Source organism: Pezoporus occidentalis, unplaced genomic scaffold (assembly GCF_034315485.1).
Source record: "Pezoporus occidentalis ecotype Australia unplaced genomic scaffold, CSIRO_AGI_Poc_V1 ctg298, whole genome shotgun sequence".
Classification (NCBI taxonomy): Eukaryota; Metazoa; Chordata; class Aves; order Psittaciformes; family Psittacidae; genus Pezoporus; species Pezoporus occidentalis.
The window spans coordinates 281,237-418,916 of NW_026914918.1; the positions used below are offsets into that span (position 1 = coordinate 281,237).

Genomic DNA, 137,680 nt, shown 5'->3' on the forward strand with positions numbered 1-137,680 from the left:
AGAGCAGAGGGGAAAAAAGGCTTCTCTCTCAGAGGTAGGGGTAGCTTTCAGACCTCTTGTTCCCTGACTCACCTTGCTGAAAGCATGTCTCAGGGCTCTCTCCTACTAGAGAGATGCTAATCAGAGAAGTGAATTTACCTCTGGTAGTGCTTCAACAGGCAGGTAAAGTGTGAGTAATGTTTCCTCCAGGCCCAGGCTGTGTTCAGCACAGGAGAGTGGGGAGGATAGGAGTTTTAATGGCAAAAAAAAAAATACTTCCCTGCACACATGTCTGCACTCAGGCTCCATCCATTCACTCTTGGGTGTTAACACCAGACTCACACACAGCATTTCTCATGCTGACCCATCTGTCCCACAAGGCAGAGGAGTTAAATGGTGATTCAGCTCAGAGAGCATCAGATCACACAGGAGGTCTGAGGACCCTGTCTGCTGCTCCAGCCAGCTGGATTCAGACTACTTTGGGACAAAAGTGGGGCTTCTGCCTTTGCAAGCGTTACCCACTTAGGAACCCTGGCACAGAGCTACAGAGCATGTGTAGTGAGGAGCCTGGACCAGGCAGAGTCCCTCCAGCAGCCTGGCTTTGCTGTTGCTTGGAGCTGGGGAGAAAAGAGGTAGGACCCCATCACCCTTTCAACACCAGCAGAAGACAAAGGCTGCTGCATGACCTTGAGGACCTGGCACCCAGGGTGTTTGTTGGGGAAGAGAGGATCTGCACTTCCCATGAGAGGGATCCAGGCTGAGCACAGGAGCTGGCAGTGCCTTTGCCATATCTCTGACAACAGGAACAGTTCAGCCCTGGGGCTTAGTAACCGTTACGCAGACAGGGCCCCTGTACAGAACAGAGCACTGGAGTGGTGCTGGGTGAGCTGCGGCTCCCCCGGGCACAGCCCTCTGGAGCTTCTGAAGCATGGTCTTCTCTTGGGCTGCAAGACGAGATGGTGCAGGTCTGGTCTTGGCTGGGCGCTGGCACTGGGAACACAAGGCAGGAGGGTTTGGAGGGGAACACCAGCTGTGTTCCCGCCGGAGCAGGATGGCTGGATGACCCGCAACGTCACAGAGCCCGTAGCGGGGCTGCAGAAGAGGGGAGATGTTGCGAACCCAGCCCAGCTGCCTGGCAGGACCGGCTGCAGCCTTTGCAGGGAAGCAGGCAGTCGGTGCCCGGCACTATCCTCAGCCCTCCGTTTCTCACAACTAACACTGCCACCTCCCGGCTGTGACAAACCCGCTTTGCACAGCGACACCCTCCTGGAGCCCGGCGGGACCCTTCAGCCAGGCCAAGACTCAAAGCATCCCCTTCCCCCGTTTGAAAAGTGAAGAGCTTGTCTAGGTGCTCCCAAACCCAAATGCATCGATTACGTATGTTACACGCCGGCGTCTTTGTGCCCAGAGGCCAAACTGCTTTTATTGGGTTACTGAATGTGCTGGATGGTGCTGCAGCCTCTCTCTCAGGCTGGGTTGCTGTATGTGGGACCTGCAGCAGTCTCTGGAGCAAGAAAGAGAGGATTAAGTACCTTCGTCCTACTGATGTTATCAGGGGCTCAGCACCTCAGTGCCCAGCTGTCTATCCTCTGCCACATTTCAAAGAAGATTTGTCTCCCAGCTCATACAGACCAAGAGCAGTGGGAACAGTCACAGAGGTTGTCCATGTGCTCCCTGTAGCAGAAGGAGGTTCTTCTCTGATGATGTGGACAGCTACAGACAGGCAAGATCTCATTAGCTCTGCTGTGGAGTTGCCAGAGGATTCAAATTGGAAATGAGGACATAATCAGGACATAGGCCCTCAGAGGCAGACAACATGCTGTGGTCCAGTCATGGGGTGGGAGGACTGGAGTTGCACTGGACATCACGGGGACAGGCTGTAGAGAGGTGGAAGCTGATGCATGTAACAAGCTCAAGCAGCCCAGTGCCCAGCAGCTATGCTCTTGAGGGTGGTGGTGGTGGTGGACTGGTGATTCTGAAGAAGAGGAGATTGGTTTGGGGTTGGGGAGAGTGCAGCCTGCTGCTGCCTCCCCCCCAGGTAATCATCACTCCCCCAGGGAAACACCCAGCATCTATCTAGACAAGACTCCTGCAGCTCTGGAGATGACATCTCCACCCAACAGCCCTCTCTTATCCTCCTCCAATCCAATCTGCCTGCAGGTCTTTCCAAGCTGGGGCAAAGCCTCATGTTTTGCCCTCAGCCCCAAATCTGCCTCCCTACCAGTGGCCATTCCCTCACCCTAACTAAATCCTAAACTATCTTAGACTATGAAAGCTTTGCCCCCTTTCTGCTGTCAGAGGCTGTGCTGACAGCAACTTGACTCCTTTACCTAAGAAACCCTCCTTGTGCTGGGCTGTCCAGTGCCTCAGACTCTTCTGCTAGCTGTTCACTCACAGGGCCCTGCCCCTGAACTGCATGATGGTCTCAGGTCCACGGAAAGGCTGTACCATTATCACCTCTGCTCTGTGGTTTAGGACAAGCAAAGAAGGGGCAGAGGCTTTTGGAGTAGATTCCCTGTTTTGCACAGGCAGCCTTGACATTGACAGCCCGTGATCCAGCTAATCCATGTGGTCTAGAAAAAGAGCTGTACTTCAGCCTGACACATTAAGGACAGGTCTCAACCCCTGCCGAAGCACAGATACACTCTGCTACCTTTGGGAAGGGCTGGAGGGTAGAGCAATGACCCTGGGCTGGGCTGTCAGCACCACTTCCCCACAGCTGGCTTCAATCAGTATATTCTGCAGGGTGTTCTCCAGCACCAGCTCCACCAGGCTCCTAAAGGCTGGCTGCCTGGAGGGACAAATGTACAGGCAAAGGATAGCTATCAGAAAGCAGATAAGGCAGGCTGCTTGCTATGACTCCTCCCAGGACACATCTCCCAGCACACATCTCCCAGCACACACTGTTTCCTACACACTGAGGCCAAGGAACCAAAGACTTAAGCAATGGGGTGCTGACCCCCCCTTCCAGAGCTGCCACCAGCTGGTGTCAGGCCCTGACCTCAGACAGAGCTGGGTGACCGTGGTTTTAGTGGTTCCTCTCTCTGAGTTGTGCTGTAGTTAGTATTTGTGCATATGCTTGTGGCCTGTAGCAGTGTGTAGCCACAGCAAATCCAAGGTGATGAAATACTACAGTAAAAGTAAAAGGTTAGGTCAACACACACTGCACTCCAATGTCCAGTACAACCAGGACTGCCTGAAGATAAAGCAGACATCACTCACTAACAGTGTCCTGGCACTGTCCACAGCTTGACCCCAAGAAACAGCAAACCTGCACTCTTCATAAACCACACTTAAGGAGAGGGTGGCTAGGTAAGCTAGTGTCAATTGCCACCCAGGACACACAGAACAACTCAGAAGTGCCACAGAAGGAGAAATGAGTTTCTGGCCAGGCAGAGCGCTGCCATGGCTCTCTTGCCTGTGCAGCTTCCTCACCTGCTTATCATCTCCTTCTGCTCCCTCAACTGCTCATGGTGGGAAATTTCCAACCAATCATTATTGGGAGAGGTTTCCTGCCTCATTTGTTTCCTCTCTTCATCCTTCTCAGGGTAAAGATCTGGTGAAGCAGAGACCCCAGAGGGGACTGTGGAGCACTGTCTCCTGTCCTGGAGTTCTGCTGATTCTGCACACCGAAACTGGGAGAAGTATGGAATGGGCTCATCCAGGGTGCTTCTTACTGCATCATGGAGCTGGGTGCTCTCCAAGAGGCCTCTGGGAGGACAAACATAAAGGATGAGTCCCAGGAAATCAGGTGACAGATGTCAATGTTTACTCTGTCCCTTCTTGCTTTCTGGGCCTGAGAGAGCCATAAAGAAGGCTTGAGATAAGGAAACTTCCTTTCCCTCCCCAGCACTGGTTCTTTACATTTTTGCAGCTGACAGAAAAAATAGGTGAATCTCAATGCAGCCTGTTCCAAGCTCATGGCACCAAAATGCCCTGGTGTCCTGGGCACTGACACCATTCACTAAAGAGAGATGGGCCCAGCGCCTAGCTAGGGAGCAAGATCCTGCCTCTGGCTATCACACCAGGGCTTCTGAGCTCTAGTTCCCAGTGCAGCCTTTTCCAGGCTGCATCTCCCATTCTGGTGCAGCAGGAGTGCACAGATTCCTCTGGGATTAGCAGAGGGCTGGCCATGCTGCACACATTCCCCTCCAAACTGGGTGGGGGTAAAAGGATACACACCTGATGACACCTGCGAGTATGTCAGTCACTATCTGCAACTCCTGTTTCGAAGCAGCAGCCAGGGACAGCCTTTTGGGCTCCGTTTCCATTCTGTTTTTGTCCCTTCTCCCATCCACAAATTTGGTTTCCAAGGGCTGGTCGCTGAAGGGCCTGGGAAAGAAGGAATTATTCTGTCAGTGGCAGAATCAAACTGCCAAAGACCTGCATCCTCCTGTTTGAGCAGCAGCACTGCAGGCAAACAGGGAGCAGTGCAGGAGTGGGAGCTGCTGCATCTGTGAAAGCTGCAGGGACGCTGTCATGAGAGAGGAGCACCAAGCTCTGACAGTATCTTCTTTTTGAGGTAAAGAGACAAAAAAGTCGTGTTAGCTAATGCTGGGGAAAGCAAGGCACCACTTGCTTAATACTGCGGCACTGGAGGGGAACAGAGCAGAGCTCCAAGTTCAGTGCATACCACAGCATGGGCAGCCCTGGCTCAGATGAAGACGCAAATCCAAAAAGCTTACCAGAACAAGAAGTACTTGTGGAGTTCAGAGGTGAATTTGTTGAAGAAGTCCTCAAGAGAGTAGGCAGTGGCTGTCACACCAAGGTGTAAGAGGATGGGCTTGGGAGGCTCTGGTTTGATCCACACCCAGCTGGATTCTTTGTCCAACAGCCGCCTCCTGTCAACGTGTCCAGCTGGCTGATTTGGTGTAGGGTGGTTTTTAATAGGGGGTAATGTCTATTAGAGAGAAAGAAATGGCAGGTAGTGAGCTGCTCCTTTGGCCACAGATGGGCTGGTGTAGGTGGGAGCACAGGCCTGAGTGCTCAGGCCTGGACAGGAGAAAGCATCAGAATGATCTTGGCACTGCAGTTCTCCCATCAGACACAAGTAGCCATGCTGGGAATCAGGTCCACTCTATCCTCCCTGCCTAGCATGCCAGCCCTGAGGGTTAGCAGGACTTCAAGGTCTCCCCAGGGTACTTGGGATTGTTGTATTCCTATCCATCTCTTTTGGAACTCCGGGATGTGCAGAAACGCATGCAAAAATAGTCTCCCAAGCCTTGAAGGGAACCAGGAACTGACTCCTGCTATACCACATGGGCCAGTTTGGGTTCGCATTACCAGCAGTCAGTCTGGGGGAAGTTTCTTAGAGTAGGAGTAGTCCAGAAGCCTGGGCCAGAAGAGCACCACCCAGTTTTGGAGAAGCCCTCACCCATCGCAAAACTTCAGTAACCGTTGGGACATAACTGTCCAGTCTCTGAGAATGAGGCCAGAGGCCTTCACTGCTCCAGACACAGAACAGTCGATTGCAGGCTCCAAATTAACACTGGGAGAAAAACCCTATAGGACTAAACAAAACTGCTTTTACTTTTCCTCAACTATCCTTACATTCATCCCAGTGAATGCCTCAACCTGCATCACTGATTACACGTAACAGCACAGGGCAGACAGTCCAAAGCTAGAGCTGCCCTGAGTTGATATCTTCACACAGTACAGTTGAGGATATGCAGAGGCACTCTGCAGGGTCCCAGGAGCACTGCTACAGCCTTACTATGATGGGAATCCTGAGATAACAAGCTGTGTCTCCTAGCTGAGTCACTCTGCTCAGGCCCAGCCTCACGCAAGCTCCCCTTGACCCTTCCACCTCTTGGGTTAGCTGGTTCTCCACAAGCCCTGTCATTCCCACAGCATGTACTGCAGATGGCTGTACACACAGCGTGGCTCTGCCTTTGGGCTCAGGCAGTTCTGCAGAGCATTTGCTGGGACCTTGTCTCACACCTTGCCACAACTGCTGGAGAAGCTGTCACAGCTGTGCAAACTTCAGGGGCAAATTGAGCTTTACATTTTTCTGAGCACTTAACTTCAGGCAGTCCCAGCTTGCAGTTTCTCCTGAGGCACAGAGTACAGGTCTTTTAGCAGTGTAGTCTGCACCACGTCACACCAAGGTCCTGCCGCTTTCTGTCATGGCACGCATTCCATTGTGGCCACAGCATGAAACCAGCCCAGGTACTGACTGCCCTGTGTGCATCTTTCCTGCTTATTCAAAACCTTTACACCTTTCTCCAGTCATGGGTGTACGTTTGGTTCCAGTTTCACTTCCTGTTCACCTCAGCTGGAAAGTTACTGCCAACATGGCACAGTCAGTCTGCTGCTTTTGGCTTCTCCAAACAATCTGTCTCCCAAAGCCTTGAAGCAACAAATCATGCTGTGCTCTCTGTTCAGGCTCCCATGCTGTGATATCAGCATCTGCCTCTTTTCTATAGCAGTCAGTTTGATCCTACTATGGGTGAGACAGGTCTGACTTACCTTGTATCTCCTCATCACAGCTGAGGATTCAGGAAGAATTTCTGTCTCAGCAGAACCTGATGACCTCTGAAAAGAAAGGGAGATGGCAGGGAGAAGGAAGAGAAATTCTTATAGGAAAGATATGGAGCATAACAAGACTCCAGGATTTTGTTTTACTTTGTCCCAGCTGAGTCAATGACCTCATCCTCCCATTCTTCACTCAGGCCACATTCTTACTGGCAGTTACACATTTCTCTCCAGTGTTTATTCATAGTTAAAAATCCAGTCATCAGCTTCCAGAGCCACTGGCTTTGTTTCCCCTAAGGCTTCTCATGCACTTCAAATTTCAGACAATCATTAGCAATTTCAGAGTTTGTGATTCTTGTCTAAAAAACAGCATCTCCTTTTCTGCTATCTACAGACCCATCTATGGGATCTTGAATAGATCAGAGTCTCATGTCCTCTTATCAACTTGCCTAGATTTTTTTAAAGAACATTTCTTGTTAACATGGGATGCTGTTTCTGAGCTGAACTAAGCTGGTGTAAAGTTCTGGCAGTACTTACCCCTGCAGGTGACTTTTGCTTCCCCAGGTCCTTCTCTGTGATGGTGAATTCCACAGCCTGCCTCGCCTTCTCCTTCTCCCACTCCTGCAGCTCCCTCTTGTACTGAGCCAGGGACTCCTGGATGTATAGCTATGAAGCAAGTTTGGAGTGAGCAGGGCTAGAAAGGAGCTGTAAATAATACGGTCTCTGGCTCAACCCCATGCCTGTCATCAATTTCTCCCTTCCAAGAGATCCCAGGCAGAAGCCCACTCCCTTTCCATGTCTTCCAGTAGCAAAAAGGGAGAGAACCATTATTGTAAGACTGATACAGAGAAGAAACAATCTCTTGCCGAAGAACAAATGTCCAGAGGGACACTACTGCAAGTCTGTGCCCTCACTAATATTACAGAAGCAAGACTTGCTTTTTACAGATACTTAAAGTCTCTGACATCCACTGAAAACCACTTCCATTCAAACTGTGACTGCCTGTAGCTGTGTTCAAGTCACAAAGCCATGTTTCACAATTACACATCATCTAGTGAGCCACACAGACACTTAAACCACCAGAAGAGATGAAGCTCAGTATCTTCAGGAACGAGAAGCACTGGCCAGCCTTATGGAGCAAAGTAGGATTCCTTCAGCTTACTGAATGCTGGGGGCAGCCATTTGGGAACTGTGGTGACATGCCCAGGTGATGGTAATGCACGGGCACCTCCTGGGTCTCACCTCACACACCAGATCTGTGCTGCAGAAGGAAGCAGTCCCTGAAGGTTGCAATGTGATGAAGCAGGGGATGCTTTCTCCAGGCTGCACAACCCCTACTTCTGGAGCAATCTGTAACACCTGGGAAAAAAAACAAACAACAAACCCAAGCCACAGAGGAGCTGTTTCATTGTCCTGGACCCTTCCTATGTGCCTTCACTTTGTAGGAAACACAGGACTGTGGGAATTTTCTCCCTTCCCCTCTCACAGGTGTATGACATGAGTGAGGTACAGCCGATATAGTGCAAGAACAACCACAGACTTTGCTGGTAGATGTGGTCCTGAGGTTCATTATTGCATCCTGTAGTTCCGGGTTCGTGTATCCTCACTGAAGTCTTCAGATTTCCCTCTGAATTCTGTCTTTCCCCCCTGTCCTGACCCTTGCCTTCACTCTTCTCTGCCCTTTCCTTTCAACAGCTAGTACAAAAGCCAGTTCCTTAGGACTGTTTCTGAATGTCCGGTTGAAAATTGAGTTGTAAGGTGCTTTCAGGACACAACAGAGATGGGCAAGAAGGCGGTAGAGGAAAGAGAAGGACTTACCCTCTTGTCTTTGCAGGTGCTTATCTGCCAGGCAAACACAACAGTCTTGCTCTCCGAGATATTGTTGAGAAAGACAAGTCGACTAGCTTTAGCACAGTCTGGGATATTTCCAAAACAAATCCTTCTGTGGGACAAGGTGGCTGCCTGCAGGAAGCAAGGTGAAACAAGGAGAAATAGCAGGAAAGGAAGATGGGATGTGGCCACTGGGGAAGGGCAATCATAGTCACCTTGAAGTTATCCAGCGATTCATGGATGATATTTGCCAGTTATCTTTACCATAACAACTCGAGGGAATGTTACCTTTCTCTCATTTTTGCTCTGGTTACAATGACCCTTTACATCAAGAGGACAGCCTGGTTGCAGTGGGATTGAATGAGTAATGAATAGAACATAACACTGGTGCTGGGGCAGGGACCAGCAGCGCTCAGATTCCCTCTGCAACACCTGCAGTCCAGGCCTTTTCCTACTTCAGTTGGCAAATGCATCAAGTGTGTCCTTGCCCAAATCATCAACTTGAATGTGAGTTTTGGGAAACTGCTCCTTACCACACCTTGCTAATAGTCTGTCCCATTCTCCAGGCAAACTCCAATTAATTACATTGGTCACTGGAGAAGCTAATGACTCTTGGTTACAGACAACAGAGCCTTGTGAAATGACATCTTTGTTGCCAGCCTGAGACAGGTTTTTAATCATCTCTTTGCTATACCCAGGAACGCAGTCGCCCTGCTGGAAGCCAGAGCATATGTAGCTATGGCTGAGCTCCAAGCTAGGCACACTAATGGCAGCAAGGATGAATCCTTTACCTGCCCGGACTACACCTCTGCTGATGCTGTTTAATGCTGATTCATTACACTGTGGGTAATGAATAAATCTGTGAGCGAATTTAACAACTGATTTTCCCAGGCTGGCAGGCCGGCTCAGACCAGGCCAAACAAGCTCCCGCTGAGCCAGTGACAGGTTAAACACGTGCATTCCTCAGGATGTGCCTGAATGAGTGACTATCCTGGAGTCTGCATTCAGGTTATGAATCATCGGAGTTTAGGTGTGAAATGGTAACAGCCAAGCCCTGGTAGGGTATGTCAGGAGCATAATGGTTTTTTTGTGAATGAATTGCCAAAGAAAAAGGTGTTGCAGCTGCCAATGAAAAAGCTAGCTGTGATGGAGGGTAATTTTCAATAGAAAATTCAGAACATGAACAAAGCCTAAAGCCTTTTTTTGTTCTAATGACGGTGGAAGCAGCAAGCTGTAAAGACAGCACCTTTCAGAACAACTGCTTTTTATGAGTTAAGCTCTAGATGACATGCTGGAAGGGAAATATCTTGCTCTATCTCATGGCAAATGAACACTTCTGCAACAAAGACTATTGCTAGATGGGGCCACTTGCATGTTTCAGTCTCTCACATGCATTTCTGGATTGTTCATATTGGCCATATCAGCATGCCTGGACTTACCTGCCCAGGCACAGTTAGCTTGGTAGAACCTGAAAAGACTGAAGGAAGCAAAACTTTACTGGATGAAGCAGTCCCTTCTATGGTGTTTGGATCGTAGCCTTCTCCCTTGAAAGTGATCACAGCTGATTCACCTCCCAGGATGTGGATGGGAACGTCAACCTGCCTTGGACAAGAACAGGGTTTTAAGTCCAGAGTCATATTTGTGAGAGATGTGCAATAAGCTAATATACTTGCTAATGGACTAGTTTAAATACAACATATGAATGGATGAAAAGAAATCCAGTCTTTTGTTCTTTCAGGCTTTGCCCTTCCCTGCTAACTATGAGATGGGAAGAGAGTCCCTCTTGGAGCAAAAGTTGAGTTTTAGATTTATTTATTTTTCCATGCATCCACTGCAGAGTGGGGCAACTAATGGTGATCCAGCTCTGGCCCTGCCTGCCTGCTGCAGCCTGGGACAAAGGTCTTTGGAAACACTGTTTGGAGAGGCCTGCAGCAATGTACTCTGCACTGATAAAAGACACCAACTTCAGTCTCTTTGGTGAAGTTACTGAAGGCCAAGAATGACCCACAGTCTGATCAGATACTGTTGATATCCTCAGTCACGGTTTGATCCTTGAAAAATAGGATGACTTTGATTGTGGAAGAAACCTATTCTTTGGGAAGAAGAAACTTCGGAGATAGAAATCTATCTGCTCAATTTCCTGAACAAACCAGCCACTCACTAGCTTTCAAGACTCTTTGCTTCCTGAATGAATGGAGCTCAATTCAGCTGCAGCATGACATGGACCAGCCATCATTAACAGATCTAAAGAGTTTTAGGCACACGACAAAAGAAATAAATGGTTTCTAGCAATCATGAGGAGGGTCTTACCATGTATGTTCTAGCTTCCAGTGGTGAGAAGATCCACTCAATGTGGCCTGTTATGCCAGGGGGGATTTCACCTCTAGGAGTTAGGCAGACAAACACAGGATGCTGAAAATTCTCCTTCTGGATCTTCATAACCTCGTCCAGCTGAACCTCAAATATCACCGGCACGGAGCCGCCATTGTAGAGTTCATAAATCTAAAGTGAGTGAGAGAGAGCAGAGCTTCTTACATCATGCACAAGTTCAACTAGTTAGCACTTCCTCAGAGGACTCTGATAAGCATTAATAATTAATTAGGCAGCTTGTCTCCTAAGAATGAGGAGACCTCATAGTGTCAAAATTTATCACTGAGGTTCTAATAGGAGACTGTGCTGAGGGTTTATCACCACCCATGTACATTAATAACTACAGTGCCTCTCCTAGTGGTGCCCTGCAAATTCAGTCTAGTAGAAAATGAATACAAATTAGCTAAAGGGATCACTGTAAAGCAGATTACTTGAAATGCAAAACCACTCATATTAAAGTGATCTTAATTCAATTCAGACTTGTTCATTTCTCAAGTAAATTAGGTAGAATAGAATGAAAGCCACCTTTTTGCTGAATAAGTGCTTAAGGAAGTTTAATTCATTTACTAAAAAGCTAATCAGGATTTATTTCCAGAGTGCCTGCCGCAGCTAGACAGGTTTTCACTTGGATCCAGTGCATGCAAGAGAATAAGGGGATGGCCTAACACACCTCATAAGCATTCTGGCTAGAGTTAAAGCCAAATCTTGTCAAACTGGAGATGGTGAAAGGTACTTCCCCTGCTGCATATCCCCGGAGGCATTTCCAGACTCTGCTAGCTCTCCTGTAATGCTTTCCTTTGGAGGCCATTCTGTTTTCTGGGAAATGCCTTGGATACTGCTTATCCTCGGGACACAGTAACACTAGCTCCTTCCCCCCACTTGCTGCTGGGATTGGCCTCAGGATGCTCACCTGTGTGGGGGGGTGGGAGGTCCCAATGGCAATGGGTGTGAAGAGGTGCTTTGAGGATGTAAAATGAATATACTGCTGGCCCTCTTCCACTGTCACACCGCTGAAGTTCAGCTACAGTAGAAACAAACACAGTCACTTTCTTACAGGGGCTTGGTCCCATCATGAACAATTGCACAAGGACTCTGAAGGACTTTGCAAGTTGAGGTCAACAGTTACAGATTTAAGTAGTCCTAAGAAAAAGGCAAGGAGACAGAGAGCCTACTCAATGGTTGGCTCTCCTCTGAAAGGTTTTTACATCTTACTTCAGAGAGAAGGTACTTTTCTCTCAGCTGTCAGGCACTAGCTTCAGTGTTCCTCTGTGCAAGTATATCGTAGAAATTCTCCATGAATGAAAGTGTCTGAACTGTACATAAGACAGTGTGCAGCTGTGACAAATCCTTTGGAAACACAGGATTTTAGGTAAGTAATGGTTTCCTCTTGGAAAGGACCATCTGGATGTCTTCACTCTGGAGGACATCCTACTCCAAGAATATGTCTAACAGTCCAAAAACTGCAAGGAGATCCCAGCTGAATTTTGAACAATCAAGTAATGATCAACAGCAAAGCAGCCACAAGGCACTTCAAGCAAAGCAGAGATTTGCAGAGCTATTTCATGGAAAGGAAGACACACGGTATTCTGCATTTTGAGAAAACTGCAGTCAGCCTGGACATGAGTCATGATGCATGATTTCCTGCAGGATCACCCAAAGCACCCTTGAGCTGTCTGCCTTGAGGTAGAGGCTGCAAAGCAGTCACAGAGCTAGTAAAATCTTTGCATGGGCCAAAGGGAGATAAGTTGCTGCAGTTCGTAATTAGCTCAAGCATGGCTATTTTTCAAGTGCATATGCAGAAGATGGAGAGGATGTTAGCGATGGCAGGTGGATGCCTTGGACAGACCCCTGCAGGAGATATGGTATCAGCTGCTTAAAAAGAGCAGAGAATGCCAGTTCCTCTAAAACAACCCATTCTGTTTTAGCTCCATAAGCAAAGTGAGGAGGGAGAAGGGACTAGAAGTACAATGCTAACAAGGTCTCGCATGGGATCTTCTCAAAGCAGTACATGAGCATTCAGCCTCCTGAGAGCGTCAGCAAGCCAGATGAAGTGCAAACAGGAAGAGGACCAAAGCTGGTGCTTTCAAACTGCAAGGGAAAAAGGGTCAGGAACCTTCCTGAGCTTTAGGAGTAAAATACCCATTTGTATTTGGTCAAAAAAAAACCTACCTTGGATTCCACTAGACCAGAACTACTGAGAAAAAATTGCCACCGATTTTCATAGACACAAGATGCAACATTCAGAGGACTGTCAGTTAAAGGAAGACAAATACAGAAAAGTAAAGACCTGCTGCAATCAGTTCTCCTTCCACAGTGCAGAGATCTTGTCTCACAGCAATGACTTAGAACATGAGAAGGGCAGGGATGTCAGATTCCCCAGAGAGCAGAGCTGCCTGGAGAGCATGTGGCAGAGGTGACAGCATCTCACAAAACCTAATTAGCAGCTCTGAAGTGAAGCACAAACACTTCAAATTTATGGATGCTCTGTGCTTGGGGATTCTCCCTGGGAATCCAAGCTTTCTCTCCAGTGAGTTCTGGGAACCAGCCTACCTCATCCTGCAACACCTGCAGCTGGCTGAGCTTTTCCTACTGAAACTGCTGAGGGCTGCAGATTCTGCCTGGCCAAATGATCCTGGAGCTCTGAGAACAAGGTCACATCTGCACTCTTACAGGCAGGCTATGTCAGTGAGGCAAAGGACAACCTGTGAGAGCACTAGGCAGCAAGAGGCCCTGTTTCCCTACTGTGCAAGGGATTGGGTGACACACAAGTCCCATAGAAGTTTCATCCTGCAGCCGGAAAAAAAATTGCCAATGGGAAATCGGTTTGAATCCTTCAGAGCACCTGTAAATCTAGCTACAACACAGGACTGAAAGCTGGCCACAGAGAGGGAAGTGAGTAATAAAGAGGGAGCTCCTCCTAAAGGTGAAGCAGACAGGTTCTGTTGGTGAAGCAGAGGAGTGGGAGGTCAAAATCTGACCACATGGATAGAACCATAACAGAAGTGAATTTGGACCTCCAAAAAGTGAGGCATTGGCTTGCAGCTGGCTAACATCACTGCTCTGAAGCCAGGCAATTTGGAATTTGACAGAATGACCAAGCAGTACCCAGCCCAATGATCTCTACCTTGCTTATTGGTGTTTTCTCAACTTTCCAAAGCTTAACTTTTGGCTTGATAATAACCAAAATGTCACCCCAAGGTTACCTTCCCTTAAGGTTAGCTTATGTTCTGCACATTTCACCAGATTCCCAGGTGAGGATCTGCTATGCATGAGCTTGCTTAGAGCAGTCTCTGTCATGAGACCTGGCAGCTCTGTGCCTTTCATGCCATGACTGAAAGGACAGAAGGCACACTGTTCAGCCTCCTGAGCTGCCCTCTCTGCAGAGGGAGGAACCTTTTCTACTCACACTTTCTGATATTAGCAGTTAAGTACTGGCACTCAGGGATATTTTATCATCCCCAGGGCCTCCCATGCTTTTTCAGCCCCTTCTGCAGTGACAACATGAGGTAGGGTGGTGGTCTCTAGTAGCCACCAAAGCAACTGGCTATGTGGCAAGAGAGGATGTGTGCCCTACAGGCTTCTGTGTGCTCCAAAGCCTATTCCCTCACTGGCCAGCTGGTGAAATGCCCACAGCCACTCTCAGGATTGTGCCAGGCAGGCAGAGCACAGGGAGCCTGTCCAAGGGCTTTGAGGGAAGGCACAGTTAAGCCACTGTTTGAATAGCTTGGTCAAAGGGTTGGATTTTCAGCTGACAACAGTCCTGAAAGAAAAGAAAAATAGAAGAGATGTGTGAACACTATGTTCTCATAGGAAACTTCAGAGACAGAAAGTGAGGCTCAGCTGGGCATGGGCTATGCTCCACAGAGCACAAGGTGACTTTGACTCTACATGACAGTTTGAGAAAGGGGGAAGAGAGAGAAAAGAGTTACAAGCCTGAGGAAAGGCTCAGGGAAAACACACTACAGATCAGGTGTGGGGTGCTTTAGCAAGCAATGAAGCAAGATGCATGAGTAGGAAGCTCCTCTATCACTGGAAGAAGAAATAAGTGGGTGGACAAAGGCAGCAGGGCTGCAGTGGGAACAACCAACCAGTGATGCAGGGAGTACCTTCTGGGTCTGGGGAAGCAGCTGCCTCCATACCTCAGAGCTGGAGTTGCTTTGCCACCTCATGCTGGCCTGTGTGTGCCCAAATTGCAGCCAGTGCGGGTGTTACTTTTGGAGAAAAGCACATTCCAGGGAGACTGAAGAGTGCAGAGACATGATGAGATGGGGACAGTCAGGAAAGCTGTGTAGGAGTGAAATATGATGGGCTGCAGATCTGAGCTCCATGATCACTGCGTGGAAGAACTCATGGTGACACAAATGAAACCAGGGGAAGCAAGCACAGATATACTCAAGTGTGGAAAGCATGCATGGACTGTAAAACCCAGGAAGGCTGGTTTGGGCTTCAAGATGGCTTGGAAGAGGAAGCAATTCTGTACTAACACCACCAATAAAATACAAAGGTTAACAAACAACTAAACATAATAATAGTAATAACACTAAGAATAACTGCAACAATAATAAACAATAATGATGATAATAACAACAATTATCCTTTTACTGGAAAAAACAGCAGATGCTATATCAAGAGCCGTTTTGCCACTGCACTGGCACATCACACTGTGCTGAAACCATGCGTTTGTCAGGGTGTTGGTTTTATGTCTCTGCTTGTCCCTCTGTTACTGCCTGGCCAGTGCAAATTACAGGGGAAGGCCACAGCCTCCTACATATCATGCAGCTTCTGGGGATTTTAATTCAGCTCCTACCTGCTGCTGTTCTGCAAACAGAAGCAAAAGACACCTGCTATCTTACCAGAATCTCACGGCCATAGGAAACCTTCAGCAGGACAGGGAGGCTATCAATGCCAGTGAAATCATGTCTAACATGAAAGAAGAGACAGAGGAAAACATTAGAAACCAACCTTGTGCCCAGGGTGATAGAATCAGGGTCACACAGTACATTAGAGACAATTCAATTCCCAGCTAAAGAGTCACTGTTGTGTAAGGGCCACTGAGAGAAGGAGGGAACTGCTGTGTTTGGGTGGGAATGAGTGATGCAATGTTGATTTTAGTCATACACCCATTTAGGGACCCAAGTTTCTAATGGCTAATGCCATTTGAAATGCCAGTACTTCACAGATCAGGTCTGTTGTGAAAGGGGAGGTGTCAGCTTTCTTCATACCCTCCACAGGCAGCTCTAGGTCTTGCAGCTCTAGCTGATGACAAAAATATCACTGTATGATCTATGCCACAGGAAGTGCAGCATCTTGTTTGTCTCCTCAACTGTCAGGTCAAGGCAGACCAGGGTCCCCAGCATGTCAGGTTAAACGTCTCTTGCACTGTAGTGTTAAAGGACACTAACAACATCCCCCTGAGGAAGACAAGCTTTGTGTGATCCAGAAACGGGACAAGCTCAGGGAATTTTTACTTGCCCAATCTCTGCTGGGCAAGGGGCATGTGAAGGGAAAGGATCCAGCATGGAAATACAGGGGACTGTGATGGCAGACGCTGTCCTGGCACACAGCATGAGGCACTGAAGTACAGGTAGTTGCCATTACCTGTGTGAGAGCTGGATAGATTCCTCCTGTCCTGGAAGAAGTTTCCCTGACTTTGGGGAAACACTGAAGAGCTGGTTATCCTGAATTCTCATCTCATGCAGCTCACGGGAGCTAAATTCAGCATCCTCTGCCCAGTGCTCCACGTCCAGCTTCTGATCAGAAGGAAACAGAAAGGCCCTAGGGAACCAGTTAGTTGATCAGCAAAAGACAAACAACTTCCCTAGGGCCATAGTCAGCATATTCAAACCAGCCAGGCTCAGCCTAGCTGGTGGACACACACCACATTTTGTCAGGTCTGACCTATAGACCTCTCTGACATTCCTTGTTTGCTTCCCCCCCGCCCATCCAGACCCACCAGCAGATCTCAGTTGCAGCTTCACAACACAAGCTGCAACTAGAAAACCCACCCTCTTAATTTGCAAACGTCTCATAGCCCCTGTGAGCACTTGTATACCCCCTGACAGAAAAGAAGGGGTATACCCCCCTCTGAAAAGAAGGCTGAGCTCCCCAAAGCACTGCTTACCACTCCACAGGCACCACACCCTTGTTCTCCAGCAGGAGCATCACGAGGGTAGGCTCTGAGCCTATTGGAGCAGCCCCAAAGTTGAAATCCAGCAAGAGAGGCGTGTACACTGGAGGGCTCAAGCATGTGCTGGTCACAGGAGAGAAAGAAAAGGTTAAATTGAGACAGGAGGAAGAGTCAGCAGGGCATGACAAGGAAAAGGGTCATTCTATACTGGCTGTCTTCCTTGTAATTCTTATCTGACCTTATTTTCTTGGCCATTCTGGGAGGAAGGAAATGGGGTGTAAGGCAGGGTGTCTCTTTTCAGCTCCCTGGTACATACAACAAAATCACTGACATACTGGAGCTGGTCCACTGGAGAACCACCAAGATGGTTGACGGCTGAAGCACATTACTTACAAGGAGAGGCTGTGTTTGTTCAGCCTTATGAAGCAAGGGCTCACAGACAGCAACTGCACAAGTTGCAACACAAGATATTCCAATCAGATGCTAGGAAAAAAGTTTTTACCATGGAAGTGGTCAAATACCAGAATCGGGTCCCCACTCAAGCTGTGGTTTCTTTGTCCTCGGAGATATCCAGCACTGAACTGGACAAGGCCCTCAACAACCTGATCTAGTTGTTCCTGTTTTGAGCAAGGGGTTAGACCACAGACTTCTAGAGGTCCGTTGCAATTAAATTATTCTTTGTTTCTGTGGCTCCTTTCTAGGGTGGGTAAGCAGAGAAGGAAGTGAATAACTACCTGAAGCAGCTAGGATGGAATAAGAGTGCCACATGGCAGTGAGCTGCAACACAAGCCAATGGCCACAGCATCTCTAGCTGATGCAAGGGACTGATAGATCCTCTGAGCCATTTCCTCATCTTACCTGTGCCTAGTGGGAACTCTGTAGATGAGCTCACTGGGAGTCGGGTCTTGCTTCAAGTACTTATTCAGTATGTCCAAGGAAAAGAGCCTCCAGAGGTGCAACTTGCTGATACCACTGCCACTGCCTGCTGAACAGGCATCTGTGATGCAGAAAGTTGGGTAGACACCTGTTGCTACAATGCAGCAGAGGGGCTGCTGCTCCTCTTCTGTTCTTGTAAGATCTGTAGCTGGGAAGAGAAAGAAATGTCAAAAAGTAGTCATGGACCATTAAGGGACAGCTGCCTGGGATAGCAAAACAGAGAGGCGCTATGCGGACCAAAGAAAGAGCAGGACTTTGGCGGCTTCTGAAAACCTGTAAACCCCTGACTTCCAGTTTTACCTTGACTTCTGCATTTAGAGATCACCAAGACTATGAATGTGATCCTTCTCAACAATGTATTTACACAGGTTAATTATGCACTATGTGAACTCCCCCTTTTTTCATTTAAGCCTACAGCCTAGCCATTTTATGAAGTGCCTTTTGTTTTCAAGCTGAAAATCATAAACATTTGTTTACATCTTGTCTTCTCCATACCATTCAAGTGGTATTGCCATGCTCCACTTTCTAAGCTGGAAACTCCTTGCATAACTAGTGTCTTCTTGTTGCCCACCTCTGAATATTCCTGTTACATACTACACATCGTTACATTCCCTGTTATCCCTCTCCATGCCTTTTCTAGTTAAACTTCCTTCTTTCTCATACAGGGACCAATCCAGATCTGCCAAAAGGACCCCAGCTACATGGGACTGGTTGCATGAAGCTCTCAGAATGTGTTTCAGGACATATTGTAAAAGGCCATGATCACAGAGGAGCAGTGAATCTTGTGACCAGAGCAGAAGGAAACTTGGAGCTCTCCTTGTCTGTGTCTTATGGCTCAATCCTCTCTAATTCCAAAAGGTGCATCTAAAAGGAGATAGCACATAGAATCTGGCTCTGGTGAATTGCTCATCACCAGATTTCTTCAGGCAGAACTCATACACTGGGAACTGTGAAGATCAGCCTGTTACAACCCTGTCTACTTGGTTGGGAGGGAATGATTTTCCCAAAACACCCATCTCTCACCTGTGGGAGTGCAAAGAGCATATTTGATTGACCAGGTGTAATGCAGCCGACGGGCTGGCCTGACTGTTACTTGGACAAAAGCTCTTGACCTTGCAGGGATTGTCCCTCTGGAGTATTCCAGTTCTAGAGCTGTAGGAAAAAAGAGATTGTATGAGCTCTTGGCTCACATGTGTTCAGCACAAAGATCCCTAAGCCTTCCTGCACTTAAGCCACTTCCCTCCCATGCCTAATCAATAGCAACAGTTTCAGATGTTAAAGTTGGGATTCCCAGGCTACAACTGTAGGCAGCTCATTGGGTCTACCTAGCCTGCCTTTGGCCAGCAATAACAGGGAACTTCTGCAGAGGAGGTCCTCTAGAAAGACAGCTAAGGGTTGCATTCCACAGTTTCTCCTGGGAACTCCTTTAACTTTCTTCTCTACTGGAAAAGTACATCTTATTTCAAGGTCCAAGTTGGTCTAACTTCAGTTGTCATGCTCTGAGTTGTGCTTTTGCCAGCAAGACAGAAAAGTCACCTGCAGTAAATCCCTCAGCAAAGGAGCAGACACTTTAAGGTACTTAAAAGAATCAATGCAAGCTAGCCAAACTTCTGAGTTTATGCTAGGTTGATTTTACAGAAGAGAGGGGAAAGCCAAGGCCCCATCCCATGCTAATTCCCTTACAGTACCCAGAGGATCGCTGCGGACCTCCTCGGTGTCAGGAGGCCCAGTGATCAGTTGTTCCACACTGAGGATGTACTTCAGAGAACAGATCCCATCATTTAGCAGTACAATGGTGCAGCTTTGCAGGTCACCAACCAGAACATTTCCAAGGTCCAGGTGCTCCTTTTCTGCCTGGAATACAAACCCGCCATTCAATGGTCACTGAGCATGCAGTTGAGTGTCACCACCACCCATCTCACCACATGCTGATCCTTTGGCACACACAGTGCAGTGCAAAGGGCTGCTTTGTGTAGGATGTGGCATCCCCTGGGAGATGTCAGAAGAGGGCTGCAAGGGCTCAACCCCTCCTCCAAATTCTTTCTCCTACTGTTACTTAGGCTGCTTGCTGAACAGGATGCAGTGTATTCAGGGCTGTAAGTACACTAGCTGGCCAGCTGTATCTGGGACAAGCGCTGAGGTACGTCTGCTGGTCCCTCCATGACTGCATTAAGAGTCTCCCTCTCTTCTGGGCAGTCATCCACTCACATGCAATTTATAATGACTCAGTGTCTCTAAAACATTACCACCTATCTGTCCAATGTGATTGACATGGGGCAATGACATACTAAGTATTATCTTATTTAGCTCTGGTTCCTTAAGAAACTTGCCTGAAAATGAAGATCTGCAGATAATGAGAGGCAAGCCAGGTGGATGTGTGCTGGCTACACCACTTGAACAGTTAGGTCCACTACATGTAAAAATCAGATTGATAGCAGGACAAATGGAGAAGGAGAGCAGACAGAATGAGAGGAGAGAGCTCCAAGTCCAAGGAGCTAAATAGCTTGCTTGATTCAGTCTGGAACAGAGGATTTGAGAGCAATCCAGAGGATTTGTACAGGTCACATTTGAACTGGCAGGACATTTACATCATGCTGTTGCCATTAGGCTGCCAGTTCTGACATCTCCACTGAAAGCAACAGCTGGGAATTTTGCTGTAAATCCTTATTACTTGCCTCCAGTACAGATTGTGCAGAAAGGGGAAGCCCAAAACCCGCATCCTACCCTAGTATTCCTTTACACTACCCAGTGGGTCCCAGTTCCTTACCCTGATGGTGCCCAGTGCCCCCTCTCCAACAATCCGTAAGGCATAACAGACAGTTTCAGGACACATGGGGTCTGTGTTTTTTCTCCTCACAAACACCTTAGCTCGCAGCAGATACTTGATCTCCTTGTCAGGAGTGAAAGTCCATGCCTGAGCCTGAAATCATAAAAGGGAGTAAGAGTGCTCACAGGAGCTCCAGATCAGAGCCAGACTTATACACCACATCAGTTGCATTCAGTGCACAGTCATTTCCTCTATTACAGCCAACCTAGTCCTCCACAGACAATTCTGGAGACACTCTCACTTCAATCCTTCATCATCACTGCCTGTGTCAAAGGTTCATATTGGGAATGCACATTCAAATATCCAAAGCCAGGCTTTGGAGATGTGCTAGTCCTCACTACTCCAAGCAAGCACTCAGGGAATATGGTAGAAGTTTAGAACCTGAATTTACGGATGGGAGAACAGAATTAAAAAAATCAGAAACCCTCTTGTGTTCTCATTTTTCTTCTGTCTATTAGCATCTCCTGGTGCATGACAAAGTCGCTGCTGTGTTAATGCCCAGTCCCCTCAAGTGTATCATTTGTTAACCCTGTTTAAGACCCGTTTTGTTCTGTAGTCAAGGACAGTGTCATCGTGTTTGGGAAAATCCATATCATAGGAACCAGAACAACTGCAGGTACTGGCTAGCAACCCGCACTAAGACAGGTGTTCTCCAACTTTAGCATTAATCACCAAATGATTGGCAGCCCTCATATTTCTGCCCTAAATATTCCATACCTTTATTGTAGAGAACAAAATACTTGGCACAACTTGAACTTACCATGGCTTCATAGGGCTGGAGGATCCCTGCAGTGGGACTGACAGACAGGATCTTGCTGTCAGACTGACGGATCTTCCATGTGAAAACCATGGGTAGCCTTGTACGGTTTTTTATGGTATACATTCGTGTAAAAGAGGTCCCTATATAGACAGGTTTGAAGTATAGATTCCCTTCACCTTCTAAGAGCAAATTAAGGGACTCCCCACAACTCTGGAGAACAATTTCCTGTAGAATTAAGGGGAAAAGTATCACACATTAGCCTCTGGGAACACCTTGCAAAGATGTTGCTCCTTCCAGTAGAGAAGCAAGAACAAAACTGGGTCTGAGGGACGAGGGGAAGGACTTTAGGCTATGCTGTCAAAGAGGGCCTTGAGCACAATGTAGTACATTCTAGGAGATGGAAACCAAGGGAATAAGGGGTACAGGGTGTCTGGCAGCACAAGCACCTTCTATCTGCAGTGTTGACCCTGCCCTAAATTTTAAAGGTATTCTTTCATTCCTATTTCCAAAGGGAAAAATCTAAACTAACCGTTAGGAGATATAACAGGTATCACTGTGAAAAGGGAAGATTACAAGGGAACAAAGCTTTGTTCACTACTCCTTCCCTCTCTGTACCTTGGTGTATCCAGGGTGAGAGTTCAGCTGCAAAGGCAAGATATGCTGCTGTGAAAGTGTGTTAACTGGGTGGGTGGAGAGAAAGAAAATCTGGTGGCCTCCTGGAATGATGTATCCTGAGCAGGGCTTGACCAAAAGAGAGGGACAGGCAGCTTGGTTCACACTGAAGGTTATCAGAGAGGTGCCAGTGTTCAAGAGTAGCATGCTGCAGTAGGTATCTGTGTTAGGAGCCACAGGAGGAAAAGTCTGGTGGAGACAAGAAAGAAGGGTTGTTTGCACTGGGTTTAGAAAACAGCTTAAAGAAAAAGCTTTCACTGTATTGAATTCCAGGTTCCAACAAGCATTATCCTGAGTCTACGGAAAACTTTGTAAGAGCTTCTCTTCAAAGAAAGAAAGGAAATCACCCAAGGGTATGCAAATTATGGTCTTTTCCATTCCCACACTGGCCTTCATCTTTCACAGGCTCATGGGACCAGTGAAGTTACTTTCCATTATGCAGTGCATTCTGTTTATCCCATAAGTGGGATGCTGCATGCATAGTGACCTCCTGGATTAAGAATTCCAGGAGACTGAAACTTGCTCCAGCTCGTGAATACCAGATACAGGCTGCATGTCCTGGACTAGCTGAGGAGATTTTCTAAGAGGTTCTCAAGATCATTTTTACTGCCTAGAGAGACAGATCTTGCTTTACATCATAGGAACAATACTTTCTTGTGCTATAGAAACATCAGGAAGAATCAGGGAGGCTTCCACTCTACTTTGTAACCACTTGTTTTCCCTAAGTGTGGGTTCTGTGTGCTGCCCTCCATATTTACCTATGTGCACGCAGAGTACTTGAGGCTCCTGGGAAGGGATTAAACACCATTGTCAGTGCCTATATCCACTTAAACAGAAAGGAAGGAGATCCCAAGAGCTTTCGTCTCAGAGCTAATGAGCTGCTTAGTGAATCCTGACAAACTGGAGGCTGGGAAGTTAATGCAGGAGAAGGACCATCCTATTTCTGTAATAAAGCAGGAGTCTTCACACCATCAGAAACCACCTAAGCCACATCTAAGGATGGTGCAATGGACACCAAGTGAAGACTTCAGAGGTAAATACTAAGCATCTATACAAAGATCTGAATGTCACTCACACACACCTTGGGGACATCCAGGATGTACTGTGGGATGAAATGCTCCCGTCCTTCTTCAAATGTGTGTGCTCTCAGCTTGACAGTTAGGCACCAGGATGGACAGATGGTGGCGTCTTCCTCAATGCTGTTGTAGTGTCTCAGCACCTGCAGGCATGCAAGGAACAGAACAGAGTGCATGCAGGAAGGCAGTGTGGCAGGGTGCCTTCAAGTGCATTCAACATCACAAGCAGCAGTTCATTTCAATGACATTCTCTGGGGCTGAGGAATTTACATTTTCAGGGAAGAAAGGCTAACCAACGCTGGATGAGGAATATGAGAGCTGCTTTCCCAAAGCAGCTGTATTTTAGACCCAAAAGACCACTGAATGACTTTCAAGCAGAAGGACTCATCCGAGCTACTCTGTAGTACTTGTGTAAAGGTTGCCTTAGGGAAGGGCCTACAGATGCTCCTCTAGTGCAGTTTGAGGTACTTGCAGATGCTAAAGCTAGCACTCAGCAGTGAGTCACTGAAAATAATCAGCTGTCCTTTACCTGAGCCTAAGAAACCCCTGACTCAAAGGTTACTCCCAGATAGCCTTCACACTGGCTTAGAAGGGGAAAAATGCAAGAAGAGTAAACAACAAAGTAGTGAAGATCTCTTTCACCTACCAGGATGTTTCTGGATGCTAAAACTCCTGCAATTGCAACCTGTGTGACATGAATCCCACATCACATGGGAGGAGAGGCTGCAGTCATATACAATGCCTTCAGTGGCTTTACTTGTGGAGGCCAGACACAAAAAACAAGTTACTGCTCATCACTCAGACCACAGCAACCATTTTTGTGGAGGCTTCCATCCATGCTAATAGTGCAGTAATTCACAGTAATTCCTCCTTCAGTGAGGTGTACATTACTTCACGTTCACTGGGAGTAAGAGCAAGTGTACCTGTCTGTGCAGATGAGCTGTGGCTGCTTGCTGATTTCCCTTTGCCAGGACACAGGTGAAGGAGAAATTTTAACTTACCAGTGTATCAAAGCAGTGGCCAAAGGAGTTAGTGAAGATGCTAGTTTGCCAAATTCAAAATAAAAGGTTCCATTTGAATTTTAACTCCCCCAAAAACCTCTAGCCTGCAAACAGTTGCTAGGCACTCTCTGGCAACTGGTCTTAGTAATGCCTACTAACCTTGTAGAAGGCAAAACCTTCCAGCTCCGCTGCATAGAGAGTGTTGAGCTGAGTGGGCTTGAAAATGACACGGAAGGCTGAGGACTTCAAAGGTGGGATGTCGCACATTTCAGGGCTCACTTGGAAGGCACTGCCATGGCTTAGAGTCCAGAAAACAGTGATACTTCCTTTGGTGTGATTGGTCACACAGAGAGGAAGTGGTTTTACCTTGTGAAGCGGCAGGCAGCAACCAAAATCATACTCCCTGGGGCTGACATTAACATGAGGGGGAAACAAGGCCATGTCGCTGGTTTCACCATCGTAGAAATATTCAGTCATAGAGTCAACTTCAAAGTATTCTTTAGGACGCTTGTCCTGAGGGATCTACAGGATGGAAACATCTGAATGTGAACAGGGAAAGTGTGCCTGTGGGAACCACCAGGCACTACAGTCCTGATTACCCTCCCAACAAGAGGGCATGCACTTCAGTAACAGTTCCCAGAACAGGTCAAAGTCTATGCTTCAGGGAGGCTCCTGTTTGCAAACCAGTCCTCAATCTGAAACTACACAAACGAAAAGAAGACTCTGACTGAGGTAAAGCCAGAAAGTGGATTACTGCCTGAGCTTGGTAAAGATAGTGTTGGTATGTGCTGGGAACATTAACTAAAGAAATCATTCTGGCACCCGCACGTCCTTCTAGATCTGTTTGGCCAACACAACAGAAGCCCAACATCTGCAGAGAAAAGCACAGGAGAATCTTAGATTCCAGGGAGAACAGATCATACCTCGGGGAGCAGCATGAGGGCTCCCTTTTCATCCATCTGCAACTTCCCATCCTTCAGCATCGCACTCACAATATCAGGGGGGTAGAAGGTCAGCCCTCTCACCATGTTGGTTCGGTACCAGGAGAGGTGTCTTGCCTGAAGGATGGCTGGCTTAGCCGTGTCTGAATGGCAGGTACCAAAAAAGTCCACATACAAGGGTTCCTGGGAAAACACCAGAAAGAAAAAGAAATAAACAGCCCTTCTGTGATGGCTTTGAAAGTTACACCATTCCGGTATCTCATTTCCCATGCCTGGGAAAAGCTTATCTTATGTGGCCCAAGAACTTTCTTGAAACTGGAGTGAAAGTTAAAGATGCTGAGTGCACAGCTGTACAGCTAAATTTGACTCAGAGACCTAAACAAACAGGAGCCACTGAGGATGCACCTCACTCTACCCATAAGCATTACTAACTGCCTGTCCACATCAGCCCTCTAACTGCTCATAGGAACCTGCACCATGGGGATTCTGCTCAACAAGAGCTTGGGTCCTGCACTTGGGTCACAACAACCCCATGTTGTGGCTTGGGGAAGAATGGCTGGAAAGCTGCCCTGTGGAAAAGGACCTTGGGTGCCGTTCAACAGCCGGCTGAACATGAACCAGCAGTGTGCCGAGGTGTCCACAAAGGCAAATAGCATCCTGGCTTGTTCAGCAGGACTAGAGAAGTGTTCTCCTTCTGTGCTTGACACTGGTGAGGCTGGACCTCAAACACTGTGTTCAGGTTTGGGTCCCTCACTACAAGAAAGACATTGAGGTGCTGGAGTGTGTCCAAAGAAGGGCAACAAAACTGGTGGAGGGTCTAGAAAACAAGTCCTGTGAGGAGCAGCTGAAGTAACTGGGGTTGTTTAGCCTAGAGGAGGTTCAGGGGAGCCCTTATTGCTCTCTACAATTACCTGAAATGAGGTTGTAGTGACATGGAAGTTGATCTCTTCTTCAAAATAAAAAGCCATAGGAAATGAGGCCTCCAGTTGCACCAGGGAGGTTTAGATTGGATATTAGGAAAAATTTGTTCACTGAAAGGGTTGTCAAGCATTGGAACAGGCTGCACAGGGAAGTAGAAGTCACCATGCCTGGAGGAGTTTAAAAGATGTGTAGATGTGGTGCTTAGGGACATGGTTTAGTGATGGACTTGGCAGTGCTAGCTTAATGGTTGGACTTGATCTTAAAGGTTCTTTCCACCTTAAATGATTCTATGATAGGTATCAATGGAAATGCAGTTGGAAGAGATCTCTGGGGGCTGCTGAGAGAGGCAAGCCTCAGTGGGTTATATGGGAAGATCCCTCTGAGCTATCACAGCGATGAAGCCACCCTTTGCCTCTCATACCTGATGGTGGACAAGGCACACCACTCTGCGGTGATAGCTGATGGGGTGAGTGGGTCGAAAGGTCACCTTCAACACTAGTGTTGTTGTGCCCTCCAAGACTCCACAGGGGCGATCCAAGGAGAAGACGCTCCCTGTGACACCAATATCAAATTGGTAATAGGCTGGGACATCTGAGGTGTTGCTGATTTCCAGCATCCGCATCAAACTTTGTCCAAGGTTGATCCAGTCAAAGTCCAACGAATCTTGATGCAGGGACACCGAAGGACCTAGCACAATGATATGCAAGACAGATCTGGAACCTGTCCTAGCTGTTTTATCAACATGTCACAACCCACTGCTGCACTTAACTGATCTTCCCAAACCGGAATCACCTCATCAGCAAACCCACCAGTCCTAATGTCCAGCAAAAGGCAGGACAATCACTTCTAACAGTCTCACATCTGTCTCAAGCAAGTATAAACCCCAAACGGTACACCAGGGACAACCTGGAGCTGAGCAGAAGGTAAGTCTGTGACTGAGGGCTGCAACAGTCCCTAGTCCTTCCTCAAGCACTAGCCCTTCCCCTGCAGTGCTAAGAAGACGACAGGGAGAACAGGGAAGGCTTTCACTCTGGTACCTTTACATGAGCCAGTCACCTTCAGGACAGTCTGCAGGAGGTATCCAGCAGATGTGATAGTGAAATAGTCAGTACTGTGCTCTCCTACTATCTGAGGCTGAAATTGTATGCACAAGACCAGCTTCCCTTTGGCAGGGACAATGCCATGGGACACATCACAAGAGAAAACATGATCTTGAAGCAGAGGATCTTCTGCTCTTTCTATCCTACATGGTGCATCAACCTGCAAGCAGAAAATAAATAGGTTAACAAAGGAGCCAACAAGAGCCAGGATGGCCCTGAATGCAGGATACTAACCAGTGAAGAACTGGGTTTTCAGCAAAGCTGAACACCACCAAGAACACCAAGGTTACCGCAGCACAGCATGGGAGTGCTGTGCAAACCTCTGCCACCCTGTCCTGCTGGAGCACTGGGAGTACTGCTGGCAGCAAGCTCCCACAACGTGCTCACAAGTCAATACAGGAGAATATCCTGGTGATCCCTGGAGTTGGAGTGCCCCTCTTGGTAGGGTGGAGGATGGCTCAAGGTGACTCCAAGGGCCAAAGCAGCTTAAGTGACTGCTGTGAATGGGAGACAGGTAGGTAGACAACAGGTACTTCCACCCACAGTTCCACCTTGTCTGGGGATCCTTTCACAAAAGAAAGGACTGGCACTCTGATACCTTCCTCAAGTCCCTTAGAAAAAAAGGATCCTGGTCTTTTCATGGGGATGTTGACCACCATTGCAGTGTGAACCAGAACAGTACAACAAATGACTAGGTCTTTGCCTCTTCCGAGTTGCAGAGCCTGTGGAGCGCTCAGCACTGCTCAGCATGTTAGCAGTCTCTGAGTACATCTATCTTTTCGTGGGTTGAGCTGGTACAGAGAACAAGGTGCCCAAATACAGCTCACTTGACTTTCAGAGCAGTCCACAATTCACAGGGCTGCAGTCCACTGAGGACAGCAGCAGATCCATCAGCAGCCTGGGACACATACATGCCAATTTAAGACTGCCACAACTGTCACAGGGGACTGATGGGCTTGTCCAGTGTGAGTAGGAGAGCTGCAGGGTGTAAAGGACAACAGTGGCTGCCTGATCTGGACCAAGCACAGTGGGAAGAAGACAGGAACTGTCATACCATGCTGCACATGGATGTACCGTTAGCACTGCAGCTGGAAGGCAAAGTTGAATGGCCTGGTTGGTAGGGGAAGGCTCATCAGCTCTGTTTTACTCACATTCCCATTTGGAACAGCATTAAGGGAGATACTCAAAACCACATATCCCAGGGAAGTGTGCCAGCATGAGAACTTCTCAGAAGTCTCCCACTCGACATACCACAGACATGTTGAAGATTTCTACACACTTCTCCACAGTTGTCCCCACTGGCACTGATCCAAAGCACAGCACATCCTGAAACTTTCCAGGTTGTACACCTTCTTTTTCTTCCCCTACCACATTCACCTGCAGATAGGGGTATTTGGCTGTTAAAGGGAATAATATATTGGGTTAAGAAAGAGAGGTGGAATTTCCATCCCTTGAAATTCAACGCTCAAGTGGAAAAGCCTCTGAACAATACCAGGTAACTCTGAAGTTAGATCCAACTTTGAAGTTGCCCCTGTTTAGAACTAAACAATCTCCCTTCCAGCCTTAACTTACTAAACTCAGTCACATCTTTCATCAGTAGCCATGTAAGACACTTCAGGGAAGGACTTGCTAATCAAACCATTGCTTATTCTAGCTTGAATCCAGAAAGCTTCAGAAGTTTTCCTCCATCTCTCTGTCTAGCAGAGACAGACAAGAGAGACTGAGTGCAAAGACCAGGAATTTCTGGAGGTTTCCGCACTGTGCCAGTGAACTTCTCTCATTTTTGCCCCTCTGTCAACTTAAGCAGGCTCCAGAAATGTTGGTTTGGCCAAAGCACGCCACAGTGCGTATCAGACCCTGTGTCTTTTCAGATCACATTTTCAAATTGGCAAAAGTACATTAGAGAATTTCACAGGGCACTTTCAAACCACAGACTTCATTTGCTCATCAGTAGGCCGAGCCAACTGTGGCACAGTCTCAGAGCACAGCACCTCCATTTATCCCTGTGGAATGCTATTCCATAGTTTGGGATGATACACACTTCTTTGAATGTTAAATGCAATAAGGACTCACACAGGGCTTTTAGCTGGATAGTCCTCTTTCGTTTCTCTTCACTTCCAAACCAGCATGTTGCTGCTACATCATACACTGCAGCCACCTTGGGTTGGAAGACCACTTTGACCATGCACTCAGCACCTGGGTTCAGTATGCTGTAGTCAGGAATCATGTAGAAAGGGCTTGGCGTCTCCCAGTGAAACACAGTGACGAGATCACTAGGAAATGGAGACACATCTTAAGTGGACAAATGTATCTATAGCTGCCTGTGCAATCACACAGAGGATGGACCTTCCCAATAGGTCGTTCAGTTAGGATGTGAAGCAACCACTGTTGAATGGCAGAATCCCCAATGCACCTGGCCAAATATGTGATGATGAGAAGAAATTTGTCTCTAGTTGCTGCAAATGCTCTGTTCACACTTTCACGAATCTTAACTATTATATGTAAGGACTCTATTAATGACCATAAAATTTCTCAGCTTCATCATGTGACAGAAAAAAAAAAAAACAAACACCAAAAAACCCAAAACCAAACCAGCTCCAGAATGAAGTATTTGCTTTTACTTCTACTTAATTGCAAGTGAACATTTGTTCCTCTGTTATATGCCCAGGTGAGAAGAGAGGACCAAGCTGTTTTCTTAATACCTCATTCAGCTCTCAAGAACTCACTTTTCTTGTTTGATTTGTGCAAAGAACATGATACACCACCAGCTTTTCATATTTTATTGATTCCAAGCTGTGTGTTACCATTCATATCCTCCACCACCACCCTGGACCTCTCAAATAGAACAAATGAATTCTCTAAGGGGAGAATGAATCACTTGAAATGGTTTCTGGCTGACACCTTGCCCTGTTGAAGGTACATGTGCCCTCAGTCCTTTCCACCTGCCACTACAGAAGGTGACTTCTTTGGGGAGCACATTTCCCAGCTAGTAAAAGTTATTCTGCTCCTGCTGTAAATGGTTGGAAGTACACCTCCTCCTTGCCTGGGCACTTTTTCACCACACTGCTTTCTACAATACTGCCCGAATGACTGTCCTTCCCTCATTAAAATAAGACAGTCCTTGGTACTTGCAAACATCTTTGCTTCTAAATGATGACTCTAAGTGCCAGAATGCTGCTACTGCTTTGAGAAACTCCATGAACCTAAGAGCAGGCACTGGGAAGACTTCAATTTCTGTATTGCCTGCCTCCAAATTAAAAAGTTCATCTCCAGCACCAGAAACTCCACTGCCATCCCTACAGCATCCCCGTGCTGAGGGAAGATTGGTCAAGTCATAGAAAGATTTAAATATTTCCAGCTGAAGTATTTCCAGCTCATCTCTCCCTGCTCAGCTGGGCAGGCTGCCTTTGACTAAGCAGAAGCCCAGACCTCTGCTTTGAATGTGGGAAGTTAATGGGACAGCATGTTGGTCCCCAATTAGTTCATGTGCATGAAAAGGTTCTCAGCATATGCTGGAAACAGACAAGATGTGAAGTGCCAAGATGTGCCCATGGCGAGATCCAATCTGCACCACCATTTCTGCTGCCTTTTCTGCTATGAGCTCAGAGAAAACAGGTCTGCTGCCTGTCAAGGCAGCCAGCAGATCCAAGAACTGGAAGGAGCTGCATTCATTGGAGAATCCAAGAAGATGGCAAAATATCTGACAAAACAGAAAGGGGCTCTGCCCAGCTACATCTCACTCACCCGATGTTGCGCACAGGGAATGTTATCTCCGTGACATTGTGGACAGCACAGGCAGGCAACTGGACAGCAGCTGGGAAGGACAGACAAGGGTGCGGGAGCGTAGCACGCAGGGTGACAGAGAACTCACCCTCATCCTTCTTAAAGCAGATGTTGTCTTCGTACTCCCTCTGCACAGAAAAGCAAGGGGATACAGCAGTTAGATGGGCTCCATCTTGCAGGTACTACAGCTCCTCCCATGCACACCCATCACCTAGATCTCTGAAAGTGTCAGGGAAAAAAACATCAGCAACAGAGGCACCAGAAGAGGTCCCTGTGCAGGAAGGAGAGCATCTGAAGAGCTGAAAAGAGGCAGGCACTGAGGAAGGTGCTCAGGCATACTCCTCACTCTGTCAGGGAACACACAAACACCCTCAGAATGAGCAGTTGAAGTCCACATTTGTTTCACTTGAATCGTTTTGATGCAGAAAGATTTCTTTCAGTGTTTTCAAAATCTCCATTCAGCTAAACTGAAGCATGCACAATATTTCTTTGAGCTTCACAAACACAGAAATATCATTTTGATTAAGTGCTTTGTCAGCTAGAGACCTAAGCAGATAACACACAGCTTAAAGATGCAGCATTGACAGGACTGTGTACAAATAGCCCCAGGACATCTGCTAACCAGCCGAGATAGAAGGAACTGCAAGATACATGTCTTCCATGCTCCCCAGTTGTTACCTTTTCTGAGTACCAATTATCAGCTAAGAGACCTTGGGCACTCAACACACACAGTCCTTGCTCTCTCTAAGAAAGGGAGCCTCCTGCTCCACTGGTTAATGGATGTAGACGAGCTATTCACTAAAATTGAATGAATACGAGCTATTTCATAAGAGCAACACTGAACAGTTCAGAAAAATCATGATGCTAAAGGAACGGGGTACTGGGAATTTAGCCAGTGATCACACTCCATGCCTAGGACTGAGATTCACATCAAAGACATACAGCTGTGGACAAGAGCCAGAGATCAGCGCTCAGAGCCAAGAGAGACACCAGAAACAAGCTGAAAATCAAGAAAAAATGGATGGGAAAAAGAATCAGGAATCACCGCTGTTAAAAATAAAGCTTAAAGAAACCCACCCCATCCAAAATAAGGGAGGCCCTTCACATATGCCTTATAGAAAATCAGTAGCCCTTCAATGTACAGGCTTTGGGGTCTCCTGTAAGAAAGCAGAGAGTGAGCCCCTCAAACCAAGGTTCTGCACTCAAACCACCCAGCTGAGTTTCCCTGGAATGAAACCAGATGTGGACAGTTCAAGTGCTTTATCTTACTGATTTCATGGCCAGAAGAAGCACTTGAAAATCTGGGAATACTTTTTGTGAGGATCCCTCTCATAGCTAATGGCAAACTCTGCAGAGAAGTCAGGGGTTAAGGTTCTCTGAGGTGCTAACGTGAGGAGAGCAGGAAAACCCCAAGGCCCAGCCTTTCTCTGCTAAAACCTTCCCTAAGGACTCATTCGTTTAAGTGAAAACAAATCAGAAAGGACAAGAGAGGCAGAGACCCACTGCCCCTCTGGAGGCCAGCCTGAGCACTGAGAGCAGTTTTGGTATTGCCACTTTACCTTTTCAATGGGCCGGAAAATGATGGGCAGAGTTAAGGACATACCAGGTCTCAGAATGATCGGCTGTGGAAAAACAGTGAAGAAGAATCTCGTGGAAGGACACCTAAAGATTGAAATCAGAACAAGATATTTTGTCTGAGTGCATAGAGCTGTTGTTAAGTTAAACAGCATAAAAGAGAATGGAAAACATCAAACCCTCCAGACCTCACAATTAGAAGCACTTCACACAGCTGTACCATGGTAGCAAATCAGCAGACACAGGGGCAGAACCCAGGTGTTCTGGAAACCCATTCCCAGCTCCTTGAACAATATTTTACATTCCCAGACCATGCAGCATGAGCAAAACACATTGGGCAGAAACAGTTTCACAGCAGAGAGGGTCACAGGGAGTACTGGAGTGGCTCAACATCCAGTGGATCTCCCTGGAACAATGGTTTTAGGATACACTGGCGACTGGCTGGCATACATCCACAATTAAAATCTCACCAGACTGGAAATGCTCACAGACAGAAGTATCAGCAAAACAGAATTACAAAAAAAAAAAAAAAAAAAAAAAAAAGGATGTTTAATTTAAAATACTTCTGCCAGAAACAAGGGCTGTAATTCCAAAGCTTCTGAATTACCAGGTTTCTCTCATGCTACGTAAGTGTGCATGCGCTGTCTCCAGCTGAATCTGAGAAAAGGTGCTGCTGGGACTGATGCAGCAGGAGGGATGAAGATTCAGTGAGAGCGTGAGGAGAACAAAAGAGAATGAAACTTCCACGCACCTGTAGCTCAGCTTCTGGGTTTTCTCATGAACATTTTTCAAGATCAGGTGTTTGATGGTCTCTTTTCCAAGCTCCCAGCCATGCCACCTGAGTGTTTTGGTCACCTCAATGCCCCAGAATACTCCTTTCTTCTTCTTTGCCTTTCCTGCAGACAGCTTAGGGAGTTGCAACGGGGACATTAGGAGTTTGGTAGGGAGGGGAAATCACTCAAACAGCTGTTTCTCTATGCTAAAGGTTCCCGACTCTAGCAAAGGACTGGAGGAGCCGCCTTGCAGCGAAGGCTGTGTCCGTAGGGGACACCTCCTGGCCACAACGCAAACAACAGCTTCTAAAGGATACCAAGGGCGAGTGAAACAAAGCCTGAAGGGCTTTTTGTTTTTGCCGCCTCCTTGCCCTGCCAGTAAATCACCGCACCGCAGTGACACCTTTGCTTCCCCACTCACCTTCCTGGTGCAACCATAGGACAGCCTCCGAAAAGCGTCAGAGTTTTGGGACTCGCCATGCGCCTGAGCAAGCATCTGAGAAACCAGAGGCAGAAGTCCTCACATGCTGCTCCTGCACCGACAGCCTTTGCTGCACCGCCGGGCCTTCCTGGGGCTCGGGATGGCACACCTCCCTGTAGTGTTCCCAGTACTGTCCCCATACTCCCAGCTGAGCCCAGCCTCACTCACAGCTCAGACCCCTCTGGCAGAGCTCCCTTAGGCTGTTATAGCAGAGCCCTGTGAAGCCCACGATAGACCCACAGAGCCTAGTGGAGCAAAGCCCTCTCTATAGCCTTGCCTGGCCCCCTAAAACTCCAGATCGATGGCTGTGGCACTGCCTGCTCCCTACAGCACGAGCCCGGCTCCCTGGGGCACGACCCACTCCCCTGTAACACTGCCTGGCCCGCGCTGCCGAGCCCGGACCACGGGTCACCGCCAACCCCGGGCCCCCGCCGCCAGCCCAGCTCCCTCAAGCCCTGCCTGGCCCCACCTCGGCTCCGCTGGGGTCCCACCGCCCCAACGAGAGCCCTCCTGGGCCCGGCCGCTCAGCTCCACGGGAAGCCGGCCCGCGTTGCCATGGGGACCAGACGCGGCGGCGTCGTCTCCCGGAGCAACGACGGCGGCCGCCTCGGGTCAATCCCCGGTGAGGGCTGCCCGCGGCGACCACCAGGGGGCAGCAGAGGGACGAGAAGAGCGGGAGAGATGAGGGGGAGATAGGGGTGAGCGGGGCAGATGGAGGGGTGCAGGGGAAGATGGGGGGGCTCAAAGTCAAGTGGAAGGGTGCAAGGAGCAGATAGGGAGGTCTCATGGGTGCATGTGGCAAATGGAGGGATGCAGGGGGGAAATGAGGGGTCTCAAGAGTGCAGGTGAAAAGTTCTCACGAATGTAATGGGGGAGCTGAGGGGTGCAGGGACAGATGAAAAGGGGTGCAGTGGGGATATGAAAGGGAGCAAATAGTGCAGGGGCAGATGGGGACCGGGAGTTGATTGAGGACAGGGAGATGGAGGGGGGCAGGTGGTAGATGGAGGGGTGCAGGAGATGCCGGGGTGGAGGAGAGAGCTCAGGGCTGATAAGGATGGATGCAGGGGAGGGAGATAGCATACAGCTGAGTCAGCAGATGGGGTGCCATGAAGTACGTGGGTGCACAGGATGGGTGGGTGAGGAAGCTGTGGAACTAAGTTTGGGGGCAAGAGAGCATAGGGTGCAGCAGGCTGGAGTGCTGGTGTAAGAGTGGGTTGGCACCTTAACTAGGCCAGGTCACCGTGAGCTCCTTGGAGCATCAGACACAAAAAGTTGTGACCACTGCCACGAGAAGTTGTGAGGCCAAGAAAGGCAAAGGGACACAGGGGGTGAGCCCTGGCTGCACGAGCCCATCCCAGCTATGATTCCCATAAGGTACCACCACCACCATGGGACACTCCTGCATCTTCGCAGTGTCCTGGAAGGCCCTCAAGGAGCAGGAGGACCCCCGTGTCTTTAGTGAGGAGGGCCAGATAGCCCTCCTGTGATGTGCAGGCAGCAGTGGGCAGGATAGCAGGACTGGACATGTCTCACAGCGCAGGGAGGGTGCCAGGGCAGAGGCAAGAAGGAGATGCAGCTTTAATGGCATTTGTCAATGTTCACAATGTGAGTCATCCAGCTCAGCAGCTGTAAATCTGCGCCCCAACTTCTCCAGCATCAAATCGTGTCCTCCGTCCCCCCAGCGCTGGATGAGTGCTTGGCTCCTGCAGAAACAACCTCATAAATAACAGCAACAAAACAAACCCTTCTGCAGCCACAGCAGGCCCGTGTCCACCAGACGTGGGATGAACATCTCCCATCCATCACTTTAATGATTGTACTCTGGAAATTAAACCTGTCATGGCCCATCAAGGTGAACGTTTTAAGCGTGTGACATCCCTTCAGCTCCGCTCCTCCTTCCTGACACTTTTGTTGTTGCTGTTCTTGCTTTCCTTCTCTCCTTTTCCTTTCTGCCCCTGCCACCATTTCCCCCCATCTCACCCCCAACCCAGTGTGTCCAGCTCCAGCCTGTGGTCCTCTCCATGCTCCCCCACTGCTGCAGGGTCAGGCTGTACATCAGTCGAGTAGTAGAGATGTCTTTGGCCCTGAGGCTCCAAAAATCATGGGCTGGCATCTGCCAGCATCTCCATGCCCAGACCTGTGTGCCTGCTGTCGGGGGCACAGCTCCCCTGGAGCAGTAGATCTTTTCTGTCCTGCTGTCCCTGCAAGGGCAATGGTAGGGAATTGGGTACCATCCTTTCCTAGTTCTCTCTCCCATTCTCCTTTCCTGCCCTGTCTCTCCCCTCCTCTACATTTGCTTCTCTCCTGTACCATGTTAGACCAGGCATCACAGGCTCCTGGCACTTGGTCCCTACTCTGGCTCACATCTTCCTCTTTAGAGCAACAGCTGCACCTCCTCAGCACCAGAACGCCCCCACTGGGCATTGCCAGGATCCGGACACCTCCTTTGTGGGCACTCAGGCCCTGCCGTGCACTGGGATGGGTTGCCTGGGGACAGGGGACCCGGGCACCAAGGATTCCACAAACCTAGGGGAAAGCTGCTGAGCTGCCAGCAGCCACTGCGGGTCACTGTTACCCCACACTCCTGTGTGTCCTATCCATCCATCCATCCATCCATCCATCCATCCATCCATCCATCCATCCATCCATCCATCCCTCCCTCCCTCCCCATGCTCTCCCAATATCTACTTCCCCTGTCCATCCCTCTGTCTCAAAAGCATCACATCTGTCCCTCTGTCCAGGACGCTGCTCCACAGCAGTCCCAGCCCCAACCCTGCAAGGTGACAGCCCCACACCAACCCTCACCTGCCCCGTCCATTGCTGACTGGCTGCCAGAGGTGACACGGGGCTCCCCAGGGGCTGCTGCCCTTCAGCAACTCCCACCTCACGGCAGGTTCCGTGGGCAGGCAGCATCCCTGCCACTCTCAGGCAGGGACAGGGAGAAGGTGATGTGTCTCACTGGCAATAAAGCCATTATTGGGGCAGGAGGTGATGGAAGAGATGCTCACTTTCCTCCTCATGCAGACGACATAGGAGATCTGCTAGGAGCCTCTAGCATGCTGAGGACAGGGGCAGCCTGTTTGCTTAGGGGCAGTCAGGACTTAATCCTGGTGCTTCTAGGGAGGTGGCAGGGGGTGTCCATTGTCACCCTGCTATCAGGGGTTGATTTGAGCCCAGTGAGAGCCAGCAGGGTGCCAAGATGATTGTGAAATCAGCCCGTGAAGGGTCTCAGAGAGATTCAGATATCACCAAAGAAAAAGTGGGGCTTACCACAGCAATGAGTGCTCACAAACAGCCTGAGCGCCTCCCTAAACTGAGGAGGGCTCCATCCCCATCTCACTTTGGGGAAATGCCATGCCGCTACAAACAGGCTAAATGCAGCATGGGAAACAGCACTACTGCAGCCAATTAATAACCAGCTCTGCTTTGCAGAGTTGACAGTTTAGGTTTGTCCTACAAGTGCAGACCCCCCCAGGGACACTGGAGATGCAGGAGGAGATGGGGCAGGCTGCCACGCATCCTGGGCATCCTCCTTCCTGGCAAGGGGAAGGGCAGCTGGCACCATGCACGGATGCACTGCTCCAGTCGCTGTCGTATCTGCAGGGAAGGGCAGTGCACAGCTGAAGGAGGGTCCAGGGTCTCTCCCCTCCAGCTGTGTTGTGGGCTGCCAGCTGTGCAAGTCTACTGTCCCCACCCGGTTCCCCAGGGACGATGGCAGGGCACCGCAGCTCAGGAGTAGGGCAGAGCCTCTTGTCCCCTAAGGAAGAGCACAGGCAACTGGATAACAGCTTTATAGGGGAGGGATGTGGGGACTCCCCCAGGTACACACAGAGGAATAATTACGAGTTAAATAGGATCCAAAGACACATAAGTTAAAGGGGGGGCAGGAGCCCTGCAGCCCCCCCTACTCTGCCGAGGCACAGTCTGTGTCTGCCAGCAAAGCGACCCCAGAACCACAGCCCAGCCCCTCTCCCCGGCTGGCTTCATCTGCCTTTCACAACACAGAGCCAATCTTCCTCTTCGTGGCACCCATCTCGTCCTCCTCATCTTCCTCATCCTCCTCATCCCCCGAGCAGGAGGAGTCCGGGCCATAGCTCAGCTGGGCGGCGCTGCGGTGCAGGAAGCCCGGGCCGGGGCTGCACCCCATAAATTCGGTGCTTTCTGTAGCTTGTCCCTGGGGCTCGCCGGACAGCAGCTTCTCGCAGGCTTTGCTGAGCCCTCGTTGCTTCTCAGCTTCCACCTGAGCTCCCTGCTCCTTGGCTTTGCGGCTCCGCTTCCACTTCATGCGGCGGTTCTGGAACCAGATCTTGACCTGCCGAGGGAGAGCCCCGAAGGGAGAGTGTGTCCCTTTGCTCCATCCTGCCCCCACGCACCCCCTCTCTCCTCACCGTCCCTGCATGGAGGCCCTCCCAAAAGCCCCTTTGTTGCGAGTCATCCCGTGGTTCTGCAGGTCTGTGCAAAGAGGCTGAGGTTGTAACGGGGAGAGGAGTCCCTGTGAGGGCTGCTCCCTTCCCCCTGTGTGACTTCTGCAGGATGCCCAAGCACATGAACCAGGGTATGTTAGTTTTAGCCCCACAAAAAGCCACCTCCAACAGTGCGGTGAGGGATGAGAAGGCTTTGAAACCCAAGCTGGAGGTTGTGGGTAAAAAGAGGAGCAGTACTTCTGGGGTGCTCTTCACAAGAGAAGAGCCTGGAGCCCACCAGACAGGTCTCTGTGGGAGACACCCTGGAAGTGGTGCTGATGGGGCAGTGGAATGTGGGGCTGGGGGCAGCCGAGCAAGGGGCATCAGCATTGCCCATGACCTTGACGCTTTGCTCCCTGGCAGCTGGCTGGTGCTACACTCCATCCCCCTGGGAAGAAGGTACCTGTGTCTCGGTGAGCATCAGCGATGTGGCTACCTCAAAGCGCTTGGGTCTGGACAGGTACTTGTTGAGCTTGAACTGGTTCTCCAGCTCCAGGAGCTGCTGGCTGGTGAAAGCTGTGCGGGGCCGACGGCACTTCCCCATCAAGCCAGACTGTGGGGCTGCTGTGGAGCAGATGGAAGGTCAGCGGACAGCAGGGCTGGAGGGACATCCCCTCGGCAAGTAAGCCCGGGATGAGGAGGAAAGCGAGTGTTTCTTCCCTCATCTCCTACCTCAGTAATGGCTTTATTGCCTGACTGATAGAAACCAGCAAGATACCTTATCAGGCCTCGATGTGCAGCTGGGATCAGTCCTGTGACTGGAATTAATCCTCCTTTTTTTATTGCCAGGCGTGCAGGTGGCTGCCCAACTGCCAGGGGCTGCGGGCAGGGCTGCCCGGGAGCACCACTATCTCCCCCGCAGCCCTTGAAGGCAGCGCAGTGCTGAGTCAGGAGGCAGCGGGAACAAAGGGACCTTTGAGAGTCCAGCGCGGGGTGGCTGCCGCACTGTGTTTGATCCCTGCTTATCTCCTCCCGGCTGGCTTTATTGTCCCCCCGGGGTTCAGCTTTTACTGCTTCCCCCAGCACCACAGTGGCAATCATACCCAGAGGTTTGCAGCTGGGAGTAAAGTGCTGGAGCGGTGGAGGGGGGGGGGGGGCACTAGCAGGAAAGGTCCTTGGCACATCCCCACTGTTGTGTCTCAGGGGGAAAGGCAGAGCATCATGGCCCCAGAGATGTCCCCGCTTGGGAAGGGTCACTTCAGCTTGACCACTTTACAGTGCTGGGGCACTATCCACATCATCTCCCTCAGATTCCATCTTTGATCCCAACCTTCCCATCTCCAGAAGTGTCCACAGAACCCTTCACAAACACAGCAGAGACACATGAGGTAGGAATTTATGAAGGGGTCAATAACCAGTCATGATCCGGGTTTGATCCCAAGTACCTGGATGCTGCACAAAACAGGTCAAACAGACAGAGCCCAGGCTGGGCTGACTCTGCAAACTCCTCATGGAATGGACACAACCCTCCTGCACCTGCAGCCCCACGGTGCCAGGAGAGGCAGCCATGGGACCCACCTTGCAGCCACAGGCCAGTTAAACTAGGGACTAAGTAGAGTCATGCTGTGCCAACAGCTCTGACACACACACACACTATTTGGCATACAATGCATATACAAGGCTAACTAGATGATCTTTAGGTCCTTTTCTACTCTAAGATTCCATGAAATGAGAGGCTCAAGATTTTTGGGACAAGTATGAACGTTGGATGAAAGATGGCTCAGCTCTGCAGAGCTCGGCTGCCATCTGGGCTCTGGGTTGCTATGAATGCTCTGTACAAATCCTTGCTGGATACAGGAGACCAAATAGACCTGAAAAGAATCCCTTCAGCTAGGGAAAAGAGGTGACACTGGGGCCAACACCTGTAGGGATGGGGTAGCACATGCTAAAACCTCTTGCAGCTCCTCGGGGTGGGAGGAAGACCAGAGTTGTATCAGAAAGAACCAGAGGGAAAATTCATTTAGTCAGCATTGGTTGGGTCACAACACAAAGCAGCTCTACGTATCTCTTTCTGGGCATGGTGTGTGGAGGATGCTTTGGAGAAAGAGAAGGGAAGAGGGTGTACGCACTTCCCAGCATCCAGTAATCTGAGATTTCTGTGCTTTCTTGAGCTAGAGGCTGTTTTTCTAGGGGTGAAGAAATATATTCCCAGCCTGAATTCCCCACCCCAGTGCAGAAAGTGGAGGGCTCAGCTCCTAAGGCACTGCATCCTGGCTCTGGGAAGCACAGAAATCCTCCAGACCACCCTGAAAGGCTCCTCTGTGCCTCCTTCTGCAAGGTCAGATGTGGCCAGACTGAAAACAGATGTGGGAAGAGTGGAGGACAGAAGTGAGTCTCGATCTCAAATGCAGTGGTCTCTGTCCAGCTTCAGAAGAGGCAGGAAGGCAGCTTGCTTTAACAACACCTCCAAAAGACTCACTCTTGGCTGGTTAAAAGGCTGGGAACTGCTTGGTCTAGCAAGGAAAAGAACAGAAATCTTGCTCAAAAGCCAAATAAATCCAAACAGGATATATCCCAAATGGCTAGCAATGAGGGGACTGACTGCTGGAGCGTGGTCCCTCCAACAGCCCCAGCTTCTCCATCTCAGTGTCTTCAATTGGATTTCAGCTCAGTGGTTTCCATTGTACAGATCCTGACTTCCCTGGACGCCCACCCTGTCTCCTGCCCCTGTGCTGACAAAAACCCCAACTCTCAAACCCTTTGGTGGTGGTGTCGTACAGCTCAAGCCACCACCAGTCCAAAGCTCAGCCTACACAGCCACCAACAAAAGCATGTCAGTGTGGACCTGAACAATCAGAATCTCTGGCCTCAGACCTGCTGTTAGCTTCCCTGAAGGGCCCTGGCTCCTTTGTGTGGAGAGAGTATGAAGAAGGTCTTTAATTTCTCACGAGGGAAGGAGCAAAGGGAGGAGGTGGAGAAAGTGGTGTCTGAGGTACCAAGTAGATTCCAGTTTCCTGTACAAAGAGGAAACTATGCCTTGTGGCTGCTAGTAGCTCCAGCCTGTCCTGCCAGTGTGTTCTGTGGAGTCCTGTACCCTGCTGTCCTGTAGCAGTCTGGTTGGACAGCCTGATAGCAGTATGCACATGGACAGCATCCTCCCAAGAGATGCATTGCAAGCATCCCCCCAGGGATCACCCCTCCCAGTCATTGCCAGCCAAGCTATGCCACCACCATCCCCATCACAACCAGCATCCCATAAAAAGAGTAACTCTTTGGGAATGTTTGCCCTCTTATCCAGCTCCTACAAGAGGATCAGTGACTGCCTCAGCATCATGCCTTTGCTTGCCAAAGGATTTCCTATCTGCCCAGACATCTCCTCCAGTGCTACATCCAGGATCACAGCTCATCGCAATATCCCTGGCAGGATATATATCCAGCCTGGCAAGTCTTGGACCCCTAATGGGTGTTCATCATTTGGCTGCAATACTGGTAAATAAATGGCTGGCCTGGAGCCAGGAATGCCCTCCGAGTCTGAGGCCAGGAGCTCTAGAAGGCAGCTGCCTCCTGGATAATTAGATAAAGCTTATAAAGAATTGTTGGTTTATTTGATACAGTTCCGTCTTCTTGATAACAAGGGTAATCCTAGGTTGATATTAACCCACTTGATTTTAATTTGGTTTGTTTAGCTATAGTTCACTTAACTTTGTGGGCTGGCAGATAAAGGAGAGGAAATTAGCACCCTTGCAGCCTTGGAGGTGTTTTTCCTAATGTCAGGTCTGGCAGGGGAGAAGCCTCATCAGCACTGGGACCAACACTAGAGTCTTCTGTTGGCCTGCTGGCAGCCCTGACCATTACCCATAGGGCAGCATGTGTAATGGCAATTGCTACCTCTGCTGGCTCCTCACTTGCTCCTCCATTGACCCTTGATTGCTGCTTGCCAGCTGTTTTCCAGTCCATGTTTCCTGCTGATGCCAGGCTCTGTGCACCTGGTGAGCATTGGAAGATGTTGCTTTTGGAAGCAGTTTGATATTTTTCTTGCCTATTGTCATAGCCCAGCATAGCCCATCAGCCAGCTCTGTTGCTGCAGACAGGAACTGGTCTGGGCTTCAGGCAGCTAAGGTGGTGAGTGGGTGATGCAGAGCAGCAGTGTCTGAGGAAAGCCATCCAAGCACCAGGTCCTTCATGGGGAATCCTTCACTCTTCCTGAGAGTCTGAAGCTGGATGTTACCACTCTCCATGCCTACCACTCTCCTCCAAGGTGGATCTCTGCACCTGGCTCCCATTGCCATGCTGCATTTTCATGCTGATAGCCAGGGCAAATAAATCAGAGTTCCCAGAAATACTAATAGGCACAGCAACCCAGTGCCAAATGCTCCCCCTCTGTGGTTTACGAGGTGCTCAAAGCCCTGGGACAGGGACCTAGGCTGGGAGCAGCAGAGCCTGGGCAGGCAGTATCCCTGCTGGCTGCAGTGAGGGGATGGCAAGTGCTGCCCACGGCTCCACAGAGGCACCAAGTGAGGAAGGCACAGCACCCACTTGCATCACAGCAGGAGCAGTTCTCTGAGTGATCCCAGCACCCAAGCCCAGGCCAGGTTAAGGGTTACTGAGTCTCAGATCATCTCCCTGGCATCCTACCTCCCTCATAGGCAGGTAAGAGCAGTGCAAGTGTGTGAAACGCACCCCACAGAGCTTGCAATTTCAAATCAGGAGCTGTCCTGCTTCTTCTCCAGCCCTGACTGTCCCCATGAGACTGAACCAGACCATGCCTGCAAAACATCTCTACACATGCAGCTAAAGAATGAATTAATTCCAGAATTTACTCCTGGAGCCCTCTATAAAAAAAATCATAGGGTGACTTCCCTCTGGGGTACCCAGGAACATGTCCTAAGAGGCTGATTTGACTCTTCCAGCTGTCTGCCCTGTCCACTAGCACCTGGAAACCTAAACATGACCAACACTGGCAGCATAGTCACTTGTGCCCTGCAAACCTCAGCCAGGCACGTCTGTAGGTCTGCCTAGGCTGGGTGTTGGGACAGGATACCAAGGAGCCCCAGGCAGCCCAGAAGCCCTGTTCCAACAGCAGGAGGCTCCTGCCCAGCCCACCACCCTCTGATAAATGAGGAAGGGCTGTGGAGTAGCATGGCCGGCACACTGGGGCAACACAAGCCCACGCAGCTGTAACATACAGCTGAGACCAGTCCTGGTGACTACAAGGACAAGGCATGCTGCAAAGAGACCGGCTTTAGGAGCTTGCAAGCGAGGAAAGGCTCAGGACACACTTGAGAACCTAAATCCTCCCAGTAGACTTAAACAAGAATCTGAAGATGGACAATGAACAGGATCTGATTACACGGTCCTCATGGTATTGAGAATAACACAAAACAAGGACCAGGATCCATGGGAGAGTAAGTGTAGAGAGGAGAATAGATCTCAAGTAAGCATAAGTCTACCAAGTCTCAAGTGATGTTTGCGGGGAGGTACAGGAAGGCAGAGCAGCTGCAAATGCACAACGCCTCATCCTTCTACTTCAGGAAGGCATGAACTCAAACTCTGCACCCAGCTTGATCCCTCTGCTATGAGTCAGGGGGACATGTGGAATTAAACTCTGAAAGCCGTCAGAATGGAAACCTGAGCAGGAGGAGATGGAAGCAGCTGAGTCAGAGACTGCTTTTTCTCCCCTGGAACTACCGCTGGAGCCCAATTCAGTGCTTCCCACAAGACCCACATTAACACGCTCTTCCTGTACATCCTAGCACAGCCCAAAAGCTCTTCCACAAGCTGTTCTCACGCAAGTGATTTGAGCTTTGGTTCCTTTCAACAGGGTTTTGGAAACAACCAGCTGTGGAGTAGATCCTGTACGTGAGAGAGATGGGGCTGATGTACACATGCAAATCTGATGCACAAATATCTCTACATTATCCTAGCCAGAAGCTGTGCTCAAGGGCAGGTGCTGTGGTGTGATCCCACTCTGGTGAAACACAGTCCTGGGTGAAGCTACCGGGATGCTGATACCGACAGACCCCGTGAGAGCAACACAGCCTCTGCAGAGGAGTGGGAAGGTGTTTCACCACCTAACAAATAAAAGATTTTCTCCCCCTGCTCTTGATATGTTTGAAGAGTGCACACAGTCGCTCTACACTCTAAGGTGCCACCACTTCATAGCTAGATCTATACTGCATGTAAATTCTCTATTTTTGCATCCATACAGTTTATTTATCCAGCCTTTAAAATTTATTTTTTCTTATTGGGTCCCACATTATTAAGACACTGAACTGAGCTAATAAATCCAGATACTCTGCCGGGGGTTTATCAACGAGACACTCTTGGTTTATTGCCTACTGGCCGAATCTTTGCGGTGACCAGACCCTCTCTCACCACAGGCACAGGGCAGGGTGACACTGCCAGAGGTGGCAGTGATAGTTCCCGGTGAGCCAAGAGCCTAAAGTCGGTCCTTGTGATGTCCATGCCCTGAAGGACACCCCCCCATCCGCGGCCCATCACTGCAGTGCAGGATCCGGTGCCTGCCCGCAGCCCTGTCCTTGCCCACAGTGCCGTGTACAGAACATGCATCCTTCTTCCATGCCAGCAGGAACCGGGCTGGGCTGGAGCCGAGCACACCGCTGGGCTGCCAGGTTCTCGCAGCTCCAGCCGGCCCCGGCTCTCCGGCCCGGCAGACCCGGCTCCTCACCCCACGAGCGGAGCGCGGCAGCAGGCAGGAACCTGGAGCAGCGGCCCTCCCCCAGACCGGGGGCCCTCATATGCTCCATGCTCCAGCCCCGGCGGGTTCGTTCCCAGCCGCACCGGGAAAGATTTATTCGTTTCCCGGTGCCGGTTCCGGACACTACGTCTTTATTTTCGTTTACTTCCCGCCGCGGCAGAGGCCGGCGAGCCCGGGAGCGGCTCGACTCTGACGGCACGGGGGCAGACAGTGCCCCTCGGGACCGTACCCGGTTGGGGTAGGGCAAGACTCTCCTTCGGATTGGATTCCCGGGGGCCCGCAGCCCTCGGAGTTGTACGAATCACTGACACACACCCCCCCCCCGCCGCCAATGGGACCTGAAAACTTGCCCTGACTGGGAAGCAGGTCAGTGCGCAGCATCAGACTTGCACTGGTCAGCCAGGAGAGCTAATCGCCCCGCCGGGGTCCCGACAATAACTGCCAAGAAGCCGCGAAGATGCGGCCTCGGAAAACCTCAGCTCTCCCGAGGGGACCTGCTCCCCGTTGTGCCGGTAGTTGGAAGGGGCAACAGCTGCGTCCTGCCCGACGGGAGGGTTGGTCCTCGGGTCACTCACCGTGGAAGTCAGAGAGCCTCGGCACCAGCATCCCGGCTCGGATCCAGTGCTCCAGGGGGAAGGAGCCGGCCACGGCCGCCTTCAGGTGCTCCGCGCCGGGCGGCGGCAGGTGGGGGATGCCGGTGTAGGAGAAAGAGGGGTGCTGGCTCCCCAGGGCCGGGAGGGGGTAGACAGCAGAAGGGTACAGGGCCGGGAGGGCGCCGAGCCCGGGGCCAGGGAGGTGCAGCAAGCCGGGCTTGGGGACAAAGCCGGCCGCGGCGAGGGGCGCGGCAGCAGGGAGAGCCCGCGGTGAAGCGGGGTCGGAGTGTCCGGCGGGGTCGGGGCTCTCGGGGCTCAGCCCCGGTGGGGACCCGCTCCGCGCCGGATCTTCAGCCAGAATTGCCTCGATGCGGAAGTTTTGGGACTTCTCCATGGGCTTGTGCATGGCCCAGCCCCTTGCGGAGCCGCCGGCCGCCCCCCCGCCTCCCCGCACTCCGCCGCTCCCCTGCCAGGGCACAGCAGGGCCGGGCAGCCCCGGCGGGATCCCGCCGCGCCGCACTCCGCGGGGCTGCCCTCGGGGGCAGCCCTCCTTGCCGCTCCTCCTCCTGGGCACTCACTCGCCCGCTGACACCGGGGGGGTTTTAACCCTCCCTCCACCTGCCCCGGCTCCCCATTGGCTCCGCGCCGGCCCCCCGCCCCTCCAGCTCTGCCTGCCTCCCCGCGGGCCCCGGCCGGGCTCTCCCCTCCGGCTGCCTCATCCCCCGGCCGCAGCAGCAGGGACACTCCGGGGCCTGACCCGGAGCCCTCTGCCCCCTCCCCAGCCTCAGAACCCAGCACAGCCCTGTTGCACACGCGGCTTGCAGGACCCGCCGCCCAGGGTGCTGAGCCCATTGTCCCAATGTAGAGCCAACCTCCCTTTCCTCAGAGACCCTCCGTACAGAAGAGGGTCTGTGGCTGTAATGGCTGGAAGAGAACTGGAGAGAATCAACAGACTTCAGCACGGTTGGCAAAGACCTGCTGGACTCCAGTTCTCCCCGGGCTCTGCAGAGCCCCCAGGCACCTGGGGGGCAGAGTGTCTAGCTGGGAGGGCAGGGAAGGCCCTCACCCACTGGCAAGCTCCTTCACACCCAGTGCAAAAGGAATCACTAGCAGTACCCAGCTATGCCGTGCCTTTCCTACTGCAACACTCAGGGCCAGGGAGATCAATGGATTTGAGCTGGACACGGAGGCCACCACCTTCCATCACCCATGTCAACAAAGCAGGTGCTTGCAGGCAGATCATTTGCTTGATTTTATCTGTTTCAGACAGGACACAGCTTGGAGAGCAGCACCAGGGAAGGGCGGACAGGAAAACCTTTGCTTGTCTGAGACTGGGTGAGAAGGAGCAGAGCTAGCCCAGAGGGCCAGATGTCCTGGCACTGGTGTTTAGGGAGAACCAGAGTGCCAAGTGCATCTGTGTGTCTCTGGGTCCCACTTTGTTTTATCATGCTGGCACAGTGAGAAAAGCCTCTGCTTGTTTTACCCAATGATGGGTCCTGCTCTTCGGAAGGCAAGTGAGGAAGTCATTATTACCCTGCCTAAATATTATGGTGCCTAAAAGGGAGCTCCCATCCCTGTATTTCTTCCCCATTAGCATTTCCAGCACTGCTGTATTCCCCGAGCAAGAGATGGGTCCACTCCCCTGTATCCTGTGTTCCACAGAGGCTGCAAGCAGTTGCCCAAGGAGGGAAAAGGCAGGAGTATATGGAGTTTTCCTCAGCCTCCTTTGCTTTCTCTGCTCAGTAACCCCAGGGGCTTCTCTTCCCTCTGCCCACCCAGTCTGGTGTGGAGCCTGCTGGGCTCCCTGCACATGTGTCACCCATTGCAGGGAGCTCTAAAGGTCCCACGTGTGGGATAACTTCCTCCATTCACTTCCTGAGCCTAGCACTCAGGAGCTTCACTGGGTTGGCCCCAAACTCCCCCTGTGTGGGAACAGATGCACAACTGCCCCTTTCCAGCTGCTTTTCTGGGAGGGAGGAGGGAAGGAATCAGCCCTATGGACAGCCGAGAGCTGGATTTGCTCAAAAGGGTGTTTGGGGTGTATGTCACCCCATAGTAAAACACCCTACTTGGACAGAGGGTACAGAAGGTCCCTTTCCACCCTCAGCACCTGTTGCCATACCATCTCTCCACCATCGTGCAGGCTGTAGGGCTCTCCCAAGCCCCAAATTCACCCCCCTCTGCTTTCTCAGGACAGAAGCCAACATCCCTGACAAACAAAAGGACCCCAAGCCCTTTCACTCTTCCTGCCATGGGAGTAGCCAGCCCTGACAAGCAGCAGGCATAGGCAGACAAGATTTGGTGAGCGAGCAATGGAACAGCCTGGCTCCCAAGCACAAGGGAAAAGTGCAGCAAGTATTCAGGGACCAGAGGGCACAGGAAAGGTAGGACAGCTCTTCTACTGCAGGTCAACAGCCTGCAATGGTGACAGAAGCGAGGAACCACCACTTTCTTATCTGAGTCCTCAAGACTGGCTCCTAGGATTGCAGTGGCTTGTTAGCTTTGCACAGGGAACATGCATTGATACCCAGGACAGAGATTGTGCCTGCTGCACTGGGGCACAACAGAGAAGTCACCACCACAGTGATCACCATGGGATGGTAGTAGCCAGCCCAGGAGAGGCTCAGTAACCACTGCCAAGCCCTGAGCACAGTGTGGCTTGGACAGTGGGAGCAGGGAGTGAGGCTCATTCTGGGGGTCTGGGTCACAGCACAGAGTCACAAATTACTGTCCTCATTGAAGTCCCCTGTACCACCTAAGGAGGCTCTCCAAAGACAAACAAGTCCTCCAAGAATCAGCAACCCAGGCTGGTGCCCAATTCACAGATCCCAGGGTGATGCAAGCACAGGAAGCCAAGCTGCAACCTTGGAATTGCACAGGCAAGAAATCTTTGCAGACGCCAGCCATAAAACCTGGGTGAAAACACCCTGATGAAGAAATCTAGAAAAAGCATTGAGGGAGCTCCTTCCTCAAGGTGAACCAAACCCAGACACTGGGACACTGCAAGAGGGTTGTCCAGGGCTGGAGCAGCTGACACACAGCCCACACCATGCAGGGCAGAGAGCTGGAACCCAGGGCTGTGCACACAAGTGCTGTGCCAAGCAGTGGTCGGCAGAAGGGGCGGGATGCAGCCAGTGATAGATGCCAGGATGCTGATGAGTTCACAATCTTCAAGGTCGTTAATCAGATCAGAGCTGGATTAAGTTGTCCAGGTCTGATTAGCTTCATTTCCAGCCTCAGGAAGGAGGGAACTCTCTTCTCCATCCATCAGGTCCTCTGGTGACAGCTCACCTGGTTGCTAGCTAGATCCGAGAATTGTAATATGTGAACATGATAGCAGGCTGGCCCCTTACCTCTGCCGAGCATCCTTCTCCACAGAGGATCTGAGGCAACCCCAAACATCAGCAACAGGTAGCAGACCCCAGAATATCAGCCAGCAAGACAGCTTGCTCCCATGGCCTGGGGACACAAGGCACTATGGACAGGAGCTACCCTAGGAAATCACCCCAGTTCAGGAGGAGGTGGAGTTTAAGGGGGGTTGTTCCCCACCAGCACCATCTTGCTTCCAATCCCCCCCACAGGTCACCCCAGGGCCTCCTCTGCTCACCGTGGTAGCAGAGCACTCAGTGTGACTGGCTCTATGAAACAGGTCAGCAAACACCACCTTGCTGCTGTGAAGGTCTTGGACACATCCAGGACCGCTCTCCTGAGGCCTGTACAGAGCTGGATGGACCAGCTTGAAGCCTTGAACCAGCCAGAGTGTTTCTCCCATCTCCACATCCCTCACTGGCTCAACCCACCACATCAACACCTCCATTTGTTCTCTGCCTGATGCATTTCACACTGTGCCCTAAAGGTGCCTGTGCTTAACCATTTAGTATATTCATGCCTAGCAAGTGCAGACCAGTGGGAGGTCCATGTTGCCCAGGCATAGCAAGGTTGCTCAGCTCCCTCACCTCTCTGGGAGGGCCTGATCACAGCATCCTTTGCAGGGCAATGGGCAGCACCAGGAGTGGTCACACAACCCAGGGCTTCCTGGGACTCTTTCATTTGCCCAGACGTTTTGTGGGATTTTCCTGGATGTGCCTCAGCTGGACCTTCAGAGCCCAGTCTTTCTTCAGCCACCTGAAAGCAGCAGCCACAGCACTAGGCAGAGTGGGTGTAAAGCTCTGCAAAACCATTCATTGTTGACCTGAAGGTGTCCAGCTAGACAACTGGAGCTCTTTGCGTTATTTTTCTTTCCATAGCCTCAAATGGATTTTCTCTGTAAAACTTCCAGCCCTGCAAGGTCAAACAGCAGGAGTAAAACAGGAAGAGCAAACACCCACAGGGCAAAGACATCCAGCTCTGGTGCACACAAGTTTTCAGCATCTGTAGAGACCCACAGCACTCCCTACAGCAGTTCACATGCTTCCCCAAGCTGTCGCCAGCAGTGCCTGAGCTCCCAGAAACAAGCCATGGGATCACAGGTAGTATTTGGGAGCGCAGTTCAGTTTTACAGCCCTGCTACTTCCTCAGTGTTACCTTGGGAAGCAACGTAATGTCCCTCAACAAACCCAGCTTTCCCAAGATCAAAGTCAAGAGTGCCGAGGATAATCCATAGCCTGATAACAGTCACTGACTGGGACCAGACTTCCATTTTCCCAGAATCGAGTTCTTATCCCAGACATCAGATGAAGACGTGATCCATGCTGGGGCTGTCTTGATTTCTACCTACTAAATGCACAGTTTAGCACTAGGTCCCTCTGGTAGGTTTGGGTTACCTCCTACATTTAGTCAGTAGAAGTTACCTTTGAAACAGGGACCAGTGCAGGAACCGCTGTGACTAACCCATCCCAGAGAGGCAACAGGCACCCTAATTTCTGCCCAGGCTATAGCTTTTAAGCCTAGAAGGAGCTCCCTGTCCCTAGGGTGGCTGAACCCACTTGCTCAGCATTAGCTGGTCCCCAGGTTACAACTCCCAGAGCTTTCCATCTTTGGAAATTACTTCTCTGTAAGAGACCCACAGTGTAACAACCTTGTTTATAGCATCCCTCAGAAAACAATGGATCTTGCTGCTCTGGTCCTGGTGCCTCAGGTCACCTGCAGCACTGAAGTCCCAACCCAGCTAGTGGAAAAATACAGCCCAGAAGCACCACCGATGCTGGGGACAGAGGCTGTAAGCCTGCTTGCAGGTGCTTTCTCAGCCATTCCCCCATAAAAAGGGCTGTAGAAGTGTTCCACTCTCATTTATGTTCTGCAGCCTCTAGCCCAGAGAAGGCTGAACCCCTGGTCTGCTCCAGTTTGGGGTGCCCCAAGTCTTGTGGGAGCCCTGACTACTCCTCACAGTGGGATGCTGCCCTTTCCCTGCCCCTTTCAGCTGGGCCACCCACTATCTCTGGAGTCTGGGAAGCCACAGGAGGCTGGTGGGGAAGGTAAATAAACTGCCAACCCTTGGTGATTTGTGGCTAAATGAACAGTTGAAGTCACCTGTGAGCAACCCAGGTTCCGTTAACCAACCAGGTAATGAGTCTTAATCAGCACCCAGCAGTGGGAGCTGAGCCCAGCCTGTGTCAGACCTGGCACAGCCAGCCCCAGTGTCCCAGGCTGCTTGGTGCTGTCCCCTCTGTATCTGCTCTGGAGGGCAGAGCAGCCATCCACAGATTCCCTCAGAGATGCTCACAGGGGTCATATGTCTTTAGGGTTCTGCCCCTGCTCTGGTGATGGCAGGAGACAAGTCTCAGGCAAGTTGTTGAAGCCACCTCCCTGCCTGCTTCCAGGGATGCTGTGCTTAGCTGCTGGTATGCTCTGTCCCCCACAGGGTCTACCTGCTTCTGCCCATCCCAGGGCCTTCTGAAACAGCCACAGGCTCTGGAGGACTTCTCCGTCCTGTCACATCAGTAGCTCCATCAAGCAGGCAGGGATCTGTCCTGAAAGGCAGAAACTCCTATGCATCCATCATCTGTCACTGCATGGGCTTGGAGGGGTACACAACTCCCTCTGCTCTGAGCCCCACGTACCTGCCCAAGCGAAGGGGTTAACAGGAAAAGCAAACACAGCTCAAGCCCTCCTAGTCAAGCCTGCAGAGATTTCTGAGCAGCTGTTTATTTGGCCAAGCAATTCCTCAAATAAGCAGCCCCATCTCTGGTGGACATGGAAAGCCTGAGCAGAAAAATGATGTTAACAGCCCCCATCCTGGAGCCAGGGGATGGCAAATCTGCATGGGAAGGCTTGCAGGACAGGGAGGGTGCTTGCCCTCAGCAGAAACAGCCAGGGCAGTTCTGAAGTGTCACACCTGATCCCATTACACAGCCACCATGAAGGGCTGGAGCACCAGCATCCTACAGGATCAGGCCATACAGCTGCAGGGGAACAGGCAGGGGATGTCCTAGGGCTCCCTGTTATTAGCTGTTGGCTCAGCTTCCTGGGGCACAGTGATGTGCTACAGAGGTGATCTGCACAGGGACAGATGGCTTGTCCTGTTGTAAAGACATGGCTTGGAGAGACAGGGACACACAGTCAGATCAGATCCGCTTCTTGCAAGGAGCCAGGGCCTGACTGCTACATCTGCATTTCCATTAGCCCCTGACACCTTTCTCCTTCGATCCTGAAACACCCCCCAGCACCCACCCAGAGACCTCCTCTATCCTACTGCCTCCCACATCAGCTCAGGCAGCACCAGAGCTTTTCCTCATTGTCTGTCCTCACCCCAGGGGAGAGGCTAAACAGACAACATCTCCCATTGCTCAGCATCATTCAGGAAAGCAGGGAAGTGATTGAATACATAGCATCCTTCCAGCTGCTTCCCTATGCCTCCGTTCCCACTGCCCTCACCCACCACACCAGCACATCATGTCCAGTGCCACACATCCCTGGCAGAGCCAGACTTTCTTTCCCCGGCACCCCTAGGCTTTCTTCCCCTAGCACCCCCATCTCTGGGTGCACCAGGGGATCCCACATCCCTGCTTTTTCCTGTCATCTCCAGGATCTTCTGGTTTTGCTTTGGGACTTGCACTAAGGCCAGAGCTTCTCCCTCTAAGGGAAGGGAGTCAGGCCTCAGTTCTTGAGGGGTTGGTGGGGCAGTGCAGGGATGGGTGCAAGGTGACCCCCTCCACCCCACCACAACACAGTCTCACCTCTTCCCTGTAAATGGCCTTTCCATGGAGTTAGCTCCTAACCTGCTCCCAGGGTGACCAGAAAAATCAGCTGCTCCTTCCAGGACCTTGGGCTCTAATTAATGTGAGCTCATTAACAAGATAACGGCCATTTATTACCCTGTCTCCCTGGCTGCTGATTAACCCCTTCCCAAGGTGGGGGTAGGGGTGGTGAAACTGTGTGACAGGGATGGTGGGAGCGGGTGATGCCTCTGCAGTGAGACCCAGGGACACCTCAATAAGAATGGGACAGACAGCAGGACGTGCAAATAGGACTGCAGAAGGGCCTGAGCAAGGGACAGATGGGAAAATGGGTGGGTCAGGACACTTGGGTTTTCTTCCTAGTGGTATGGCAAGGGCTTGGTGGATTAAAGCTTTGAAGGACCTCCCAAAACTCATGGGCTCCTGCTGGGCTGTCTCTGTGGCCTCCAGTGCATCCCTATGCCTCAGTGTCCTCACATGTCCCTACACCAGGCCATGGGGGACAGCACAAGCCTGTCTCTCAGCCCCTGTTTTGAGAAGCTGTCCCACAGCTAGTAGGAACCCACCAGCATGTCCTTATCTCGAGAGGCAAAACCAGCCCCAGCACCATGTTCCTTTCCCAGGCACTGCCTACACCACAGAGCAGTGGGGCTGGATGATCTTCCTGGGGCAAGAGGGAGCCTTTGCCTTGTCCATGCGCTGGGTATGGAGGGCAGGAGCCAGAGGGCTGTGGTGGGCACAGTGCCCCAGCCTGGCAGTAAAGCACCAGGCTGCAGGGGCTAATGCTCTCCATGTATCAATCACGCTGCTCCGTGGCTCCCTATTAGCAGGAGCAGTGGCTGGTTAATCAGGCTGAGGGCTTCGGCTCGTTAAGCTGACACCATCGTTGTGAGAGTGAGACATGGGGGCACGCAAGGTGCCACTTATTTATTTTCTTCTTTCCCAGGGAATATATTAAACAAATTAAATTCCTGGAGTGTTGGGTCAGCACGGCCAGCTCTGCGCCTGCCCCAGCTCCACATAGCTCAGCTGTGGGGAGGGCACTGTGCTCCCCAGCCTGCAGCAAGCCCCTGGCACTGCTGCAGGGCCCTGGCTGTCCCCCGTGCCTCCACAGCACCCCTGTTTCCTTCCCTAGGCTGTACTGTGAGTGCGGCCACTCGGCAGCGCTGTGATCAGGAGGGCAGGAGACCTTGCAGGAAATGCAGACCATGATTTTGCACGGAAAGGTAACCTGGGAACCTGCCTGCTGCTCCCGAATGGGTTTCCTTGGCCCTGCAGGAGGGGAGCTGTGGTGTGCTTCAGTGCTTTTAGGGCATTTTGTAGTGCTGCCTGCCACAGAGAGAGCCAGGGGCTGGTTTCAGACGTAGCACCAAGCTTTTTTCTTTGCACTATGGTATTAGGATGTCTGGGGTGGTGGCGGGTTGGCACTGCAAGGTCCCTCTAGCAAGCAGGAGTGCTAGGAGGGAGTGACCTTATTCTCTGTGAAAACCGAGTCTCTATCACAGGACTCCAGGATCTGGGGATTTAGGAAAAAACTGTATCCCAAGAACAGCTTTCAAACCACAAGCATTGACATCACTGGCATTGGCCCCAAATCACGTAGAGCCAGGAGAACAAGAGTCTTTGCTGAAGCACTCCCCTGCGCTGAACTCTTCGCCTGCTGCAGCATCAGTCACCCCTTCAAAGCCAAGTGCTGTCCCTGCTCAAACCCCTTGAGGGCTGGGATGCCTTTCCTTGCTGCCAGGCTGCTCTGCTCAACCCCAGTACCAGGTGGGTTTCAGCCCTGCTCCCTGACTGGTTAAGTGACAGACACAGATGGAAAACTTGCTGCGAATCAGTCATTAGTCCCTGGAGTTGTTTATTGACCATTTGCAACTCCACCCTTCATCATCACCTTTTTCCTTCCCCATTCTTCAGCAAAGTCAGTGGCAGCCTGTTCTGCTCCACTGTCCCACCCCATCCCATCATCCCCATCCCTTCAGAGTCTGGTCCCTTCCACTCAGTCCTTCAAGTGCCTCTTCATTTCAGGAAGGGACCCACCTTTAGCTGGTGGAAGGGTGACTCCCTGGAGGTTAGTGAGGAATTAGAGATAATTTAATTTACCTCCCTGTTCGGGCACTTTGATGAGCTGAAAGGCCTCTTGTCAGGCAGCGAATCCATCTTCCTCCAGCCTTACATCAAATTTCATTCACTAATTAGAAACTCCTGCCCCAGAGCGTGCTGCCTCCACCCCGGCCGCCCCTTCTCCTCACCAGCACCATTATGAAAATAAATCGTTCCATTAGCTGCATTGTTGTGGCTGTGGGGCCCAGGCCAGGAGTTATTAGAGCAGGAAGGAGGGCGTTGGATTGAGACAAATGATTTATTGAGGAAAAGGACCCTGATTAGATTCTTACTCGTCCCCTGCACATGATCACATACTCACACACCCCCATCCCGACATCATGGGCACCTCAGAGCCACCGGTGGAAGTCAGGTCCAGATGCTGCTGGGTTTCCCTTGTGGTCATATCCTGCTGGCTGTTCCCGTGGTGGTGGGAGACCCTGTCTTGTACTGGGACAATGTACGAGGTAATGGCTGCTGCCTGCTGCCAGACCACCCTGCATGGTCCCCAGCCACCTCTCCCTCGTACAGAGCGTGGGGGAGCACCAGCATCACCCCTGCTCTACCTATCCTGAAGCTAGGGAGGGGATATGGGAAGGGAAAAGTAGGCTGCAGCGTATTAGCTCTATACCCCACACCGTGGGAGAGGGAGCTAGACACTGCTGGAGTGGGACGGTTTGCAGGGCTCACCCTGGGTGAGGGGAAATGGTGTCAGCCCCCTCTGTGGGTCCAGAGTGCTGTCTGCCCTGGAGACATGGGGCAAAAATGGCTGCAGAGGTGGGCACTGCCCTCGGTGCCGTGTCCCATGGTCCTCACAGTGCCCATGCTGCCACCATGGGCCATGCACATAAACCCAGCCTCTGGCGGGAAGACACAGAGATCAGGGACACAGGGACACCTGGGTGCTCTAGAGGCTGCCCGGGATATAACATCCCGGATGGAAAGAGTAGTTGCGGGATTGGATGGCAATGCTGAGAGCTGGGGGATATTCAAGCATGCCCGATGAGGTGACGGGCATGTGTCTGTCGAGGGAATAAAGTTATGTGTAAGGATGCCTGTCTGCCCGCATCTGTACGGGCAGAGGGCTGTGATGTGAGTCCCTGAGGCTCCTGCTTGCTGAAGCCCCTCCAGCCCCCCCAGGCGAAGCTGCCAAGGGCAGGCAGGGGGGCTCTTGCAAGTGGAGGGAGCCGTCCCCACACTGGTGCCGTGGCTGAGAGAGGGGCAGGACGTGGGGGTTCGGGCCAGAGGGAGGTGGTGGAAGCATTTGGGGCACAGGATGGGCTCCACAGTCAATACCATGCACCACGCACTCTCCCGGGGCTGCCGTGGGCTCCTGCCCCCGGAGCACCAGCACTCCGAAAAGCCATTAAGCTAAATTAAGCTAATGAGAGTGGGAAGCGGATACGGGCTCCCTCTGCGGGCACCCGCCGCCTGGCAGCGTGAGGGGCCGAGCCGGGCTATGCAGCTTCCTTCCTCTGGGCTTTTTTGGTGGGCAGCTATGGGACTGTCTGCCTTCTCCGGGAGGAAGATACCCACAACCTGCTGTTGCATGCAGGCCCAGATATTTGGGGGTGTACCTCCATCACCGTCACGCCCCAGGCCATGGGGATCTGGTTAGACCCAGAGAGTCCGGGTGATGGGCACAAACCTCCTCCTTGGCCGGGGATATTCCCCGCACCGCGGGGAACGTTTAGCCTTGCAGTCCCGCAGGATGCCCTCCCTGACGTTTCTTCCTACCCGCGCTGCGCTGAGGTGCAGTTCCCCATGAAGAGGAGATGCTTTCGGGGTGCTCCGCTCCCCGAGCCACCCCCCCCCCCCCCCCGCATTGCCAGCGGGGCTGTTGGGCCCTGCTACGGCAGAAGGCCACGGTGCGAGGGACAGACGGGAGAGGCGGGGACGGGAACAAGTATCTCCCCTTGTTAACAGCGCCAGACCCTGTAGCCTTTTCAAGGCTCTGAATAGGGGGTGGTACTTCTCCGCCCCTGAATTTGGGGCAGGGGGTGTGCTGGTGCTGGCTTAACAAGCTTAGACAGGGCTGGAGGCATGGCGGGGAGGACATGCTACCCCAGATGGGAGCATGTGGGGGGTTTCTCCTGCACCACATGCCCTTCCTCTCCCTCCCGCCCACCATTGACATGGTAATGAGGACAAATTGATGGAGAGACATCCATTGTGGTACCCTCCAGCCCGGCCCGTCTGCCGGCCACCCACCAGCATCCCCATCCATCATCACCCAGCCGGAACTCCGGTGGGACCCCTCTACTCGGGACTGGCACCCTGGGAGATGGGGCTGCTTCAGGTGCCCACGAGCAGAGGGGCAACCCCTAGGTTGCCTTGGTTCTCCTGGGGCTGAGTGACAAGAAAGAGGGGGACATCCAGGGAAGAAAGACCCCCTTCATTAAGTCCTGTCAGCTGTACATGATTTTGTCCTCACTATTACTACCATGGGGATTTATACATCTAGGAGGGGAGTTACTATGGCTTCAGAAAGACCCAAAAATCTTCCTTATGGGTGTTACCCTTCCTCTTGCTGCTCTAGGAACAGTCAGGGAACAGAGCCAGGACCCCTGGCTTTCCCTGCTTCCACCCAAAAGCAGTCCCCCAATACCCTGCAGCACCCTCCTAATGGGGCAACAAGTTGTACCACATACTCACTAATACCCTAAAAACCTGGTCCTGGAGATGGGCTGCCCACAGCACCACAGGGTACCTCAAAGGGCACATTCACTCCCTGTGCATCCCCTGCCTGCAGCTCCCCATGCCTGCGATGGCAGCCTGATTGAAATTTCACTCCATAAAGCGCCTCTCAAAAGCCTGACCTCATGCCCCCCCCGGGGACCAATTTGTCCTTCTCTGTAATAAGAACCTAATTAAATTAGCTCAGTCACCTCGCAGAGCCCTTAAATTAGTTGTGGTGATGAGGGCCCTTGCTGACAGCCTGCTGCTGAATTGCTCCACACTTACCATGACATGGGGTCCAGGGAAAGCCCTGGAGGGACTGTGGTCCCAAGGGAGAAAGACCAGGGCAGGGCAGCTTGGAGATGCGGCAAGGGTTGCACAGAGGGGTGTTTGGGTAGGGCAGGTATGTGAGGTGCTGGCTGGTGGTCTTCCCTTCTGCTGGGGTGGAGGGGGACAGGGCTGGCAAGGGGTAAGGGGACAGAGCCAGCAGTGATGAGCACTAGTGACATTGAAAACCCAGTGTACAGGGTAGGGGTCCACCTTCTCCAGAAGCACTGGGCTAGCAGGTGGTGTAGGGATGGAGATGGTGGGGAAGGCTGTCCCAGCGTGGCCAGGCACATGGGTGATGGGCCCAAACTGGGATGCAGAGGTGCCCCTGCCAGTCCCACAGTGGCTGTCCCTCCCACATCCTGCCCCACTTGCCTTAGTTTCCAGGTGGCTCCAGTGACAGCTTTGTCCCATGTAGGCCTCTGGCTGCCCATCTCACCTGGGTACAGGGGAGTTTGGAGGGAGAGCTCACCCTTGCTGTTGGAGACATTGAGCAGCCAAATCTTGCTCTTGGAAAAGCACAAGAGGCCCTCTAGCCCTGCCTGCCCTGCTTATGATGGGCAGTGAGCACTTCCCATCCCTGCCTCACTCCCCACACCAGAGCTCAGAGTGACTGTCTGGGAGATGACGGATTTATTTGGCCATGTCCCCGACCAGGAAAGTTACATCCAGTGAAGAGACAAAAAACACACCTGCAGTCGGCCGTGCTCGCACTCTCTTACTTTGCCCTGGACATCGATCACCATGAAAACTGTGCTTTAAAACAATTAAATAATTTCTGCTTTTTGTTAAAAAAAAAATAATCATCCCCCAACCAAACAGTTTCACCCACCCCCCCCACCCCCCCCCCGTCTCACCTGCACGTGCCCACGCTGCCTCCCATCCATGGCACGTACAAAGAGCAGGTCAATAAATAAAGACGCATGATGCTGCAGGGGGAACACGGGTCACAGCCCCCCCCAGACCTTCTTGCCTCTGCTAACATGGAGCCGGGGGGGGCTGAGACTCTGGACAGAAGTTTGAGGGGGGAAGCGTGGCTGCAGCTCTGACAGCATTCCCCCCAGGTCCCGGGAGCGGGTGAGCAGCAATGAGTTACCCTGAGGGTTTTGGGTGCTGGGGCGTCAGGGAGGATGGGCCAGGCAGGGTCTGGAGCTTGAGGAATGGTTTAGCTTTGGGGTGGGAAAGGCATGTCTGTGGGGTCAGCCAGCTCAGGGCAGGATGCACAGAGGCAAGGGAGGGAGCGCTTTTCCCCCATGATGCTTTCCTTCCCCACATATGGCTGCAGCTCCAGGTCTCCCTACCAGTGTGTGCCCATGCCTGGCTGACACCTGCACCTTCCTGCCCACACCCCTGCCTCTGCAGCCCCCTCTTGCCAGCTAGAGCCCCCCATGAGGTCACAGCATCCCCATGGGCATGCCTGGCCAGGTGGGTACAATACTGGCTTTGAGCAGAGCTTGGGTCCCACTACAGAGTCCCTTGCTCCAGCAGCATTTGTGTCACCAACTCTGGAGTTTCATGCCTGCCCTTCCAGCCCTGCCAATGCTTGGGCACCACAGGCATGTAAGCACTGGGTTTGGGTGCCCCCCTACACCCATAGTCAGGGCCTAAGGGCAAGGCACAGTTCCAGTACCTAGACCACCCTCTTCCCAGCTTCCATGTCCCAGGGTTGGGAATGGCATCGCCTGCCCTCCCACCCGTGCTGCCCAGCAAAGTGCCCTGAGGTCCTTCTCCCAAAGCCTCTCCACCTGGTGCAGGCAGGCTGGGAGCCCTGCTGGAGCAGTCTGAAGCCAAGGGCTGTCTCCTCTTCCCTCTCCCCCGGCCTACCAGACCTCTGTCGTTAGCTAATTCTGCACACGCACACGTACATCACGCACACACACAAATAGCAGCATGTGGATCCAGCCGGGGGTAACCCCATGGTCAGGGGGGAACCCTTTGTGCCTTCCCCCTGCACCAAGGAACAGGGGGTGAGGAGGGAGTGGTGGGCATGGAGGAGGCACACCAGGCAGCCCCAGTGCTCCCCAACTGGGAGGTGGCTGTGCCCCAAGCAGGCAGGGCTGGAGGCAGCTCTACATGGGCACCCAGGTTTGGGAGGGGGTGCTGGCCTCCGGTGAGCCGCCCTGCAGCCACCACCTCCACCAGCAGCACTGGCTGGGGTGCACCCTCAGCTCTCCATCTGGGGTACCCCCAGCGGGTGGAAGCTGTCGGGGGGCAGGAGCAGCCTTCCCAGGTGGTAGAGCAGCCCTGAGTACCAGTGCACGCCGTCCCCCTGTACCCCTGGCCACCCCACCACGCTGTGGTAGAGCCGAAGTGGCCAGAAGGCCAGCTGTGCCAGATGTTGCTCCTGCACCAGGGCGAAACAGGAGGCCACCACACCGTCCACCACCAGCGTCCCGTGCCGCGTCAGTGGGGCATAGGCCCCCACATCCCTGCGGTCCCGCACCGCCACTACCTCGGCGGGCTGCAAGCCACCGCCCTCCGCCACCACCAGCACAAAGTGTCCAGGGCGCACACGGCTGGCAAAGGTGGGGCGGAAGCGGGCGGTGGGCGCCGAGGAGTTCTGAGCCACAAAGAGCAGGTGGGTGGGTGTCAGCACCAGGCGTCGCGGTGGCTCCCGCGTCTCGATGACATGGAAGGAGGTGAGGGCACGGGGTTCCTTGTCCAGGAAAGCCAGGAAGTCGCTGTAGGTGGGCCTGCCTGCCTCGTCCATCGCCAACACCCGCTGGCCTGGGCGCAGGGCCCACAGCGGTGTCTGCACACCATCCTCCAGCATTGCCAGTGCCCGCCCAGGGAAGCAGCCACCCGTCTTCGCAGCGGCCGAGTGCTCTGCACAGGAAAAGACAGGACAGGAGGGTTACCTGTCTGACAGAACCCCAGCATCACCCCTCCATGACACACAGCGACCCTCTCAGGCTGCCTGGCTTTGCCCACCTGGGGATAACCCTTCCGTGGCATCACCAACAATCACGCGTCCCTTACACACCCCCAAGCCCCTAATCCAGGCTCTCTGAGTGTCTGTTCCCCCAGCCACTGTTTCACTGGGGGTGGCAATTGAGGGCTCAAGCCACACATGGCAGCATCTGCTTCACGCTATGGTGCCAGTGCACTGCCCGGCAGGCCCAGGTCCTGCAACCTGCTTGGCAAGGGGAGCAGGGCACAGCCATAGCCCCAGACGCACAAGGCAGTGTCAGGAGCACCCAAAGCTCAAAAGCAGGGAGGCAGAGCCCTGAGTTAATGTCAGGCTGAGGAGGAGAGTGCTCTGCATGCTCACATCATCCCCATCCCCTGTGGAGCTGGGCCTGGGTACTGCTGGGGAGGGTGCTACAATGAAGGGTGCGCAGGGTGCAGCACCCTTCCCCAGCACCGTGGCACCCATCCACCCCACTCTGTAGCCCTGCTCCGTTCTGCCTGCTCGCCCCTGCACCACACACACCAGCCACCTCTTTGAGCTGCAGGGAGACATCACAGCCTGCGGCCATCATCAGGAAAAAGCCACCAGCTTTCTGGGCAGGGGTTTGCTAGCAGCTGTAACAGGGTAGAGCACGCAAACTCTCTGGACTTGTCCCCTGGTATAGTGGCACAGCATTCCTACCCCTCCTCAGATGAAAAGATGCAGTAAGACACCAAGTATCACCAGGGTAACATCCTGGCACTTAACAGGGGAACCCTGGCTTCCCAAGGAATGGCACTCACCTCCCACAGCAGCTCTGCTCTCCCAAGCCGCAGCAACCCCTATCTCAGCATCTATATGATGTCCTCCCATCATCTGCTAGGGTCATCTCATCCAGGGTCCTGCTCCCGGCCCTGCACAGTCCCAGCTTCTAGCTCCCAGCCCCCCCCCCTCCCCCTTCAGGTCCCTCTCCCACCTCCCTCATCTAATCCCTGAGTGTCCCCACCCAGATGGCACTGCCCTCCATCACTCCCCAGCTCTGCACAGAGCCAAATCCCAGCCCCCAGGCCCATGAAGAGAGGCATCCATCTCTGGGACAGAATCCTTTTATTGCTCAGATGAGGTGCAGGGTCTGCCCCGTGCCTGCCCTGGAGGCCAGGTCCCAAATCCTGCACCCTGCATCCCCGGGCAGGCAGCAGAGCTGTGGGGAGGGGCTGGCAGGAGGGCAAGAGCGGCACCTGGCAGAAGCGGGGTGCACAGGTGCTGGGCATGGAGGGGTGCAGGAGGGGACCCGAGGAGACACAATACATATAACAGGCCATGCAGCCATCCGTACAAAAATAAAAGCCATTTACTAAGAGGCAGGGGCAGCCCAGCTGTCCCCTGTACACAGCTCCGGGGGGTGGTCGTGATATGCACCGCACAGCCTCCAACACACACTCCTGGGCTCCCCATGGCCTCAGGGATAAATATGGTAGATGCAGAGCCCCAAAAAGTCACTGTGCAGTGAGGGGGCTGTGGACAGCCTTCAGAAGCCCTCCAGGGCCTCAGGGCCCCAGTCTGCTGCCTGGGTCACAGCATCCCTCTTCGGTTGGTCCCAGCATTCAAGAACCTGCGTCCTTCTTCAGGGACACAGCCCCACTCCTCTAGCCAGCCCCAAGGCTCTGGGGTCATGGTCCTTGCTTCAAAGCCTGGCCCCTCTCCTCCGGCCAGCCCCACAGGGTGCCCTGGGGCACAGAAGCCCTGGTCCTTCTCTCGCGTTTCGTCCCTCTTCTTCGGGGGCGCGTCGTTCCCTCTCTGCGGCGTGATCGCCCCACCTCCATCGCCGGCCAGCCTTGCGCCTGTCCTGGCACCGGCACGGGGGAGCGGGTCAGCGCGGAGGGCCCGGCTGGCGTCTGGGGGACTCCGGCCGCTGGCCACGGGCTAGGGCAGCAGGACAGGCACAGTAGTGCGGTGGGAACCGAGCCCGGCAGCAAGAGACGCGGGGCGACACCGGCGCAGCAGCTCCGGTACCACCGCGGCACACGGGTACGCGGGCACAGCTGTGGGCATGTGTGTGCAGACACAGCCCTCTGCCTGTGCAAGCTCTCCGTGTGCCCAGCCTGTCGCGACACGGGCACGCCCGTGTCGGGACAGCCGCTCAGCCCCCTCCTGGCCGCGGGGGAGCGCGGCTCGGCTCTGCGCGGCGGGCCCGGTGATGGGCCACTGCTGCCCTCTGCCGCCAGCGCAGCCGCTCCGCCGGGACCTGCAGCATCCCGGACAGGGGCAGCAGCCTACCCCCAGGCTAGGGGGTGCCGTGCACCCCACGCAATTCATTTCTGGCCACGGGCAGGGCCGGCGAGCAGCATCCCCGTTCACGGCGTAGAACAAACAGCATCAGCACCCTCACTCCAGTCCAGCTGCCTCTGCCCTCAGCACTCCCAGCTCTGCCCCCTTCCTCTGCACAGCAGAGCAGCTGTTCCCAGAGTACCCTGGTCAGTCCCTGCCTGGGTGTCCCTGTCCCCGGCCCTGGCCAGTCAGGGCTGGATGAATGCTGCTGTGACAGCAGAAGCCCAAGAGATGCCAGCGGTGGAGGAGGGCAAGGCTGAATGGAGCTGAGCATGGGCAGGTGGCACTAAGGGACTGCAAGGGCAAAGGCAGGGGAGACAGATGTGAGGGGGGACAGGCTGTGGGAGAAGGGGATATGGGGTGGAAAATGGAGAGGAGGTAGACAGGGTGAGTCAGGGTGCAGGTACATGGGAGTGAGACAGAGAGTTTCTCCCATGGCACTGCTGGCCAAAGACGTGTGACTCACTCCCCAGTCGACTGTCTGCCCCAGATAGGGAAATCATGCTGCGAGAGCCAGTGGCCCCCAGAAGCATCCCACACAGCCAGCCGCAGCAGTGGGACTGGCCCCTGGCCCTGCTCACTGCCCCCCCCCCCCCCCCCCCCGGGCCTTACCTGACTTGACGGAGCAGTGGATGTGTGCCTTGGACTCGTAGTAGACCCAGTCAAAGCCAGCCTCCACGGCCAGGCGAGCCAGCATGCCATACTTGTTACGATCCCGGTCTGAGGTCGTGATGTCGACGGCTCGGCCCTCGTAATGCAGTGACTCCTCTGAGTGGTGCCCATCCTCATCCCAGCCCTCTGTCACCCGCAGCTTCACCCCTGGCCACTGGTTCATGACAGAGATGGCCAGGGAGTTCAAGCGGTCCTTGCAGCGCTGCAGGGCAAAGGGGCAGAGTAAGTAAAAGCTTTTGGGAGTGCAGGGGTTAGCTACATGGTTGGCAGGTTGCATCCCACCATGCTTCCAAGAAGCCTCTCTGGGTGCTCAGGCCCTTTCAGGGGCTGGTCTAGCAGAGGAAGATCTGAGAACGAGCTGCCGTTTCCATCCCATGCCCTCCAGACTCCTTGCAGTGCCTGTTATCCCACTCTTTGATCCAGCATCTCCCAAGGGTGTGCACCCCAACAGGGCAGCCATCTCCTCCTCCATCTCTCCCCCAGTTCCTGGGATGCTGGAGAGCCTTTTGGACAGCACAGCCTGGGCTGGTGTGAAACACCTTCTGCTTGCAGACACCTGCCCTGTGCTAGCGTTGCCTCAGGGGCTCCCAGGTAACAGAAGGAGGACTCAGGATCCCCCAGGGTCCCCAGCACTATCCCCAGGCACAAATGAAACAACCTGCCCAGTCCTCAGTACTGTTCTGGATGGTCCTCCTCAAGTCCTGAGGCACAAGGACACAGCACTGGGCAGCCTCATACCTTCATCTAGCCACTTCTTATGTGGGAAATGCCAAACCTGACCAAGAGCTCTGTTGTGCTGGTGCAGAAAGGATGGGAGGTGAAGCCCCCTCCACCTCTCCACACCCTAAGGGCTGAAAAGCCAGAGGTAAGGAACTGCAACAGATCCCAAAAGCCCCACACCTGGTGGCCACAGAGGTCACCCAAGCAAGGCAACAGCCCTGCCTTATCCCCCCGTCACAGTCCTCCCCAGCAAGCAGAGGCGATACCAGCCCCAAATGCATGTGCTGCAGCCGCCCTGCACTGCCCGCTTCCCACAGCCACAGCTCCATCTCAGGGAGGAACCAAGCCCCTCCACCCTGGGCTTGCAAAAGTACAGCCCATGCTTCTGGTCCCTTCCCTGCTGCAAAAGGAATGAAGGAGAGCTAAGAAAGGTGTAGAAAGAGCAATACGGGAGCCTCAACACAAATCCAGGTGAATGGGTGAGGACTGGGCAGCCTGGAAAGGAGATTCTGGGGGATCCCAGAGAGCGCTCTAAAAGCAAAGGACAGAGCACTCATGTGTGAGGTAGGTCTGGGAAGCATTAATGAAACGACTGGGCAGCAGCCTAAAAGCCAGCCACTGCAGTGGATAGTTTTCTGTGATATCCAGCTCAGCACTGGAACTCACCACCACAGGACGTCATGGTGAGACACACTTACAGTGAGCATGAACCACGGCTGTAAAACTCAATGCTGATTATGCCCCCAGCTTCTGAAATGTCCCAGCACTGCTTCCACAGGGAACTGACCCCTAAAACTTTGAGTCCTCACCCTATCCCCAAGTACTGCTCCAGTCCTGGGGAGGTGGGCGCTGCTGCTCTCAGGGAAGCCTGTGTGTGCTTGGCAGGGTCAGGGCCCCAGGAAGGGCAGTGCCAGGCAGGCCTTTGCCCCACATGGGGCGAGGGAGCACCTCTGCCCTCATCCCACGGCTGCCTGGGTGTGGGGAGATAAGCCAGGAAGGTGTTGGACAAACAGTTGCCAGGTGAGGGGAGGAGGAGGAAGGAAGGGAGTGACTTTTGTCCCCATCCAGCCCCACTTGGTGCCACTTGGCACAAGCAGTTCCCAAGGTCCCTGGACCCATGGGGGCAATGCAAAGAGGAGCAGTAAGGGGGTTGAGGGATGGAGGCAGGCAAGGAGTTCCCAATGCCTCCCTTATATCCCCCAGCCATCAATTCAGGAGTCCCTCTGCCACTCTCTTGCCAGCAGCCCACTTCCTTACTGCCAGCCCGTCTGCCCTCCAGGAGCACCCTGCCCACACACGAACATCGAGACCCTCCAAGCGCTGTCCCCGTGGCAGGGACACTGCCTACCACCAGCTCCTGTGACCCACCGGGGCTGCCTTGTCTCCTGCCTGTGCCGATCCCTGCACAGCCCCAGACCAAGGGTCTCACCTTCCCCTCCAAGCCGCAGGCAGCGGCCGGCTGCCGGTCAGCCTGCCCGGCTGGGCGCACAAACTCGAGCTCCGAACGCTCTGTTCCCGGGCTGTCGGGCCCGGCGGCCATGCCTGTGCCTTTGGTGGCCAGCAGGTGTCAGAGCACGGGCAGGGACTGGCGCGGAGCAGGTACCGATCGGAGGGGAGCAGGGAGGGATGAGCAGGGCGCAGGTACCAACGGGCGGGGAGCGGCAGGGAGCAGGCAGCGACAGGGAAGGAACAAGATCAGTGGACAGGGAGCAGGCGGGGACAGGCAGGGACGGTCGGGGAGAGAGCAGGTACTAACGGGTGGGAAGCAGGCACGGGTGCACAGGGCAGCAATGGACAAGGAGCAGGCAGGGATGTGAAGGGAACGGGTAGATATGAGGAGGGAGCAGGCAGGGATGAGCAGTAGTAAACGGAGCAGAAAGTGATAGGTAAGGACAAGCAGGCAGGATGAGTAGGAAGCAGGTACAGGAGGCAGGGAGAAGACAACAGGGAAGGGTAGCCAGAGATGAGCAAGGAGCAGGCAAAAATGGGCAGGGAGCAGGCATGGCCAGCAGAGAGCAGGCACAGATGGGCAGGGAACAAGTAGGGACGGGTACTACCTGCCCAAGGGCTCTTCTGCCTGCACAGACAGGTAGGCAGGGACCCATAAAGCCATGGTCATGGGCTGTCTGCAGGCTCTGTGCTTGCTGGGGGCTACAGGGTGAGCCCAACTCCTCCCCAGACAGAGCCCAGAGGGCCTGGAACATCCTCGGGGACCAGGCTGACCATGTTTGCCTGAGTGGCACGGTCCCACTCCTGCCTGAAAGTGAACACAAGATCTCGAAATGTGACAGCAAAGATGTGGAAATGCTGCCATAGCGCACGGGCCCTGGCTGGAGTGGGATGTCTGAGCTCAGCGGTGTGGCACTGACCCCTGGCCATGGCTCATCAGCCCCAGTGCTGCTCTGGTGCCCAGCCAGGAGGATGACACCCATGCAATAGGCATACAGCAGGGTTTAGGGTGAAAGCAGGTGGTGACAGTGTGTAAGAGGGGACACAGCTTGTCCCTGTAGTGGCACCCCCATGCTACGTGCAGGATGGGGCTCTGTGCCACTACACTGAGCTGTGTGGCTCCGTGCTTTCCCGTGCACATCATGGTGGAGACCCTGGGGATGTTAGGCTGGCATGATCAGAAATATTCCCGCAGTGACCAACATCGGCATCTACTTTCTTGTGTCCAGACTGGGAACAGAATCATGTCTTACGGGAGAAGTTAAACCCCTTTAGGCAATGCAGCAGGTCTGGAAAGAAGGGCACAGCTCCAAGACAGGACACCATCAGCAGGGACCCCAGGGCCATGTGAGCAGATTTACACAGGACACACAGGTGTAACAGCCTCAGCAGAGGGGTTGTGAATAGAGTGTGTCTGGCTACAGCTACCTTATGTCCAGAGCCTGGTCAAGAGAAGAGGGGTTCCACTAGCATCTCCCCCCAAGGTGAGATTTCTCCCAAAGTAAGCTTAGAGTCCTCTCCCAAGGTCTCCATGACAAATTCCTCACCACTGTAAGGATGGTCTCCACACCAGCTGGGCTAGTAGTGCCTGCAAAGGGTGATGGCTGGGGCAGGGAGAGGCTTGGGGGACTGGGACTCCATGGGGGCAGGGGACCCAGGACATTCCTGGGCCAAGCTGCCATGGAGAGGTGAGGCGGGCTCTGCCTCCAGCCTTATCTCAGCACCTCCGAGTGGGACCAGCGAGAGCAAACACACTGGAATTCTTGAGGAAGATGAAACGATAAAGGAAAGGCGGGCAGAGAGCAGCACTACCCACCCCCCAAAGCAGGCGGCATCTTCCGGCTGCCTGGGACACCCAGACCCTTGGACTTGGGGAAAGAAAACAGGTTTGAAGTGAGTCAACAGCAGTAAAAGCCAGTGTGCTGGGGGAAGGGACAAGAAGTTGGGTCAATGGCCTTTCCAAACCATAGCAACATAGGGCATGGTGCCAAAACTGGAAGTCCCATGTCTGGGAGCATCTCCCACAGCCAGGGGCAACAGACAAGCTCATACAGCTGAGGGATGGCAGCAAGCTGCCAGAAGTCATGCCACTTCCACAGCAATGGGGACAATTCCCTGCAGGTCTGCCTAAAGCACCATGGTACCCATCAATGCATGGATGTGTGGTGGCCAGGGACCCTGCTGAGTAAGAGCCTTCATTTGGGCACCCCAAGAAGACCAGGGAGCTTTCAAAGGCAGCGGGACAGCAGGAAGTGTAGCAAGTGGAGCATGGAGCCCTCCCTCTCCCAGGGATGCATCTCCCAGGGATGCAGACACTGGCTGTATTAGGGCAGGTGGTGGGAGCACTCTCAAGAGCAAACTCAGCCTGAAGCATTCTCCTGCCTTCAGCTCAAGCAATACTATGTCACCCACTTTCCCAATGCATGGAGCAGCAGAGCTCACTATTTCCTCAAGTGTCCCTGAATCTGTTCCCCAGGGGATGCAGACTCCAGCCCAGCACCAGAGCTCCAGGCACCAGCAGCTTCGACTTCTACAACTCCCCAAGCTTGGTGCTGCCTCACAGGGATCCTGGTACCTCTGCTTCAGTCCCTAACATAAGAACCACCCCGGAGTGTGGTTCCTGCCACAGGGACCTGCCCCCAGGGCACATGGGGTTGCAGAACTGTCAAACCAGCACTCAAACAGCTTCTCCTCTCACTGTTAACGGCACCTGGGTCAGAAACCATGGCCAGAGCCCCACTCAGTGGCCACCACCACAGCTCACCCAGCCGTCGGTCCTGCACCCAGAGTGCAGCGGTCAGTAGGGTGGCCCTGGCTCCCATCCGCCTCCCCCAGGAGCTCACTCAGGCTGTAACCCAGTGCTGAGGCTGGTGGCCAGGTTTCTTAGCAAGGCCGTGCAGCTCCTTATCTGCATTCCTGAAACCCTCAGGCATTCTCCTGGCAATATTAAAACACAGAGTAACCTTCGTCCAGCATCATCCCCCCTTCCACTGCTGTCCTCTGTCCCCCCCACCTCTCCTTCCCACTGGCCCAGAACACTTGTAAACTGACGGCAACAGGGCATTTGCTGTAACAGGTTGTCCCTGTCCCCAGGTGCAGCAAGCAGCCCGCACCGGGCACCTCTCACCATTCCACCCGAGACACACGGGTGGAGGGGGCACTGAGGCACGGCACAGGGTTTCGGCGGTCCAAGGTCAGCAAGGGCGCTCCGGGAGCCCAGCTTGCGGCTCTGCCTCCTGCCCTCCCTGCCAACACACCGGGCTCTGCCCTGTCCCTCGGCTGCAGCGGGCAGGCTGCCTGCTCTGCCGGCCGGCGCACAGAGCACGGGGGTGAGGGCAGTGTGGGTGCAGCGGGGCAGGGTGCTATCGGATCGGGAACAGAGTGGCATGGCAGGGGATGCACCAGGGCAGGCTGCTGCCAGCTTGGAGGTCAGGGCGCTACCAGCTCAGGGGACCAGGGGACATGGGTCGTAGCACAGCCGGGCAAGGTGCTCCCAACTCCGAAGGCACAAGGGCACACTTCAGGGTGCAGCAGACATAAGTGCCACAGGATCCGAGGGTCAGCGGGGCAGGGTGCTGCCGTCTCGGGGGACAGGGTGCTGCCGGCTCCGGGAGCAGCGTGCTGCCAGCTCCGGGTCCGACGCGCTCAGCCCAGCCGAAGAGGCAGAGGTTTGCAGCGCCCGGCGATGGGAGATGCCCGCTCTCCACAGCCGACAGCCAGGGCCGGACACCGGGATGCCCGGGTCAGGACGGGGAAGCCGCAGCGCCGGGTCTCCCGCAGCTGGCCGCGCTGCGCCAGGGGAGCGGAACGCAGAGCGCTCCCTAGTAGCACCGGTGCCCGCCGATGCCCGACGCGGGGGCCGAAGCGGGCGGCGGCGGGACCGTACCTGGGTCATGAGCCGGTCGGCGCCGGTGTTCTCCTCGTCCTTGAAGATGATGTCGGGGTTGTAGTTGGGCGTCAGCTCCTTGAAGCGCTCCGAGTTGCGCGCGATCTTGCCCTCGTAGCGGCCGCTGGCCCCCAGCGTCTTCTCGGGGACGTTGGGGCTGAACTGCTTGTATGCGAGCGGGATGAGCTTGCGGGGCGGGCGGCGGCGGCTGCCCACCACCCTGCCCGGCCCGCAGCCGCGCACGGCCGGCGCCAGCAGCAGCGCGTACCCGCTCAGCAGCAGCAGCAGCCGCGCCGGCTTCATGGCGAGCCCGGCGGCCCCGGGGCGGCCCGGGGGACCGGCGGCTCCGGGGGCCCCGCTAGGCTCTGCCGCCGCTCCCTCCGCCCGCCCCGGGGCTCCCCATGCGGCGCGCAGCCGGCGGCGGGCAGGTGCCGGTGCCGGTAGAGGCAGCGGCGGGGTGCGGCGGCTGCCCGGCGCGGGTGCGCTCTGGCTGCCCGGTGCGGCGGGCTGGCGTCGGCCCGCTCTGAGCTGCTGTGGCCCGGCGGCGGCAATAAATAGCGAAGGGCCGTTTGTTTTGGCAGGCGAGCGGGCGCTTGCGGGGCTCAGCGCTGCTGGAGCCCCCCGCGGTTTGCGCCCCGGCGGTCAGCGTGGCGGGGCTAGAGCCGGAGCCGGAGCCGCCGCTGCCTGCGCTCCCCGAGCAGGAGTGAGAGGGGAAATTGAAGAGATCCGGGACCGGGAACCGCCAGGACCGCACCCTGCCCGTGTCCCAGCCTCCCAGCGCCCTCCCTCTCTCGCCTCCTCCCCGCGGAACCTGCCCCGGGCCGCCCGCAGCCTCCTCCCCCCCCGGCCGAGCCCCGAGGCCCGCAGCCCACCCCGCCGGGGGTGCCCGCCGCCACCTGCCCCCAGGGACAGCTCCGCCGCCGCCCCGAGGCGCGCCGGTCCTGCCACACACCGTACACCCCCTTCCCCCGGGGAGTCCCGCAGGGGTTCCCCCGTGGCGGCGTGGGTTCGGGGTGGCACCCCGGGGCTCCGGCCCCTGCCGCGCCGCCTGCTCGCCAGGGGCCCGGGCCTGCGGGCGGGGATCAAACAGAGCAGGGAGGCAGCTGGTTGAAATTTAACCACAATATTCTCGGTCCCCATTGTTTCCAGGGAGGCCCGATATTTCCACAACAGGATTATGGCATCTGATTAACTCGCTGAGACAACAATGAGGGGCTGGGATGGGCTTCCCCTTCTAGCTGCCAAAAGGGGAAAGTAAATACAACACCCTGATTTCAGGAGCGAGGGCTTGCAGGGCCCCCCCGGTTCTCCCCCAGCTGTGTGCCGGGGAGGGGTCCAGCATGGCTCTGCTTGCACCCTGTCGCTCCCTAGCACCTCCTCAGGTGAGACAGTGCCTTGGGGTTGCCCTGTGCACACAACTATCTCAGGGATGCCCCCATGCACACAACTCTCTCAGGGATGCACCCTTGGTATCGCCTCAGTGGGCACAGGGCACAGGTCATTCCCAGGGATACAGAGAGGCCAGGCTGGAATAGTCCAGTCAGGCGTTCACCTCTGGCTGCAGGACTGTGCTGGCCTCAGCAGGATCAGGCAGCCTGGGCAAGAGGGATGCAGGCAGGAGTGCTATCAGCACCCACAGCTTAGGATGCTGCTATCCAGTGGCTCCAGTGGACCATTTCCTTTGCAGGAGCTGCAAGCAAAGTACAGTTGGCCAGAGCTGTCTCTATCAGGTTTTCATACTCAGCAGCCACACTCCATCGGGTTTCTGTACTTGGTTTGGGCACCCAGTGCCCAGAGCCACTGTGAAGGCTGGTGAGGAGCAGGAGGGTCTGGCCAGCAGCCCCAGGCCACCTCACTTCCACATCTCCTCAGTTGATCAGTGGAGCATCCTGAGGGCATCAGCAGATGGAGCAAAGGGGATGTGTCACAGCAGTGCTCCCCATCCCTATCCCTGGCTTCCCAGGGCTACAGAAGTAACACAGCTTTCTGTGCATCACAGGCACAGGAAAATCAGAGACTGGGCTAGGTCTGTAGGGTCCTCACGTGCTCCATGCTCTATACTCCCACCAAAGCAGAGAGCCCAGCTTCCCACTATGCTCATCACTGCCAGAAGGGAGTGGGGAACAGGTTTATCTGGGATGGTGCTGGGTCTGGGGAGTGCAGCACATCCCTAGGGAGAAGTGCCCATGGCTGCCAATGACCCAAACCCAGAACTCCAAATAGCCTCTGCAGTCTGCCAGCATGCAGTATGCATGTCACACACGTCTGTCCCTTTCCCATCAGCTCCAGCCTGACAGCAAGCAGCATAGCCCTACCTTCACTGGTACAACATGCATGTCCCATGGAAGCCCAGGGGTGCAGACAGGGAGCTAGGTTGGTTTGTGACAGCAGCTCCTATCCAGGCAGGGGCCCCGGCATCCTGCATCGGCTCTGGCCACAGCAAGCAGTGACAGTGTTCTGTCACTGGGTGCAGAGTCCATCTAGCATTCCCAACGCCAGCCTGTGTCCCTGCCAGGCAAAACCCACTGGCGCACAGGGCCAAGTGGGACAGGAGCCCCAGGCATGACAGGGCAGCCAGAGCTGGGGTTGTGGGGTGGCAGCCGAAGGCTGTGACAGTGTCCACCTAACAAGGGGTGAGAGGGGATTTCTGCTTGGGGAGCTGATGGGAAGGAACACTTGCTGCTGCAGCACTGTCACAGGGAGGAATTACCTTCCAGTGGAGGTGTGAGGCATGCAGCATCCATTCCCGTATCGTACAGTATCTCCCTCTACACTCAGCCATTCTCAGGCAGCGCCAGGACACCCAGTCACCACGCAGTGCTCCTGCCTGCATCCCCACCGTGACCAAGTCCCTCCTTCCTCCGCACCTCAGCCTTCCCCGGCACTGCAGCCCTGAGCGCACCGCCCAAGTGGGAGCGCAGCGTCCGGCCGACACCTCGCTGTGCCGCCAGGGCTGCCCGGGGCAGGGGCCCGGCGCTGGCACAAGGTCCCACAGGGCTGCCCGGGGCCGGCGAGCGGGCGGCGGAGCCGGGCGAGGCAGTCTAGGTGGTGCTATTTCTCCACTTTTGCAGTGGATGGGCTTGGGATTTTCCTCTCCCATTCGCTGCCTTCCTCATCTTCTCCTCCCTCTCTCCTTTTTTTTTTTTTTTTTCTTTTCCTTTTCTAAAAATACTTGACAGCGATTGAAAGGTCCCTTTAATCGAGGCCACAGAGCCCTTATTAAGGGCACGGGTCGGGGTGCTGGGCCGTGCCCGGCATAACGGCTTCATTAAACCCTGCAAAAACCAATATTTATGGAATCAAATTTATGGAGGCCGAGGCCGAACTTGTGGCCTTTAATGTGTGTCGGGAGCTCAAATCCAGCCGGCTCCAAGGAGGAGGGGGTGGGAATAGGAAAGGAGACCCCAGTGGGACAGGATGGGACAATGAGCGGTGACACTCCCTGGAGCCAGTGGCAACCCCGGCCGGGGAGGCACTGGCAGTCCCAGGCTGGAGTTTTGGGGGCCAGGGTCCCTGCGGTGGCCTAGGGGGCATTGGCAGACCTCTTTTTCCCACTGATGTCTTCACTCTCCTGGTTTTATTTGTTCCCCCCATCCATGCTCCTGCAGGCCCACTTTCCCTTGCCTTGGGAGCAGGGTGAGTGGAGCAGGATCTGCCCCTGCAGCAAGTCTTTACCCCTAGCCCTTGCTTATGGGTGCTCGCCCATCCCTTGGGGGCAGGGCCACGGGGCTCCATAGGGGACACACTCTGCAGCAGAACAGGACTCATGAGCCACACCCTTGCAGCATCCCTGGGACTGGCTCGCCTGAATTGGGCACCCCTGAGAGAAGCAGAGACACAGCCCGAGTGCAGTTGGTACTCAGGATGACTGAGGGGCACAGGTGCTGGTTTGCATTAACCACTCCCCTACAGAGTCCACCAGCCACTGGCACAGTTGGGATGGGAATGTGCCTCCCCCCCTATGATGTCCCTGCCAGAGGACACAGACAACCCAGGTGCCCTTGCTGGGACAATAAATCCTCCTCTTGCATGTACCTGCATGCATAGGGGAGCAGCATGAGTCCAAGACCCATCAGGGAGCTGAAGGACCTCGCTTGGAACAGAGCAGCTCCCATACCAGGAGATGGAGCTCACATGGATGGAACAGGGGTTGCACCAGGGGAAAACCTGGTGACAGAAGACATATGAAATGGAGAGCTGCAGAACCACTGCTACCCCGGTCCTACCCCCTGAGCTGGTAACAGCACCCTCCCTGGGGGCAAGTGCCTGGCAGGCAGACCCAAATCTGAGAGGAAAAGATGCTGGCAGGTGGGAGAAAGCAGGATTCATAGCTACAGCTGTCAGCACAAGCTACCATCTCACGGCGTCCCCATCTCACCACCCACCTTGCCCTGCATGCTGCTCCTTCAGAGAGGAAATACAAAAAGCAACTGGCTGCTCTCGCCCTGGGACTGGCTGGCCATGGCCCTGCAAAGACCCCTTCATTCCTCTTCTACAGACACAGGGGCTGCTCCGGATGTTTTTGTTTCCCCCGTGCTGCCCAGAAGAGCAGGCAGTGGGACTCTGCTGGCCCAGCCCCAGGGAGCAGGGCAGCCAGAGGCACAGGTCCTGCCCCAGGACAGTGGCACCGCAGGCTGCAGCCTGCCCATGGCAGTGCTGCCTGGCACAGGAATGTGGCCCCAGCCCCAAAGGAAGCACAGTGGCTGGAAGAAGAGAGCAGGGGTTAATGGATGGATGGACGGATGGATGGACTGAGTGTGGAGGGGCAGAGGTGGTACTTTGTGTCCAGGGAGCATCTGTAATGTGTTCCACGGCTGCTCTCAGGCCTAGGAGCTTTCAGGGTGTTAGTGGCTCGGTTGCCCCCAGCCCCTTGAAGGCCAGAACCCCTTATATCACCTGCCCACTAACCCCGAGGGAGCTACTGAAAATGAAGGGTGCTCCTCAGCCCAGCCAGTCTGCCTTTGCCAACCTGCTGCTGCAGGAGCTTCACCTGGTTCCAGGCACCAGCACATGGTGTGTCCTTGGCGTGGGACAAGGATGCTGTGTCCCAGGATCTGGGAGTCCCTTCATGCACACCCCGCATACTGGTGCTTAGGGTGAGGCACAGCAGGGGCTGGGAGCTGCTGTCCTGCCCCACAGCAATGAGCCATTGTCATCTCCTCACTGTCCTGCTGCAAGCCCTTGGACAGCAGGAATGGCTTGAGGGGGACCCAGCAGCACCAGGGGCTACACCCCTGCCTGGACACTTCAGGCCCAGGAGGGACAGAGCAGGAGAGGGAATCACCCAGACACAGTCCTTTATTGCAAACCAACACAGCAGACAACCCCCACAGCCCTGCCAGGGCATGGCTGTCCCACACCCACCCAGCAGCATGCCTCCCACCGCCCCCTGCTCCAGTACTGGCTCCACCACGAGGCAGCCTGAGCAAGCTCTGCACCAGGAGAGAGCTAGAAAAGAGGTTCCTGAGACATGGTTGAAGAAAGGCGATGCCCCATCTCCCTGGCTGGAGACACCTCAGGAGGGAACCGTGAGCCGGGCAGGGTCTGCCAGGTGGTGCAGGAGATGAAGAGCACCCATGGGTGTTCTGCACTGCCTCTCTTGGATGCCGGGGGGAGCAGAGACCCTCAGGCTGGGTGGCAGTGATGCTTCAGCTGAAGAGCCCTTTTGCCTTCTTTGGCTTGGTCTTGGCTGCAGGCAGCCGGGGCTTCTGAGCTGGGGAGGAGGTTGGCTGGAAGCAAAAGGGGAGGCACTGTCAGTATCTCCCCCTGGGTGTCACGCAGGATGGGGGTGTGTGTGCAAGCAGTGACACTCCTCTTATCAATGTGGGGAAGTGCAAATCACACACATGTGCAATCACAAGGTCCCCAGCCAGGGTACATGGGGTATGATGTGCTAGGAACCAAGCAGAGATGCCCTGGCTCATCCTGGAAAAGCATGGGGCTGGGATGTGAAGGGGGAAGGGAGATGCAGGCCTCATCCTACCATTGGAATGAAGAGGTTGTTTCTAGAGCTGTACTCACTGTGATTCCCTCACTGGAAGATGCTGTTTCATCTTCCTGGGATGAAGGTGGTGGATGGGGATGACCTGTGGTTTCTGCAGGAGGTGCCGGGTCCTCAGCATCCTCTGGTACCAGCAGAAAGAGATGCAATTTGGGATTGAGATAAGGGAGCATGGGGCCAAAACCCCCACCAGGAATAGTGCCTGTGTGTGGAGCTCAGCCCATGTGGGAAAGCAAAGGGGAAGACTGCTGCATGGGGTGAGCTACACCCAGGAACCCACTCCCCTTCCCAGGGGATGGGGGCACAGCCATGGTGAGGGCCAGTGCTTCACACACTCCCCATCCCACAGCCAAGGAGCTCCTCACCTGAGTGCTGCCGTTTCTGAGCCTGCCTGGCCTCCTGCTGTGTCACTGCCATGTAGAGCTGCTGCAAAGTGGAGGTAAATGCCTGCCCTTCTCCAGCACCGCAGATCTGGGGCAGGCTCTGTGGGGGGAGAGCAGAGGCACCATCAGCCTGCCAGGAAATCACCTGCCAGGAGCAACTTCCTGCAGGACACCCTCCCATGATGGGGCAGAGAAGGGGCTATGCACCCCTCTGCACACTGGGCTCCATCTGCTTAACCCCAAGGACCACAGCACAGCTCGCAGGGCCAGCTCTGGCACTGGGCAGGCTGTGGCTGCTCCCCAGCCACGCACACACGAACACATGCATGTGCACACACGCACACACCTGCTCCGGCCATTGAGCTGCCTTCCCATCCCGAGGCTGACAGCTGAGGCTTGCGAGTCATTCATCAAACACCGGAGATAAGATTACAAGGGAAGGGCTGCGGCTTCCCTGGCTGGAGCAGCACAGGGGCTGCAGCTCGCCAGTAAGGCCAATGAGTCTTGGGCAGGGGCAGGACCTCGGTATGAGGTGTGGACAGGGAGCCCCTGCCTGTCACGGCTGCCTCCAGAGATGTCTATGCAGGCAGCACAAGCATCCCTGGTGGCTCCATGGCGAGTGAGGGCGATGTGACAGTGAGATGAAGGATGTTCAGGTCTCAGCCTGAGCTGAGGGTAGCTCCTGCCTCCCTGCACACTTTCTTGCTCTATCCAGGCTTGATGCAGGGAAGCCCCCTTCCTTCTGCCAGGGCTGCAAGATGCCAGCCTCACAGTCCGGGCCATGCTGATGTGCCTGGGGGACCTTGGCTTGCATGATGGGGAGGCTGGGAGGTCGGGCAAGCGCCACCCTGCACTGGGAACATAATGCAGCACATAGCTTGAAACACGTGCAGGGCCAGGGAAATGTGTGTGTGCCCTGGAGGGGTGGCTGCACCGGGGCGGGAGAAGCAGGGCATGTGCGCACACATGTGGGTGAGTGTGAGCGTGTCTGCATGCAGGGGGCTGCGCACACATGCGGGTGAGTGTGAGTGTGTCTGCATGCAGGGGGACTGCAAGCACAGCTGTGTGTAGAGCAGCACGGCTCTGGGTGCATGCGTAGCTGGTTGTGTGGTAGTATGTGTGTGTGTGTGTGTGTGTGTGTGTGTGTGTGTGTGTCTGTGCGTCAAAGGTCTGCACACTGATCTCTGCTCTAATCCACACCCAGACAGCAGGGGAACAAAGTGTAACAGATAAGGCTGGATCCTCTCTGGGCCAGGGGAGTGGGGAGGAACATCCATGCTGAGACCCGCTCAAGGCCAGAGTCCAAGCCTGGCCCCAGCTTTCCTGTGTCAGAAAGGGCAGGCTGGGCCCCCTCGCAGCTACTTGCTGGACGGGAGGGAGGACTGGGCTAATGGCAGGGTGGGGTGGATGGTGCCCAGAAAGATGCTTTCTGCTGGGTCCCACCCCTCCTGCTGGACTTGTCGCCACGATAGGCCCCTCAGCTGTAGGACATGCATCAGTGTCTGCTTTTTGGCCAGCTTATGTGCAGGACCTCCTGTGTCCCTGTCCTCTGCCACAGGAGGGAGTGATGCTCTGGGCCCAGGCCGCTGCCAGCATCCCCAGGAATGCAGGCCTCTGGGCAAACACACCTTGCAATGCCTCCTTGCCTGGCCCTCCACAAGATGCCAGGGAGAAGGAGGGATGCTGAGGACCTGGGACACCCTGGGGACGCTCTGGCCTTGGGTGTCTCACTCCATAGGTTGCACTTGAAAGTTGCAAAAGCAGCGTCTGAGGCTGGGAAGGCGACTGCACTTCAAAGGCAGGCGAGGGGCTGGCAACGGGTGACCAACACAGCCCAGATCAAAGGCAGAAGCTGGAGCCGTAACTCACAGAAAAGCAAACAGCAGCTCCCAGGAAAGCCAGGAATGGTGGTGGAGTGAGCAAAGTGTACTAGATGATAGCACTGCATGGGTCAATGCCCCAGGAGGGCAGGAAAGTCCCCTGTGGAACCACCGAGCCCTGGGTGCCACTACCCTTCTGCCCACCCCCTCTCCCTGCCACCAAGGGGGCCCTGGGGAGTGCCAGGGAGATAGGGTAGGCTGTGTACCCAGGCATAGGGTGCTGCACACCCCAGCCAGGATGTGGGCTGCAGTGCAGGATGGCACCTGGGACATGCCCTGGGCCCCATGGCTGTTCAGGTTGCTCCTCTTCCCAGCATCCAAGCAAGGATCCAGGCAGGGCAGCTGCTGTCTCAGTGCTCAGCAGCAGCTACCCAGAGCCAGCACGATGTCCCCATGGCGCTCCTGAGGACGTGGCAATGTTGTGGAGTGCCTGCTGTGCTTGCAACAACCCAGTGTCCCTGAGGCTGGCATATGCACAGACGCTGGGGTGGCACCCTGGGGAGATAATGGGAGAGGAATGGGCATCCTTGGTGGCACAGGGCTTTGCAGGTGCAGGACGCCAGGTGCCCATGCCTCTGGGAAGAGTCCAGCTCTGACAAGCCCAGGGTGGAATTCAGGAGTCACTGGCCACCTCCTGGCGCTGCCCTTCCCGGCAGGCTCAGGGCTGCCGGAGCTGATCCACGCCGGGGTGGGAGGGCCGCACTTCACAGCCCCAGTGGGAAACGGGGTTATAACCAGAGCTGGAAGCATTTCCCTGCAGAGCCGTGACTCAGAAGGGAGCAGAGCGTGCTGTGCCAGCCACCGGCCACCTGATGGCCCCGGAGGCTGGGAGGCACAAGGAAGTGTCCCCATAAGGGGCTGAGTGGGGGACAAGCCCCACGTACCTGTCTCTTTGCCCTCCTGCCTTGTCCTACTACCCCAGCACATCCCTGTGCTGAACCCTGTTGCAGCTAACTTCTTGTCCCACCGCAATGTCACCGCAAAGTGGCCTCCGGTCACTTGTTTTTCTCTGATTACCCATCTCCAGGATAAACATGATGCCCGAGGTCTGCGGAGCAGCCCAAGCAGAAAGCTGACACAGGGGAGCGATGCCAGGGGAGGTGGCACAGCTTGCCCGTGTGTTATGACTATCTGGCCACAAGGCCAAGCAGGATGCCACTGTATCAGGAGTGACTCAAGGCTGCGACAGTGGTGTGGGAGGTTCTGTAGCACACCCTGAACTGCGATTAGCTCAGCCGGGGGTGCTGCCTGGTGAAGGGGGGCAAGTGTCTGTCTGATCTCACACCAGGAGCAAGCCACGCTCACCATCAGCCCTATAGCAGTGGGAGCAGTCACAGGGAGCTGGGCTGCAGCCTCACTCACTGCCCCCCTCCTCACTCTCTGCCCCCCATCCTGGAGAGCACTGCTATGTGCTGTATCCCAGGGAGGAGGGGGCTGGCAGGGCTAGTGGTGGGCAGCATACAGCATCCATCACCCAGGCATCCTGCCTTCCCCTGTCCCTGCCCAGATTCCCTTCTCAAAAGGTCACAAGTGACGGCAATTTGGATGTCCTCTTGACAGTGAGCGCAGGAGGGGCACATCACCCAGCCCGGCAGCTTGCCACTGCTGCAGAAGCATCACCTTGCCCTGGGCGGGGTTTACAGGCAGCCCCTGTGCCGGTGCCAAGCACCAGAGTCTAAATTGGTCGCACTCAAAGCTGGGGACTGACCCTTTCATTATCACACCAGATGCTCGAAGCAGTTACCAACTTTCTTCTCTACAAACCCTACATTCCTATTTCTTAATATATTTTTAACTGGAAAACAGCAAACGGGGCCTGTTTGGAAATTACAGCCTGGCTGCTGTGGCTTGTATGCCAGATCTGCCCACATTCCCGTGGCCAGCCTCAGCACGTGCTCCACTGGGGCACACTTAATAATTCCTGCTGGGGCTGGAAGCCAAGGGGTGTGGGCTGGGGTGGGGGGGGGGGGGCATGGCCTCCCTGGGCTTCCCCTGCCAGTGGGCTCCGCAGAAGCGGCGTGCTGGAGTTGTGGCCCAGGAATGGCACATCAGCTCTCCAGCGATGGGCACGGCCACTGCCGCGCTGGCATGGGCAAAGCCTGGCAATGCTGCAGATGGGGAAGGGCTTCATGGCTGGGGCGTTCCTGTGCCTTGTGGCCAGGCTGTCCTCAGTGCTCTTCCCTGCTTTGTGCATGCTCATGGGAATGGGGCTGGTGTGGTTTGCTGGATGGTCGCTGGGCATCTCTGCCTATGGCCTTGCCAGTGTCCGTCAGGCTGGGGAGGGATCAAATCCAGGATCTGCATACATGAGCACTGATCTGTGCTAGCCACTCACCCAGCCATGTTTGTCAACATCTCCAGTCCAAGGGATCCCCCAGGATTCACCTGCAGAGGGATAGAGATGGAGGGGGTTGAACTGCTCCTTTCCAGCTTGGACTGAGGTCAGGAAAAGGGGCAGCTAATCCCCCTGGGATGGAGCTGGATGCATCAGCCTGGCTTCCCACCCCAGCTCCCTGGTGGGGCAGTGACCATCTCTTTTAGGGGCAGAACTGCCCCAGAGCACCCTGAGCTGCCCCACACTGACCACTGATACCCTTTCCCAGCTCCCCTGGCCCTTGGATCTGCTTGTACAGTGCTGCAGCAGTCCCTGAGGCACTGCTTATCCCAGCAGTGGATGTTTGAGGGACCTGCCTTGATCTCGCAGTGTCCCCATCACCCTCTACCACACACAGCCCTGGGGACACGTTGCAGCAGCAAGGAGAGCTGTCAGTGCTGCCAGCCCGCCCGGGGAGAAGGCAAGGGCAGCATGGCCCGGGCTTCCCAGGCAGGGAGCCAGGCTGAGCACACCTGGCAGGAAGCAGCAGTGCCGGCAAGGGAAGGCAGCCCAAGGGCTGCCGAGAGGTGAAGGGGTCACTTAGGGAAGAGCTGGCGGTGAGGCCAGGATGGAGCATCCCAGCCCAGCCCAGCCCAGCACGGCACTGCACTGCACCGCATGGCACGGCACTCCTCCCAGTGCCCCTCTGGCCCTGCTGCAGGCAATGTTTTCCTTTCCCCCTGATTTTCGGGGCCTTTCCAGCAAGCAAATGTCAGGCGCATAAAGAGCAGCACTGTGAGCGGAAGATGGAGCGAGAATGCCTGCCCGTGTCCCTCCGTAAGTGCTGTCTCGCACTTCATCAAGGCAGCCTTTGCAAGCGAGGCACCCGCTTAACAACCAGCAGTCTATGCTGGCCGGCGACCGCAGCAGTCCCGCCACTCAATACCCTTTTCTTTCCTCCTTGTGCTGTTTTCATGGCTTGGGTTACAGCTTTGCTCGCAGACACTGAGCAGAGGGTCGCGGTGGTAGTGGGGGCAATGCATTGTGCTGCTGCTGCACTGCACTAGATGCGGGTCCCCCCCATGCAGGGATGCTAGGGAGGGGTCCTGGCCCTTCCCTGCCCACCTGCTGCTGCTTCCAGCTCCCAGGGATGAATCCCAGGGAAAGAAGGGCCAGCAGCAGTGCAGAGGTAGGGAGGAGGTCGCAACATCTCCTCCCCAACCACTTGAGGACCAGCCCACCAGGAGCAGCCTGGGGCTTGGCAGAGGGCTGGGGGTCAAGCGGCTTCAGCTCCTACCCCATCACACTTGGAAAGAGGCCATTCCACCATCCTGCCAGCAAAGCCATAGACATCTGAGCCCTCCTGCTGCCCAAGTGCCAACAAACTCCCTGAAAAAGAGTGGGGTCCAGCAGCACAGCTTTGCCTCCCCATCTGGGTGACCCTGCAAGAACATGGGCATGGCTGGGAATGGTTGCTGATGGCATGCCCAGCTTCACCCTGCCCATGGACATCTGTCCTCCCATCCAGCAACCTGTGGGGCAACAGCAGGAGAGCATCTGGGGCAGCTGGTGTTGGGTGCCAGTTTGCAAGGGAGCTGGGCAAGGAGGATACCCTGAAGAGCAGTAGGTCTCAGCACACCAGGACTTGTGAGGACTTGCTGCTGGCTTCAGGAAGGCAGAGACACAGGCTGATGGCACCTGTGGGCATCACCTTTGTCAACCTAGCCCACCACTGACACGGGGCGCCTTCTCCATGGGCCAGCACAAGCAGGGGAGGGCCTGGGCAAGCCCAGGAGCAGAAGGCATGGAGACTTGGTGGCCAGGGTCCCTCCTGTCCCAGGGGGACAGCTCATGGAACCCTCTTCTGTGCAAGGAAGCTGGGTGGCTTACACTGCCTTGTTATTGTAGGGTGGCTCGGTGAATATGGACACATCACCCAGGGTTATTATTGTAGGGTTCCACTGCAAAATGTGCCAGCTCATGCGGGTTTATTATTGTCTGTCCAGGAAAACTGGACACATCGTTCTGGTTTATTATTGTAGGGTTGCTCAGGAAGCCCAGCCAGCTCATCCCAGCTTGTTATTATTGCACAGGGCTTGCGGGGGGCTGGCCGGGAAACTTCCTGCAAAGTGGGGTGACGGAAAGGGAGCCACACCTGGTGAATCACAAGGATGCTGTGTGGCGATAAGGAACAGTGAGGGGTGGGATCCAGCACCCCACCTCCACCCGACGAGGAGAGGCCACTCATTGACAGGGACAAACACATTTGGATTGCCTGAGAACCATGGGACAGCGAGGCTGGCAGAGGCAACAGTGTGGGTCAGGGCTGGGGTCTGGAAGAGCAGCCCGCAGACACCTTGAGAAGTGAAACCTGGGGTGACAGGGGGAGACCCATAGGGATGCTGCACCCAGTGTGTCCTTAAACCTGGCACAAAAGAGATTAGCTGACAGGGCCCAGAGCGGAAGCTGGGACCAAGCCAGGCAGGATTAGGGGCTTTGGGGGAAATCTGGGTGCGTTCAGGACTGGGATGAGCCAGAGGCAGGCGGCCGCTCCACCCTCGCAGCTTTGCAGTTCCTCCCAAGCACGGGTGCAGCCGAAGGGGCAGCCCCTGGGGACGCTGCCCCTTTGTCAACCGAAACTGCAGCAGGAAGCAGGGGGTCAGCAGGGCTCGCCCATGGCTGGCTAAGGCAGCTCCCAGGCAACCGGCCCCGGCAGGGCTGGGTCTGACATGCTCTAGCAGCCCTGCACTGCTGCTGGCACAGCCGCCGTGTCACCGTCACTTCCCCTTGCTCTGTGGCAGCCCGTGTTTCTCAGCCCCTGGGAACAGCCCCAGCAGCTTGCCTGTGTCACCCAAGCAGTGCCCAGCTGTGCGGGGTGCCCAGGTGTCCCCAGGCAGTGCCCAGCTGTGTGGGGTGCCCAGGTGTCCCCAGGCAGCGCCCAGCTGTGCGGGGTGCCCAGGTGTCCCCAGGCAGCGCCCAGCTGTGCGGGGTGCCCAGGTGTCCCCAGGCAGCGCCCAGCTGTGCGGGGTGCCCAGGTGTCCCCAGGCAGTGCCCAGCTGCTTAGCGCAGATGTTGGTCCGCAGCCAGGCAGCAGGGTTGAGTGTCAGGCAGGCTGTCCGTGCACGGCAGTGGGAGCAGGAGGCCAGGGTGCCCTGCGAGCACACAGCCCCTTCATTCATGGCAAAAAATAGTCTCCCCGGGGTGTGGTCCAGCCTGGAAAAGCCCCCTCCAGCCCTGGCCAGCCCATGTTTACTCAGCAGCGAGGGGAGGGGGAGGGGGTGTGTGAAACACGACACGACGCACTGCCCTCCCCCTGCCCACTGGCTCTGTGTGCCATCTCCCTGCCAGAGCAGCTGCTCTTGGACGAGGTTCCCCGGGTGCCCCCAGCCAAAACACACAGGCTGGGGGGGTGGGGGGGGGGGTGGTGGCAAACCCCTAAAAAGCGCTGGGTTTGTCTCCGGGAGGAGCAGCCCCTGGTGATGTAATGAGAATTTGCGAGTGGCCACATGAAAGGGACTTGCTGCCCAGGAAATCCACAGGTCCGTGCTCCGCCAGACAAGCCAGCGATTCTTCAGTGGGCCAGGAAGGAAACCTCGGGGAGCCCAGGCCAAGCCTGCCCTTGCCCTGGGGACAGAGCATGCCTTTGCCCTGCAGACCCCCAGGGTCTCCATCCCTACTCCACAGTCCCCCTGTATCCCTTTCTCAGCATCTACAGTTCACAGCAGCCTAATCACTGACCCAGATTGGTACCCTTGGGGACCACCACCTACTCTGCAGTCCCCAGATCACCAAGCCTCGCCCTGTAGACTCTCAGCGTCTTAATCCCTGCTCTGCAGTCTTCAGCGTCCAGACCCCTGCTCCACAGACCCCAGGCTCGTGATCCTCATTCTCTAATGGCTTGGGGGGCAGCACCCCCATTTCCATGGTGCTCCATCAACCTGGGAGTGGCATGTGATTTAGGGCCAGGCAGAGCTGCCACCAGACAACACCAGAAGGAGATGCAGCAGGGCAGTGGATTCTCTTTCCTGAGGGATTATGTTGGGGACAGCTGGGAACACACAGACGCAGCCCCCTGGCCCCCTCCCCAAGAGCCAGACGGGATCTCTCCCACTCCGGCAGGCACGGCAGACATGGGCTCTGAAACTGAATCTGCTGCCCAGGGCCTCCCCTCCCCATTTCCCATGGACGCAGATGGATGTGATGGGGAGTCTCTGCCTTCCTCCTTCTCCCCATGCAGGAGGACCTCTGGCCTCCCATCCAAACCCAGAGTCTTAGCTCTGTGCCCTGCACATCCCTGCCCCACCATGGATTCTGCATCGCATGGGAACTGGTGACGGATCTGCTTCCCCTGCTCTGTTGCAGGCTGCAGCCCAGAAGAAGCCGAGTGGCAAGGGAAGATCAGGGTGGTTTTGATTTCACGCCCTGGTGCATCCTACACACCATTTTAGGAGGCTCCAAGCATCAGCTGTCCACCTGCAGCTTGCCCACAGAGACACTTTCCTGCTCCACTTGCTCCATCTTCCCCTGCACAGGCGCAAGATGAGAAGACCTCTCCACTTCCCCAAAGGTGCCTGGGGGCCATTGCGTACCCCAGGCTGGTGCCCCAGCACATGGGGACACCGGCAGGGAAATCCTCTGTGGAGCAGTGGGCACGGGTGCCTCCACAGCATGTGCTGGGGCAGAGGGCTTTTGGGTCCAGCTGAGTGGTGACAAAGGACCCTGTGACTGAGACCCTGCTGGCCTCTGCAGACAGAGGCAAAAGGGCTGGCTCTGAGCAGACCACAGCCTGGAACATGTAGCGTGTGGGGCATCTCCATCCTCCTGGTACCCAAATCCATCCATGACAGCATGGAATAGACAGGGACAGCAGAGAAGAGACAGGAGCCACCAGGTCAGCACATTCCCTCTCCTCAGGACCAGGGTGGGACATTTGCTCCCAGTGCCCCTGTCCCGGAGAAGAGAGGGGACTCAGTTTCTGTGACCATCAATCAGGCACTTTTCACCAGAGCTAAAAATGCACTCACAGAAGGAAAACAAAATAAAAACACAAAACAAAACAGAGAGGTGAAAAATTCCTTGACATTTCTGTCCTGCAATTCCCCAGGGCTGGCAGAGAGGCGAGAGCCCCCTGAGTTTGTCAAGCAAACACTTTCACACCCTCGGCCACGCTCGGCACGCTGCCGCTGGAATGCCAAATATATATTTAAGCCCTGCTCATCAAAGGAGTCTGTTCGGAGTCGGGCTTGGGCAACGTGCATGTGGGTTTGGCCCAGAGAGAAAGCCAGAGACGCTGAAGCATTGCTTGGGGATGGGAGACAGCTTGAACACACACACACACACACACACACACATACATGCACGTGCATGAGATAAATGACAGCCTTCAAGGTCGTGTGGCTGTAAGGTCGCAGGCTGGGCACGGGATACCTGCCCGCTGCGGCACTCACCCTTATCAGCTCCTGTCGCACCACGGGGTGGGGATGTTTAGGCTGGAGAGAGGCCAGCAGCCATTCTGCATTCCAGTGTGCTATAAACTTTGTCAAAGCTAAATGAGCTCAGCCAACAAAGCCAGGGTCTGAGGAGATGAGCAGGAAGAGACATTGTGGGAGAGGACAAGCTTGCAGGGACATGAAGTGCTAGCACCCCATGAGGAGCTGATGAGTATCCTCAACCTGGGCACAACACTATGCAAGAGGGAGGTGCAGATACAATGCTCCTGCCGGTCCAGGGTTGGTGTTTGCCGTGGTGCCACAGCATCCCTGGCTGCTGCATGGATCCTGCTCTGCCACCCTGTCACTTGCTGCACCAGACAGCCAGCCTCAGCCAGCCCGCAGGTCATCACTGCTTATTTGCTGCCAAACCACCCCAGCCCCTTGCATGGAGGAGCTGAGGGCAGGGGGCTGGCAGCTTCATCTGCCCCACAGCTCCTCCAGCCATGGTTTTGCTGGAATGAGCTGTTTGGGCACAAGGAGGACTTTGAGAGCAGGGCTGCAGGTAGAAAAGGGGACAGCCTTTCTGCATGGACCGCTCCTGTTCCTCAACCCCCTCCCCTCATGAGCATCCCCTTTGCTGCAGATGGCCTAGAGACCTTTGCCCATCTTGTGAACCACCTCAGAGTCAGAGAGATGGGGGGGGCCTCTGCCTTCCTCCTCTTCTGTGTGGGGTTTGCTCCCCAGCCATGGCAGTGCTATGAAACTTGCAAAGCCTCAGTGCTGGCTGCAGGGCAGGAGCCAAGATGCTCCAACCCCACCTCTGACAGCAGGTCTGGGAGCTGCCACACAGAGGCTGGAGGGCAGGGCAGGAGCTCCGTTTCCAGAGGTGATGGGCCAGGCTTTCCCCCCTCTGTCACTGCTTCATCCAGTAGCAAAGAGGTTTTAGCCTAAATCTTGTATCTAATCCCAGCTGACAGAGCTGTAGGTCAGGGTCTGGCCGGGGGTTGGAGCCGGCCAGGACAGGAGAGATCATTGCCACGAGCAAACAGAGCACAACAGTGCTGTGAAATCAGGCATTACGCGCCTGTCGCCCAGGGCAGGACCATCCCATCCCATCCCATCCCATCCCATCCCATCCCATCCCATCCCATCCCATCTCATCCCATCCCATTTGGCTGCCCAGGAGCTGCTCTGGTTACGGCAGGGGGAATCTTGGCACTGGTGCAGCCTGACCCAGCACAGCCATGCCCCCCAGCCGGGTTCATCTCCAGGTGAGGGGAGGCATTGATGGGCCATGGGTTGGATTTCAGGCACCTGCTGCTAATAAAACACTCTGTCAGGGCACCTTCGCCCTCTCAGCCTTTGGAGGGATGGAGTTCCTGTGGTGCTGTATGGGGGGGCACAGAGGGCTGCAGGGGCTGGGAGCCATTGCCCCGACCCTGCCCCATGCTGCGTCCCTCTGCCAGGCTAGCAGATGTCCCCTTGCTGCTGCAGCCCCATCCATCTCTGTCCTGGCAGGTTTGGCCACTGCAGCACAAGTTGCTCCTCGTTTTCAAGAACATGATGCCCCATGGGCAACAAGGAGCAAAGGCCTCTGTCACACGCTACTTTTTTCCAGCCCCCTACCTACTTGTCACACTCCTCTTTCCATTTGGGCTTGCCTTGCTCCAAAAGGTTCACCCACCCCTTGCCATCTCCAGACAGCAAAACCATGCCCTTTGGCTAAATACAGGGTATTTTAAAAGCCTCATCCCTATTTTTCTAGGCGTTTTCTTCCATGCACCACTATCTGTCATCAGCAGCACTGGAAAACAAGGTACCCAGGGTGTCTGCAGCTCCACTGTGCTTGTGTCAAACCTCATCTATTTGCAGTCATGCTCTCCTGGACCACCATCACCTTCCAGTCTAAAAATTGGTTTATCTTTAACCTTTGTAATAACATGCTCCAGTATATTGTCCTCTGTACAGTGCCAGGCTAGGAAATCCTTCTCCACAACTTAAATCTCTGCCATGCCCAGGCCCTGCTCTGCCGGCTTTAAAGATGAGAGAGGACTCGGCAAGCTGGACCATGCTGGCTTCTGCCGCTGCCCCCCCTTGCCAGACCCCAGTCTTTGGTAGGGCTGCTGGCTGGCAATTTCCATAGCTGCTAGAGCACTGTCCAGGACAACCTTCACCCTCCCCAGCCAGGTCCTTCCACAGCCTCAGGGGAATAGGGCATCTTCACAGCCCCCTCTGCACTGCTGTTACCTGCCGTCGTCTCAAAACATGAGTCTGTCTCTGGCAGACACAACAGTGATACTGGGGGAGCTGTTTCTTTGCTTTACAACAACCCCAGCTCCTCCAGCAGCCCCAAACCAGGGGGAGCAGCGTCTCCGCAAGTCCCTTGCCTCCAGGAGCCAAGAGAGAACCTCTCTGAACACCTGGAAACTCAAAGGGCAGTTCTTAAGTTAGACATCAGAGCCGAGGCAAGGGCTGCTGCTTGCCCTGCCCAGGCTGGCTCCCAGAGCTGGCACCCGCAGCCACTGCCTCTGACCAGGCTGCAGCTTGCTCTGGCACAGGAGAGCAGGAATCAATTACAGGGCTGGCAGAGGCAGGGCTGTGCCGGGGCTGGCAAGCGGCACCAGCTCCAGCGGCCGCAGAGCACATGGCACAGCACTGGAGGCAGCCTGCCGGCCGGCCCGCACCAGCACTGAGCACACATGTGCCGCTGGCTCTTGGGGAAGAGGCAGGGGAACCACTTGAAAGCCATGGTATGAAAATGCTGGTAAACCAGGGACACGCCTCGGCTCTGCACGCTATTTATAGTGCTCCGGGTGCCCACCCTGAGGGAGTTCAACCCCTGGGGTGCAGACATCTGCCAAGGCAGCCCTCCTGTCTCCCATGCAGCTCCGTAGATCCCCAGCAGGCTCTGAAAATGGTTCTGGACCCACCTGATAGCTAAGATGCTCTAGGGTGGGCTCTTCCAGCTGAGTCTCACAGCATGGCCACATCACCTTGCGCTGGATGCATGCAACACTCAGACAACCAGCATGTACAGCAGGAAGGAATGAACCAGTTGCACCACACCAGTCTGGTGACGAGGAGAGCCAGCCAAGCCATGGCCACTCCTTGGAGCCCCACTGTCCAGGTGGCTGTAGCTGGGCTGGGGGAAGATGACCCTGCTCTCTCCAGGGCTGAGTGGAAAGGCTGTGGAGAGGCTTCCCTCAAGCTTGTAGGCTGGTTTCCTTGTTGCATGGGAAGCTGTCAGGCCTTGGCCTTATGTCCCAGCACCCAGCACCACCTGGGCATTTGCAAGGGCCTCTTAAGTCACTGGAGGCAGAGGAAAGATGAGCTCACACTGGTGAAGCATGATTCTGCCAACCCACAGCTGGGGCTGCTGAAGGGTTTCAGGGAAGGTGGGCAGCAGTGCCATGCCCCCAGTGTCTCCCAGAGTGCCAGCCCTGCATTTTCTTCTCCTGCCAAGCAACATGTGCAGGCACGGCTCTGAGCCTGATCCCAGCTCTGCCAACTGCAGACTGGCAAGAGCAAGCCACTGGGAGAGATGCCAGCACCCCTGTGATATGGCTGAGAGGTCACAGGGCAGGGGACAAGGCAGACCCCTCCAGTGGTCCCTGGAGCATAGACTCTTGCAGCCCCATGGGGCAGGACAACCACTGCAGTGGGGGTGACAGCTGAGGAACAAGCCAGGCAAGCATCAGGTCACACCATGACAGCAGGGACGAGGACCCTCACACCTAGGGGAGCCAATGTGGCCGTAGCCCTTTGCCTCCGCACTCCCCTAAACAGAGGTGTGGGGGCTCCCAGCATTTCCCAAAGGCTGTGAGATGAGGATGCCGCACACACAGCCTAGAGTGGTGGTGACCCCCAGGCAGGGGGGTAGGACCGTGATGTAGCTGTTGCTGGCTCTTGCCCCAGCTAAATTTACTGCACCAATATGTGGGGACCGGGCGGTTCCTCCAGCCTGTCTGCTCCATGCATAGCACAGGTGCCACTGCCCTCCCGGGTGCTGCCGTGGCTGACCCTGCCTGGACACCAGTGATGGGAACAGAGCCCTTCTGGACTGTCTCTTTGGCATCCACGTGTCCTGATGACTGCCCCTGAGCGGACCCAAGTCCTTCCTCCAGTGACCACAGAGGGGAAAGTTTCCAAATTAAAAACCTAAAACTGGCAACAAGGTGCCCATGGCAGGAACTTTTTAAACTGGCCATTAAAGTTTATAGGTTAGACGGGCACCAGGAGCGAGCAGCGGAGCTGCAGGAAAACAGCCGCCCCTCCTTGAGCGCCTAACCACGGCTGTCCCCAAAGCCGCAGGGCTGACGTCACGGCATGACTTCACCTCCACCATCACCCACCGCCTGGCCGGTCCCAGCCCCGTGTTTACCCCTGCCCATCCTCACCGCTGTCCCTTGCAGCCCTCTTTTCCCTTTGAGGTCAGTCGGCAGCCCCGGGGCCTGGCAAGGAAGAGGAAAAGAGCAGAGCAAAAGAAACCAAACTTCAGCACCCACAAGGCGGGATGCAAAACATGGAGCCCCAGCAGCCGAGCTGTGGGGACGGTAGGCTCTGTCCTCCTGCCTCTCCCCAACTGCGTTCTCCCCTTCCTGCCCCGAGCTGCTGGGAAAACTCCATCAGCCAGGGCTGTGCCTGATGTTACTCTCCCATTTTCACACAGACAACATATTCTGTGCCATCGGAAAGATGGACTCGGGGAGGGTATCAGACCCAACCAGTGTCCCATCTTGGCCCAGGACAATGGGATGCACCACAGGTACCTGAGAAGGTCCAGCCTCTGTCCCGGGAAATGGTATGGGGTGGTGAGATGCACAGCCTGTCCCCAAGCCCAGCTGGGAACATGTGGCCAGCCCTAGGATTTTAGCTAGAAGAGCTTTGGGAGTAGCAGAAACAGAAGCGTTGTTGTTTTTGGAATGGCTATGTATGGGGACCAGTGCTGAGTCCAGTGAGCCCTGTGCAAAGCCAGTGCTGCACAGTGGAACTGGCTCGAATGATGGAATGATGCTCTCAGCTTGGAGATGCATGCTGCCAGAACATGGGTGAGAGCCACAAAAGCCACATGGGTTCAGGAGGGGCAAGGCCGGGGGCTGTGTGGCCACAGAGCTGCCTGCTGCAAGCCCAGGGCACCGGTCAGAACAGGCTGGGAAAGCCACTGTCCCCATCGGCTGCTGTTCAGAGCCACACGGGGCACATTTTGCTCGCTGTCACCTCCCGGAGTGGTCTGCGGGTTGCATTTATAGACTCAGCCACAGACACTAGTCCTTGTCCTCTGGCCTGCACAGTACTGCCCCTGCATCTGGAACATCTCCGGGAGCAGAGAGCTATGCCAATCCCCTCTGCGCCCTGGTGAGTTGGTGCACATACACGAGCTGCTTGCACGGCTCCCCTCGAGCATCAATAGATGGGGAAGCGCACACACACACAAACAGGGCAGCCTCTGCAAACAACTGCTTGTTAAAATTAAACTCTGCACAAATATTGACCTTTGGAGGGGACACAAATCCTGCCGATATATTTACCAGCTTTATAAATGGGCCTGACCACAGTGCCCTATATGCTGAGCTGGAGGAAACGAGGGCTGCGGAGGTGCCCAAATGGGGCTCATCACCCCTCTTCCCTGAATAGGGCTCTCTCTGGACAATTCCGCGGTGCCCCCAGCTGCACCCCACACTCTCCAAAGTCCCCACTCAAGCCTGAAGGAGGAGGGATGGTGAGCATGAGGATGAGCTGGATTCACTTTTCCTCCCAACTCATGGTTTCTCAGGGGAGCAGCCAGCAGCTCATGGACACCCTGGAGCACCAGGGGAAGCTCTTGTTCCCTCTGGGCTTGTGAAACTGGTTGAGCAGAGCAGTCCTGAAGCTGCCCCTCATCCTCCAGTCATTCCAAACCTTTGCATTGACCAAAGCCTCACTGTCTGGCAAGGGCACCCTCTGCCAAACCCCAGCTGCCCAGTGTTTGAGCAGGCTGCTCTGCCCAAGAGTCCATGTCCACTTTGCAGTGTCCAGCACATCCCTGGGGGTTCCCATCTCCTGATGGGGACCCAGAGCTTGGGGCTCAGTCCTCTGTCTGGGATGGCTTTGGGAGCTGCAGAAACACCAGTAGCCTGAAGCTGAGGGAGCAAAAAGCAAAAATGATGTGAAGAGGAGGTATAGCACTGCTCTGTAGTGGGAAGTCACCAGAGTAACTCAGAAGGGGCCAGCATGCCCAGCTGAGCATATGGGGGGATGCAGTGGGACTGCAAAAATACTTAGGGCAAGGTCTTTCCCCAAGGATAGCTAAATCAACTCGGCTGTCATGCGAGAAGAGTCAAGCTCTTCTCAAAGCCTACACCTGAAGTAAAGCAGAGTTGGCACGATGGAATAAAGGGTGTCTTTTCAGAGGGTACATATGGTGTGGCACAGGAGGCAAGAGCATTTCTCAATGATCTTAAACTCTTCAGGGCAGTCAGAAGAACTGCTGAGTGCAACGAGTTGCTGTTGAATAGCCAGGCAATGAAGGATGGATGAAATCAGTGCTGATAAATGCAGCACAAAGGACATGGGGAACAACCCCAGCTATGCGGTGCGTGGCTCAGGGGAGACATCCCTATGTTAGCACAAGGGCAACACACCAGCCCGGAGCTCAGCAAGAGGACCCTGTGTGTCCCGAAGGGCTCAGCAAGAGAGAATAGGACCCTGTGCATCCTGAGGATCCCAGGATGAGGCCAGTGTGCTCTGGGCTGTCACTGCCCCTCAGTCCTTGGCCACAGAGGATGACAGGACAGTGGGCACAGGGGCCAACCGAGCACGCACCAGCAGGCAGCAGTGCTTGGTGTGCAATAGGGATGATGGAGGGTGAATTTAGAAGGTGGCCCCAAGGAGCTGAGTGTGCAAACCCATGCACAGCCAGACTGTGGGTGAAAAGAGGGTGTGCACCAAGAGCAGTGTGTGCACTGACTGGACAATGGGAGGAAGGCTTGTGCCCGCCCTGGCTGCCTGGTCCCTGGCCCCAGGGATGCAGGGAGGAGAGCACAGCACATACAGCAGGGGATGCCCAAGTTCCAGCTCTCGGAAATACTGAATAGAGTCTTATTCAGGCTGATGTAAAACACTGTTAAAACACACAAAAATCCTTTGAGTAATGGGCGAGCGGGAAAGAGGCATCTATAATTAACAGTAACTGTTCGAGACGGTCGCTGCCCAGAGACGTGTACTGTGCAAAACCACTTGAAAAGGCCTCGTCTGAAAGGCGAAGCCTGGGGTTTTTCAAGAAGCCCGTCATGTAACGATCCTAGCCCTTCCAAAATAATTCTGCCATATTAAAAAAAAACAAAACCTCAGCTTAATCACCCTGCAGAACTGGGACTGGAGAGCTCTGAGAAGAGGGGAAGGGAAGCACAACCGGCTTCCAATTAGAGCCTCGTTAGAAAGGAAAGCTGGGGAGCTATTAGAGAGTGGGCCAGCAGTGAGCTGAGGCAGCTGCCAAGAGACCCACTGCAGGAGAGGTGTCCCCACCGACCCTGCTGCTTCTCCCTCTCTGTGGGTGCCCTGGGACCCCAAGGATGGCATGGTCCCAGCTGTGGGCACTTGGCCTGAGCAGATGGGGAGAGATTGCTGCAGTTGCACTCCTAAAAGCCTCCTGGGGATGCTCATGGAGCTGTGCAGGAAGCACCAGGGATGGGAAAAATTGGGCTAGAAGGATGCTGCAGCTGGGGAGGGGAAGTGAAACAGGGGCCTGTGGACTTCCATGCTTCCTCCCACCCACAGGGGCAGAGCTGGGACCAGAAACTGCCCCAGCCTGCAAGTCCCCATGACACCAGGATGGAGCTCCCTGCTCTGCCAAGCCCTGGGTTGCATCTGTAGATGGAGAGGACAGTTCCAGTCCCACTGTGAGCACATCATCCTCCTGCCCCTGACACACACCTTGCCACCTTCCCTGGGCCCTGGCTTACCATCTCCTCCCACACCAACCAGTGTCTCCCAGTGCTCAGTGTGCCTGCAGCCCAAGGATGGCTCGTGCAGTGGCTACAGCCAGTCATCAAAGCACCAGAGCCCAGTGAGGTTGGCATCAGCGCCGGAGCATCATCACCCACAGCACAGGTTCAGCCACAGCGTCCACTCCAGGCCATTTACTTCATCAGCTCTGACTTTAATTGCACTCACCAGTTCTGCCTGGGCCAGCGCACTGGGCACCCATTGCCTGCCTGCAGCCCAGCTCTGTGGCATCTGGGCAGGAGGCATGCTGCCCAAAGCAGCCTTCCCTTCCCATCCCACAGCCTGGGACCCATCCAACACAAAGTTAATTTCTAACCATGGGTAACCACGAGTGCCCGAGCTGGGATGATTTATCCCCTATCTGCCTGGGTTGGATTTATGAGCCACACATCCCCTAGGCTGTGATAAAGGCCATGTCTGTGCTCCTCTATCACCACCCCCCTTCCCATAGCCCCTCTGTGCAGACTCAGTGTCCCCCTCCTTGGCCCCCCCCCCCCCCCCCCCCCCCATTTACAAGCCTTACCCCAGCACGGAAACCTAACAGCCCACAGAAGAACAGTAAACAGCACAGAAAATAGCACATGCTGGAGGCTAAGGAGAGACACACTGGCCGGGAAAGACACAAATGGTTCCTGCTTTCGGGACCTGTTCAAGAAAACAGAATGGGATGTACCCTGGGCTCCCAGCAGCCTTCAAAAGGGGAGAGGGGAGCTGCTATTAATAGCTGAGCTGAAGCACTGCTTGTATGCAGGTCTGGGCTGCATGGTGCCGCAGCCATGCCAGACATGTCCAAGCAGGAAGGAGAGGTCCCCGTGGCATTGGCAGCACTGGATGGGAGTGGGCATTTGCTCTACAAATGGGAATTCACATGCAGGGTGGAAAATTCCTCATCCCATCAGTCCAGTGTGTGAGACCAGGAAAACTGGGAACCCAAAGTGGGGCCAGGGTATGTTTGCCCCTGCCAAACAGCACCAGGCATAGGAGGGCTTATCCCTGCACTCACTTGCCCCAGTCCATCCTCCCCTGCAGGCAGTGCTCAGCAGCCTGGACGCTGGGCACAGTCTCATGGGGATGCCCTGGGTTTGGACTTCAGGCTGCTCCAGGGTCTGACAGCAGTGGTGATAAAGGCATGTGTTACCTAGCTTCTTTTTAAACAAGGTCTGAGGCTTCTCCACCTGTGTTGGGAACAAGAGCAGCCCCTGAGCAGAGCTGGGCATTACTGCAGGGCCAGCAGCCTCTGCAGCATGCCAGAATGTGTGGAGGGCTACACAAAACCGGATCAATTTTCTGACCCTCTGCCAGCCAGAGGCTGCCTTGCCCAAGCTAAGATGCTCTGCATGCACAGTGGCAGCCAAGATGCCTTGTATGGACAGCAGTGTCACTGCCCCATCAGCCAGGATGGCATCACCCATTGCACCACCACCGAGGGCTTCCAGTCCCTGCAGCCAGCTGCATGCACAGCCCAACAGGCAGGCAAATGGGCCAGATCCTGACAACCTGGTCATACAGATTATGGTCCTGAGCTTCACTGAGCAGTCCAGCTCAAAGCAGCCCCTTGCCAATGGTAGACAGCTGCAGAGGGAGCGTGGGGCAGCAGTGGCAGCCCTGGGATTTGCAGGATGAGGCTGCAAGGAGCAGGATAATGAAGCTGCTCGCCAGCCCCCTGCCGCCCCCAGCCCTCTGCTGTGCTGATAGCGGCAGCCCCAGCAAGGGAGAGAAGAGAGCCTTGTTCTGGGGCCAAGACTAAGGCGATTCAGTGCTGTGCTCCCCTGAGGTTTCTCGGGTGAAACCTGGCTCTGTAATGGCTGTGTCTGTAAAATGTATGGAAATGCCCATAAAACCTGTATCAAATGCTATATGGATATATATGGATATATGGGGAGAACTATGAAATTAGGAGCACACGGGGAATTTGGGCAGGACGGCTCCCTCTGAGCCGTAAAAACACACAAGTGAAAGGCAGGGAAGGCAGCAGCGCCGGGAGCTGCGCAGACAGGCTGGCACGGCCAGCAGCCAGGGGAAGGGCACCCCGGCTCCACGAGACCTGCGCCCATGGAAAGCCTCCAGGACACAGGGCCCTCTCCATGGGAATGCATGGGACAGACCCCTGCGAAGGGCTGGGGAAGCCTCACCAGGGCTCCCCAGCAGCCCACACCCTCTCTGCAGACAGGGGTTGGGGGGGGGGGGGGGGCTGGCGGTGGATGGAGTGACCCCAGCAGTACCCCTGAGCCAGGGGTAGCTTGAAGATGAGCTGCCAAAGTGATGAGCAGGAGGCTGGAGATAGGAGATGCACAAAGGATTGACAGCAGCCCACTGCAGTATCTGTGTCTGAGAGCCACTGGGAGTCTAAAGTGAAGGAGGAGAGGACAGAGGAGAGATGGAGGGGAAATGGGAAAATAACTGATCCTGGTTGGAAAAAAAGAGCCGACACCAGCTGCAGATGCATGGTGGAGCAGCCAATGGCATCCCCAGAGATGCAGCAATCTGTATGTCCCTTCAGGGATGCCCTATTCCCAAGAGTGAGTGCCAGAGTGAGAAGACAGCATGGCACTGACTAGAGCAAGTGACTTCCAAGGGCATGCACAAAGTGCAAAGCATGCGTGCCACCCCAAACATATAGTACTCTTCAGATGGGCCCGCAGCACAAGATCTTGGGGGTCTCTATTTGCCTGGTGGACTTCATGCCCTCCTCTTTAGGGGAATTGATGTGAGGACATGGGCAAAGGGACATCCTGAACAGCAAGCAGAGCCTCCCTGGATCAGCATCCCATCATATATACCTGTCATGAGTGAGCCATGCTGATCCTAGATTGCAGATGCACTGTTTCCTATAATCTCATCACTTCAAGAGCTGAGGTTTTAGGGAAATCTCTAATATCAACAAGTTTGCAGCAAAATCATAAATCAGTAGGCAAAAAGAGGGCCCTTGCCAAGGCATAAGCAATAAATGATGAGAGAGGGGGTGAGCTGTGGCAGTTTGCTGTCAACACTGATGCTGTTTGTTCCCTGCAGCAAGCTGGGCAGCACCCGGTTGGCTTCAGTCCTTCTTGCCTTGCCCCAGAGGGGGCCGGGGAGCTGGGATCCCACACCCAGCCCTCTGCTGCTCCCACCAAAACCTTTCACTCCTTGTAGCCTTCCTGAAGCAGAAAACAGGCTCAGAACCCTCAAGTTAGGTGCCTAACCCCACTCATCTGCCCTGAGAGTGATGAGCGTGGATGGAAATACAGGGTGGGATCCAGCCCCAGGCACACGGGGCTTATGCTGTGGCAATGGGGGAAAGCTCCTGGGCTGCTCCACCCACATCCCTGCTGTGTGATAGCCCCTGCAAGGCTTCCCGCTGTGCCACTAGTCAGGGTGAGAGCACAATGCTGTACCGGCCCCGCTGCCCAGAAGCATCCCTGTCACAGCACCTGCAGCCAGGGTGATGCAGAAACACAATCCCAGGTATGCAGGGATGCAGTGCCTGGGACACAGAGGTGCAATGTCTGGGATGCAGGGATACAGTGACTGAAACAGAGGAGTGTAGTGCCTGAGACATAGAGGGGCAGTGCCTGAGACACAGAGGTGCACTGCCTGGGATGCAGGGATGCAGTGCCCAAAACACAGAGGTGAATGCCTGGGACACAGAGAGGCAGTGTCCAGTGTCACAGTCCTGCAGTGCCAGGGACACAGGGATGAGGGACGAAGTGCCCAGGGCTGGAGGTGTGGAGTGCACGGAATGCTGGAATGCAGAAATGCAGGGATGAAGTGCCAGGATGCAAGGATGCCAGGATCCAGGGATGCACGGATACAGTGCCGCAATGCAGGGATGCAGAGATGCAGTGCCGGGATACAGGGATGCAGGGTGCAGGGATGCAGCGCCGGGTTACCGCGGCAGCAGCGCCCATCAGACGGCCGCTGGCCGGGGCCAGGGCGCCACCTGCCGCGCCCCTGTCACACACCGCGGCCGCCAGCACAGCACAAGAGCCACGGCGGCGGCCGGCGCTGCCAGCCCTGGGGCCACCTTACAGCCCAGCGCAGGAGGGGTGCAGGGCAAGGCTGGGTGCCCCTGGGGTGCAAGGGCAGCCACAGCACTGACACCATTTTGCAGCAGTGTGGTGGTGATGAGGATGCAAATCCCTCCAGTCTGTGCCCTTGGGGTTCCAAGCCCCTAGAGCTGGCGGGAGTTTGGGTTGTCCTACAAAATAAATCAGGGAGTCAGGGCAAGCAGAGGGGACACTGGCAGCAAACCCGTCAGGAACAGAGAGAATGGAGGGGATGGGATAGAGTGTTACAGGGGATGGAGGTACCCGAGACCCTCCTGGCACCCTGCTCTGCAGGCTCTGACTCAACACAAGGACTTCCAGAGGCACTGGGCAGCTTTTGGTTTAGGGATGCCCCACTAAGGCAGGGCTGTTAGGCAGGAACAGGGCTGCAGGGCTGGAGACTGTGCCAGGCTGCAGGGAAGAGCAGGGACACCAGAGGGTCCCTGTTCCCAGGCTCTAGCCATGGATCTGCTCAGCTCTCACTCAACTGGGCAGCCACGAAATAGGGCAGCACCCAGAGAAAGACAGTCCCCAATTCCCAAAGCTTATCCATTCCACGAACCGTGGCCCTTGCTCAGCCCTGGCTGTTGGCAGGTTGACACCTCTGGCTCTGCATGGTGCCACCTTCCTGGGCACCATGCTGCCAAGCAGGTGAAAAACAGGCAGAGGCCCTGCAGTCGAGGGATACAACATGAATATGGATGAGGTTGAACGGGCTCATGAATATTAATGTCCGTTGTGGCTTTCAGGAATATCAGCTTAGCACAAAGATCTAATATTACTTTTGGCCATGCAAATGCAGTGATGGCCTCATGTAAACCCTACCAGGACCGTGCCAGGCATGTCCCAGCCCTGTCCCCAGCCCATGTCCCTAGGCTCTGTGCTTCAGCTCTCCAGCAGCCTGGGGCAGTGGGATCCCTGGTCACCCTGCAGTCCTGTAACACAGGGAACAAGAGCCAGGACAGCAGGGAACTGACTACTCTGTGACCATGGCACCTGCAGCGTGCCAGGCACTTGTGCCCCAGCACCCCAGGCACCAGCGAGGGATGTTGTCTGGGGAGCAGGGGAGTGCATGGGGCTGGCGAAGAGTGCACTGGCTGCCTCCAGCCCCTCTGAGCAAGGGGCACCCAAGGTGGCACGGTCTGCGTGGGCCAGTAGTGCTTTAAAGAGTGTAGTTGATGAAGGTTACAGAGACAGAAGGAGGATTCCCCAGGGAGCTAAGGGATGCCTGAGCATCCCTCCAGCCATGCCACCAGCAGGCTCCAGGGGAGCAGTCAGGGCTGCAGGCAGGTGTGGGGACAGCAAGTGGGATGGGACCACACTTGGGACAGCCACCTCCTCCCTGTCCTTGTGCAGGACAGTGCACGGGGAGCAGCTGTCCTGGGGCTCCCCAAGTACCCCAGGCCAGAGAGCTCCCAGGCTGGGACCTGAGGCACAGCCACACTGAGGACCATGGGGATTTAGGGATGCTCCTCCAGACCCATCCTTCCTCCCTCTGCCCTAATATCCGTAGGCATCTCCCCGCAGCAGCCACAGCTCCCAGGGCCACAGGACACAAAACAGTCAGGCACTGCTGCCAGCAGGGACACAAACAGGAAGGATTTTAGAAGTGTGTAAACCTTTTGCCTTGGCAGAGCATCCCCACTGCATCCCCCGAGCTCCGGGCCGGAGGGTGCTGTGGGTCACCTGTATCCCCTTGGCAAGGCTGGTAGCCCTCGGGACGATGTGGCAGTCCCTGGGCTCCCGGTGCAGCACGAGGTCACACCCAGGCTCATGAACCCTGGCAGGCACAGGGAGACCTTCTAGTCTCACAATTACTATATTATATAGCACTAATAAAAAGAAAAGGGGGGGGGAGGGGGGGGAAAGAGCTTGAAGTTTTCTTAGTGCCACATAGTAAAGTATTTATAGAAAGCCAGGCGTGAATGGGCTGCTCAGAGGCCACACTCCTCCTCGGCGTCAGGATCTCCAGGAATTATTCTGTGCAGTCACATTGTTGTATTCACCCAGAGATTGAGTTTAATTACAGACACGCGGGCGAACAGGCTGTCAGTGTTCCAGCCTCGCCAGGGAAAGGGCAACTGAGCTCCCTTTAATGAACGTATTTTAAAAAGACTCAAGGTTGAAATAGAGAGGGGGAGAAGGGGGGCTGGGAGAGGAAGTGCTGGGGGGGCAGGGATGGAGAGAGGGGCCGTGGGGAGGATGTGGGGTACCAGGAGAGCCATGGGGGCTCTCTGGGTTGGGGAGCAGGGCTGGGATGTTGAGGAGAGGATGAAGATGGTAGGCACGGGGTGTGTAGGGCACATGGAGCAAGAGGTGCGTGGCCCAGATATGGCCAGAGCTGCTTGAAGGATGCAGGGCCCTAAGCATCTGCTGCATGTGGGATGGCAGATCCCTTCAAGATCCAGAGGAGCTTCCCAAAGATAATGGGGGAATGGGGAGGGCTCCCAACTTATTACAGAGCAGGGCATAAACAGAACAAATAAATATAGAGCCGCTTTATTACAAGGCTGGCCAGCTCTGGTGGCTGGCTGATTACAGGGCAGGCTACTCCAGCGCTATGTGAGCCCAGACCTCAATAAAGGCCAGATTGGAACTGCTTTTGCTCATTGACAACTTCGGCGTGCTCCCGCCATGCTGCTCAGCTCCCGCACACCACTGGCTGCCCAGCACAGGGCGAAGGGGAAAATAAAAGCTTACACAAATAGTGAGCAAGCAATGAGCAGAGGGTGGCAGGATCAGCAGCCTTGCAGACAAGCGTTAAAAATACAGCTTATTTTCCTAAGGAGCCAGCAACTTCCAAAACTGGGGATTCAAACAAAAAAAGAAAAAAAAGGAAAGAATAAAATACCGTAAGAATTATAGATCCATAGTGGGGGTGAGGGAAAGACCCAAGAACAAGGAAAGAAAAACACAGTGATGAGTAAGACACACACATGACGCACATAAATACACCGAGACGGAAATACATAAGCCTCCTGCACACAGAGGCACACGCAGGCACACGCAGAGGCACACGTGCGGGGCCAGCTCCCAGTGGGGATGGAGCCAGCCCGCGCTGTCTCCTCTCCCCGGGGCTAAGGGCATTAACCTCTGCACACACACACACACACACACACATGCACACGGGTCTTTCCAGGGCTAGGGCTGAAAGGGCACTTTGTCTCCCAGACCCCAGCACTTTCTAACCCCAGGCTCCCAAGCCAACACTGGTAGGTGGTGGCCACTGCCCCCGAGGGATCCCACAGCACCTCGGTGCTGAATCCCTGGCACCCAGTGCAAGCCATGGACCCTGCGGTCGGGTGGAAGGTCAGGGCACAGACCCAGCCAGGCCAGGACCCTCCTGGCCCCCAGCCAAGGCAGCCCTGTGCCCGGCGTGCCTACAGGAGATGAGGGAGGGACAGACACCAGTACATCCATGGGGCTGTGGGTCAGAGGCTTTAAAGGAGTTGATTTAGTATTGTTCCACCTGCCCTGAAATGGGCACTTGAGCAAGGGGTGAAGGTTGCCTCGGGTCATCACAGTGCTGAACAGAGACCTTGTAGTGTGGGGCAGGAGAAAGGGGATACTTTGGAATGAGCTGGCTCCCCTGGGCACAGTTGGGTGAGACTGCTGTGGTCCCGCATGTCCCCTGTGCAGAGCTCTGCCAAGGAGACTCACCCCCAAACACCTCCCCACAGTGATGGATGAACATCACTCTGACCACCAGTCCCACCAAAGTCCCTACGGCACCTTGGCACCCCTGCACCCTCCCCAGAGCATGAGTCTGGGAGAAGGGACAGTGCTGAAAGGGAAAGCAGGCAGTCCCAGTGCTGCACAGCCTTCCTTGGTGGTTTGCAAGGGTCCCTTCCCTGAAAGCGTCACTGTGCGCCCCAAAGGACCCTGGCCCCCAGCCCGGCACACTGCCCACCCTGCTCCATGGTAGAGCCTGGCCACGGTGCTCTTGGGGAAGTTGCTTGGGGCAAAGTGAGACACAGCAGAGCCCCAGATCTCTTCTATGTCCCTCATGGGGTGGCAGCACCCAGGTCATGGCAAGGCACCTGCCACCTCTGCACTTCTGCCCTCAACCTCCACCTCAACCACCAGCATGGGCAGGTCCCCACCAAGCACATGGTGCACAGCACATGGTGAGCCTGGGGCCAGCTGGGGCCACCGTGGCAGCCCCCACCACTGCCCCCCCCACACCCGGGGAGCGGAAAACGGATCTCTGCAAAGGGCAGCTCATGCGGAAGCTGTTCGCATCCCGTAGTGCGCGCTCAACGGGTGAGGAGCAGGGCAGCTCCCGGGTCGCCGGGTTATCGGATGATAACAAGGCAGCACAGCCCGAGCACGCGACTTCCAGCAATGCAAGGCTGCTTCCTTTGTTTTGGGAAAACAAGAGGGGAACGAGACCTTTTCTGGCACAGCCTGAAGCTGTCCCCCACTTCACCAGCTCAGTGAGGAGCCGTCCCCTCTGCCCCGCTCCCACAGGAGGAGGGGACCATGGCAGCCCTTCACCCTTTTTGCCTTTCCCACCTCTGTGAGGAGCAGGCCTGGAGCTGGTGACCCACTGAGTGCAGCTGGATGGATGCTCCTTGCTTTTGGTGGGGGTCCCAGAGACCCCCTGGTTCTGCCTGTACAAGCCCATCTCCCAGGAACCCTGAAGGAGTGATGTTAAGGCTCAAAGGACCAAGACGCCCTCACTTTCAGATATGGGGACCCTACCATGGTAGGGTTAGCTCAATACCTCCCCCTTCTCCAAATGCTCTATAGGAGTAGGGCAGCGGCACAGGGTGGCACAGGTCTCGGGCAGCTATTCCCACCTTCCCCTCCATCCCATGGACCTGGGACCTGCTTCATCCCTGCAGCGGTACCCCCCCGCTGCCCAGGGAGCTGTGGCTTTGGTGAGGGGTGTGGGAGACCCCCCCAGCCCTTCCCCAGCGGGGGAGGAGGAGGAAACATAATAAGAAAAATAAAATTTATAAGCGAGGCAGTAATTACAGTGTGGCTACAAAAGGTGCCTCCTCAGGGCCATCATTATGTGGCTAAATTTAACGCCCTGCACCGCTGCTCGGGCGGGGGGAGCCGCGTCCCAGGGCTCTGAGCATCCACACAGACGCCGGTTCCTGCTACCTTCCCTGCGTGCCGGCCAGGGCAGCACAGCTGAACGGCAGCCAAGAAAGCCATAAAGCAGGTCAGAATTTTTTAATAGTCTATTTACCAAGATGCTGTTTTTACTGCCGAGGTTTCTCTCGTTTTATCTCTGGCTTGGCTTTTTTTTTTTCCCCTTGCTCTCTCTTTTTCCCCTGACTCCTGAACAGACTGGGCTGTATGTTCTGTTTCAGGTTCCTCTCTCTTACTTGCTCTAAATACTATTTTCAGAACTCTAATTTTATATGGTATGTCCCTTTTTTTCTCTTTCTCTTTTTTTTTTTTTAATTTGTTTTTTGGTAAATATTTGCCATGACTAAGCCAGGACACATCCCATTTAAAAGGCTCCCATCCCACAAAACATCAGCCCTTTAATGACATGAATCTCATTAGTTCTTCCCATGAAAAGAGGTATAGAAAGGGAGCATCACTCAGCCTCTCTGAGTTCCTGTATCTGCACAGACATATATTTAGCCGTGTGTGCTGTACAGTCACAGGAGGGGACAGTCTGGGCACACGCACACCACCTCATTCAGCCAGGGGGACCAGCACTGGGGGCCCCTGGGACCATTGGGTTTTGGGATATCCATCTGTCTGGGATGGGGTTGGAAAGGGGTCTGGGCCCAGCGGAGCCAGAGCTGGTCCCCAGAGCTGGTGGCCAGCACAGAGGAGTCTCAGACCTGCTCCAAGCTGGGGTGTGTGATTCTCTGGAGGTCCTCCAGTGTGGGGAACCCATTGCGTAGAGCCCAGCTGAGGCAGGGTTGCAAAAAGAGCCCAGGCACTGCCCTCTCTAGGTCCACAGCCCCATCAGCCTGGTTTGGCACTGGGCAGCAGATGTTGGCTGCGTGCTTGGAGCTTGACCCTGAAAACCCAACACAGGGTCCCTGTTAAGGTACTGGGTCCAACAGCCCAGAGAAGTTTCCTTACTGAGGTGAGGGAGTATCTGCACCCACCTACAGGCACCCACCACCTGAGCCAACAGAGCATCTGCAGCCTGAGTGCAAGCATAGCATCCCTAGGGAGCAAGCAGCGTTCTCAAGAGCTCAGGCTCTTCCAGCCTTCCTCTCAGCAGAGTGGGAGGCTCTGTCTCCACCATAACAGCATCTTCTGTCGGGAAACCTATCCATCCATAGTCCCATGCTGGGGATTCCTACTTCAGCATGGTCTTCCTTTTCCCAGAACGGTCATCCATTCCTTCCTTGGTGTGGTCTTTCTTTCCTTAGCATGGCCATCCCTTCTTTGACATTGTTATCCCTTCCTTGGCACAGTCATCCCACCCTCAGGATGGTCACTCTTTCCTCTTTGTTCAACAGTTGCCTGGTACCAGAGGGTGAAACCTAGGAGATGCCAGAGGCTTCCCCATGGTCAAGATCTCACTCGCATATCTTGAAGGATGCAGCGGAAGAGGTTCTCGGAGAAGAATTTGTACTCTCTTTCCCAGATCCTCTCTGCATTTTCCCTCTCATTTCTACTCCAACTAGGTTATGGCACCCCTACCATACTGGCATCAGGTGAGTGCGTTAGCACAACGTCCTCCAGAGCTGTCCCCAGCAAGCTGGGTGTGAAAGCTGTGCAAACATAATGTTGAGCACACAGAATGGGGCATGGCTGTGCTCACTGCATTCACATGGGTGCTCCTCCACATTCTCAGGGAGACAGCAAGAGAAATAACCCCAAGAAGGGCTGCAGACACACAGTGCCATGTGGACACCAGCACTGCTTCAGACATTGCGCTGACTGAACAGCACAAGCTCTCTAACCCATAAACCTGGGGGGATTTCACTTCCTTGCTGTTTTCTTTAAATTGCTTTAAAGATTTGGTTTCGGCAGCTGAGGAGACCCAGCATTAAGCAATATCACCAGCTCAGGCAGCAGATGCCCACACTCAAAAGATAACAGACCCACACTGGCTGCATCCATGCTCTCTGGTGCAGAACTCTCTTCCCCACAATGGGGCCACATTTCCAAGCTCATTTCCACAACCCGGAGAGCAAGGCACAGCTGGAAGGGGAGACTCACACCTCCCCAGGCACATGGCTCCCAGAGCTGGGGCTCTGGCCAGCTGTGCGGGGAGCTGGAGCCCATGTGCCGGGCAGAGCTCCATGCACGCATGCCCCGCCGAGCCAGGCTCCCCCTGGCCCCCAGCAGCCAACATTAATTCATTAACAGTCCCATTAACACCCAGCTGTGGTTTTCCCCCAAACTCAGGCCGGGACCCGCTCCCCTGTGACAGCTGCTGACAGGCCAAGTTTTCACCTTCAGCCCTTCTGGAGTTCTGTATAAAAATAAGCTTTTTTTTTCCAAAAGGAAAACTGTATTTCCCCTATCCGCACACCCGCACACACGTGCAGGACTCGCAGCAGGAATTTGCTCCAATTTCCCCCACCCACAAACACATCGCCTTTGGCCAGAGAACAAACGTGGGCATTTTCAGCCTGAAATATCAGTTTTTTCAGCACCCAGAAGCAAAGAAGCTGGCATGAACCTGAGCTGGGCTAAACATGGGGCCCGCTCCCTGGCCAAGGGGTGCTCAGAGACCCAGTGGTGCTCATGCCAAGGCCTCATCCAGCATCCCCAGCAAGGCAGCCATCAATGCCTCCTGAGGATTTGCCCTCCTGGCATGGCCGAGTATCCTGTTTGGGATCTGGTACCCAATTTCTATTTCCCCCGTTTCATCATCTTTGCCAGAGAGCCGTGAGCACCAGATGCACCAGCATCTCAAGGAGATGCCCAGCCCAGCGCCTGCTTGGGACCTGCTACCCAACATCTGTTTTCTCCTTTTCCATGTCATCATCTTTACTCAACAGCTGTGGGCACCAGCTAATGTTCAGGAAGCAACCCCTCACCCTCCAGAAGCCCTGGACCCCTGGTGCTCCAGAGGGACTGCCATCCTTGCCTTGCTGCATCCAGCTGCACACTAAGCACTGCAGTCTCTGTGTCAGCAGCACAGGAGCTGGCGCTCTGGAGCTCTCATTGGGAAACTGGAGACCAGGGAGCAGGACATGTAATGCAGCTCGCAGGGGATAAAAGCACTGCTTGGGGCTGGCTGGGCATGCTACCTTGGGTATGTCAACAGCAGGGTGGCTTCAGGTCCCTGGAGAGGACAAAGCAAGAGCCACCTATGTCCCAGGGTGCCTGGTTGCTAGCAGGGTGCTCTGCATCCCTTTGATCCAGAGGTGTTTGCCTCACCTAAAGCCCTCTAACTACTCCCTTTAAATAGCAAAGCTTACAAATGCCCTATATGGCTCCGTGTCTATACGTTGCCTATATATTTGTGTACACATGCACACACAACACACAGAGATTTATTTGTGTTTTCAGAGCGGTTCAGGATACATTCCAGGACAAAATTCAAGCCAGTGCTGGAGCCAAGAACATCAAGTGGCCCCGGCATTCACTGCCCCCTCTGCCTGCGCACACACTAAATACGGAAAGGGAGAGGTATAAATAGAGAGAGAAATACATGAATGGCCCTGTTTCCTCCTGCAGATACATAGGACGTGAAGGTCCGAGTGTAGTGGGAGCAGGCAGCCTCAGGAATCTGATGGCTGTGCCCCTTGGGGTGCAGGACAACCCATCCCCAGGTGCTGCTGCCTGCCCAGATGTGCCCAGCTGTGCGGTACCACCTCTGCATGGGCTGGCACTACTGGCAGAGTCTGCGGGGGCATTGGCCCAAGGGATAGGGAGGGAGCAGCTCTCAGAACACCGAAAAAACCCTGCCTGTGGATGTCACAGGAGAAAGGGCACAGCTGGGGACATGAGGGGAGATGGGGAAGAGCTCAGCACATGCAGGGACAGTGAATAAACCTAGCAGCCCATTTTGGCACAGCAGGGCTGCAGAGAGCTGGGGAAGACAGCACCAGCAGTGCAAGCAGCACTGCTCCTCTGCCCTGCCTGTGGCAGCAGCACTGATGGGTATAACAAAGCCCTGGTGCAGATCCCATGAGCTGGGGATGGAGAAGCCAACTTGTCCCTTGCTGACAGAGAAGTGCCTTTACAGCCCCATTAAAGTCCATCTTGTTTTCTGCCCCAAAATGTCCTTTGCTTGTAGGATTCACTACCGCACCCTGAGCTGACACCAGGGCAGGCACAGCGGGGTACTGCAGGGCACAGCGGTAGACTCTGCCCTGCAGCTTTTCCCCACCAGGCGTCCCTGCATCCCCCATTTGCCTTCCTCGAACCCAAACACAGCCCCAGCGAGCTCAGCCTGGCAAAGCTGAGACCCCAGATGCCTTCGTGCTCCCCGCTGTGTGCTCCCCAGAGCTGGTCAGCTGCCCGTGACTGTGGGGCCAGTAATGCCCAAGATGTGGGAGCAGGGCTGGGGATGGCAGCGGGTGGATTGCTGCTCCTCTTGCCGGAGGGGGAAGGGGCTCTCCCACTTCAATGCTCCCGTTTGAGCTGAGGCCTGGCACTGGCTCAAACCACCGTTTGCTGACACAAGATCAATCATCCCCTGAGCTGAGCTGCTCCTCGGCAGCACCACGCAGCCAGTGCCGATGGATGGGCTGGGGCCTCTCCCGCAAGAGCAGGGTCTGGCTCTTTCTGCCAGATAACCAGTGATGCCCCTCTCCCTGCTTGCAGTGGCACCAGGCGTGGTGTGGCATGGCACAGCATGGCATGGCAAAGCTTTGCATGGCATGGCACAGCATGGTATGGCATGGAGAGGGAGAAGAAGACTCTGAATGCAAAGGAAGGTTCCCTGCACATGTCAGAATACATTCTGCTGCGAAGCCAAGGGCTGCGTGGTGCCCCAGGGAGGCTGGCTGTGATGGCGCTTGTCCATCCCTCCATCCCCAGATAAGCCACCAGGTGATGCTGGGCTGAAGTGGGGTTGGGCTGAAGCTGCCTGTACATGGCCCAGGTGCCACCTGCTCTCTGCCAGGCACAGCCACAGTCACAAGGGGTCGGGTTATGACCCCCCCCCATCCCGTGCAGGAACAACCCCACAGGGCTCCTGGGACAGCAGCCACTGGTGCCACAGCACATCCCCATCCCTGGCACATGCAAGTGCTGGAGCAGTCACAGCCAGCCCAGGCCTGGCCTGGCTGCTGGGGGCTTGCTCCTTCCCTGCAGTTTGGGCACTATTTCGGGCAGGCTGCTGCGCTGGGCTGCTCGTGCCAAGTCTGGTTTTAGCAGCATACAGCTTCACTGACTCACTGCTTGTGCAAGCAGCCTGTGGCTACTGCGGGCAGTTCAGAGAGCACGCCTTGGCCAGGCCCCCCTCACCTGATCAGCCTCAGCAAATAAATAAATAACACCGCAGCACCGCCTGCCATGTGCTTCCATGGCAAACACCATGGGGGGCCAGTGCCCATGCAGCAGTTGGCTCCCATGCAGTGGTGAGCGCCTGTACTCTTCCCCAAGTGCCCTACGGTACCCCATCCCCTGTCCCCTTCACCTGCTCAACATGGCTGTCTGCCCCTTGTGTCCACTGGTGCTGGCATGCACACTCCTGCTCTTGTGAGCACACTTGTGCTCTTGCATACATGCTCATGCTGAGCATAAGCGACCCTCTTCTCCTCCTGACCGCAGCAGCAGACAGATCCATGTGTATATGTGTACAGGGCAGCGTGTACCCCAGCTCCTCCAGCACAGCCACAGCCCACTGTGTTTCCAGCATGGGACCCACACCCAATGGCTGCAATGAGACAGTGACCGAAGCTTGTTCAGGAACTGAGCAAGGACCCCACACCCCACAAGCTGCTCAAGACCAGAACACAACACAGGCACCCTGGATCTCACCGGATGAGCACAGCACAGATGCTTGGCTGCACACAAGAGCTTGCTCTGCTCACCCAAGCATCCCCAAAACCCAGACCCACGCTGCCTCCTCTGCCCTGAGCCAGCCTGCCCGGGGCCTTGCAACTTTGGCACCGCTCAGCCCTGCTGAGCAGCAGTGCCGTGTCCTCCAGCTGCTTCCCCAGCCAGTGCCAAGGGAGCCCAGCCCGGCCGAGCACCTGCGGCACTTTCACCCCTGAGCCGCGCACCCTTCGTGCGAGCAGCCCATGTCGCACCCACACTGCCGGCCCCGCTCTGGCCCGGTCACAGCTGCAAAGCCGCAGCTACCTTGTGCTAATTAAAAACATCCCTGGTTGGAAGGAGTCAAAGGGCCACTTCCTCCCGGCCGCACCGGGCTGGCGCGGGTCTGAGGGATGCCGTCCCCGCCCTGCCCAATGCACAGCCCACCGCCGCCTTCACCCGCGGCCAGACCGTGGTAGCTCCACTCCCTGGAGCTTATTTTTAGTGCCTGTTAAAAGGAGAGGCAACAGCGTGCAGGCAGGTGCCCGGCTGCACCCCAGGGTGTGATGCCCAGCGCCTCCATTGGGTGCCCCGGCCACGCTCCACCTGCCCCGCTGGCCCGTGTCCCCTCACAGAATGGGGACGGGCGCCTGGCCCCCATCCCAGTGCTGGTGGGGAACAATAAGAGGGACGCTGACCCCCGGGCACCCTGACGTCAGCCGGCACCGCCACCAGCACCGCCGCCGGCCCTGGCCCCCGGGCTGCCACTCGCCCTCGGCTGGGGCCGCGCTGGAAGCCGCCTGTTTGTTTATCTTCCTCTCCGGCGTTGCTTGTTTTGATGGCACATCCTTCTCCTCCTCCTCGCCGGGCCGCGGGGTCGAGCCATGAACCCACCACGTCCTGTTTGCTGAGGTCCCTTCTCCCCTTGCGGAGGTGCAGAGCAGCCACCCGTGTGTGCGACGGCCGCGGCAGATAAAAATATGCAGGGCAAAGCATCCTGGCTATATCTGTACTGATGGTGAGTTTGTCCCAGGTCTACCTGTCCCTGCCCTCCCTGGGGACAGGAGCGTGGTGCTGCATGGACCCCCTGACCCTTGCTGAGCCAGACCAGGCAGAATCATGGAATCACCTAAGCTGGAAAAGACCTTTAAGATTATCAAGTCCAACCTGTACCCCAGGACTGCCATGTCCACCACTAAACCATGTCACTGAGGGCCTCAAAGCTGTGTCACAAAATGCCAACCATGGCTAGGCTGGGGCAAGCTCTCAAAGCCCATGGGTGGGCACCTCATGCTGCCCGTGGGGTCATCTCCATAACCCAAAGGGACACCTGGGGACAAAATACCCCCAACCTGCTGGGTCCTAGGCTGCTGGGAAGGGTGCTGGGGCAGCCCCGAGGCACTGAGCCCTCTCCAGCTGCCTGCTTTTCCCCGTTACGGTGTGAACCCCTAGCCTTGCCAATAAAAGCTGCCAGCTTTGCCTCGGCTCGTGCGCAGCCACTGCTCTCCCTCCAGCTCTGCCCAAGCCCAGGCAGCTTCTCAGCAGTGAACCCTTGCCAAAAACTGCGTGTGTGAAAGCGTCGTTTCCTAAACATATAAATATTCCCAGGGCTTAGCTGGAAAACTCCCCATGATTAGTTAAAATGCCCTGGACAGCCAAGTGCACACAAGCCCAGGGAAAGGGCACATTTAAGGCTGTGCAGCTGTGCCCTCAGGGACTGGCAGGTCCTTTCCTCTCCATGAGGGAAGCAGCAGAGGTTTGGGAAGCGAGCAAAGCTGTGGAGCACTTTCCCGCTTCCTGCCAGCCCTGTGCCACACCAATCACAACACCATTCCAGCCAGGAGGTGTTTACCACTACCAAACATCCACAACCTGAGGCCCTGTTTTGCAAAGGGAGAGGCTGGAAGGACCATCAGACCTCTCCTCCTGACCTCCTGCCCACTGACGTTCAGCCATGCACATCCCAAGACCGATCCCAGCAACTTGGTTTTCTTCCAGGCAGGCTCCCAGCCCACTTTTGGAGACATCAAGAGATGGAGAATCAACCGCTGCCCTTGGGAGCATGCCTCAATCGTTAATCGCCCATGGGAGCAAACCCAAGTGCCTCCGTCCTAGCTTGAAATTGCCTGGCTCTGGCTCCCGGTGCCTGGCTTGTGCTCCCTGCTCTCCGCGAGATTAAAGACAGCCCTTCTCTAAGCAGCATTTTCTCCTTGTAAAGACCCTCACACACTGTAATCAAGGCGCCTCTCAATTTTCTCCCTGATAAGTAGACAGAGCTCTTCCGTTCCAAGTCTCTCAATGCTGGGCTCTCTCCCCAGCCCTCAGTTCATTCCTGCGACTCTGTGCTGATTGTCCGGCGTCTTTTGGAAAACCCAGATGCAGGAGTTGGTTGCTGCACTCCCAGCTCCCCATGGCATGTCCCGAGGGACCCCAGCGCCTCATGCTGCTCTTTTTGGAGCTGGCAAACGGAGTACTGAATTGCCCAGGGGTTTTGAAATACCTGCCAAGAGACAACGAGATCATCCAGCCCACCCTTCTGCTGCAGAACGAGCAGGGAGTGAATAAGGGTGAACAGACAGTTTTGGTGGAGAAGAGCTGCAAAGCTGTGTTTGGTGTTCCTCACTAACACAAGACCTAGGAGGCATCAGGAGGAACAACAGGGTACCACATTCAAACCAAAGGCAGCAGCTGCTCACATCTCACGGCTCATTGCCACAGGATTGTACATGGGACAAAAGCATCATCAGTGGGTTCATAAAGCAACAGGATGAATGCAGAGAAGACAGATTCCCCAGGCAGACTGAACACACAACTGCATCCCTCCACCACTGCTCCCCTGGTGCCGGTGCTCAGATCTGGCTCCCAGGGGATGCAGAGGGAGAGAATCTCCCAGTCCCTCCCATTCCCCGTACAGTGCTCCAGCCCCAAGATGCTGCTGCTGGACTGTTCTTGGGACACACAGCACCAACTGCCCTCCCATCTTTTAAGTCTGACAGATGAGCTCCCCACTAACTGCCTGTGCAAGGCTCTGTGCAGGGCTGCATCACTCCCCTCCTGCCCACCCTGCACCACCAAGCACCTTCTCCTGTGCCCCACACCCCTACCAGCTCTTGAAGGACTCTGGAGTTTCAAGCCTGATGTTCATCTTTAGCAGATATTGTTGAGCTGACCCTTGGACAAAGACACACTTCATCATCCCCCGATCCTGGCACATCCATCCGCATCCTTCCGGCAACAGCAGCGAAACGCTTACCAACTACTTCTGCCATGTCTGTTCCAGTATCAATCATTTTACCACCTTCATCTACCATTAAGCTTATCCCGTTGCTGGAAGCTTGGGGTTTCCTCCTGCTACACTAAATAAAAGTCTTTCCTTCTCTCCTTCTCCATGATTTTTCCCTGATGTCTTTAGCTTCTGTTATCCATTTTCTACACTTCATAATTTCTAATTTATACTGATTGCTATCTACTCCCGCTCCCCCATTTGTTATAAACTGCTCTTTTATTTCTAATTGCTGCCTTCAGTTTGCCACTGAACCAGAACGGGCTCTCGGCCAGCGCTGCCCTCTTTCTTGATTGTGGAATTGTGGCTTTTTGTGGCTTCTGAAATTCTTCTGAAAGAGCTCACCATTTTCATTCACATTTTTCTATCTAAATGTTTCCTCTGAGCTGATTTCGCTCATAATTTTCCCCCTGCTTTGGGAAATTAGCCCTTTCAAAGCATGAAGGATATAAATTACTGTTTAGGAATGTCCTTTCTTTGACCAGGGTGAATGCAATCTGCTCATGATCATTGCTCCCTAGGCAACCTCTAAGTTGCAGTCCAGCAGTGAATTCATCTCTATCCACCATAACCAGGGGGAAATGAAAGTTCCCTGTGCTGGAGGCAATGCAAAAAGAGGGATCATCCCTAGTATTTAGAAACTTTGCAGGTGGTTTGTTGCTGGCTGTGCAGGACCACCAGTGTGTGTCTCATGAAGCAATATCCTATGGACACCATGGACACCCTGGCTGACTCCCTGGTGCCCAGCAGACACCACTGCTCCTCACTCCTGTGCCTCTGCAATGAGCACAGGAACACTTAGAAGCATCCTGAGTTATTTTACATCAATGGGTATCAATCCTTTCTGATCTTACCACATTGGTTTGAATCATTTTAGTGCTTCTGTGATTATTTCCAATAATGAAAAAAGATCAGAGGAAAGACTCTCTCCTTCCAACCCCAGTTTCTCCAAAGCACATGACTGATTTTAGAGCCGTGCATGCCAAGGGGAGGGTGAAAAGGATGAGCATCCCACAGCACAGAAAACAGGCTGAAAGGCACTTGTCCCCACAATGCAGCACTGGAAAGCCAACCTAAAAGCAGCAGATGAACCAAAAGGAGCAGATGGCTTCTCCTCGTTTACCTGCTCCTTGCCTGATATCAGCATCAGTGTTTCAGATCCACAGCAAGTGTGGGAAGCAGGTGAGGATGCCACAGTAATGACACACTCCCATGGAGCAGCCAACCCAGTTTGCACCCCTAGCAACAACCAGCAGGCAGGTAAGTGGCAAGAGGATGACAAAACATGATGCCACCTCCCCATCCAGCTGTACCAGGCATGCCCCCAGCTCTGCTCACTCTCCAAAGGAGGTGCAAGGACACAAAGGAGGGCCATGGGAGAGCCAATGGCCACTACATCTCTCCAGGCAAGTTCAGCAGTGTCCATCCAGCCCAACACACTTCACAATGGGGCTGCTGGTGCTCCCCACCACTCGTTTGTCAAAGAAGGGAGCACTTGCACAGCTCCTTACCTTAACCATGAAGCACTGCTGAAATGTCTCCTCCTGGAAGGGCTCCGTCCGCAGGCGATCTGCAAGGGAAAGCAGGGATGAGCTTGGACAGATCTGGCCAGACCTCTGACCCTGGCTCCCCCTTTCCCCGCCTGTGAGGCAAGCGGACTGCAGGGAACAGCTTCAGCACACTCATCCCTGAGCCAGCAGAAGAGCCTGTTCTCTGAACCTTGTTCAGAACACTGATTTTCCCCCATCATTGCTAAGATGTTGTCTGGAGAAGCACCTGGCCAGCTCTGCTTAGCAGCATTGGTCCAAAGCTTCCTCCCAGCATCCCACCCTGCCCAGACAAGAAACAAGAGAGGCCATCTGCCTACCAGCATCAGTCCCTGGGCCCAAACCAGGTTGTTCTGGCTGCCCCAAGCCAAGCAGGGCCAGCACGTGTCAGAAGACAGGGGAGAGCAGCCAGCTGATGCAACTCTAGTGCAGCTGCAGGGAAGACCCAGGCTCCTGTGGTGGGGTGCCTGCCGTTGGACAGGGTCTGGACCACATCACCTTCCTGGCCATGATAAGCAAGTCAGGGCTGATCCCCGTGAATTCCCCATCAGTCCCCACATCTGCAAGGGGCAAAATTCCTATGGAAGGGCAGGCATCACCTCTGGCAGCAGACAGAGCGCAGCACTAACAAGGAATGAGCCAAAAACCAGGTCCCAGTCAGCCTGCATGGGCAGAGGATAACCTCCCCAGGGTGGCTCCCCAAAGAAGGTCCTGACCCATGTCCTACCCCAGAAGGCTTCTTCCCGCCTGTCCCAGCTGGTGGCAAGGTGAGCTGGGCGCTGGAGGGGGCCCACACACATGGCTGTGGTTGCCATGGCGGGGAGAGCCGGGAGCCCCTGGTTGCTCTCCAAGCACTCAGGAGCTACCGTGCTTGGGAAGGGAGCCTGACACCGCTGCAGGGCCGGCCCCCACTGGCATCCCCGCCGACTCCTGGGGAACAGCCAGGTGAAGTGGAGAGCCCCTTGGCGACTCCCCAGCTCCTCCAGCTCCCGGTCAAGGGCCATTCCTCCTCCAGCTCTCCCCAGGGGCTGCTCCCCAACCTCCTGGCTACCATCTTGCTGCCAGCACAGCTGAACATGAAACAAGCCTGGCTGGGTAACAGCCAGAGACAGCAGAGCATGCCAGCCCCGTGCTAAGGAGGAAACTCACTCCCTGCTTGCTCTTCTCTTGGCCCTAGGCATCCCTTCTCACCTCTGCTGAGAGTGGCCCCACTCTCCCTGTAGTCTTCAATCTCAGCATCCTTCTGAAGCAGTAGGGAGGCCAGCTTTTGCACCTGGGACTGCAGCGCCAGGCTCATCTGAATCAAGGGCCTGACGAGGTGGCGGGACACCTAGGATGGAGGAAGGACACTTTAGGAAAGCTCCACAAGAGCAGGGAAGGCAGGAAGGCCATAGCAAGAGCTGCACCCCAGCTCACACAGAGCTCCCCAAGATACCCCATGTCTCAACCAAATCCAGTGGGAAGCGGTAAAAAAACATGAACTGGGAGAAGAGAGGCCAGATACTACAGGACACATCCCTCCATCCCAGCCCCATCCTTTCACAGCTGAGATCTGCAGCAGGTGAAAAACTGGGTGGGATACCCTGAGTGGGACAGTGTGCAAGATAGGCAATGCTCCACCTGCCATTTGGGGTGCAGGAGGAAGTACAGACCCTGTCATGTGCCCCAGGGATGAGCTGCAGAGGTGACAACCATCATGCACCCAAGCACTCAGAGGAGACCACTGGCAGCAGAGCTGGGACAGGGCAAGCAGCATTTTGTCAGGAGGGCTTTGTGCCAGCCTGGAGCCCCTGGCCAGCTGCTGAGCCGATCTTAGCAAGGGAGAGTTGTTCTTCATTCCCACATCCACAACAACCACGCTCAGCATCCAACAGATACCCATTTCTTGGGTGCCTTGCAGACATCCTTCACATTTCCAAGCAAAAGGTGAGGAGCAGCTACCCACTGAGTGCTCGGGCTTTGCACCTTTTCAGCTCAGCCTCCATGCTCCTTGCCCAGGGAGGGACGGCAAGTCAAGCCAAGCCAGGACCCTGGGTTTATTTGCTCCCCAGTTCAATCTTGAAAGTGAGGACAGACACCCCCAGGGCGGGTGGGGAGCCCAGCTCTCCTCCCCGTGATGCCCAAACACAGCATTCCGGGGGAGAAAAGACGGGACCCGCACCAGGACCCGCTGGGAGCGGGTGTTAGGGATGGAGGGCGCTGCTTCCCGCCGGCAGCGGAGCCACAGGGCCGGCCGCGGGGCCGGCGCTGCCACTGGAGGCCTCCGCTGAGCGGTTAGCGGGTACCGGGCGCCCTCTTGTGCGCGCAGGGCCGCAGGGTCGGGGACCAGGAGGGACCCGGGCCGGGGGGGCGGCCAGGGCAGCCCCTGCCCGCCTGCCAGGGGGTCCGTCGCGGGCCGCAAACGCAGCGTGGGATCGGGCTGCAGGGGGCTGCCCCCGAAACTCGGTGTTGGGCTATCCCGTGGTAAGAGCAGCCTCTTAAAAGCCGGGAAGACGCCACTTTCATTCCTGCAGTTGTGATGGAGCCCCTGCGGGTCCTTTGGGGGTACCCACTGCTCTGTGCCCCACTTCATGGCATGCACCAAAGGAGAACAGCATCATTCTGCTGTGTGGGGTGCTGGCAGGGTCTCATCCCAAACTGGACAACTCCCTGCTGCCAGGGTACCAGCACATGCTGGGCCACCCCTGCCTCACTGCAAGGCACCAACCAAGATGCCAAAGGCTCAGTCTGAAGAAATGGAGCAGTGAACCATGGAAAGGACATGAAATTGTATAAGAAGGACATGGAGCTGTTGGAGCAAGTCCAGAGGAGGGCCACGAGGATGATAAGAAGGCTTGAGCACCTCCCAGAGGAAGACAGGCTGAGAAAGTTGGGGCTGTTCTGCCTGGAGAAGAGAAGGGGGCCTACAAGGATGCTGGAGAGCGACTCTCCATTAGGGACTGTAGTGATAGGACAAGGGGCAATGGGTTGAAACTTAAACAGAATAGATTTAGGTTAGATATAAAGAAGCAATTCTTTACTGTAAGAGTGGTGGGGCACTGGAAGGAAGGGCACTGAAGGAAGTGGTAAATACTCCACCCCTGGCAGTGTCCAAGGCCAGGCTGGACAGAGCCTTGGGCAATGTGGTCTAGTGTGAGGTGTCCCTACCTAGGGCAGGGGGGTGGAACTGGATGACCTTAAGGCCCTTTCCAACCCAAACTGTTCTGTGATTCTGTGTGAGGGGCAGCAGGTAGAGCCAGGCACCCTACAGCCACCAGCACAGCCTGAGACCACCCAAAAGCTTCCAAGCATTAGGAGACAACCCTTGATTTTGGCCATTCCCCTCCCCAAACTCTCCGCAGCTTCGCTCACCATCTCCACAGGAGCAGGGCAGCAGTGGAAGTCCCAGTAGAAGGGCAGTCCGGAGAGCTCACTCTTCACGTGCAGGCTGAGCCCGCTGGCAGTGCGGCGGCAGGAGAAGGAGGTGGTGGCATCCGGCTGCCCTGCCAGCAAGGGGTCCATCAGTTTGCACAAGTGGTGTAGGAAGGAGGACACCTGGACTGTCAGCCGCTTGTTCAGCTCCTGGGGAAAGGCAAGTTTAGGGGTACAGCGATGCCCTGGGAGCTCAGCACTGGGAAACAAGCAGCAGAAACTCCAGCACAGAATGAGCCAAACTACTTCTGCATGTCCCAGTGTTGCAAAAGTCATCCCTGGGCCTCAGCTTCCAGCCCTGTGACAGAATACTCCCCAGACAAAGTGTGAAGGCTCCCCTGCCCTGCCAGCCCAGGAGGGCCCAGGTGGTGGGCAGGGTGCAACAGTCTCCACTAATGCATCTGCCCTGCATGCCACCACAAGTGTCCCAGGCTGGCTGAGAGTTGTCACAGCTCAGCTAATCTGCCAGTGCTGGGAGATGGCTGCCCCTGCATGCCCACCCCTCCTGCCAGCAGCTGCTCAGCACAGAGCTTTGTGGGCAAAGAGACATGGCAGACAGGGGTGACCTAGGCACAGGGGGACATGGGTTGGGGTGAGGGATGAGGCATGGCCCCAGGTGTTTTGGGGGCTGTGCTAAGAGGACATCCCATGGGAGTCTGTGCCTCCTCTGAATGTGATCAGGAGTCTCCCCATCCCTGGTGGAAAGGCAGCCTTTTTCCAAGCTCTTCCTTTAGCACTGATCCTGGGGAAACCAGCTGTTCATTCACCCCACAAATGAAACAAGTATGCCAGCCTCAGCATGCAGCCCCAGCGAACATCTAGTTGCCCTGGGCATCTTAAAGAGCCTGGCCCACTCTCCCAAGAGGAGGGTGCTCGGCCATCCAGGGTAGCAGTGCTTGGGCAGAGCTGCCCAGGGACTTCCTCGGCCAGGTGTTTGCACCTGAGCCCTGTCAGATCCAATTGTCTTTGTGTTACCAAGCAGTCTGTGCTAGGATGTCAGCTGCTACAAGGAGAAAAGGAAGTCCCTGGACTTTCCAGACACTCACCTTGGACCTTTGTCCCACAGCCTCGGCATCTGCACTCTCGTACCAGACGCTGCTGAGGTCAGAGATGAGCAGGATGTAGCCAGTATCCCTGAAGCATACTTTGGCAATAAAAGGGCACTCACTAAGGCAAACAGAAGCCCAGGGCTGTGTCAGGAGGCTGCTCTCCAGCTTCTTGGAACCCTCCATCTGCAAAAGAACAATCATGTCTCTGCCTCACCCAAACCCAGGAAGACCCCAGGCCTTGGGGTGGCTTCACACAAACCCTTGGTCCCCGCCCACCCATTCATGATGCCAGCTCCACTTTGCAGCCCAGAGGTGAGGGTGCTCAGCCAGCTCCAGTCACACACATCCCTGCACATGCATGCAGCTTTGCTGAGAGGCATTATGGGGAGCTCTGTGCAGGGCAGTTTCTACCCCAGCTCACAATAAGCATCCCAAACGCACCAGCAGATGCACAGCAATGTACTTGCTGGCTCCCCGGCATTTTCCAGTGCTTGCTACCATTAATAGGGCAAGATCTCTATATCCAAATTAACATTTAAGCTGCCCTGCTTGCACTGAGATGGGCAGGGGGATGCTGCAGTCCCCCTCTCGTTTGGACATCCCACCCCCGTGCTCCACGTGAGCCACGGACAGTACCCTGCCTGCACCACTACCGGCAGTGTGCCGGCAGCAGCGCACGCTGCCGCGAGCACTGCCCCTTCCCGCTCCTCCCTGTGACGGGCTCTGTGCCTGCCCGACCACTCGGGCACTCAACGATCCCAGCGTGCCCGCAGCACTGGTGAGCCGCGGAGTTACCCGGGGGCAAGAGGAGCGGGTGGGCCAGAGGCTACCTGGGTGACGGGCTTGCAGAGGCGAGCAGCTCCGGGCCGGAGGCGAGGGCGGGACTACAGCTCCCAGTATGCTGCTCTCTGCCGCGGGGCGCGCTGGGATGTGCACGCTGTGGGTCCCCGGCATGGAATGGCCATCGCTTCCTCAGAGCCCAGGGAGCAAGTGCTCCTGCTCCCCCGGCTGCTGACAGGAACGGGCACCTGAGCTGGCACGGCTTGGGCTCGGTTATCACAGCAGGTGCCATGGCCAAGACGCTGCGCAAAGCGCTGGGGTCTGAAACGCCTCACGACTTTGTTTTGTTCTTGCTGCTGTTACGAAGCATCCTGGTACAAGTGCCCAGCCCCCGAGCTCTCCATTTGCACCCTATTAACGCCCTGCCCTCAAACCTCTCCCTGCCTTGCAGGCTGCGGCCGCCCTCGGGGCGGGACCGAGGGAGGGTCGTCCCGGAACATTTGCATCCCTAAGGTTGTCAGGGTGTGTGGGAGCAGACAGGGGTTTTGGGGTGCAGAACCCAAGCAGGGTGCAGGATGGATGGGGTTGCCTGGCCAGGTCAGGGAGGGTTTGGGGTACAGGATCCAGGCAGAGTGCTGGACCGAGTCATGCTTTAGGCACGGAGTGCAGGGCCGGATGGGTGCAGGGCCCAGGTAGGACCCCCCCATGGATAAGCTCCACCATCCCCCGAGCCCAAGTTTATCCTTCCTCTGAGCTTGCACCTAGGGCCAGCTTGCATCACCCGAAGGCTGCAAAACCATGGCCGTTCCTGCCCCACTGCTGTGCGTTTGCAGGCTGGTCCAGACTGGTGGTGGCAGCGCAGGGAGTACCCGTGGACTCTGATCTGCTGTAAAGGCTGCAGCAGTGAGCAGGGCTGGTGCAGGCTCTGCTGTAGTCGGTGTAACCAGCCAGCGGCGGGAAACAATCCAGGAACCGAACTTAATCATGGAGGTCAAAGGCAACATTTCAATGTTGTTGTTTTTTCTCTAGAGAAATCCAGTGCTGGCAGTTAGATGGTGAGTGCTGCTGGGACCAACCCGCTGCAGGTGAAGAGTTTACTGCTTTGGAGAGCTGACCTGAGCTGCATCCCCAGCCTGGGGCATGCTGGCATACCAGGACGTTAGTATAGACATAGTGCCATGGGCATCAAGGGGCCGTGGGCACAGCTGAGACACAGCAGGGAGGAGATGGAGAACCAGCCCTTCCTGAGCATGGTGCCAGAGGTGAGCAGAGCCCCTTGAGGATGGTCAAAGCACTGAGCCCTTGAGCCCTTTCCCAGCCATGTCCACAGGCTGATGGCACCCACATCCCCAGCTGCAGTGGCACCAGATGGCTGTGGCCTCTGTGGTTGCAGTCCTCAGGCTACCAGGGGAGGGAGGGCTGGTATCTCACAGGCAAATCCTGGCTAGAAAGGAAATCCCTCAAGACAGCAAAGTTGGTTGAAGGTTTTTATACCTCATTCCCAAGGAAGGAAATGGGGTTTGTGCTGGGAGTGTGGAAGCACATGTCCCTTCAGTCCATGTGGGCTTCAGAAATTAGGAGCAAAGTGGCTCACAAGCTGTCTTTGGGGCACAACGCTGGTCCACCATGAGGTATCCGCACTCCGCAGAGTCAGGCCACTGTGTCCATGCAGCCATAACCATCTCACTCGTCCTCCTGGGTGGCTGTGGCTCCCCTGAGCCAGGTTTGGGGAGCAGGTGCATCCCTTCCTCGGGGGCAGTGGCCCCCTCCTCAGTGGCACGGCCGCCCTCCTCCTCGTCCTCCTTCTCCTCCTCTTCCTCGCTCCTCGGGCAAAGGAAGCAGCAGGGGAAGGCTTTGCAGGAGGACGGCAGCAGCCTGCTCAGCCCAGGGGGGAGCCCATATGCCTGGCTGGCTTTGCCTCTCTCTCCATGGGCATGGCAGTCGCCTACCCCAGCTCTCCATGGCCCCAGCTCAAAGAGCAGCCCTCGCTCTTCCAAGGTTCCTGCAAGCACAGAAGTGAGCAATGTGATGGGAGCCCCTTCCTCCAGCTGTCCCAGCCTACAGCAGCTCTGGGATCCACAGCAGGGCTGCCTGCAGGCAGTCCCATGGCCAGATGGAGACCTCAGAGCAGGGCCTCACACAGAGTACCTAGAGCAGCGCCTCACCTGAGACTGTATTCTCCAGGAGAAATGACAAGGAGCCAGTTAAGACCACAGGTGCCATGAGCAGGGAAAGGAAGAGCAGGTCCAGGGGCACCCAGCCTGCAGAGATGGTGCCAGAATCACCCAGGACATCCCAGTCCAAGAGGGAAAGGACCAGGAGCTGCCATGGCAGATCCAGGAGTTGGAGAGGGGCTCTGCCTGCTGCTGTGAGCTGACCCAGCCTCCCAGGACACTGGAGAAGTGTGGTCACCCTGCCACAGGGCCTGAGGCTTTGCCTTCCTTGGGGAATGTCCCTGCTACCTGTGGCCAGGTGAGCCAGAGCCGTGCCAAACCACCGTGGCACCAGGAGCGCCATGAACATGGCAAAGCCAACGATGAAGATGTTCCTGCCCGAGTCAATGTCCGCATACTGGAAGTAGGAGATCCCCGTGCCCACGGCTACAGCATAGGTGATGCAGAGTACCCCTCCTGCGGGGGGCAGGAGTCAGGCAGTGCCAGGCAGGCTGCAGGCACCACAGTGCAGGGGAATGGCAGGGTACCCACCGTGAACAGCCAGCGGGATGCGGGTGAGGAGCCCCACCAGCCTCGGGGACATGCCCAGCACCACACACGCCAGCGCGCTCACTTGCACCGAGAGGCGAGAGCCAGTCTAGTAGAAAGGACAGGAAAGTGAGGACAGGGAGCATCGCTCCCCACTCTGTCATGGCCCACCCCACCCCCGCCCCATCCTGCCATACCGACCTGCCTTTCCCAGCGATGATCTAGTGACAGCCTGGGTGCTGCAGGTCACCCACCCCTCCTGCTCCATTGCCTCTCCATCCCTTGCCGACCCTCCTCCCAACCCCAGCCATACCTGGGTGAGGCCAGCAGCGCAGGCGTTGGCAATACTGGCGGCAGTGCCCCCCGGGGCACCCAGCAGCCCTGCCAGGAGGCTGCCCAGCCCCTCCGTGCAGAGCCCCCGGTTGCATGCGTCAGGGGGCAGCCGGGGGGCTCTCAGCAGCTGCCCGCACAGCACGTAGCAGCCCACCGAGTTCATGCTGCAGCCCATGGCCATGGCGATGCCCACTGCCAGAGCCCGGGGGGTGAGCAGCGGCCACCCCCATTCGCCTGCGGCAGGAGAAAGAACGGGTGATAGAGGCCCTGGCTGAAGGCTGATGGCTGCATGCAGCCTTGCTGGCCTCTACCTGCGTAGGGGATGCGGACCCAAGGGACATGGAAGGTAGTGTTGGCCCAGGACAGCTGGGCCATGGCCAGGTCCAGCGATTCCCAGTGGATGTGGAGATGGCTGAGGATAGCACAGAGGATGCAGACACCAGTAAATGGGAGTAGTACCTGCAAGGCAGCAAGGGGACACTCAGCAGAGCACCCTCCTCCCCTGCCTGCCCTGGCCAGCACCCCATCCATCATCTGCTCCCCAGAGAGCAGGTCCTTGTCCTGTCACCTCTCCCAAAGAGCCATGCTACATCTCCCCTTACGCCTGCAGGGAGCATCCCAGGCTCTGCTGCTCCTGTACCCTTGAGCAGAAGTCCTCTGTGCTCCCCCAACAGCAACCACACCCTGAGAGTTACACCAGGACTCCTCACCCCTGCCTCTGCTCTCAGCTCTGCTCCAGCTAACCCTTGCCTAACCCCACACTGAAGAACCAGGCTTAGAGAGAAAACTGGGTGAAGCAGAGGGAGCTGGGGCATATTAAGTTTTGGTACCGAGAATGTGCGCAGGGTGGGCACAGATGGCTCCATGGAGCCCCTCCAAGCCTGGGGCCAGGCACAGAAGGGCAAGCGGCAAGATCCCAGGTGCTGGGAGAAGGTGACAGTAAGAAGCATGAGCCTAGGAGAGGGAGAACAGGTCACCATGCAGCATCACGGTGATGGGGTCCCAAACATGTGCTGTGCACCATGAAGATGCCCCATTCCCATCTCCATGGTGAAGGGAAGCCCACGTACAGCAGAGCTACCACCCAGTTAGTGGAGCAGAAGAAAGCAGCCTCCTTATATGCAGACAGCCCGATGATGGAGAGGCTGGGAGCCAGCACCATGGGCCCACAGTGCTGGGCTGCCCACCCACACACACCAGACACTCCCAGCGCCAGCTGAACCAGCCCAGAGACCAGCACAGCTCCAGAGACCTGTGGGAGGAAATGATGGGGTCCATGTGGCAGGATGCATGGAGAGCAGACCAATGCTTTCCCTTGGACACACTTCCACTACCCCAGTAGTGTCACTTGTTCCCTGTGCTCTGCTCACCCCAGGCCCAAAGGAACACATGCACCCACATACACCATGAGCCCCATTGCCTTCGCACATCCCCTTGTGTCCCCACTGTTCATGACAATCCCCAGGAGGGCTGGGAAAGGGGCTGGGGGTGCAGGGAAGCAGGTAACACCTGGGGCACAGGTGGAGCAGGACAGGGACTCCCAGCCCAGTGCAGGAGCACCCACCTCTTGCAGTAGGGCAGCCCAGTTCCCTGCAACAGTGCAACGTGGTGCATGGCATTCACTGGCCACAGCTGTGCCTGTAAGGGAGTTTTGCATGATGTGATGCACGTGAACACTGGGCCTCTGGAGCCAGGTCCAAGAGCACACAGTGTGGGGGCTGAAGCATCCCCATCCCTATAAGCCCTGACCCTAGGGTGGCAACCAGATGCACTCAGGGGTAAGTAGGGTGCTGTGCACCATCACCAGAGGAGCCAGCAGGCAGGGCCCTTTGCTACTCCTCATGCCCACCCCATGTGCTGGGCACATGCTCTGGCACTGACATGGCCTAGGTCCTGTGGGAAGAAGGCTCCAGGGCTGTGCTCACCGTTCTGGTCTATGCTGGCACCAAGAGAGAGGTGGGAGCTCAGCACCATGGCAGGGACCAGGTACTCAAAGGATGGGATATGAACCAGTGGCAGCCTGGGGAAGGGGACAGCAAGGGCACATTAGAGAGGAAAGAGTGGACATGGCTATTCCAAAGCCCTGCCTGCCATAGGAATGAGGGATGGGAAGGGTAGGAGATGAGAACCTCGAAGAGGCAGGAGGTCATCCCATAACCCAAATGTGCCCTTAGCACAGTCCAAACAGAGGTCAGGAGATTTGCCAAAGCACACACCAAGCCTCTGTGAACCATGGGCAGCACAGGCACGGGATGGTCAGGAGGAGCTGTGTGTGGTGCTGGAGCACATCAGCAAGGAGCTGGAGGAAAAGCACAGCAGTTTTCCTAGGGGGATGTGTGACAGAAGGATGCAGTGATGGCAGGGAGAGGGCTATCTGTGCAGATGCAGGACAAGGGGTTGTCCTGGTGCCCCTTCCCACCTCCAGCAAAGCCTGTCTTCCCACAGCCTAGTAGGGGGGCAGAGACATGCCCTGCCATGGCATCACCCTTCTCCCAGCGACAGCTCCAACTGCTTTGTCCCTCTTTCTCACCGGCTCCCCAGGGTGGTCTGCAGCACTGTGGAGATACCGCAGGCGAAGAGGCTGCGTGCCAGCAGCTCGCTGGTGGCCTGGCTGTGGGGTGGCTCCTTGGGCAGGGTGGGCAGCAGGAGGAGGTGGAAGATGCAGAGCAAGGAGGCCTGCACAGCCAGGTGCTGTGCAGAGAAGAGAGGGGGTGGTCGTAACTTGCTGTAGCCCCCGTAACTGCAGCCCCCATTCTTGTCCTCCCAGGTGGATGCACACTCACTGACACCCCCTGCCAGCATTCACCACTGTCCTCTCTGCACACCCTGGCCAGAGCCCCACTCACTCTTTGCCTGGCAGGCTGCAACCCCTGCCCTGACTCCTGTAGGGATCTCAGCCCTCTCCCCATTGCCCCCTCTGGCTGCTCACCACTGTCCTCTCTTACCTGAAGGGCTAAGCAACAGCTCAGCATCCAAGAGCACATCTTCTGCAGGGAGCAGGATGCGAGCACAGGGCTCCTAGCACCAGACACTCGGCAATGGCCCCCATTCATGCTCCTGCCTCTCCAGCTCTGTTCCTGGCTTGCAGTGCAGAGGGGGTGGGCAGGGTCCCAACCCCCAGAGGATCCTCACAAGACTCATGAGGCTGAACTTCCACCTTCTACAGGAACTGCCTCAGGGTTAGCCATTAACTTGAGTTGGTGAGTAACCTGCCCTTGCAGCTAGGAATGCAAGTGTCACCCTGGGTTGTCACCACAAGAGCCAGGACACCAGACAGTACCAACTGCCCACAGCCTAAGTCTCATCCCTGCCTTTTGTGGTGCACAGAGCAGGGACTGACTGGGCCACAGAACGACCACCTCTTCCTTCATGTGCTTGAAGCATCCCTACCCGGAGCATCTTCCAGCTCCAGGATGTTCTGACTGTGCTTGCTCCTCCCCAGCACAGCATCCTTCTGCCCTCCTGGTCCAGTCCTTCCTCACCATCAGACACAGCAGAGCCTATTAAAAGCTCCCCTCAGATCCTGCCGTTTCCCTCTGTAGGCACGATGCCCATCCCAGGAGGATGGATCTACCACATCCCCCTTTCTCCTAGGAGGAGGTCCCTGAATATTGATGCTGGACAAGTCTGCCAGAGACAAGCGCTGCCTGCTTGGCTCGGAGGGCTCCCAAGGTAGCACAGGCAGGACGCTCATGTTTTTGCCACAGGGCAGCAGTGGCTGTGCCAGCAACCACAACAGTGACCCTACCAAGCCCTTGTTGTTTGGGGCTCACTCATTAACTGGGCAGACTTTGGAGAGCAAAGAGCAGGGGAGACCACACACATTCCCCACATTCCCAAGCATGGGGAACCTCATCTTGCCCACTGCCCCTGCCTTCCCTAGGCATCAGACCTCATGTCCCTCCCATCACCGAAGAGCCTGGTTCCTCTCGAGCCCTGTGGGACACACAGTGCTCCTGGGCTCACTGGCAGCATGTAGGATCTGCCCTGCACACTGGCTCAGGGAGCAAGCACAGCTCCTCACTGCATGCTGCCAGCACAGAGCAGCTCAGCAGGACAAGGACACACACAGCAAGAACTACTTTTACTGGAAGAGATTTGCATCTACAAAAGAGTGAAAACAGGTGTAAAATCCACAGTAAAAAGGAGCAAAATGAACTGGGCTGGTCAGCAAGACAAGGTGCCTTCCCCCCACCCCAAGGAGTGGTCAGGCACTGTTTGCTTACAGCCACTGAGAGCCGAGGTTTGGGATGGGGCCACACAGCACCCCAGTTTCAAAACACCCAACACAAGTAGGATAAGGAAGATCAGCCTTAACTGCAGCCCACTACCTCCAAGCTCAGCAGGGCACAGCCACATCACAGTCCCCTCTTGATGTGACCCTTGCAGCTCACAAGAAGTGGCCTGGCAGACCCCAGGGGCAACTGCTGCTATGGCTAGCCTGCTCGGGCCACTCACTCCCTCCTCCTTCAACCTCCTCTCCCCCAACCCAGGCATCCTACCTCCTCCTGGGGCACCCTGCCTCCTAGGGTCACTGCCCCAGCCCCTCCACCCAGCACACACAGCCCCAGCATCCTACATCCCACACACCACCTCTGCCCAGCACCAAGGGCCACCCACTGGCTCTAGAAAGAGGTACAATAACCTCCCTTGCTCTAGCACCCCAGTCTAAGGGCACCCATTTCTAACCCCCAACTAATAGGTTCCCACCCTAGCACCCCAACAGCAAACCAACTCTGCCCCAACATGTCCCAGCAGCCCCCAAAGTGAAGGACACCTCTGCCCTGGGAGAACACAAATGCTGGTTTGGAATTAACACAGGGGCCTTCAGTCCCATGCAGTCCCAGGGATCAGGGGTCCCAAAGTGCAAGGAAGTGAGTTGTGCCACACTAGGAGGGAACGGGAAAGGGGCTGCTGGCCAGTGCTTCTAGCTGGGAAAAATGAAGCTCTTGATTCTACTGAGATCCATGGCAGTGTGCAAGGAGCACTGCCTCAGCCCCAGGGGGTCCAGCCAGTCCTTGCGGCTGGGGGCTGCACCCCACGTGGGGCCTGCACTGGCTGAGCAGGTGTGGCAATGGAGCGCTGGGGGAACTGGGAGCATGGCAAGTCTGAAGGGGCCGGGTTGGCTTGGGGCTGCAGCAGAAGTGGTACGGTTCAATCTCTCACAGGCAGTGGGTACTCTCTGGAAGGGGCCTTGCAGGAGGCTCCTGTGTTGGGCTAGATCAGGTGCCTTTGGGTAGGACAGAGCCGTCATCACGCTGCCCCACAGGTAGAGTGCAGTCGCTGTGACCCCCCCTCGACGCGGCTCCTCGGCTGTCTTGTTCTCCCCTGGGCAGTGGGTGCTGCTAGCTGGAGAGATGTCAGGCAACTCTGGCTGGGGCTGGTCAGGGGCTTGCTGGGCATCCAGCTGGCAGCTGCTCTCCTTGGGAAAGAGCGCAGGCCGGGGGGCTGCAGGGCCGATGCTCCTCACGCATATGGACCGGTGCACCATGGTGACAGAGGCAAACACAGCAGCAAATCCAGTCAGGTACACCACACCCAGGAGGCAGGCCAGCTGCAGAGAAGCCAATGGTTAGACCAGACCCTCCAGCAGCACCCATAGCCCCCTGTGACCCAGCAGCTGGGACGGCAAACAGCACCACCAGTACTGGATGCTGGTAACAGCAAGGGGCTCACAGCCTGTTCAAAGTAGGGCCTAAATACCACAAACCACAGCACTCCAGCTAAAATCCTAACAGTTCATGTTTAAATCCCCAGTCAGCACCTAGTTCTCACTATGACCTTGCACCATGACTTGTGGAGCTGCAGTCCAGCACAGAACATGGGCTAACCCAGCACCAGGCTCCAGTGCCTCAAGCAGCACAGCTGCAAATCAGAATCTTCTGGCTTCTGACAGCTTCCCTTTTCAACAGGGAATAAACCAAGCTGCTGCTCCCAGTGTGAAAGAGGGTTCTGCTCTGAACCCATGGGTCCCATGTTCTTGCAAGTAGCTGCTGTTTCACGTTTTTACCTTCACCACTTGCTGGTAGAACTGGCCCAGCACGTGCTGCCACATGGACTGCTCCATGAGGACACACAGATCCGTGTATGTGAACCAGCCACGCCATATGCCCTGCTTTTCTGCCACACTGCAGGAAATAAAGAAAAAGGGAATGTGGATGTGGCACAGACCTTCACCAGCAAAGAAGCTTCAGGCCAGGCAGGCTTGGAGAAGACCCTGCTCAGGGTCTGCAGAAGGGAGCTGCAGAGCCTAGCAAAGGCTCACAGATACCCCAACCTCTTATTTCACTGCAGCAAGGCCAGCTCTGAGCAGGGGCAGAGCCAGGGCTGCAAGGTATATGAAAGACTCACCTTCACCCCCCTACACCTACCGTCCTTCCAGCCAGCTCAGCACTTCAAACAGCTCCCGGGGATCTGTGTAGAGACTCCAGTCCTGTGGGGGTAGCAGAGAATGGTCAGGCCAGTCAGGACAGGCCATCCAGCACCCAGTCACATCCTATTCCTTCAAGAGAGTACACTGCCAGCTGCAGTGAGAGCCCACTTACAATGGCACTCAGAAAGTTCATCTCCAGTGTGTTCATGGTCTGGACATCCACCTTCCCTGCAGCTCCCCACTCATCGTTGAACACCTCCTCCTCCTCACCCTCATCATACAGGTACTTACTGGCAACCATCTAAAAGCACAAAGGATAGGATCTTAGTCCCTCCTGTACTCTTCCAGGCCTCCCTTCAACCCAGTTACACCCCAGCCCACACCACTCACCATGGAGATCAGAAAGAGGTCTGAAGATGAGATCTGCTGAAGGTATTCGGGGTTCCGGTGCCGGAGTCTCTCAATGTAAACCAGTGCCAGCATCATGGAGCAGGGAGAGATGCAAGCTTCCCTGTGCCACAGGGCAAGAAACAACCCAAAGGTTATCCATGTGCTACAAACATCCCAGCCACCATAGCACAACTTGGCTCCTCCCTCCCCATGCAGGTAGTAGAGAGGTTTAGTAAATATACAGCTAGATACATCCCAGCCTTGCCACCTTCATGCTGGCTGTCCTGAGCTGCGGCATAGGATGGGGATGCAGGGTGGAAAACAGAAAGCCCTGGCTCCTCTTCCCAGGCACAGGAAGCTCCAAACTGAGCAGCCCTGCCTGCAGCCAGGTATGCTACAAGGGCTTGGCTGCCCAGAGCAGACACAGGGCTCAGACCTGGCTACCCAGTGAGCTACAGATCCAGCCAGTACACACTCCCAGTAACAACAGCACACCCCAGAGAGCAGGAGCAACCTGAAGCAGGCCTGGCTGTGTCAGGAAGCCACTGTGCCTGCTGTCCTTGCCACCTGCCCCCAGCTTCTCTGACACTCATCAGGCTTAAGCACAAGTCAATGCTGGCCCAGGGGGACCAGAACTCCCAGTTCTGACACGGGACAGGAAGGGACAGGTTTTGCTTCTTACCGAGATACATGAGACACGTATTTCTTCTGGAGTCTGCGGATAGGGCTGGGAGCCACTTTCTGCAGCAACTCCACAGCAATATCTAGGTCAGAAAATGAAACAAAAGGGTTTTAGACCCATATGACACAGTTCACTCACACCCTTCCCCTTCACCTCACATGCCTGTTGAGTCTTGGGGTTTGCTCTGCCCCTCAAGTTTAAATTCAACTATGAAGGTAGGATAGGCCTCATCAGAAGGCAGGGATGACAGAGGAGCAAAAAAATGGGCAGTAGAGCCAGACCAAAGCAGGAAGAGGATGCGAGTGTCCAAAACCCAGCAGCAGTGCCAGATGAGTATGACTGTGTCATGGGGAGATAGCAGCAGTCAGTGCAGAGGCTATCACCCTCCCCTCACCCCACAGGATCTCAGGCAGTCTTTTCAGAGGCTTTCTAGGTCCTGATCTAGGACATCTTCCCAGTCCTTTGATCCCTGTCAACCAGCACCCTCCTCCTCCAGAACTCGTAAGCATGATCCAGCTTCTCCCACACCACAACTCCCCTCAAGATGATGACAGACAACGTTATCAATGTGAGCAGGAGCCTGAAGGTACTGAACAGGGTATGGAAGCAGCAATACAGTGGAACTGCAGCTCATCCCAGCCTTCTGCCATGCTCACAGGTGTGCCTCAGCATTCAAACACTTGAAAAGGCCAGAGACTGATGGACGCTGGCAGATCACTTCAGCAGCTCCAGTCTCATTTCTCGACACAATAGGGCCAGCTGGGAGCATCCCAAACAACACTAGTCTGGTGCTTGGCAAAAAGTATTTGACAGGCAACTCCAGCTCCATTTTGCTGCCAAGCCCTTGTCTGACAGTCAAGAAGAAAGCTTGTCTCAGCAGCCCTGTGCTCCCAGCTCCCAGGGGAAGCATCATCATACCTCTTCTCTCCCTATCCCTCCTTTCCACATCTTTTCAGTAATTAAGAGAATGGGTGCAGTCCCACTGGAATTATTTGTCCAACAGCAACCACCAAGCTCAAAACCCATGCTACTATAAGAGACCTCTCCAGGCAATTCAAAGTACACCACTACTAAGATCTACAGTCAGGCTGACACATCTCCCAGCCACCTGCACTGCTGATGCTCTCTCTGCCCTACTCAGCCACCCTTGTGCCACTGCACCAGCCACCAGAGAGGCAGCAGCAATGCTCCAACTGATAGAAAGTACATGAGCCCCCCCCCCAGGCTATAACCTAATGTAAAACCCAATTCTTCAGCACACAGATCCAACCCATGACAGCATGTCCTGCCCTAGAGGGAACACAGAGCAGAGCAGCTGATGAATGTCCCCAGTCTCACAGCCACGGCACACCAAGGGTGGTTATGGTTCGTTCTTTCCAGAAGGAACAAATTCACTTCTCAATGTCCCTCCTCAGCAAGCCCTATACTACCTCCTGTGACCATACCCAGTGCCAAAGACCGTTTCCAGTTCCTTCTGCTACTCTGGACTCTCCCTACAATCACCTCTATCTTGTTTGAAGAGCAGTGCCATAAACTCACCATATAGCAGTGGCACAGCTGTACAGGGACAGATGTAATCACCCTAGGCTCTGTTTTCTGACAGTGGCCGATAGCAGATGGCAAAGGAAGGCTGTAAGAGCAGATAAGCCTGCAGAGATACTCTCTGTGAGTCACACTTGCCCCAGCTGACAGAGGGAGGCATTTCCTGGGTGCAAGGTAGTCTTTATAGTTAATAGCTCTCAACAGTCTTCCATGAATGCGCCCTTTGAACTCCCAACACCAGTTCCTGTGGAACAGTCCCAGCTTACACCCGGGTGTGACACCAGAGCCAAGGATGAGCCACTCGCCTCCCTTGCACTACTTGTGTCTGAACTCGTGACTCCCAGCAGCACCCAGGCACCAGCCCTGCCCCGCCACCACGCAGCCAGCAGCCCCCTGCTCACCAAGGTACATCACACGCAGCCCCTTGGTGACTTCAGACTGCTTCGCCAGCATGAAGCTAATGGGAACACTAACACGACCACACTGTGAAGGCCATCTACCAAACCACTGCTTGCCTTTGACCACTCCTCTCCAGCATCACCTGCACCAGCTCCTCAACCCAACCACATCATTCTGCTCCCTCAAACATTGCTGAATCAACAGGGGAAAAAAAAACAAACAAAAACAAACAGGAAAAAAGGGCATGATCCAGACAAACACAGAGCAGAATGCGTCACCTTGGTGCTCACAATTAGAAGTTAAATGCACTCTGCAGAGTACAAAAAGTTGTCCAAAACACTTCTCATCAGGGACAGGGACGCAGCCTTCACTGCCAAGGAATTCATAAACAACCTAAAGGCCTCTACCCTCTGCCCATCTGCCAGGTGCCAAAAACGCAGGAGTGGGCCAGACAGGGCAATAAAACAGGCAGCAGGAGCCATGAGGCTCTGGCAGCCTTCCCACTGTGCTGCACAGAGAAAGAGAGGCTGGGCAGGGGTGGGATTTGGCACTGGGAGGGAGCGGGTGACTTGTTGGTCTCAGCCCCTGGGTAACTTCCAATCCCCTTGACTCAGCATTCCCATATGGGGGCACTCAGCAACCCACCTGCCACAGGGCTGGAGAGATTATCCAGACTGCAGTCTTTATCCCAGCCATAATACAGCCGCTTCCGCACTCTCTCGCTCAGCTGCTGGTGCCTGGGCAGGAACTACGGGCAGAGAAGGGTTATGTGAAAAACTCCCTGACCACTCCCCACACCCGGCTATGGGCTCCAGGATACAACGGGTCGGCAGGGCCCCCGGGCACTCATCCAGAACACGGGGTGAGCGGTCACAGGGGGGCTCTTCAGGGCCCGAGATTAAAGTCCTGGTTTAAGGTGCTCCGGGAACACCCCCGGAGGTGCGGGGCTGGGCGGCGGGCCGTGCCGGGGACACCGCGCAACACCGGGGCGGGACTCACCGTGAACTCCTGGAACCCGCTCAGGGAGAAGGTGCCCTCGTCGTCCAGCAGCAGCGCGTCCAGCTCCATCCCGCCCGACCCTGGGGCAGGGGCGGTGCCGGGTCCGCTGCGAAGCCGCACCCAGTGACCGGAACGGAGGCCGCGGAAACGCCGCCAGGCCGAGCTCTGCCCCCGGTTCCTGTTCCGGTGCAGGAGCCACCTCCCCGGAGGCGCGCGCTGCTGGTCCCTCCCCTAGCGCGGGATGGACTGCGCATGCGTGCGGCGCCAGCGGCCGCCGGTCCCCCGCAGGCGGTTCCGCCCGCCTGGGCCGGTGCAGCGCTCGCCGCCGTTCCCCCGCCGGTGACAGCGTCTCCTCCCCTGTTCCCCGCAGCCATGGCGAGCGGCCGGGCCGAGGAGGCAGCGGCTGCGGCGGCGGCCGAGGAGGAGGAGGAAGAGGCGGCCGCGGCGGCGGCGGCGCGGCTGGCGGCGACGCTGCGGCAGCGGCTGCGGGGCTGGGAGGCGGCGCTGGTGGCGGCGCAGCGGCTGCTGGTGTGGGAGAGGCCGCTGCACAGCCTGGTCACTGCCACCGCGCTCAGCGGGGCCCTCTGGTGAGCTGGGGCGGGGTAGGCCGCGGGGGTCCGGGCCGGCAGAGAGGGCTGCTCCACCGAGGCCGCGCAGGCCGCTCTCGGGTGCCGCCGGTGAGCCGCCGGGGTCGGTAGCGATCCCCTCCGGGGTCTGCAGCAGAGCTGAGGGTAGCTGTACCCCGCAACGCCGTGGGATGTGCACAGCCCCGAGCAGCCGTGCTGTTTTCCGGACAAACATAAACAGGCCCTTCCCTGGGGGGGGACAGTGCCAAGAGCTCGGGCAGGATTTGTCCCGCAGTAGTAGAATGCAGCCGGCCCGGCTGGAGGCTCGCCCGGGCGTGTTGCTGCTTAATTTTTGCATCCGTGCGCTATTAGCTCGCTTCACCCCTGTTGCCATGGTCAGTGAGCACCGTGGCCCCCGCAGCAGCAGGCTGCGTGTGCCGGTTCGCTTAAGCCGTTCTGCTCGTTAATCTCCTCCTGGAGAGTGCTGTTTTTTCACATGAAGGCCAAGGCTGCTTGATTTGGGCACGAGCAGATTCCCCTTGCCCTGCCTTATCTTCTTCCCTGCCTCTCGGGTAGGGCAGCAGCACGAGGAGCTGGGAGCGTGAGTGGCAGAGCCCAGCTGTAGATGGGAATGGAAAGCATCCTGTTTGTTCATATAAACAGTGGGTCAGTTTAGTGGTGAAAATGCTCTCAGCCGGCAGCTTTCCCAGCAGAAAAGGTCACAGCTGGCCAGGAAAAGAGTTAAACGTTGGTTGCAGATGGAATAGGAAGGGGCAGTCAGAAAAGGGGAAAGCATGCGACCAGTCAGCCTTTGAAGTCACTCTGAAGAGGCTGCTGACGTTCGACTCCCTCACCCATATGATTATCAGAGGCATACGTGGTAGCTGAGTGCTTAAATGCTTTTGGACTACTGGAAAGGTCTGAAAGCAGAGAGGTGCATGCCATGAGATGGCAGAGCTGGTAGACAATGGTGGTTAAGGGACTGTGTGTAAAAAGGTTGACAAGAACAAAGAGTGCCCAGAATATGGGACAGCAGAAAGATATCTAAATATCACAGAGGGGGACGAATTCTCTACGATCCCATAGAGGATTCAGCCAGCATCCTTCAACTACAGACCATAAATGAGGTGGAATAGGAGGAAATTCTTCCAGAGCTGACATGTTAAGCTACAGAATTGTCCTGTGAGAAGGGATAAAAAGTTGTTGTGTAGGTCATTATAGGTCCTGTAAGCCCATGGAAAGTGTGCAACATGCTATCTGTGCTGCCCAGTGAGGCAGATCTCACTTCCAAGCACTCTACTTTTGGCTGTGGCTTGATGGGAAGCACAGACCTTCCCTGCACTGCACAGTAAGATCTTTCTGACTGATCATTGTTTGGTACATTTGAGATTAGTTATTGGCAAATACTGAAGAGGAGCAAGGTAAAAATAGCAGCTCTTCCTTTCTGCAAAGGAGTGCTTATTAAAGGGGTGAGGGTGAATGCATTTGTTTCTGGAGAGACTTAAAAACAGCTCTCCTGAGCTGGAGGGAAGTGCTGATGCTCTTGTGTGGAGGAAAGAAGGAAAGCAGACAGTCGCAGCTGGTGCAGGCAGCACCCTGGGACCTTTGCTGTCAAATCTATATGGAGTGGGGAGATAAACTCTTTGATGACAGGATTGTTCAACTACATGTGTGTAGTATTATGTGAGCTCGCATTTGGCTTGAGCCAATGTGTTGATGAGGGAGGTGAAGGGTTTTATGATAGAGCCAAGTGAGCAACTAAACCATTTTAAGTGTCAGGGAGAGGTTTGTGATAAAAGAATGGGCATCTATAAGCAGGTGCAGAATGTGTTTTGGCGCTACCTGCGGGTAATGCTTGAACTTGTGAAGACAAATAGGACAAAAGTTTTTGGCGAACAGGCTGATTTTTTCAACTGGGGTTCTGCTGGGGCAATCTGTATTTACATTATCTAGAACCTCCACCTGGAGGTTTTGGAAGGGCTTGTACTCATATGACTGAGGGAGCATTAGCCTTGTTTTACAGCTGGAGGAGGAGAGCACTGGAAAATGGCAGGTAGTCAGCTGTCAGGTGGTGGGCAAAGGCAACGTTTGAGAACACGCTGTGGGTGTCTGTGGAGTACAGTGCTGCTGCAGTGGCCGGTAGCAGCTGAATGGTTCTGTTCTGCTGTACTCTGAGCTGTAGCTGTTTGCTCATCAAGATCAGTAATTTGCTGCCTTTTTCCTGCCTAACAGTTTCTCATCTGATTTCTAGGTTGTTTTCCTCCACCTCCCTGAGACCCCTCTTTCTCCTCAGCATGTCCCTTCTTGGCATCCTCTTGCTGGAGAGGTGGAAGCCCAGGTTCCTGTTTGATTTCTCAGGTATGTGATGATTAGCACTGTAGCTAATGACAGCAGTTATAATGTGAACCTGCTACCGGGCTATGGCCACAGTCGGTTCTTTCCTGACTCTCTCATAGGTCATGTAAGCCCTGTTCCTACTGTAACCGCAGGCTTTGGTACTGGTGCTGCCTCTTGCCTATTTGTGTCAGAGTATTAGGATGTATCCCAATTAGGATGTATCCTAATACTGTGGGCATGAGGAGAATTGCGCCTTGTGCTGAGAAGTTCTGGGAGTGGCTCATTTTGAGAGTGACTAAGGGGGCCCAGCTAGCTTGTCAGGGGAGCTGGTAACAGGGATGATGCAGTGTTTCTGGTGCATCCTTTCTCTCCTGCAAATGTCTTGTTGAAAAGATCATTCCAGGTCTGAGCATATATGGCCAGCTGAGGTAGGGGAAGGAAATGGGGCACATTGAAGTGGATTGGCACTGGAAGAGGCAGAGCAGATGAGAGCCACTTCTTGCAGCAGGTAGCAGCGTGGATGATGAGGTCTGACAGCAGGGACAGTTAGTGTATTGTACCTGTGCTGAACAGCTAATCAGTAAGTCTGATCACTTGGCTTATCTTTCCCCCTTACTGAAGGGTTTCTGCCAACATTAGGCACAAAAGCAACCAGAGGAATTGCCTCATAACAATGATAGGCATGGATTGGCTGCTGTCTGCTTTGAGTTCATTGGAGTTTATTAAATGACTGGACCCAGACCTGCCTGCTGTATCTACTGCTGCTGTTCAAAGGCAGCTCGGGGCCTTCCATCCCTGCCCCCTACTCTAGGGAGGGTTTCTGAATGAAAGCCCCTCTATATGTGTGTTTGTAACGTGCCCTTTATTTGACCTAAAAAGGTACTGACTTAAAGGGTGCTTTCACAGAAGTCCTGATAAGGTTAGATATGTTTCAGCTGTAGTCTTGAAACTGTTTACTTTGTGTGGTTCAGGTAACTAGGCAGCTAAACTGGACTGACCAATTTAATTTCCTGCTTATTTGCCTTGTTTTTTCAAGGGAATAGTTTAAAGTCACCCGAAACATCTCACTTGAAACATGTCCAGAAATGCAAAAGACTGGTGTCTGATACAGAATGGTTTTATTGAGGTGGGGGTATAATTGCTCCAGCAAGTACCAGGCCTGTAAAAGTTGTGTTACCACAGAAGAAACAGGAAATCCATACAGCAATCAATTTATAGGATGCAGGGCAGTGAGGAATAAAAAAGAAAGCCAAACAAAACAGCACACCAGGGGTTAGGCTCATCCTGTGTCATTAGCTCTGCAAGAAGTCAGTGCCTATCCTACTGAGCTGCCCCTCAGTGGTGTTCCACATATTTCACTCCTTCCTGCTTTTCTGCTGCTGACAGCAAAGAACAGGGACGCCTTTCTGATGTGCCTGGTTAGGTCAGAGCCCTGACTTTGACATGGTCCACTGAATCGTGTTTCCTCAGCCTTCATAAGGAAGGAGTGCTGGTGCTTTGTGCTCTTGAGGGGCCTCCTCTTGAATTGGCACTGCTCAATACTTAGGGGTTCTTGTGTGGCTCTCGCTTCCCACTGAAGCAGAGCTGCAGCTTTGTGGCTTTCCTCCCCAGTGCTTCCTGTAAAGCTTTCCTGGAGCTTTTGGAAGTAGGTCAGTACCACGCCTTCAAGAGTCTGCACGTATACACACAAACCTCAACTTGTGGCAGTTCTGTATGTCTTGGGTGACTGTTTATAATATCACTTCTGAAGGAATGCTAAAACCTCAGCATGTATTTTGCAGTTACACACTGTGATCAGGGACACACTAACAGCAGTGTGGTGCACAACATTTTATGTCCTGTCAGAAGGAACTGTGTATTTTCATCTCCCACACAGGGTATTTTCTCCATATGTAACCACCTCTATGTGGGGTTCCACTTAAGTATTGTTTAAGGACTTCTGGAAGCAGCTGCTCTTTCTCCTGAAATGGGTATCAAGTAGGGCTGTTCTTTGTAGTGTTGTTGTTTGGCAGCTGTTTGTTGGTCAGTGTAGGAGAGGGCAATGTGGAAGAGCTCTGGCAAAGGCTGCATTGCAATTGAGTGCTAGTACTCCTTAAAAAGGGCCCCTGTTTTCTAGCTACAGTTTACACACAGATGAAGAATGCTTCTTGGGGAAGCGTTGAAAACCTGTAAGAGCCAAGGAACCCATCAGCAGTAATTTGTCAGTACCAACATGAAACCTAAACTCTTGTGCGGCTGACTGGTCTCCCAGAAGAGTCTGGTGTACTCGTGGTTTGTATTAATCCACAGTCCTGTGTGAAATGCCAACAGTGTGATTTCAGCTGGTTATTGATGATCTGAGGCCAGCTGTGGGTGTCCTGCTTGCTGGCTTAGTTGAACCAATGCTAGAAAGTACTGCAGCACAGGTTGTAGTTAATCCTTAACTAAGTGAATATGTCCTGTCGGAAATGATCTAGGTGTTTTGTGGTTGGGCTTTTACTCCAACTGGTGTAAGACTCCAGTGCTTTAGGATGGCCAGTGGGCAAATTACTACAGGAAGCAAGATACTGTTGATTTTAAAGACAGGTTGTGTTTTGCCAGTTGAAATCACGTGAACACTCTGCAGCTGCTGAGATGTTCTGCAGCTCCCCAAAGTGTCTCTGAAACCTTCAGAAGCAACTGAGGAGAATGGTTTCACTCCCTCTGCTGGCATATTTTGGGTGGCTTGGATTACTGCAGCCAGTTCAAGAGGAGTGGGGCTCCTGGGCCGTCCTGCTTACCGTGGTGCCAGGTACATCTGTCCAGCAGAATGCCCCAGCATCTCATTTGTAGCTTGTACAACCAGTATAGCCAGCCAGCACAGATGGGCTGGTGCCAGTGTAATTTATTTGGTGATTTAGTGCAGGTAGTAG

At 55.1% G+C, this 137,680-nt stretch overlaps 7 protein-coding genes across 17 annotated transcripts in view; 1 reads left to right on the plus strand and 6 right to left on the minus strand.

The window, feature by feature from the left end:
* Positions 1-1,374: 1,374 nt before the first annotated feature.
* CFAP65 (cilia and flagella associated protein 65) lies at positions 1,375-33,655 on the minus strand. 9 transcript variants are annotated; one of them, XR_009966283.1, is made up of 33 exons: positions 33,567-33,655; positions 33,124-33,278; positions 32,357-32,459; positions 30,759-30,925; positions 29,088-29,287; positions 28,266-28,411; positions 26,952-27,174; positions 26,336-26,601; positions 24,976-25,176; positions 24,419-24,574; positions 23,057-23,194; positions 21,919-22,164; positions 21,304-21,528; positions 20,484-20,636; positions 19,405-19,570; positions 18,740-18,868; positions 17,639-17,864; positions 16,775-16,903; positions 16,252-16,428; positions 15,507-15,573; positions 11,564-11,674; positions 10,594-10,785; positions 9,723-9,881; positions 8,272-8,415; positions 7,696-7,812; positions 6,991-7,119; positions 6,448-6,513; positions 4,665-4,879; positions 4,162-4,311; positions 3,415-3,690; positions 2,633-2,770; positions 2,310-2,552; positions 1,375-1,954 (listed from the first exon to the last, which is right to left on the minus strand). XR_009966283.1 is itself a non-coding variant. In XM_062626806.1 (32 exons), exons 1-32 carry the CDS (start codon positions 33,639-33,641, stop codon positions 1,915-1,917), a joined length of 5,286 nt encoding a protein of 1,761 aa, XP_062482790.1. In that variant the 5' UTR covers positions 33,642-33,655; the 3' UTR covers positions 1,375-1,914. The 9 variants fall into 9 exon arrangements, 2 of the variants coding, with proteins under 2 accessions (XP_062482790.1, XP_062482789.1); XR_009966282.1 differs by having other exon boundaries at positions 17,639-17,858; positions 24,212-24,574; XR_009966281.1 differs by having other exon boundaries at positions 24,212-24,574.
* A 3,539-nt stretch (positions 33,656-37,194) lies between these two features.
* Positions 37,195-45,763, minus strand: LOC134167786 (motor neuron and pancreas homeobox 1-like). Of its 2 annotated transcripts, none has more exons than XM_062626816.1 (3): positions 45,323-45,763; positions 38,493-38,650; positions 37,195-37,938 (listed from the first exon to the last, which is right to left on the minus strand). In XM_062626816.1, the coding sequence occupies exons 1-3, from the start codon at positions 45,744-45,746 to the stop codon at positions 37,621-37,623; spliced, it is 900 nt and encodes a 299-aa protein (XP_062482800.1). In that variant the 5' UTR covers positions 45,747-45,763; the 3' UTR covers positions 37,195-37,620. The 2 variants fall into 2 exon arrangements, with proteins under 2 accessions (XP_062482800.1, XP_062482799.1); XM_062626815.1 differs by having other exon boundaries at positions 37,196-37,938; positions 38,493-38,653.
* A 12,419-nt stretch (positions 45,764-58,182) lies between these two features.
* Positions 58,183-69,812, minus strand: IHH (Indian hedgehog signaling molecule). The gene is made up of 3 exons (XM_062626807.1): positions 69,510-69,812; positions 63,395-63,656; positions 58,183-60,390 (listed from the first exon to the last, which is right to left on the minus strand). The coding sequence occupies exons 1-3, from the start codon at positions 69,810-69,812 to the stop codon at positions 59,729-59,731; spliced, it is 1,227 nt and encodes a 408-aa protein (XP_062482791.1). The 3' UTR covers positions 58,183-59,728.
* Positions 69,813-74,830: 5,018 nt separating this feature from the next.
* Positions 74,831-118,328, minus strand: NHEJ1 (non-homologous end joining factor 1). Its single transcript, XM_062626808.1, has 7 exons — positions 117,684-118,328; positions 116,578-116,787; positions 114,418-114,556; positions 113,191-113,249; positions 75,876-75,993; positions 75,531-75,634; positions 74,831-75,238 (listed from the first exon to the last, which is right to left on the minus strand). Exons 1-7 carry the CDS (start codon positions 117,885-117,887, stop codon positions 75,158-75,160), a joined length of 915 nt encoding a protein of 304 aa, XP_062482792.1. The 5' UTR covers positions 117,888-118,328; the 3' UTR covers positions 74,831-75,157.
* A 1,615-nt stretch (positions 118,329-119,943) lies between these two features.
* Positions 119,944-124,674, minus strand: SLC23A3 (solute carrier family 23 member 3). The gene is made up of 12 exons (XM_062626809.1): positions 124,447-124,674; positions 124,032-124,192; positions 123,427-123,521; positions 123,066-123,139; positions 122,572-122,753; positions 122,332-122,455; positions 121,813-121,960; positions 121,482-121,735; positions 121,172-121,277; positions 120,929-121,096; positions 120,632-120,727; positions 119,944-120,468 (listed from the first exon to the last, which is right to left on the minus strand). Exons 1-12 carry the CDS (start codon positions 124,552-124,554, stop codon positions 120,041-120,043), a joined length of 1,944 nt encoding a protein of 647 aa, XP_062482793.1. The 5' UTR covers positions 124,555-124,674; the 3' UTR covers positions 119,944-120,040.
* Positions 124,675-125,567: 893 nt separating this feature from the next.
* CNPPD1 (cyclin Pas1/PHO80 domain containing 1) lies at positions 125,568-131,999 on the minus strand. Its single transcript, XM_062626810.1, has 8 exons — positions 131,887-131,999; positions 131,533-131,635; positions 128,947-129,028; positions 128,265-128,385; positions 128,047-128,175; positions 127,873-127,934; positions 127,512-127,629; positions 125,568-127,055 (listed from the first exon to the last, which is right to left on the minus strand). Exons 1-8 carry the CDS (start codon positions 131,953-131,955, stop codon positions 126,429-126,431), a joined length of 1,311 nt encoding a protein of 436 aa, XP_062482794.1. The 5' UTR covers positions 131,956-131,999; the 3' UTR covers positions 125,568-126,428.
* A 129-nt stretch (positions 132,000-132,128) lies between these two features.
* Positions 132,129-137,680, plus strand: part of RETREG2 (reticulophagy regulator family member 2) — a 14,400-nt gene continuing 8,848 nt past the window's right edge. For both annotated transcript variants that reach the window (XR_009966288.1, XM_062626811.1), the window contains exons 1-2: positions 132,129-132,473; positions 134,704-134,810. Coding sequence is in view for 1 of the 2 variants with exons in the window: in XM_062626811.1 (XP_062482795.1) it covers positions 132,139-132,473; positions 134,704-134,810 (442 nt within the window). In the remaining variant the exon portion in view is untranslated. The remainder of the gene's footprint in view (positions 132,474-134,703; positions 134,811-137,680) is intronic.

Bases quoted from the DNA above. Each gene is read 5' to 3' on its own strand.
- CNPPD1 (XM_062626810.1), bottom strand. From the start codon at position 131,955: ATGGAGCTGGACGCGCTGCTGCTGGACGACGAGGGCACCTTCTCCCTG. The intron at 128,176-128,264 runs GTGAGTGGTGTG...TTGTGCTTTTAG, and splicing joins ACCTCTTTCTGATCTCCATG to ATGGTTGCCAGTAAGTACCT. The intron at 127,630-127,872 runs GTAGGTGTAGGG...TATTTCCTGCAG, and splicing joins CTGAGCTGGCTGGAAGGACG to TGTGGCAGAAAAGCAGGGCA.
- LOC134167786 (XM_062626815.1), bottom strand. From the start codon at position 45,746: ATGCACAAGCCCATGGAGAAGTCCCAAAACTTCCGCATCGAGGCAATT. The intron at 38,654-45,322 runs GTGAGTGACCCG...TCTGCTCCACAG, and splicing joins GAGGCTCTCTGACTTCCACG to CAGCCCCACAGTCTGGCTTG. The intron at 37,939-38,492 runs GTACCTTCTTCC...CTCCCTCGGCAG, and splicing joins TGATGCTCACCGAGACACAG to GTCAAGATCTGGTTCCAGAA.
- IHH (XM_062626807.1), bottom strand. From the start codon at position 69,812: ATGAAGCCGGCGCGGCTGCTGCTGCTGCTGAGCGGGTACGCGCTGCTG. The intron at 63,657-69,509 runs GTACGGTCCCGC...TTTGCCCTGCAG, and splicing joins CCGACCGGCTCATGACCCAG to CGCTGCAAGGACCGCTTGAA. The intron at 60,391-63,394 runs GTAAGGCCCGGG...TTTCCTGTGCAG, and splicing joins CCACTGCTCCGTCAAGTCAG to AGCACTCGGCCGCTGCGAAG.
- NHEJ1 (XM_062626808.1), bottom strand. From the start codon at position 117,887: ATGATTGTTCTTTTGCAGATGGAGGGTTCCAAGAAGCTGGAGAGCAGC. The intron at 114,557-116,577 runs GTGAGCGAAGCT...CCTCCATCCTAG, and splicing joins GCCCTGCTCCTGTGGAGATG to GTGTCCCGCCACCTCGTCAG. The intron at 113,250-114,417 runs GTGAGAAGGGAT...TTTCCCTTGCAG, and splicing joins TGGGGCCACTCTCAGCAGAG to ATCGCCTGCGGACGGAGCCC.
- CFAP65 (XM_062626805.1), bottom strand. From the start codon at position 33,641: ATGCTTGCTCAGGCGCATGGCGAGTCCCAAAACTCTGACGCTTTTCGG. The intron at 33,279-33,566 runs GTGAGTGGGGAA...CAACTCCCTAAG, and splicing joins CCTATGGTTGCACCAGGAAG to CTGTCTGCAGGAAAGGCAAA. The intron at 9,882-10,593 runs GTAAGACCCTCC...TGTCCAAGGCAG, and splicing joins TGGAAGCTAGAACATACATG to GTTGACGTTCCCATCCACAT.
- SLC23A3 (XM_062626809.1), bottom strand. From the start codon at position 124,554: ATGAATGGGGGCCATTGCCGAGTGTCTGGTGCTAGGAGCCCTGTGCTC. The intron at 121,961-122,331 runs GTACCAAAACTT...GCTGCCTTGCAG, and splicing joins CCACCCTGCGCACATTCTCG to GTACTACTCCCATTTACTGG. The intron at 121,736-121,812 runs GTAGAGGCCAGC...CTCCTGCCGCAG, and splicing joins GGTCCGCATCCCCTACGCAG to GCGAATGGGGGTGGCCGCTG.